The 144,179-nt window shown below is 38.3% G+C and overlaps 1 protein-coding gene across 1 annotated transcript; it reads right to left on the bottom strand.

The window, feature by feature from the left end:
* Positions 1–33,073: 33,073 nt before the first annotated feature.
* LOC128638993 (protein eva-1 homolog C-like) lies at positions 33,074–134,598 on the bottom strand. The gene is made up of 8 exons (XM_053691134.1): positions 134,470–134,598; positions 117,813–118,012; positions 105,060–105,183; positions 75,522–75,674; positions 72,606–72,749; positions 35,807–35,878; positions 35,217–35,306; positions 33,074–33,822 (listed from the first exon to the last, which is right to left on the bottom strand). The coding sequence occupies exons 1-8, from the start codon at positions 134,576–134,578 to the stop codon at positions 33,431–33,433; spliced, it is 1,284 nt and encodes a 427-aa protein (XP_053547109.1). The 5' UTR covers positions 134,579–134,598; the 3' UTR covers positions 33,074–33,430.
* Positions 134,599–144,179: the final 9,581 nt, after the last annotated feature.

Genomic DNA, 144,179 nt, shown 5'->3' with positions numbered 1-144,179 from the left:
TACACAATGCCGCAGTGCAGCCAGCAAGGCCAATCAAATGCTTGGTTGCATTGGAAGAGGTTTTAGTAGCAGAAATAGCAAGGTTCTTATGCCACTTTACAGATCATTAGTTAGACCAAACATGGAATACTGTGTACAGTTCTGGATACCATATCTTCAGAAAGATATAAATAAACTAGAAGCTGTCCAAAGGAGGGCTACTAAAATGGTACATGGTCTAAAATATAAAACGTACAAAGAAAGACTCTGTGATCTAAATATGTATAGTTTAGAGGATAGAAGGGAAAGAGGTGACATGATAGAAACCTTCAAATATATGAAGGGACTTAATAAAATAGAAGCTGAAAGCATTTTTCACAAAAAAATAAATGCCAAAACAAGGGGTCACAATCTAAAGTTAGAGGGTAGTAGATTCAGGAGAAATTTGAGGAAGCATTTTTTTACAGAAAGGGTGGTGGATTCATGGAATAAACTTCCATTTTAGGTGGTAAACACAAAGACTGTAAAGGAATTTAAAAATGCCTGGGACATGCATAAGACTATCCTAAGGAAAAAGTAACATGTAATATGGGTAGACTTGTTGAGCCTTTTTTGGTTCTTATCTACCGTCAAATTCTATCGGCTAGATTTAGGCCTAGATTTAGAGTTTGGCGGTAGCCGTCAAAACCAGCGTTAGAGGCTCCTAACGCTGGTTTTTACCGCCCGCTGGTATTTGGAGTCAGTCATTAAAGGGTCTAATGCTCACTTTGCAGCCGCGACTTTTCCATACCGCAGATCCCCCTACGCAATTTGAGTATCCTATCTTTTCAATGGAATCTTTCTAACGCCGATATTTAGGGTCGTGGCTGAAGTGAGCGTTAGAAATCTAACGACAAAACTCCAGCCGCAGAAAAAAACCCAGGAGTTAAGAGCTTTTTGGGCTAACGCCGGTTCATAAAGCTCTTAACTACTGTGCTCTAAAGTACACTAACACCCATAAACTACCTATGTACCCCTAAACCGAGGTCCCCCCACATCGCCGCCACTATAATACATTTTTTTAACCCCTAATCTGCCGACCACACACCGCCGCAACCTACGTTATACTTATGTACCCCTAATTTGCTGCCCCTAACACCGCCGACCCCTATATTATATTTATTAACCCCTAATCTGCTCCCCTCAACGTCGCCGACACCTAGCTACACTTATTAACCCCTAATCTGCCGACCGGACCACACCGCTACTCTAATAAATGTATTAACCCCTAAAGCTATGTCTAACCCTAACACTAACACCCCCCTAAATTAAATATAATTTAAATCTAACGAAATAAATTAACTCTTATTAAATAAATTATTCCTATTTAAAGCTAAATACTTACCTGTAAAATAAACCCTAATATATCTACAATATAAATTATAATTATATTGTAGCTATTTTAGGATTAATATTTATTTTACAGGAAACTTTGTATTTATTTTAACCAGGTACAATAGCTATTAAATAGTTAAGAACTATTTAATAGCTACCTAGTTAAAATAATTACAAAATTACCTGTAAAATAAATCCTAACCTAAGTTACAATTAAACCTAACACTACACTAGCAATAAATTAATTAAATAAAATACCTACAATTATCTACAATTAAACCTAACACTACACTATCAATAAATAAATTAAATAAAATACCTACAAATAAATAAATTAAATAAAATACCTACAAATAAATACAATTAAATAAACTAACTAAAGTACAAAAATAAAAAAGAACTAAGTTACAAAAAATAAAAAAATATTTACAAACATTAGAAAAATATTACAACAATTTTAAACTAATTACACCTACTCTAAGCCCCCTAATAAATAACAAAGCCCCCCAAAATAAAAAAATGCCCTACCCTATTCTAAAATTAAAATAGAAAAGCTCTTTTACCTTACCAGCCCTTAAAAGGGCCATTTGCGGGGCATGCCCCAAAGAATTCAGCTCTTTTGCCTGGAGAAAAAAAAACATACAATACCCCCCCCCCAACATTACAACCCACCACCCACATACCCCTAATCTAACCCAAACCCCCCTTAAATAAACCTAACACTAAGTCCCTGAAGATCTTCCTACCTTATCTTCACCACACCGGGTATCACACCGATCCGTCCTGGCTCCGATGTCTTGATCCAAGCCCATGCGGGGGGCTGAAGACATCCATCCTCCGGCTGAAGTCTTGATCCAAGCGGGCAGAAGAGGACATCCGGACCGGCAAACATCTTCATCCAAGCCGCATCTTCTATGTTCTTCCATCCGATGACGACTGGCTCCATCTTGAAGACCTCCAGCGCGGATCCATCCTTTTCTTCCGACGACTAGACAACGAATGAAGGTTCCTTTAAGGGACGTCATCCAAGATGGCATCCTTCGAATTCCGATTGGCTGATAGGATTCTAACAACCAATCGGAATTAAGGTAGGAAAATTGGCTGATCGGAACAGCCAATAGAATGCAAGCTCAATCTGATTGGCTGATCGGATCAGCCAATCGGATTGAACTTGATTCTGATTGGCTGATTCCATCAGCCAATCAGAATTTTCCTTCCTTAATTCCGATTGGCTGATAGAATCCTATCAGCCAATCGGAATTCGAGGAACGCCATCTTGGATGACGTCCTTTAAAGGAACCGTCATTCGTCGGGAAGTCGTCGGTGAAGATGGATGTTCCGCGTCGGCGGGATGAACTACATGGATCCGGAAGAAAGAAGATTGAAGATGCCGCTTGATAGAAGACTTCAGCCCGATCATGGACCTCTTCAGCTCCCGCTTGGATGAAGACTTCAGTCGGATCATGGACATCTTCAGCCCCCCGCTTGGGCTTGGATCAAGACATCCGAGGCTCTTCTGGATCGATCGGTGAGCCCGGCGTGGTGAAGACAAGGTAGGGAGATCTTCAGAGGCTTAGTGTTAGGTTTATTTAAGGGGGGTTTGGGTTAGATTAGGGGTATGTGGGTGGTGGGTTGTAATGTTGGGGGGGTATTATATGTTTTCTTTTTACAGGCAAAAGAGCTGAATTCTTTGGGGCATGCCCCGCAAAGGGCCCTTTTCAGGGCTGGTAAGGTAAAAGAGCTTTTCTATTTTAATTTTAGAATAGGGTAGGGCATTTTTTTATTTTGGGGGTTTTTGTTATTTTATTAGGGGGCTTATAGTAGGTGTAATTAGTTTAAAATTGTTGTAATATTTTTCTAATGTTTGTAAATATTTTTTTATTTTTTGTAACTTAGTTCTTTTTTATTTTTTGTACTTTAGTTAGTTTATTTCATTGTATTTAATTGTAGGTATTTTATTTAATTAATTTATTGATAGTGTAGTGTTAGGTTTAATTGTAACTTAGGTTAGGATTTATTTTACAGGTAATTTTGTAATTATTTTAACTAGGTAACTATTAAATAGTTATTAACTATTTAATAGCTATTGTACCTGGTTAAAATAAATACAAAGTTGCCTGTAAAATAAATATTAATCCTAAAATAGCTACAATATAATTATAATTTATATTGTAGCTATATTAGGGTTTATTTTACAGGTAAGTATTTAGCTTTAAATAGGAATAATTTATTTAATAAGAGTTAATTTATTTCGTTAGATTTAAATTATATTTAAGTTAGGGGGGTGTTAGTGTTAGGCTTAGACTTAGCTTTAGGGGTTAATACACTTATTATAGTAGCGGTGTGGTCCGGTCGGCAGATTAGAGGTTAATAATTGTAGGTAGGTGGAGGCGATGTTGTGGGGGGCAGATTAGGTGTTAAAAAATATAATATAGGGGTCGGCGGTGTTAGGGGCAGCAGATTAGGGGTACATAGGTATAATGTAGGTTGCGGCGGTGTATGGAGCGGCAGATTAGGGGTTAAAAAAAATATGCAGGTGTCAGCGATAGCGGGGGCGGCAGATTAGGAGTTAATAAGTGTAAGGTTAGGGGTGTTTAGACTCAGGGTTCATGTTAGAGTGTTAGGTGCAGACTTAGGAAGTGTTTCCCCATAGGAAACAATGGGGCTGCGTTAGGAGCTGAACGCTGCTTTTTTGCAGGTGTTAGGTTTTTTTCAGCTCAAACTGCGCCATTGTTTCCTATGGGGATATCATGCACGAGCACGTTTTTGAAGCTGGCCGTGCCCGGAAGCACCGCTGGTAGCGAGAGTTGCAGTGGCGGTAAATTATGCTCTACGCTCCCTTTTTGGAGCCTAACGCACTGAAAACCCAGCCATTCTGTGAACTCTAAATATAAGCGGTATTTAATAGGTGCGGCCAAAAAAAAGCCAGCGTTAGCTACGCGGGTTGTTACCGACAAAACTCTAAATCTAGCCGTATGTTTCTATGTTTCTATGTCAAAGTGGTCAGGTGGACTCTGAAATGTCATGGCTTAAATTTTAAAATTGGAACATTGAACGTTATGTGTTATTGAAACATCCTGAGACTGGGACATGAAACCCATTGTTTTTCTTTCATGAGTTATGTAGAGCTTACCATTTTAAATAACGTTCCAATTTACTTCTATTATATAATTTGTTTCATTCTCTTTGTTTCCTTCATTTAAAAGTATACCTAGGTACGCTCAGAAACTGTTGATTGGTGACTGCCTATATATGCCTTTTGCTCCCAGTAGTGCATTGCTGCTCTTTCAACAAAGGATAACAAGAGAATGAAGAAAATTATATAATAGAAGTAAAATGGAAAGCTGTTTAAAATTGCATTTTCTATCTGAATCATGAAAGAAAAATTTAGGGTTTCATGTCCTTTTAAAAAATGGAGTCCAGAGAGTGAATAGTACTGGGATATTAAACCCAAGAAAATATATCATGTACTGTATATGAAAAACACTATTCAAAGATGGTAAAAATATATTTCTCATATTTTAAACTATAATGGCTAGGGTGGCACATGCACTGTTTATTTGTAAAGCTTAATTTTAATTCCCATACTCTGGACACAAGCCTGGTAGACAGCACTTTACATTTACATTTCCTTTTTTTCATACAAATGTAAAATATCTTTATTCTACAAATGCTGGAAGGGAAGTGACTCAATAATGTTAATTCATCACTTCCACATCCGTTTAATGTCGTAAGGTTTTATTTTTAGAACAGTGACATATTCACACAGCTGATCAGACAGAGTAACTCGAATGTATCTAATGAGGTGTTCACACATTCATCACTGGATTGGTCAACTTTAAACTTCTTTCGATCATTTTTAAGGATCATGACGCTCCAAATTTATCTTCTTTTATGATGCAGACAGAGCATACAATTATACAAAAAAGTTTCAAATTTACTTCTATTTTCAAATCTGCTTTGTTCTTTTGGAATCCTCTGTTGAAAAGCATGCAGATAGGTTCAGGAGTGTGAAGTGTTTGTTGCCGTGCAGTGGTCCAGAAAAGTGCATGTTACATACCTAAATACCCTTTTCAACAAAGCATACCATGCAAACTAAGCACCTTTGATAACAAAACTAAAGCGGAAACATACACATGTGTATTCTCTGTCTGAACAACAGAAGAAACAAAATGGATTTCATGTACCTTCCAGTAGTAACTGCTTGTACATTTTGTATTGTCATCAAAAGTTTGAAATGGACTTTGCTATTCCACACCATTTCCAACAAAGTAACCAGTGTACAGATTGAGTAAATGTTCTCAGTAGGTTTTGTGTATTCCAAATAACTAGTCACACAAACAGAGAGCTAAAAATATTTACTTAACCCAAGTATACGTAATGAACAGTAGCTAACTCAGCTTTCTTATACCTAGATGACGTATACTGTATATAAGGTGTGTCAAACTACAGACTGACTCATAGAGTTGCTAATTCTTCATGTGGACAGTTTGTTTTACTAATTGTGACTCTTACTGATAGGAACATTTAAAAATAGCGCATTTATTATTCTTGTACAGTTTTCCATACGCCTCATTGTGGTTTTCCCATTAATTGAATCTATACTGGGGAAGTTGACTGTAGAAACACATTAGCCAAAGATAATGAGGAATAATAATAATAGTATATAGATAATAAATTACTTTTCAGTTAATAAAATAAAAAAAGTGACTGAAAAGGGCATGAAAGCTGTAATGGAAGAGTACAGTTGCACATTTACAATGCAGGAATCAATTCCAAGTTTTAATTGTGTAATAATCTGTTTTCAAATCTGAAGACCAATCCAATTCATCAGTTGTCTTTGGATTAAAACCCCTGTCTGACAGTGTTACAAAGTCTGACAAAACAATGTTTGCATCGGTTTTAGCACTGTTTGTCTTATGATGTTTTTTCAAGACCTTTAGCTGTATAATTGTCACAAAATATAATTTCCTAGTATCATAAAAACTTTAACATAGTGAATAAATCACACTTTTAAAATATGAAATATGTTCACAAGATGGTGAATGTATAATCCTGATACTCTACTATTTAATCCTGTATCTATGTTTGAAAGATGGATGATAACCATGTGATTTTCATCTAGGGGGCGACTTTCAGAACTAATAGTGACCTCCTGCACTTACCATTGTTTCCAGGTGGAAAAATTGCATGGTATTGACACTAAGTCCTAGAAATCCTGATATAGCTGGATGGTGATGGGGTAAATATTCAAACCCCTCAGTGTTAGCTACTTTAATCCCTAGAAAACCCCAACGGCCCACAGTTTAAAGGCAACTACCTGCTCTTTCAAACACTGTTTTTTGAGGGTATATGTGTTTGTTTTTTTTGTTTTTTTAAAAAAGAGTCTTGTAGTCACTTGTAACAGGCCTGCAAGACTCTTTGTTTTAAAGTCAAGAAGCCCCTGTTTAAAAGAAAGCCCCTATATAAGTGTTAATAGCCAGGTGATACTTGTGGTAATAGTGATCACCTGGGGTGAATAATTGTGCATTTATTTGAGTAGAGGCTCACTGGAGCTCCTATGTGCAGATCAAAGTTATATACATTTACCCAACGGATCCCCTTCTTCTTTTGACTAAGGAGTTTTAAAAAATACACATACACTATTGTTTACAACCTTGTTTATTAAACATTTAACCAAAATATATACTTTATATTGTCACACTTTCTGATGTAGATTTCTCACACCGCATGAAGTATACATATAATAATGTTATTGTTTGAAACTGCTGGGTTTGCTGGGGGAAACAACAATAAGTAAAAATGTGTAGGTTTCTTACTGAAAAATGACCACAGAAGGGCTTATAAATTAGCAGTTTATAAAACTCCAAACAGCTAAACACAGGGGTGGGAAATAGCTGAGAAGTTGAGGGATTAATATAATACATTCACTTGAATAGTGATCCTCACCTAATATGAGCACAGTGGGCGCTGTCTATTTAAACTTGCAGCAGACTGGAATGAGATACAGGATTAACTTGGTCTACTCTGTTGAGGCAACTAGAGGCCTGTATTCGGTTTTCATCTTGTAGGTGAGATCATTAGAGGAGGACATCCATTCCAGTTGCAAATACCCTCTGCCAGTTAAGACCCACTCCGTGTTGGAGAGGAGCAGCTGGGAGCCACTGAGGCCTCTTACCATCATCATCTAAAGTAGTGCATGATGTTACCCAAGTCACCAAGCCACGTGTTGTTCTCAGTGGCGGCTGGTGAATTATGAAGATGGGGGTGCACTTGGCCCCGCCTCTGACCACACCCCTTGAAAAGCCCCGCCCCTCAGATGGCTCTCTACACATACACACGGAGAGGGGGAGAGAGAGAGAGAGAAGGAGAGAGAGAAAGAGAAAAAGAGAGAGAAAGAGAGAAAGAGAGAAAGAGAGAAAGAGAGAAAGAGAGAGAGAGAAAGAGAGAAAGAGAGAAAGAGAGAAAGAGAGAAAGAGAGAAAGAGAGAAAGAGAGAAAGAGAGAAAGAGAGAGAGAGAGAGAGAGTATTTTATTATTCAGATAGATGATACAATTTTTAAACAACTTTTCAATTGACTTCTATAATTAAATTTGCTTCATTCTCTTGGTATCCTTTGCAGAAGGAGCAGCAAAGCACAACTAGCTGAACACTTCTAGTCAATCAATCAAAAAGATAAAGCTACAAAAGGTGTCTAGTCAGCAATTACCAGCCAGCTCCCAGTAGTGTAGGATATGTACATATTATTTTTGCAACAAAAGATACCAAGAGAACAAACTACATGTGAAAATAAAATAAATTTTAAAAGTGACTTAAATTTGCATGCTGTATCTGAATCACGCAAGTTTAATTTTTTTCCTATCCCTTTCAATGTCTTATCAAAGGGTATGTCATTGGAGTGTAAACCATATTTTACTAACAAAATGCAGTTTCAATGTTTTTTTAAACATTCAGTTTTCATGCAGATCTTTTGTAATGGAATACTGTATTTATAATATGCACATCTCTTACACTAATGGGGATAGCTGGTGATTGGTACCTACACACATTTTTCTTTTGTGATTTGCTAACTAGATTTGTTCAGCTGTCTGTAGTGCAATGCTGTTCTTTCAGCAAAGGATAAAAAGAGAATGAAGCAAGTTTGATAATATAAGTAAATTGGAAAGTTGTTTTTAACTATTCATGAACACAATAGTTTTAGGAGATTTAAAGGGACAGGAAACCTAAACATTTTCTTCCATGTTCTATCCAAATCATGGAAGAAAATGTTTGAGTTCCCTGTCCCTTTAAATCTCCTAAAACTATTGTGTTCATGAATAGTTAAACAATCCTGAGAAGGCAGTTAGTAAGGGCTCTAAAACAACCCCCCACCCCTTCCCCCTGTCTGTCCACAGCTACACAGCAAGCACACAGATAGTCTACAGAGATGGGCTGGGGGAGGAGGCAACTTACCTGCAGCTACATCTATGCTACAATGACATAGTATAAAGCTAAATCCTGTTAAGACAAATGGTAAGAAACCAATACAAGTGTAACCAGCATAAAATAAAGTACTATAAATGAATGGCCACAGTCCCCAATATATAAAGTTAATCTTTATTTATAATTATAAAACTGAAGAGCAGGTCACTACATTAGGGGAGAGATTTTTTAATAATAAAACCTTAACCCACAGGTTGATGCTCTCATGCAAACACACATGTAATTATCATGTCCTTAAGAGCTCACCGAAAGGGCTCTAACACAAGCAACCTCCTCCCCCTGGTATTTATTACTCTGAAGAGTCCGTCACTGAATAGTAAACACAGTTAGGAATCTTTATGCTGTGTGATTTAGCTTCTGTCTAAACGCTGCCTGACAAGATAAGCAGAGCTAACTCACACAGCATAAAGCTTAGATTCCTCTGTCTAACAGTGCGGCAGGCTACAGAAGGGTGACTGGGGGAGGAGGCCAGTTACCTGCAGCTACGTTGTATTGTTGTTACAGGGATCCCAGAAGCAGAACTTTTTTTAACTTTCTGCGATGATTTTTTTTTTGTCAAAAATTTTCTGCAGGTCATTTTGAAATAGAAATCTGTTTAATTTTGACTTTACTATCCCTTTAAGAAACTTAAATTTTTTATTATGAAATAAACTTTGTTCTTTTGACAACCTTTTTTAAAAATCGATTCATATGTACATATCGTCATGAAATGCGGTTGTATGAACTAGCAGTATCACCCTGGTCTCTTCATACATACCCCCCCTGCATATCAATATCACCATGGTCTCTTCATGCATACCCCCCCTGCAAATCAATATCACCATGGTCTACTCCATGCATAACCAACCCCCCCCCCCTGCATATCAATATTACCCTGATCTACTCTCTTCATGCATACCCCACTGCATATCAATATCACCCTGGTCTACTCTCTTTATGCATATCCCCCCCTGCATATCAATATCACAGTGGTCTACTCTCTTCATGCATACCCCCTGCAATATATTATATAAACATACTTTTACTTCACATATACCCCACCATACTGATTTTATTACGATTGCTGTGTGACAATATATATATATATTTATATATATATATATATATACATACACACACACACACACATGTATACATACACACACACATATACATATTAACACCCATTTATTAAAAAACTAAATCTGGCTACTAAGTATATTGGTTGGCTCCTAGAGTCCTAGAATAATTTTTTTAAAGGGCCAGTGTACTCTAAAATCATGGATAATATATAATACCAGTAATACATTCCCTAATTAACTAAATTAGATATGTATAGGAATTTTGAAAAGCAATGCATTTAGTACATTTTACTTTTTTATTTCCTGCTCCTGAAATATTCTGGATGGTGCTGGCACTCCCCAAAAAAAGGTCTGAGCTGTGCTTTTGGCATTGCACTCCAGCAACATATAGATAGGCATTAGAAAATACAGCAATGGGCATTGGGCAGAAAAATATAGGTCCAAACAGTGCAACAACCTTTATTAATTTAAACAGAATGTATACTTGAATCAGACCAAGTATTTTACTGCATATGTATGTAACCCCAGTCCATCCTCCATTCCATTTAAACAGATGTCTATCGGTGCCAGACAGAACACTGTGTGTGGAGCAGCTCCATATAAAGAAGACCGGCAATGCGTGTTCTACGCAGCAGCTGCCTATGTCATAAACTCAGATTAGATCATGAAGACTATATCATGGCCTCCTTGACACCCTACAGTGTAGCAGCGTTCAGTTGCGATGTGTTTCCTCAATTTGAATTATTTGCCTGCCCACACAAGTTTACTGTGGATCGCTAGCCGGACCTGAAGCAACTCTACTTGTTTCACTAGATGAAGACTATGCTTCACATTCCAGGGCTCCTTGCACAGACCTGCCCCTGCATCAGTGCACAGCAATGGGATACCAGTTCAGAGATTGTTATGCTGTGTCAGTACCTGATGTCCGGTATATAATATCTTGTGAGTCACCATGCTGTGTTCTGATGCAGGGGCAGGTCTGTGCAAGGAGCCCGGAATGTGAAGCATAGTCTTCATCTAGTGAAACAAGTAGAGTTGCATCAGGTCCAGCTAGTGATTGTGGCAGACAAATAATCTAAATTGAGGCATGAAGGTGCGCAGACAGAGAAGGGAGTGGGAAGTTAGGGTTGAGGATCGTTTCTAAGCAAGCAGCATGGGTTGGGAAAGCAATGTGAAAAAATATATACACACACTTCCAATAAGTTTACCAATTGACTTACATGTATAGCATGATAGATTAAAAACTTTAGCACACAGAAAACCTGGCTGTATATTATAATGTCTGTTTAAGCACTGACCTTTTCTGCAATCCCTCCACACTTGAGTTCAGGAAGAGAAAAGAAATTGAAAACAGAGGAACGTAGTAACTATTTACACCAAGATGGAACCGAACAGTGACACCTGCAGGTAAACATTAAAAGTGCAGGCATTTTTTTTTTAGTCACGTCTGGTCTTTCTGCAGACACACTACAGATTCTGCGATGAGATAGTGTTCTGCCTTGGGGACAGGGATCTAGGCTGTGTCTGCCGAGTGCTTGTTTTCCTGCTCCCTTTTATTGCTGGCTAACGTTACATCTTTACACAGGAACATTAACTAGTAACTAAACCACCATGCTGCACTTAGAAACTTCCTAAACACAGATATGCTTTCTATACCATGCTCAGAGTCAGCACGGTATGTAAAGCATATCTGTGTTTAGGAAGTTTCTGAGTGCAGCTGCAGCATGGTGGTTTAGTTACTAGTTAATTAAACTTGTTCCTGTGTAAAGATGTAACGTTAGCCAGCAATAAAGGGGAGCAGGAAAACAAGCACTCGGCAGACACAGCCTGGATCACTAATGAGAAGAAGCAGCTGCACGCAGTGGTTAGGACATTACAATACTAACAGTAATAAAACTTGGCCAAACATTTAAAAATTATTAAATGAACACTTCTTCCTACCTTGTCATGCTCTTCCTTCCCGCCGACCTAAAGAAAATCACTCACCGGCTTAACTCTGGCTGCAGCAGTCACCCCCAGGCCCCAGCCCAGATCAATCTGATGCTGCATTGCCGCATAAGTCACATTCACAGTTTACTGACTCAATCTGTCAACGACACCATCTTGGATCTCCACGCTGTGTTTCCCTGAGATGCTCCTCCTCCCACACACACAGGCACAGCTCTTAGGGTGCGAGTGTCACGTGACAGCTGGCTCTCGCACACTAAGAGCTGTGCTCCTTAAGAAGGCTATGGGCTGGCCTGTAGGTGGCACTGCACTCAATGCAGGCTGAAAGTGGAGAGAGCTTTTGCCTATAATTCTGTCTATCGCACTGCTCAGCATGTGCGATAGTCTAGATAGAAGTATACAGCCCTCTCCACTTTCAGCCTTATTAAGAATTAAAAAGTGCAATTTTAATGTTTTTTAGTAAAAACTGAAGTGGAGAATGGAAGATTTTTTTATTTTATCTGCAAAAAAAGGTTTAAAAATGTAAAAAAAAAAATATTTATTTTCTCATTCTTTTTTTTTTTTTTTTTTTTCATCAGGGGTCAGTTCAGGTCAGGGGGTTCAGGTCAGGGGGTTCACGTGCTCAAGTGCTCCTATAGAGGAGCCTCCACTGGTTGTTCTAGAAATTAAAACATATACCTTACAGCAGGTTTTAGCTTGAAATAAAGTTTTTTCTCTTTTTTACCTGATACGGTTTGGAGTGCAACTTTATATTTTTTCTATTTGCATATTGAGGTCAGGGAAGACCTGAAAGTTGGCACCCAAGTAAGTTTATTACCTATGTGGTATGGAGTGCAGGCCTAAATATTTTCTTATATACCCTACACCACTCACACTTTGACAAATGGCTAAAGTAGGGCGAGGAAAGTGCTCACAGCCTGACATAGCTAGCATGCATCTCAACATTTCTCAGTACTACCTGGGTATAGGAGGCTTAGGACTGTGACAGGGAGGCCCATGGGTATTCAATAGGTAAGGACAGGAAGAGTCGTGCATGTTGCATAAAAAAAATGGGTTTGCTGTGGTTGAATTTGGGTATCCACAGGAGTGACTAGGTGGTCCAAAGGTGTGACTAGTAGACAAGGGACAGTGGTAAGATGAGTTATTTTCATGATACTAGTACCTTTACAAATGCAGCAGGTCATACAGAAAATACAATAGAGTAGAGTGTCACTTTTAAACAGCTGCGCCCAGATATAAGCCTTCAGTTGCAAAGCTACAATGGTCTTTCAAATAGAATATTACACTTTAACTGTCGGCGCCTAAGAAATTAAAAAAAAATATCAAATCTCCCGTAAAAGTCTAACCCGCCTCCCAAAAATAAACCTGAGACTTAATAACCCCTATATCTGCAATCCCCCCACATCGCAACTAATAATAAATGTATTAACCCCTAAACCGACAACCCCCCCACAACGCAATATGCCTAATTAAACTATTAACTCCTAATTCGCCATTCACCCACATTGCGATCTACCTAGTAAAAGTATTAACCCTTAAATCCGCCAACCCCAACATCAAAAACTATCTAAGAAATGTATTAACCCCTAATCCGCCATTAACCCACATCGCAAAGTACCTATTAAAACTATTAACCCCTAATCCGCCATTAACCCACATTGCAACAAACCTTACAAATCTATTAACCCCTAATCCGCCAAACCCACACAACGCACTAACCCTAATAAAACTATTAACCCCTAATCCGCCAAACTCACACAATGCAAAAAAACTAATTAAATTACTAAGCCCCCTAACCTAATACCCCCTAAATAACCCCAAATACCGAAATTTTTAAAAAATACTTAGTTACACTTAAAGGGACAGTCAACACCAGAATTTTTGTTGTTTAAAAAGATAGATAATCCCTTTATTACCCATTCCCCAGTTTTTTGCACAACCAACACTGTTATATTAATACACTTTTCACTTCTGTGACTAACTTGTATCTAAGCATCTTCTGACCGCCCCTAATCACATGACTTTTAGTTATTTTGCATATAGTTGCATTTTAGCCAATTAGTGCAGTGTCTGCCACTAGCCACGGGCGTGATCACAATGCTATCTATATGGCCTACATGAGCTTGCTCTCCCCTGCTGTGAAAAGTAAATAAAATAGAGGCGGCCTTCAAGGGCTTAGAAATTATCATATGTGCCTCCCTAGGTTTGCTTTCAACTAGAATACCAAGAGAACAAAGCAAAATTGTTGATAAAAGTAAATTGGAAAGTTGTTTAAAATTACATGCCCTGAAAGTTTTTTTTGGACTTGACTGTCCCTTTAAAATAAAAAAACTAACATTATTTAAAAATAATAAAACCTATGATTAATCTAATATTACAAAAAATAAAAAAGTCTAACATTACATAAAATAATAAACCAAATTATCAAAAATATTTTTTTTTAAACCTAATCCCTATGAAAATTAAAAAGACCCCCCAAAATAAAAAAACCCCTAATCTAATACTCAACTACCATTAGCCCTTAAAAAGGCCTTTTGTAGGGCATTGTCCTAAGTTAAACAGCTCTTTTACCTTAAAAAATACTAAGGAGCATATTTATCAAGCTAAAGACCGCTGCTCCATAACTTGTCCGCCTGCTCCGAGGCGGCGGACAGAAATCAACCCGATCGAATACGATCGGATTGATTGACACCCCCTGCTAGCGGCCGGGAATCTGCAGGGGCGGCATTGCACCAGCAGTTCACAAGAACTACTGGTGCAATGATAAATGCCTACAGTGTATGCTGTCGGCATTTATCGATGTGCAGCAGACATGATACGCTACTTCGTATCATGTCCGCTCACACATTGATAAATATACCCTAAGTCCTCCCTCTAACAGTAAAACCCACCACCCAACAAACCCCCCCAAAAAAAACTAACACTTAAAAATCCTAAACTACTTATTGACCCTAAAGGGGCATTTGTATGGGCATTGCCCTTAAAAGGGGATTCTGCTCTTTTAAGAGTGCCCAATAAATCCCTAATCTAAAAAAAAAAAAAAAAAAAATCCTAACTCTAACCCCCAAATAGGTACTCACAGTTCATGAAGTCCAGCGGAGAAGGTCCTGTTCCAGGCGGTGAAGTCTTCTTCCAAGCGGCCGACATCTTCTTTCAAGCGAGGACCACTTCCTTCTTCATCCAGGATCAAGCCGGCGCGGAGCGAAGATGTGCACGGAGCAGGACCGGCGACTGCGGAGCCATGGAGCGTGGAGGATCCTCTTCGTATGATCGCCGCCGTACACTGAACAGTGAATTCAAGGTACGCGTTTAAATATGGCGTTCCTTGCATTCCTATTGGCTAATTGATTCTTCAAATTCAAATCAGCCAATAGGATGAGAGCTACAGAAATCCTATTGGCTGTTTAAATCAGGGGGGCTTTTTTATTTTCATAGGGATTAGGTTTAATTTTTTTATTTTTGATCATTTGGCTTATTATTTTATGTAATATTAGACTTTTTTATTTTTTGAAATCTTAGATTAATCTTAGTTTTTTTTATTTTTAAGTAATGTTAGCTTTTTTATTTTAAATGTAACTTAGTATTTTTTAATTTAGGTAATTGGGGTTAATTTAGGGGGTTTAGTAATTTAATTAGTTATTTGCGTTGTGGGCGTTTGGTGGATTAGGGGTTAATAGATTTATAAAGATTATTGCATTGTGTGGGTTTGGCGGATTAGGGGTTAATAGATTTATTAGGATTATTGTGTTGTGTGGGTTTGGCGGATTAGGGGTTAATAGATTTATAAGGTTTGTTGCGATGTGGGTTAATGGCGGATTAGGGGTTAATAGTTTTAATAGGTACTCTGCAATGTCTGTTAATGGCAAATTAGGGGTTAATAGATTTATAAGGTTTGTTACAATGTGGGTTAAAGGTGGATTAGGGGTTAATAGTTTTAATAGGTACTTTGCAATTTGGGTTAATGGCGGATTAGGGGTTAATACATTTATTATATTTTTTTAAATAGGGGTTAATATACTTTATTAGTTATTGCGGTGGGGAATTGCGGTTGACAGGTAGATAGATATTGCGCATGCATTAGGTGTTAGTTAATATTTTCAGGCAGTTAAGGGAGTTACGGTGCTCACATTTTCAGCGCAAGGCTTTCTGTGCCTGCCTATGTGTGACGAGGTGAAAATTGAGTAAAATGTCTCCATTTTCACCGCATAAGTCCTTGCGCTGAATATGTGATACCGATTTGCGACGTGGTTCTATGTTAGCTTATGGGAGTAAAAAGTGCGGGCAACGGGTGAAATATACGCGCCACATTTATATGCAGTGCCATATATGTGGTACCAAAACCGCTTAAAAACCGGCGTCACCGGCTTTTGCAGGTGACGCTGCATATATAACCTTGCCCACAGATCGTAATTTTATTCCAGGTTTGTAACATTCTGGAACAAATTATAGTGAACTCTTTTCCACCTTATGTTCTAACTTACTAGCTGCAGTGTAATGTGAAGGTTTAAAATAGCATTTGACTTTTTATTTTGCCTAAATGTTAGTGCTTAGTTGCAGTCATTAATTCATTGCAAAGTAAGATATAGATGTTCTAGATATAGGAAGTTAGCTTTCATGTATTGCTGCAGTCACTTGTAAATGAAAAATAGTTGTAGTATCTCAGAATATTCAGCTCAATGGAGACATCTTGTGGCTAAAATGTACAACAACAGAACCATTTGTCATTCTTAAATGGACAGTCTACCATAGAATTGTTACGCCTAGATTTAGAGTTTTGCGTTAGAAGGGGTGCGTTAGCTACGCGTGTTTTTTTCCCCCCGCACCTTTTAAACAACGCTGGTATTTAGAGTTCTCAGAAGGGCTGCGTTAGGCTCCAAAAAGGGAGCGTAGAGCATAATTTACAGCCACTGCAACTCTCAATACCAGCGGCCAGCTTCAAAAACGTGCTCGTGCACGATTCCCCCATAGGAAACAATGGGGCAGTTTGAGCTGGAAAAAAACCTAACACTTGCAAAAAAGCAGCGTTCAGCTCCTAACGCAGCCCCATTGTTTCCTATGGGGAAACAGTTTCTAAGTCTGCACCTAACACCCTAACATGTACCTGAGTCTAAACACCTCTAACCTTACACTTATTAACCCCTAATCTGCCGCCCCCGCTATCGCTGACCCCTGCATATTATTTTTAACCCCTAATCTGCCGCTTCGTACACCACCGCAACCTACGTTATCCTTATGTACCCCTAATCTGCTGCCCCTAACACCGCCAACCCCTATATTATATTTATTAACCCCTAATCTGCTGCCCCCAATGTCGCCGCCACCTACCTACAATTATTAACCCCTAATCTGCCGACCGGACCTCACCGCTACTATAATAAATGTATTAACCCCTAATCCGCCTCACTCCCGCCTCAAAAACCCTATAATAAATAGTATTAACCCCTAATCTGCCCTCCCTAACATGGCCGACACCTAACTTCAAGTATTAACCCCTAATCTGCCGACCGGACCTCACCGCTACTCTAATAAATGTATTAACCCCTAAAGCTAAGTCCAACCCTAACCCTAACACCCCCATAAGTTAAATATAATTTTATTCTAACGAAATAAAATAATTCTTATTAAATAAATTAATCCTATTTAAAGCTAAATACTTACCTGTAAAATAAACCCTAATATAGCTACAATATAAATAATAATTATATTGTAGCTATTTTAGGATTAATATTTATTTTACAGGCAACTTTGTATTTATTTTAACCAGGTACAATAGCTATTAAATAGTTAATAACTATTTAATAGTTACCTAGTTAAAATAATTACAAAATTACCTGTAAAATAAATCCTAACCTAAGTTACAATTAAACCTAACACTACACTATCATTAAATTAATTAAATAAACTATCTACAATTATCTATAATTAAATCAACTAAACTAAATTAGAAATAAAAACAAACACTAAATTACAAAAACAAACAAACACTAAATTACAAAAAATAAAAAAAGATTACAAGAATTTTAAACTAATTACACCTACTCTAAGCCCCCTTAAAATATAACAAAGCCCCCCAAAATAAAAAATGCCCTACCCTATTCTAAAATAAAAATTTTACAGCTCTTTTACCTTACCAGCCCTTAAAAGGGCCTTTTGCGGGGCATGCCCCAAAGAAAACTGCTCTTTTGCTTGTAAAAAAACATACAATACCCCCCCAACATTATAACCCACCACCCACATACCCCTAATCTAACCCAAACCCCCCTTAAAAAACCTAACACTAAGCCCCTGAAAATCTTCCTACCTTATCTTCACCACTCCGGGTGTCACCGATCCGTCCAGAAGAGGGTCCGAAGTCTTCATCCTATCCGGCAAGAAGAGGGCATCCGGACAGGTAGACATCTTCATCCAGGCGGCATCTTCTATCTTCTTCCATCCGGCGTGGAGCAGGACCATCTTGAAGCAGCCGACGCGGATCCATACTCTTCTAACGACGTCCTAAGTCCGAATGAAGGTTCCTTTAAATGACGTCATCCAAGATGGCATCCCTCGAATTCCGATTGGCTGATAGGATTCTATCAGCCAATCGGAATTAAGGTAGGAAAAATCTGATTGGCTGATTGAATCCGCCAATCAGATTCAAGTTCAATGCGATTGGCTGATCCAATCAGCCAATCAGATTGAGCTTGCATTCTATTGGCTGATCAGAACCCGGCGTGGTGAAGATAAGGTAGGAAGATCTTCAGGGGCTTAGTGTTAGGTTTTTTAAGGGGGGTTTGGGTTAGATTAGGGGTATGTGGGTGGTGGGTTGTAATGTTGGGGGGGTATTGTATGTTTTTATACAGGCAAAAAAGCTGTTTTCTTTGGGGCATGCCCCGCAAAAGGCCCATTTAAGGGCTGGTAAGGTAAAAGAGCTGTAAAATTTTTATTTTAGAATAGGGTAGGGCATTTTTTTATTTTGGGGGGCTTTGTTATTTTTTTAGGGGGCTTAGAGTAGGTGTAATTAGTTTAAAATTCTTGTAATCTTTTTTTATTTTTTGTAATTTAGTGTTTGTTTCTTTTTGTAATTTAGTTTAGTTGATTTAATTGTAGATAATTGTAGATAGTTTATTTAATTAATTTAATGATAGTGTAGTGTTAGGTTTAATTGTAACTTAGGTTAGGATTTATTTTACAGGTAATTTTGTAATTATTTTAACTAGGTAACTATTAAATAGTTATTAACTATTTAATAGCTATTGTACCTGGTTAAAATAAATACAAAGTTGCCTGTAAAATAAATATTAATCCTAAAATAGCTACAATATAATTATTATTTATATTGTAGCTATATTAGGGTTTATTTTACAGGTAAGTATTTAGCTTTAAATAGGATTAATTTATTTAATAAGAATTATTTTATTTCGTTAGAATAAAATTATATTTAACTTAGGGGGTTGTTAGGGGTTAATACATTTATTAGAGTAGCGGTGAGGTCCGGTCGGCAGATTAGGTGTTAATACTTGAAGTTAGGTGTCGGCGATGTTAGGGAGGGCAGATTAGGGGTTAATACTATTTATTATAGGGTTTTTGAGGCGGGAGTGAGGCGGATTAGGGGTTAATACATTTATTATAGTAGCGGTGAGGTCCGGTCGGCAGATTAGGGGTTAATAATTGTAGGTAGGTAGCAGCGACGTTGGGGGGGGCAGATTAGGGGGTAATAAATATTATATAGGGGCCGGCGATGTTAGGGGCAGCAGATTAGGGGTACATAGGGATAATGTAGGTTGCGGCGGTGTGCGGTCGGCAGATTAGGGGTTAAAAAAAATTAATAGAGTGGCGGCGATGTGGGGGGGCCTCGGTTTAGGGGTGCATAGGTAGTTTATGGGTGTTAGTGTACTTTAGAGCACAGTAGTTAAGAGCTTTATGAACCGGCGTTAGCCCAGAAAGCTCTTAACTCCTGGCTTTTTTCTGCAGCTGGAGTCTTGTCGTTAGAGTTCTAATGCTCACTTCAACCAAGACTCTAAATATCGGCGTTAGAAAGATCCCATTGAAAAGATAGGATACGCAATTGACGTAAGGGGATCTGCGGTATGGAAAAGTCGCGGCTGGAAAGTGAGCGTTAGACCCTTTCCTGACTGACTCTAAATACCAGCGGTAGGCCAAAACCAGCGTTAGGACCCCCTAACGCTAGTTTTGATGGCTAACGCAGAACTCTAAATCTATGCGTTATTGTTTTAAAAGATAGATAATCCCTTTATTACCCATTCCCAAGTTTTGCATAACCAACACAATTATATTAATATACTTTTTACCTCTGTGATTACCTTGTATCTAGGAACCTTCTTCCAGCCCCTGATCACATGACTGTGACTGTTTATTATCTATTGTCTTAAATGTAGCATTGTTTTGTGATAAATCTTAAATAACCCCCTGTGCCTTAACACAATGTTATCTATATGGACCACGTGATTGCATCAGCCAATAGGATTTTTTCTACCTTAATTCCGATTGGCTGATAGAATTCTATCAGCCAATCTGAATCTAAGGGACGCCATCTTGGATGGCGTCACTTAAAGGTAACTTCATTCTGCTTTAGTCGTCGCCAGAAGAGGATGCTCCGTGTCGGATGTCTTGAAGATGGACCCGCTCCGCGCCGGATGGATGAAGATAGAAGATGCCGTCTGGATGAAGACTTCAGCCCGTCTGGAGGACCACTTCTGCCCGGCTTGGATGAAGATTTCTGCCCGTGTGGAGGACCACTACGCCCGGCTTGGATGAAGACTTCTGCCCGACTGGAGGACCACTTCGCCCGGGTTGGATGAAGACGTCTCCCGGTAAGTCGATCTTCAGGGGGTTAGTGTTAGGGTTTTTTTAAGGGTGTATTGGGTGGGTTTTATTTTTTAGATTAGGGTTTGGGCTGCAAAACAGCTAACTGCCCTTTTAAGGGCAATGCCCATCCAAATGCCCTTTTCAGGGCAATGGGGAGCTTAGGTTTTTTAGATAGTATTTTATTTGGGGGGTTGGTTGTGTGGATGGTGGGTTTTACTGTTGGGGGGTTGTTTGTATTTTTTTTTTACAGGTAAAAGAGCTGATTACTTTGGGACAATGCCCCGCAAAGGCCCTTTTAAGGGCTATTGGTAGTTTAGTTTAGGCTAGGGTTTTTTATTTTATTTTGGGGGGGCTTTTTTATTTTAATAGGGCTATTAGATTAGGTGTAATTAGTTTAAATATCTGTAATTTGTTTATTATTTTCTGTAATTTAGTGGGGGGTTTTTTTGTACTTTAGCTAATTTAATTTAATTTAGGTAATTGTATTTAATTTAGTTAATTATTGTGTAGTGTTAGTGTAACTTAGGTTAGGTTTTATTTTACAGGTAAATTTGTATTTATTTTAGCTAGGTAGTTATTAAATAGTTACTAACTATTTAGTAACTATTCTACCTAGTTAAAATAAATACAAACTTGCCTGTAAAATAAAAATAAACCCTAAGCTAGCTACAATGTAACTATTAGTTATATTGTAGCTAGCTTAGGGTTTATTTTATAGGTAAGTATTTAGTTTTAAATAGGAATAATTTAGTTAATGATAGGAATATTTATTTAGATTTATTTAAATTATATTTAAGTTAGTGGTTGTTAGGTTTAGGGTTAGATTTAGGTCTAGGGGTTAATAACTTTAATATAGTGGCAACGACGTTGGGGGCGGCAGATTAGGGGTTAATAAGTGTAGGTAGGTGGGGGCGACATTGGGGGCGGCAGATAGGGGTTAATAAATATAATGTAGGTGGCGATGATGTTGGGGGCAGCAGATTAGGGGTTCATAAATATAATGTAGGTGGCGGCGATGTTGGGGACAGCAGATTAGGGGTTCATAAGTATAATGTAGGTGGAGGCGGTGTCTGGAGCGGCAGATTAGGGGTTAATAAGTATAATATAGGTGTCGGCGATGTCGATGGCGGCAGATTAGGGGTTAATAAGTGTTAGATTAGGGGTGTTTAGACTCGGGTTCATGTTAAGGTGTTAGGTGTAGACAAAATTTTTGTTTCCCAATAGGAATCAATGGGGCTGCGTTAAGGAGTTTTACGCTGCTTTTTGGCAGGTGTTAGACTTTTTTTCAGCCAGCTCTCCCCGTTGATTCCTATGGGGAAATCATGCACGAGCACATTACACCAGCTCACCGCTGACTTAAGCAGCGCTGGTATTGGAGTGCGGTAATGAGCAAAATTTTGCTCAACGCTCACTTCTTGTCTTTTAATGACGGGTTTCTGAAAACTTGTAATACCAGCGCTGCATGTAAGTGAGCGGTGAGAGAAAACTGCTTGTTAGCACCGCACAGCCTCTAACGCAAAACTCGTAATCTAGGTGAAGGTTTTTTTTTTGAGGTTTTATCATATTACAATAAACATCACATAAACTGTTGCAGTAGAAGCAGGCATATAATGTATAGTAGTGAGTATACATTTGTTATAATAAGTGAGTATTAACGTGCTGAAATAATATGCACATTATTATATGAGCATTGATAAGATATGACAAATATGGCAGGAACAAGATACATATATAATTTGAACCTCATTTGTTTCTAGCAAAAATACCTCTTTACACTAATGGTCACTCTTGGACCTGACTAAACTTAAAGGGACAGTCAAGTCCAAAAAATATTTCATGATTTAAAGGGACAGTCTAGTCAAAATTAAACTTTCATTATTCAGATAGGACTTGTAATTTTAATCAACTTTCTAATTTACTTTTATCATCAAATTTGCTTTTTTCTCTTGGTATTCTTAGTTGAAATCAAACCTAGACAGATTCATATACAAATTTGTAAGCCGTTGAGGGCTGCCTCTTATCACATGCTTTTTAAATTGCTTTTCAACACAAAGAGACTTAAAGTACATGTGGGCCATATAGATAACACTTTGTTCAGGCACAGGGGGTTATTTAAGATTTAGCACAACACAATGCTAAATGCAAGTTAATAGATAATAAACAGTCACAGTCATGTGATCAGGGGACTGGAAGAAGGTTCTTAGATACAAGGTAATCACAGAGGTAAAAAATATATTAATATAAGTGTGTTGGTTATGCAAAACTGGGGAATGCCCCTTTAAATAGGAAATGTAATTTTAAACAACTTTCCAATTTACTTTTATCACCAATTTTGCTTTGTTCTCTTGGTATTCTTAGTTGAAAGCTAATTTTAGGGGGTTCATATGCTAATTTCTTAGACCTTGAAGACTGCCTCTAATCTGAATGCATTTTGACCACTAGAGGGCATTAGTTCATGTGTTTCCGATAGATAACATTGAGCTCATGCACGTGAAGTTACCCTGGAGTGAGCACTGATTGGCTAAAAAAAAGTCTGTCAAAAGAACTGAAATAAGGGGGCAGTTTGCAAAGGCTTAGAAACAAGGTAATCACAGAGGTAAAAAACATAATTTATGTAAGAACTTACCTGATAAATTAATTTCTTTCATATTGGCAAGAGTCCATGAGCTAGTGACGTATGGGATATACAATCCTACCAGGAGGGGCAAAGTTTCCCAAACCTCAAAATGCCTATAAATACACCTCTCACCACACCCACAATTCAGTTTAACGAATAGTCAAGTAGTGGGGTGATTGAAAAAGGAATAAAAAAGCATACAAAAAAGAGGAACTGGAAATATAATTGTGCTTTTATATGAAAAATCATAACCACCAGAAAAAGGGTGGGTCTCATGGACTCTTGCTAATATGAAAGAAATTAATTTATCAGGTAAGTTCTTACATAATTTATGTTTTCTTTCATGTAATTGGCAAGAGTCCATGAGCTAGTGACGTATGGGATACAAATACCTAAGAAGTGGAAGTCCACAGAAGCGTCACTATAAAGGGAGGGATAAAATAAAAACAGCCATTTTCTGCTGAAAAAATTAAATCCACAAAAAATAAGTTTTTCTCATAAATTGAAAGAAAAAAACTTAAAACATTAGCAGAAGAATAAAACTGACACAGCTGCCTGAAGAACTTTTTTTTACCAAAACTGCTTCAAAAGAAGCAAATACATCAAAATGGTAAAATTTAGTAAATGTATGCAAAGAAGACCAAGTTGCTGCTTTGCAAATCTGATCAACTGAAGCTTCATTATTTAAAGCCTAAGAAGTGGAGACTGATCTAGTAGAATGAGCTGTGATCCTCTGAGGTGGGGACTGTCCCACCTCCAAATAAGCTTTATGAATCAAAAGCTTCAACCAAGATGCCAAAGAAATGGCAGAAGCTTTCTGACCTTTCCAAGAACCAGAGAAGACAACAAATAGACTAGAAGTCTTCCTGAAATCTTTAGTAGCTTCAACATAATATTTCAAAGCTCTTACAACATCCAAAGAATGCAAAGATCTTTCAAGAGCATTCTGGGGATTAGGATAATAAGAAGGAACAACAATTTCCCTACTAATGTTGTTAGAATTCACAACCTTAGTAAGAAAAAAAGGAGACTCACAAGAGAGAGAAGACAATTCGGAAACTCTTCTAGCTGAAGAGATAGCCAAAAGAAACAACACTTTCCAAGAAAGTAGTTTAATATCCAAAGAATGCATAGGCTCAAAAGGAGGAGCCTGCAAAGTCTTAAAAACCAAATTAAGACTCCAAGGAGGAGAGATTGGTTTGATAATAGGCTTGATACGAATCAAAGCCTGAACAAAACAGTGAATATCAGGAAGCTTAACAATCTTCCTATAAAATAGAACAGAAAGAGCAGAGATTTGTCCCTTCAAAGTACTTGCAGACAAACCTTTATCCAAACCATCCTGAAGAAACTGTAAAATTCTAGGAATTCTAAAAGAATGCCAGGAGATTTTATAAGAAGAACACCATGAAATATAGATCTTCCAAACTCAATAATAAATCTTCCTTGAAACAGACTTATGAGCCTGTAGCATGGTATTTATCACTGAGTCAGAGAAACCTCTATGACTGAGCACTAAGCGTTCAATTTCCATACCTTTAAATTTAACGATTTAAGATCCTGATGGAAAAAACGGCCCTTGAGACAGAAGGTCTGGTCTTAGAGGAAGTGGCCAAGGCTGGAAACAGGACATCCGAACAAGATCTGCATACCAAAACCTGTGAGGCCACGCTGGTACTATCAGAAACAAATACGATTGTTCCATAATGATCTTGGAGATCACTCTTGGAAGAAGAACTAGAGGTGGAAAGATATAAGCAGGTTGGTAAAACCAAGGAACTGCTAAAGCATCCACCATCTCTGCCTGAGGATCCCTGGACCTAGACAGGTACCTGGGAAGTTTCTTGTTTAGATGAGAAGCCAAAAGATCTATTTCTAGAAGACCCCACATCTGTACAATCTGAAAAAATACATCTGGATGGAGAGACCACTCCCCCGGATGTAAGGTCTGACGGCTGACATAATCCGTTTCCCAATTGTCTACACCTGGGATATGCACCGCAGAAATTAGACAAGAGCTGGATTCTTCCCAAGAAAGTATCCAAGATACTTCTTTCATAGCTAGGGGACTGTGAATCCCACCCTGATGATTGACATATGCCACAGTTGTGATATTGTCCATCTGAAAGCAAATGAATGGTTCTCTCTTTAACAGAGGCCAAACCGAAGAGCCCTGAAAATAGCACAGAGTTCTAAAATATTGATTGGTAAGCTCACCTCTTGAGGTTTCCAAACCCCTTGTGCTGTCAGAGATCCCCAGACAGCTCCCAAACCTAAAAGACATCTGTTGTGATCACAGTCCAGGTAGGACGAACAAAAGAGGCCCCCTGAATTAAACGATGATGGTCTAACCACCAAGTTGAATGTTGGGATTTAAGTATATCAATTGTGATATCCGAGTATAATCCCTGCACCATTGATTCAGCATACAAAGCTGTAGAGGTCTCATGTGAAAACAAGCAAAGGGAATCGTGTCCGATGCTGCAGTCATGAGACCTAAAACTTCCATGCACATAGTGACTGAATGGAATGATTGAGACTGAAGTTTTCGACAAGCTGAAACCAATTTCATTTGTCTCTTGTCTGTTAAGGACAGAGTCATGGACACTGAATCTATCTGAAAACCTAAAAAGGTGACCCTTGTCTGAGGAATCAGGAAACCCATGTCTTTGAAGAAACAACACTAGTTGATTTGAGTGAGATTCGGCTAAATGTAAAGACTGAGCTAGAACCAAAATGTCGTCCAAATAAGGAAACACTGCAATACCCTGTTCTCTGATTACAGATAAAAGGGCACCGAGAACTTTCAAAAAGATCCTTGGACCTGTTGCTAGTCCAAATGGAAGAGCGACAAATTGGTAATGCTTGTCTAGAAAAGAGAATCTAAGAAACCGATAGTGGTCTGGATGAATCGGAATGTGAAGATATGCATCCTGTAAGTCTATCGTGGACATATAATGACCTTGCTGAACAAAAGGCAAAATACTCCTTATAGTCACCATCTTGAAAGTTGGGACTCTTACAAAACAATTAAAAAACTTCAGATCCAGAACTGGTCTGAATGTATTATCTTTCTTCGGGACAATGAATAGATTTGAATAAAACCCCAGACCCTGTTCCTGAAATGGAAATGGTATTATTACCCCTGAAAGCTCTAGATCTGAAACACACTTCAGAAAAGACTGAGCCTTCACCGGATTTTCTGGAACATGAGAAAGAATCTTCTCACAGGAGGTCTTTCTCTGAATCCTGTTTGATACCCTTGAGAGACAATTCTCTGAATCCACTGATCTGCCCCCCACCAGCTGAACTGGATCGAGGGCCACACATTTATGCAGACTTGGGGGCTGGCTTTGGTTTCTTAAAAGGCTTTGGATTTATTCCAACTTGAAGAAGGTTTCCAATTGGAACCAGAGTCTTTAGGGAAAGGATTGGTTTTCTGTTCCTTATGCTGTCGAAAAGAACAAAAACGATTAGAAGCTTTAGATTTACCCTTAGATCTTTTATCCTGAGGATAAAACTCCTTTCCCCCCAGTGATAGTTGAAATAATTTTATCCAACTGAGAACCAAATAAATTGTTACCTTGTAAAGAAAGAGATAGTACTCTAGACTTAGATACCATGTCAGCATGCCAAGATTTGAGCCATAAAGCTCTTCTAGCTAAAATAGCTAAAGACATAGAGGCCCATTTATCAAGCTCTGTATGGAGCTTGTGTGCCATGTTTCTGGCGAGTCTGAAGACTTGCCAGAAACAACAGTTATGAAGCAGCAGTCACAAAGACCGCTGCTCCATAACCCTGTCCGCCTGCTCTGAGCAGGCGGACAGGAATCACCACAATGCAATCCGATCGAGTACGATCAGGTTGATTGACACCTCCCTGCTGGCGGCCCATTGGCCGTGAGTCTGCAGGGGGCGGTGTTGCACCAGCAGCTCTTGTGAGCTGCTGGTGCAATGCTGAATACGGAGAGCGTATTGCTCTCCGCATTTAGCGAGGTCTTGCGGACCTGATCCACACTGTCAGATCAGGTCCGCAAGACCTTTGATACATAGGCCCCATAGATTTAACATCAATTTTGATGATATCAAAAATAGCATCACAGATAAAATGATTAGCATTTTGAAGCAAACGAACAATGCTAGACAAATCTGGATCTGATTCCTGTTGCGCTAAGCTATACAACCAAAAGGTTGATGCAGCCGCAACATCAGCCATAGCAATGGCAGGCCTGAGAATTTAGCCAGAATATAAATAAGCTTTTCTTAGATAAGATTCAAGTTTCCTATCTAAAGGATCTTTAAAAGAAGTACTGTCTTCCATAGGAATAGTAGTACATTTGGCAAAAGTAGAAATATCCCCATCAACTTTGGGGATCTTATCCCAAAACTCTAATCTAGCCGCTGGCAAAGGGTACAACCTTTTAAACCTAGAAGAAGGAGTGAAAGAAGTACCAGGCTTAACCCATTCCTTAGCAATCATATCAGAAATAGCATCAGGAACTGGAAAAACCTCAGGAGTAACCACAGGAGGTTTATAAACAGAATTTAAACGTTTACTAGTTTTGATATCAAGAGGACTAGACTCCTCAATATCCAAAGTAACCAACACTTCTTTTAACAAGGAACTCAATCTTGAAAAGATAAGTAGATTTGTCAGTGTCAATGTCTACGGTAGAATCTTCTGAATCAGAGAGATCCTCATCAGAGAAGGATATTTCAGTATGTTGTCTGTCATTAGAAATTTCATCAATTTTATGAGAAGTTTTAAAAGACCTTTTACATTTATTACAAGGTGGAATAGCAGAGAAAGCCTTCTGTATTGCATCAGCAATATAATTTTTCATATCAACAGGGATATCATGTACATTAGATGTTGAAGGAACAACAGAAACTGTATTAATAGTACTGATGGAAATGTTTTCTGCGTGCAAAAGCTTATTATGACAACTGTTAAATACTACAGCTGGAGATATAATCTCAGCTAATTTACAACAGATACACTTAGCTTTGGTAGAACTGTGATTAGGCAGCAGGGTTCCAACAGTTGCTTCTGAGACAGGATCAGATTGAGACATCTTGCAAAATGAAAAAGAAAAAACAACATTAAAGCAAAATTGACAATTTCCTTATATGGCAGTTTCAGGAATGGGGAGAAATTGCAAAAAGCATAGCCCTCTGAATATATAGAAGGCAAGAGGCATATAGGAAGTGGGGTGAAAAAATCAACTAAATTTTTTGGCGCCAAGTATGACGCACAACGCAAAAGGAAGTTTATTTTTTTTTTGGCGCCAACAACATCCGGAAATGACGCAACTTGCGTCATCACAGAAGCAACCTCGTGCAAGGAACCCTGGCGTCAACTAAGATGCTGGAAATGACGGACTTGCATCATAAAAGACATACCTTGGCGCCAAAAAAATTATCGTGCCAAGAATGAAGCAATAAATAACAGCATTTTGCGCCCTTGCGAGCCTACTTTTGCCTGTGAAATTAAAAGAAAAAAGCAATCAATTTTAAAAAAGGACTATACCCCAGGTAAGACAAATAACTTCCTAAACATGCTTCCCAAATGGAAACTGACAGTCTGCAAAAGGAAATATACATAAAACTGACTCATTGCAAATATAAGTAAAATACATATATTTAAAACTTTATATTAATACATAAAGCGCCAAACCATAGCTGAGAGTGTCTTAAATAAGAAAATCATACTTACTGAAAGACACCCATCCACATATAGCAGATAGCCAAACCAGTACTGAAAAAGTATCAGCAGAGGTAATGGTATATAAGAGTATATCGTCGATCTGAAAAGGAAGGTAGGAGATGAATCCCTATGACCGATAACAGAGAACCTTTGAAAAGATTTCCTGTGAGGAAAACCATAAAATCAATAGGCGATACTCCCTTCACATCCCTCTGACAAACACTGACAAACACTGTACTCTGAGAGGAATTGGGCTTCAAAATGCTTAGAATCGCTTATCATAGATGAAATCATAGAAATCAAGCACAAACTTACTTCACCATCTCCATAGCAGGCAAAGTTTGTAAAACTGAATTGTGGGTGTGGTGAGGGGTGTATTTATAGGCATTTTGAGGTTTGGGAAACTTTGCCCCTCCTAGTAGGATTGTATATCCCATACGTCACTAGCTCATGGACTCTTGCCAATTACATGAAAAAAGTGTATTTCTATAACAGTGTTGGTTATGCAAAACTTGGGAATGGGTAATAAAGGTATTATTTTTCTTTTTAAACAACAACAATTCTGGTGTTGACTGTTCTTTTAATAGAAAAAGGGGAGGTAGATTATCAATTGTATTGGTCACTGTTGAAACTTAGTACAGATATTTTAAAAAACCTAGCAACTGATAAATAACAAGAATTAGAATTTCTAGATAACAAGGAGGTGTAATCTAACAAGATTAAAAGGTGATAAAGTAGTAAAACACCTCTGGATACTCATATAAGTTTTGAAGATCTACAGATATAGGGGCATATGTATCAAGCTCTGAATGGAGCTTGATGCCCCGTGTTCCTGGCGAGCCTGCAGGCTCGCCAGAAACAGCAATTATGAAGCAGTGGTCACTAAGACCGCTGCTCCATAACCTGTCCGCCTGCTCTGCAAACAGACATCGCCGGAAATCGAGTACGATCGGTTTTATTGTCACCCCCCCTGCTGGCAGCCTATTGGCCGCGAGTCTGCAGGGGGCAGCGCTCGCCGTATTCAGCGAGGTCTGTCGGACCTGATCCGCACTGTCGGATCAGGTCCGACAGACCTTGATAACTAGAGGCCATAGCATTAATGTAAATAAGCATAATATTATGGACTTATTGACGCCATTAAGGTTAAGATTATAAAGCTACTTATGGAGGAAGAAACTAGCTGGTTGTGGGACCTCAAAACTGAAAATATGTATAAATATATATGTTGTTAACTAACCATACTTAAAATGGGTAAGCTACGGCTTAGGAGCTTGTGCTTCTTTTGAAAAACTCAGATTAAATAGGTAGTAATAATTGCATAGTATACATGCATGTGAAGAACATCTCCAGTGTAGCTATTAGAGTGCTAAATTAGTTATAGAATGCATACTGAACTAATATATTTAACAGTACACAATTCTGGACCGTACATGAGATATCTTAGTGTAGTTACAAACATTATAGTCTTATTCTAAGTTATAAATTATAACCCCTTGCAAGTGCAAAAAATACAACTGTCAAATCTTGTGAGCAAGAACAGCTCCAGACCTTAATAAATAATACAGGATATTATAATGCATAGTATGAATCTCCCAAGACCGTGTATAAATTGTTGAGGGTATGGGGATTAAGATAAGTATGTCTAATATAGCAAATAACATTATGAGGTCAGCTAATGTATATTGTGTAAGAGACTTATTGGAATGGTACTACATGTTGTATCAGTTACACATGGAGTAACGTCATTCAATGTAGTACTAGCAGTAAATATGATTATGAGTCATGACGAGTAAACAACCAACATGTAGTTGGGGCAAGAGGAATATCAAATAATATCTAGTCCTGCAGGGTTAAGATGCATGAGAAGCGCCTTCACAATGTAGAGTAGATTCTTTAAGGGGCCATAAATCAGACTATTCAATGCCATTTCTATAGAATGTCTTAAATATAGTTCCTTCTGGTCAAAGTATGGCGAGATGAGTGTAGTACAGATCGACAACAGATGTAACCATAATAAAACCACCTGATACCTCAAGGAGAACATGAGCGTTAGTAGCTTCAATCTCTCACTGTGGAGGCCGGATGCTCCCCCTCAATGTGGTAGATAGTATTCGTTATGGCTCTCTCAGGATAAGGATCAGGGTCAAATAGTTGCTGAAGCACTAAATTCCGTGAAGTTTGAAGTGGCTCAGTGTTGAAGTTCATGTCCGAGCTCACGTGACAACCGATCCACATCTCGCCATGAACAGGGAGAAAGGCATCCGAATATTTCAGCATTATGCCAGTATAATATAGCCCACCATCCGATGTCATACTTGTAGGGGAAGTACCCGGACAATGTGCTGCCAATCACTGCAGCGATAAAGGCTCTGCTTCTGAGTTGGTAGATAACATGTCATCTTCCTCCCAATCCGAGTTTTTCACTGTAGCAATGAGGTCAGCGATACAACTGTCTAATTTGCGATCCAGCTCTTGTATAAGTGCTCGTAATAGCATATGAGATTCCTCCATGTTAAATGCTTAGTGAGATTAGTTGATGACAGTTTTCACAAAACTGTATTACCTGCAGCACGTGTGTGTGTAGGGGGGTTGAAGCCTTGTCTTTAGGCCGCAACTTAAGGTTTCAACGGTCCAGATCTGGTCCCATTGGTCATATACTCTGCCAAATTGGCATCTTTATATTCAGCACTGCTTGAGCTATGCAATGCTATTGTGTATTTCAGCTGATGTTGCAGATATAGCTCGGTAATCGGTGGATTAGGGAGATCACAATAGGAGCTCTAGATTTTACAACCCATCATGGCCGCCGCCCGGACACGCCCGCTTGAAACTGCACTTTTAAATATACTTTTGTCTCGAAAAAAAACATTTAGCCAGAGCTCTGAAGACGCTCTAACCCAACGAGAGTAAATCGTGATTGTGCTCCCGTGTTAGCATTTATTTTCAACTTGTAATACGCGTGCTCCTTCCGACCCCAGAGCCCTGGTTAACGGTTATGAGAGCACAAAAGTTTTACTTGCGACCTGTAATATGTGTGCAACTGGGCGCACCATGGTAAAAAAATTGTTGAGTGCAGGTAAAGCACTTTCAATCTAGCCCTATATATTGGTACCTCTCATTAATCAACAGTTAGATTAGAGTATTTATTAAGCAGCGGATGCTGCATCGATGCCCCATCATTTCTGGTCAGCCAGAAACAGAAGTTAAGAAGCATCGGTCGTAAGATTGGGATGATTGACGGCCCAGAGTGAGCAGGGGGCGGCATTGTGCAAGCATTTCACCAGAATGCTTGTGCAATGTTAAATGAGGACAATGTATGCTTTCGGCATTTAGTGAGGTCAAGCGGACATAATTCACTACAGCAAATCATGTCTGCTCGACCTTTGGTAAATCTACCCCATAGTATTGCCATATTAGGCAGCAGTGTGATTTTTTTATTCCCTAATTTTCTCTTATGAAAGATACAAGCTATCATCCTTAAGCAGGGCTGTACAAACAATGGCCTGAGTACCTATCTGGCAAGTCAGGGGATTTTGTGTGGTCCTCAGCACTAAAGAGCAGAAAACAAACATCAGAAATTTGTTATTGGAAATATATACCCATAAGGTATCAAATATATCATTATCATATCATATCAAAGCATGTATACCCATAAAGTATCAAACATAGTATTATCATATCAAAGCATATAAGCCAATATATGTATCTAGCTACCAATGTCATGAAAAATATGTCCACAAACCACCAGAGGGCAGTCTATACTAACAAGCCCTTTTATGGTTTTGAAGCTACTTTGACAATTGTAAAAGTGAACAGACATCATAGTTTGCTTCAGCTATAAGCTACTGACATTTATACATAGGTCTATTCTCAGTTGTAGCATTATGTGTACCTTGTATAGGAAATGGGTGTGCTAATAACTATCTTAAAGCTTAGTTTGTATTTATGGATTCAAATAATTATTACTTGTGAAACAATAAAGCCAATGATTCAGAAATGTTGGTAAAATGATTTATTAACATATTAAAAGTATTGTAAATATAATGTTGTATATAAATAGGAGCAAACATAGATGAGAAACTATGGGACAGAATAAAACATAAATGCCCCTAAATTCAGGATTTACAATTTAATATGAAGTAAAGTTTTGTGTAAAGTTGTGGAATTCACTACATAGAATATATTGGTAGATAAACATTTTTTTAATAGTATCAGTTTGTCAAAAATAATTAAATTTGGGGTTAATCTAGTTATAGGTGTAAAGTTTGGGTGAGTAATTAGATTCTGCAATTATTATCAATGTAAAAGTATTGAGACACAATCAATTTAGGAAAAGGAACACTAGTGGTATAAACCTGTAGATGTATAATTCTTTTTAACTATAACACTGAGCATATTTAAAACTTGTCTTGTTTGTTTCATGTGATCTAATACAGATTTATTTAGGTTAAAGGGACTACTCTGATGTCTCCTTGATTTTCTGGATGGCATAAGGACTCGCTTCTTTGGGCAACCAAATCTCATCAGTCCCCTGTCCTTTGTCCTCAGTAGTCCCCTCGAAGGCGGCTGTAACATCAGGACTGAATATATTGTTTGAAAAACGGTAAGAGTGACTTAGTCGGCGAAAGGACGATTCAGAAGAGCTGTCATCATGCTCTCTATTTTCATCAACTCTCCGAACAACCATCTTTATTCCTCCAAGTACTGGCTCATCATTGCTCTGTGGTTCCCAGAAAGCCTTCTTTATGTCTTGTAGGAATATTATTTTTGGAGTAAAGATGCAAAGGAGAAAAACTAAACCTGCAGAGACTCCACAAAGGAAATAGAGAGCCAGCTTCTCAGGGACATCTAGGAGAGATACAAAGTGAGCAAATAATATGTTTCACAGGTGAGTGGCTTAATGACTTTGACATTTTAAGGATAAAAAGTTCAGTCTCTACCAACAAAGTGACCTAATGACAATGGCATAAAGGTTTCAACAGTTACCCCTACGTAGTAATGGCACAACCTAAATTTATGAACTGTTTAATTTACTTAAGCTATACAGATGCACTTTATCCAACTAATACCTATTTAACTTTGTGAAATGTAAGTTACAAAAATTGTATTTTGTTTCTTATTATTGTAATTATTATTACTAAAAAAGAATAAACGTTATTAATATTTATGTATACCATTCTATAACATCGTATTATCTTTCCCTGTCTCTCGTTAGTTAAAGGGACAGTCTACACCAGTCTATATCAACATCAGCCCATAGGGGATATTTATTAAAGGTATGTCGGACCTGATCCGACATTGCGGATCAGGTCCGACATATCTTGCTGAATGCGGAGAGCAATACACTCTCCGTATTCAGTATTGCACCAGCAGCTCTTGTGAGCTGCTGGTGCAACGCCGCCCCCTGCAGACTTGCAGCCAATCGGCCGCCAGCAGGGGGGTGTCAATCAACCCGATCGTACTCGATCGGGTTGAATTCCGGCGATGTCTGTCCACCTGCTCAGAACAGGCAGACAGGGTTATGGATGCTTCATAAATGCTGTTTCTGGCGAGCCTGCAGGCTCGCCAGAAAAACGGTCCCTCAAGCTCTATTCAGAGCTTGATAGATAGGCCCCCATACCTTAGATTGTGTTCCGATTGTCCTAACTCACTCCCTCTACCCTAACAAGTCTGCTACACAAAACGTGTTATTAGCAATAAAAAGTTTGATTTTGATCGTTAGAAATGGCCGAAAAAACTCCGCCCAATCCCTTTTCCTCCTACCTTATAGTCCTGTTCTTTTTTTAGCTCATACTCGTGCATGTAGCACAAAGTGTCGTAATCAGCCTCCTAACACGTCTGCGAATCTTTAGTGAATTGTGGAACTGGAAGTCCGTCTGTGCATCTTGAACATAACGAGGAAGCCACAGTAAGGCATTCTAGTGCATACACAAATATTAATTTATTTATTTTTTGTTCCTATGCTGGTGCGCATGCGTGAAAATACGAAAGCGTGAGACAGATTTTTAACTGGTGATTCACTTTTGATTGGAGCATTGAAAATAAGAGAGTCTATGATGTTGTTTATAGGCGGAGCTGGGCGGCCATTTCTAACGATAAAAATCTAACTTTTGAATTTGAATAACTCAGTTTGTGTAGCGGACTCGTTATGGTAGAGGGGGTGAGTTAAGACAAAATGACTAAGAGACTCTGTACATTTTTTATTCTGTCCCCATTTGTCCCTGGTTTTTGTAGTCACCTACCCTGCACCATGGCAAAGACTTCTAGGGAGTCAGTCAGAATCATTGCATCCTCAGAGAGCATGGAGAGTCTAGGGCCTGTGTACCAGCCACCTGCAGGGACAAGGTGGATATAGGACAAATGAGGCCAAAGCTCAAATGCTCAGCTCTTTCTGTGACACAATGGATCACAATAACACAAAAACGATTTTTAACTGTAGTCTGAAATAGTCAGGCAGTCAATGGATGTCAGTAACAAAATTTATAAAGTAAGTGCATTGGATTACAGAATTTTACTTTAGTTAATTGCTGCCTATTCAATGGAGAACATAAAGGAAAGTCACTTGGAAGTAAGCTACACCAATTGTTTAAATTTGCTAATTGGAAGGTGACTGCACTTATTCTGGGTTGTGTCACAACTTGAAGTCAGTTTCATGAACTATTTTGTTAATTTAAATGTAAAATCATACTCGTATTTCCAGCTCTATAATCATTTTACCTCTCCACTCTTTGGTTTATTAGGCCTTATACAGCAATATGTGATCCTTCTGTCACTAGAGAGGGTCAATAGGAAAAATAAAGTGCACAAAAGTAACAATTCCACAAGTATTTACCATGTGTAGAGTCTGAAAGAGAAAATGGATCTGTAGATGAACTCCCAATCTCTTCAAGAAGACGCCTTGGAACTGCAAATGTAAAAAGAAAACACAAAGGTATGTTTGTGATCATCCCTTATACACAAGAGCCAGTGTCTATAACAAATATATACACAGATATCTCCAAAACACATAGAAAACAGATTTCACTCTCGACGATGGGGCACACATACATTCAAGCCAGGAAGCAGCACATGTATATGTTACACCATCATTCAGGATACAGTTCCCATAAACAGAAGCCACATATACATAGGCTACACCATGACCTTGGTCCAACACTGCATATATACCTATATTACACCATGAGAGTATACTGGAACAAACACAGGCAAGTAAGACCCTAAGCAGGGAGTGAGCACACAAAACCTATTTGTGAACTCACTCTATCAGACATAGATTTAATTAAACCAATTTGCAAAAACCATTTATTGCAGAATATTGCAAAATTGAAAGAGATTTTTATCTTCCCCTTGCCACATCTCTGTAAGTGACTCTCCATTATAATCAACATAACAACATCTATCTCATCTGTTCATCTCTTAGCATAAAGAACGTGCTCCACTGTGAAGGATACCGGTATCACAAAAATAACAGAACACATTTATTATAAAAGGGGAAAAACATTATTGATAAAGCAGTTCCACTCTTGCATATGTACAAGTTAAAGAGATACGTCGCTGGGGCAATAAAGTATGTATGAATTCTGCATGCTTGCCTTTAGTGTTGGATGAAAAATCCAGATCAAGCCCCTAAAATGCCTCACTTTTATCTCCAAGGCACATCTTATTCTATCCAGCAAGACTACTTTGTCATAACAAAACAAATGGGAATATTTATAAATGTTTACAGCTACATTTTTTCAAGTGTGGTTCTGAAGTTGTTAGCACTAGGATGTGGTTTCATGAGTAAGATTTAATGTCCTGGTCAATGCGATCACGTGATTTCAAGGCTTGGATCAGATCACGGGGGACTGACTACAATGCTAGGTATGCCCCTCAGTTTGAATTCCCATTAAACAAAAGGAGGAGGCACTTTTAGAAAGGCATGGAATGTCCTAAGGGCATGAAGGGGTTGAACAGCTTTCCAACTTCCATCATCATTCTGTTTTCAGTCTTCTTATATGTAAACTTGCTGAGGCACTAGCTCATAATGAGCATGTACAAGAGTTGCCTTTATATATCTATTTGAGTCTGTAATTGGTTGATGGCTGTCACATGATACAGTTGGCTGGAAAATTAAGCAATCTTTGAAATTTCTCAGAAAAAAATCTGCAGGTAATTTAAAATGTAAGTGCTATTGCATTGTCTTTTTATTGTGCATTATACAATTTGAGTGTATTTAACGGTCCTTTAACACCACTAGATGTTAAAAGCAGGATGGCCACTAACAAATCTGTAGAAAATATAGGTGAAGCAATGTTCTATAAACATTGAATACGATCTCACCAACACAACGAGGCTCCTTGGCCACCTCACAATCATCTATAAGTCTAACTAGCATGACTACTGAGAATTAGAAACCTGCTGTATATTTTTACTCTATCATTGCATTGCTTATCCTACAGTTGTAATCAAAATTATTCAACCCCTATTGCAAATCAGGTTTATTGTCAAAATTTACAGACTTATAGCTGCTTGCAATGAACAAATCAAACAAAAGCAATTGAAATAGCTCAACACAACGAATGCTTCAAGTGGTTTCCACAAATTGAACTGAAAATGCAACTTTAAAGGACCAGTAAACACAGCAGATTTGCATAATCAACAAATGCAAGATAACAAGACAATACAATAGCATTTACTTTGAATTTCAAATGAGTAGTAGATTCTTTTTTAACACATTTCAAAGTTATTTATATTTCCACTCCCCCTGTACCATGTGATAGCAATCAGCGAATCACAAATGCATATACGTATAGTCTGAGTTCTTGCACATGCTCAGTAGGAGCTGGTGACTCAAAAAAAGTTTAAATATAAAAGACTGTGCACATTTTTTTTAATAGAAGTAAATTGGAAAGTTGTTTAAAATTACATGCTGTATCTGAATCATGAAAATTTAATAAAACCTGAGGGTCCCTTTAAATGAATTCTGCAGTCTCAAAATTATTCAACCCCTTCGCGGCAAGCATCTTTAGTACTTAGTAGCAGGGGCGTAACTAACAGTGGTGCAGAGGTCGCACTTGCGACCGGGCCCAGCAGGTCCAACCTTAGCGGGGCCCAGCTGCAGCAGAACAACAAACTTTTTTATTTTTCCACAAGTGTTTTTTTTTCAATACTTTTTTTTTTAACAAACTTTTTTGTGACATAATTTTTTTCAGTGGCTGCGTTCCTGCACCCTAACAGTTTTAAATCAGAGAGTTGCCGTGGATTACCATGGCAACGCTCCGAAACATTTGCTGCTGAGTGCGGGAAAGGAGGCTGGAGCAGAGCGGTCTCTGCAGTGAATCAATGCAGCTAGCTACCAGCCGGTAACGCATTTGAAAGTCCCTGACTAGACTGCGAAGTGGAAGGAAGTAGGAAGAGCCAGAGGTAAGTCAGTGCATTGCTGGAACCGTTGCTATCTAATTATACTCTGTCATTGTGAGACCCACGCATACATTTTTTAAAGAGAGCACTGTCAGCTGCACAAGAACTGGATGGTGCGCTATATACAGTATATATAATTATTTTTTTGAGGGTCCAGCAAAAGAGTAGCACTTCCTAATGTGTGCTACTTACTTAGGGCGGGCTGTTTGAAAATCGCGGTCTGACTGGATGTAAGAGTGGCTCACCACCTGACAGGAGCCATTTATTGAGTGAGTGCTGGCTCTCATTGTAGAGCTTTTTTAATAACCTTTGAACCTCCCATATTTCATTTAAGTAGTTGTAGAAGACCAGGACCGGCATTTGTGCGCACCTCTCAATTTTTTCTGCAGATTAACTGCAACAAATCTCTCAATAGATCAAAATCAGAGCAGCCTGTCATTGTCAATGTTTGCCATGCTGCTGTCCAGCACTGCAAGAGACAGTCTAATGTATTTGCAGTTTCCTCCCACGGGTGAAAGGTATGTGCTGTGTTACTTATCTTCAATTATCACTTCTTCAAGTTTAGTTTTTACAACCTTTGTCCTGCTGCTGCTTATTTAGGAGCTTTGAGGTTATAATGCAGGGCAAAATTATCCCCCTCACCCTGCCGTTTTGACCAGCCTTTCTCTAAGCACTTTTTAACTATTTCACGGCTAAAAGGGAGCTCTCAGAAAAGTGAAAACAAATGTAAACAGTATTTAATCAACACAATGTGTATGTATGTGTTTTTTGTGTGGTTTCTGTGTGTTTGCACTAGTGTATGTATGTGAGTTGATGTGTTTCTGTATCTGTGTTAATGTATGTGTATTTTGTGTGTGTGTGTATTGTGTATATGTATATATGTATTTATGTGTATTTTGTGTGTGTGTGTGTGTATTGTGTATATGTATATATGTATGTATGTATGTGTATTTTGTGTGTGTGTGTATTGTGTATATGTATATATGTATGTATCTATGTGTATTTTGTGTGTGTGTATTGTGTATATGTATATATGTATGTATGTGTGTGTATTTTGTGTGTGTGTGTATTGTGTATATGTATATATGTATGTATGTATGTGTATTTTGTGTGTGTGTATTGTGTATATGTATATATGTATGTATGTATGTATGTATGTATGTGTATTTTGTGTGTGTGTATTGTGTATATGTATATATGTATGTATGTGTATTTTGTGTGTGTGTGTATTGTGTATATGTATATATGTATGTATGTGTATTTTGTGTGTGTGTGTATTGTGTATATGTATATATGTATGTATGTATGTGTATTTTGTGTGTGTGTGTATTGTGTATATGTATATATGTATGTATGTGTATTTTGTGTGTGTGTATATGTATATATGTATGTATGTATGTGTATTTTGTGTGTGTGTATTGTGTATATGTATATATGTATGTATGTGTATTTTGTGTGTGTGTGTATTGTGTATATGTATATATGTATGTATGTGTATTTTGTGTGTGTGTGTGTGTATTGTGTATATGTATATATGTATGTATGTATGTATGTGTATTGTGTGTGAGTGTGTATTGTGTGTTTGTGTATTTTGTGTGTGTGTATTGTGTATATGTATATATGTATGTATGTATGTGTATTTTGTGTGTGTGTGTGTATTGTGTATATGTATGTATGTATGTGTATTGTGTGTGTGTGTGTATATGTATATATGTATATATGTATGTTTGTATGTGTATTTTGTGTGTGTGTGTGTGTATATGTATATATGTATGTATGTATGTATGTATATGTATTTTGTGTGTGTGTATTGTGTATATGTATATATGTATGTGTATTTTGTGTGTGTGTGTATTGTGTATATGTATATATGTATGTATGTATGTATATGTGTGTATGTGTATATATATATATATATATATATATATATATATATATTGTGTTTGTATCTGTGTGAATGTATGTGTATTTTGTGCGTGCATATATATTTGTGTTGATCAGTGTCTGTATCTGAGATTGTGTGTGCATGCGATAATGTATATTTGTGTTAATGGGTGTCTGTATCTGCATGTATGGGTATTTTATTTGTGTTTGTGCATGAGTGGATGTATGTGTGTTTATGGCTGTCTGTATCTGCGTATATGTATGTGTATTTTGTGTGTATGTCCGAGTCTTATGTATATAGATGGATTGCTGCAGTTTGCACTGCATGTTTATATACCAAAGCATTTCCCCAAACCATGTCACCAAAGTTTAGATGCAACCTTCCCCAAAAAGCACATTTTGATCTCATCACATAATGCTCAGCAAATATATGGGGGGGGGGGGGCCTTCGTGGATTCTTGCATCGGGGCCCTGAGAGTTCTCGTTACGCCTCTGCTTAGTAGAGCACTGTTTTGCTGTTATGACCTACTGCAAATGAGATGTATAGCCAGACACCAACTTCTGGCAACATTCCTGAGGAATTTTAGCCCATTCCTCATGAGCAATGGCTTCCAGTTCAGTAATATTCTTGGGTTTGCATGCTGCAACCTCCTTCTTCAAATCCCACCAGAGATTTCCTAAGGGGTACAAGCCAGGTGACTGTGATAGCCACTGTAGAATCTTCCAGGACTTCTTCTGCAACCAAGTCTTGGTGGAATTTAAGGTATGCTTGGGATCATTGTCCTGTTGGAAGGTCCAATGACGCCCAAGCTTTAGCCTCCTCATAGACGGCATAACGTTTTCTCCTAGGATTTCCTGATACTTCAATGAATCCATCTTGCCTTCCACACGCTTTAGGTTTCCAGTGCAAGAGGATGCAAAGCAGTCCCAGGGCATCACCGAGCCACCACCATGCTTAACTGTAGGCAGAGTATGCTTCATTCTTCTTCCTCAAGATATACCACTGATCCATCGGGCCGAAAAGTACAAGTTTAATTTCATTGCTCCACAGAACAGAATCCCAAAACTTCTGTGGCTTATTTATATGTTTTTGCGTATATTGTGCTTTTGGGTCAGTAGTGGCGTAGGTCTTGGAGTTTTGGCATGGAAACCTTCTGCGTTTCATACGCACCTTACTATGCAAACTGAAACCTCAGTGCTTGTTGCCACCAAGTCTTGCTGGAGGTCTTTTGCAGTCACTTGATAGCTTCCTTTTCTGCCCTGTCCAGGTAGTGTAACCACTGTTCCTTTAAAGGGACACTGTACTGTAAAAGTTGTTTCCCCTTTATGTATTCCCAATTACTTGTTATACTGCAGGACATTGCACCTTAAAGGGACACTGAACCCAAATTTTTTCTTTCGTTATTCATATAGAGCATGCAATTTTAAGTAATTTTCTAATTTACTCCTATTATAAATTTTTATTCGTTTTCTTGCTATCTTTATTTGAAAAAGAAGGCATCTAAGCTAAGGAGCCAGCCATTTTTTGGTTCAGAATCATGGACAGCACTTGTTTATTGGTGCTGTCCAATGAGCAAGGACAACACAGGTTGTTCACCAAAAATGGGCCGGCATCTAAACTGACATTCTTGCTTTTCAAATAAAGATACCAAGAGAATGAAGAAAATTTGAAAATAGGAGTAAATTAGAAAGTTGCTTAAAATTGCATGCTCTATCTGAATCACGAAAGAAAAAATTTGGGTTCACTGTCCCTTTAACTTTGTTCCTTGTTTGTGAAGGGTGATGATCTCTCTCTTAACTTTTTGGACCATTCTTTTGACTTAGCCATATTTCTAACACGCAGTCAAACTTGACACTCGACAAACCCCTAGCCAGTTCAGGTATTTCATGTGTTCTAGCTCAACTACACCTGGTGTAACTAATGAAGCCCTTGATTAGTGCTTGAGACAACACCTGTTTCGCATATTTGTGCTGTTGTGAGGGATTCTATTCAGGGGTTGAATGATTGTGAGACTGCAGAATTCATTAAAAGTTGCACTTTCAGTCGAATTTGGGGAAACCACTTGAAGCATTCGTTGTGTTGAGCAATTTCAATTGCTTTTGTTTAATTTGTTCATTGCAAACAGCGGAAAGTCTGTACATTTTGACAATAAACTTGATTTGCAATGTGGGCTGAAAAATTTTGATTACAAAAGATGTGGTTATAGCAAACATTTAGGCCATCATATCACATTTAAAATATATAATACTAGTTGATAAGCCTGCCCAAAGGGCAGTCTATGTGTTAAATATGTAACCCCCCGAGCTACAAAAAATAAAAAGTAAAAATACAGAAAAAATAAACAAAGCTATGCAAAATAATACAATTAAACCTAAACTAATACCCCTATAAAAATAAAAAAATCCCCCCCAAAATAAAAACTTCCCCTAATCTAATACTAAACTACCAATAGCCCTTAAAATGGCTTTTTGTAGGGCATTGCCCTAAAAAAATAATCTCTTTTACATTAACAATAAACAAAGTCCCCCCCAACAGTAAAACCCCCCACCCACCAAACCCCCAAAATAAAAAAACCTAACACTAATAAACCTAAACTACCCATTGCCCCTAAAGGGGCATTTGTATGGGCATTGCCCTTAAAAGGACGGTCTATCATCTTCATCCACAGTGAAGGCGGCGCAGAGCAGAGGTCCAGAGCGGTCTTCCCAGATGTGGCGATCCTCGGCGGTTGTCATCTGTGGTGGCGGCGGCGTATCTCTGCGGCGGTGGTCCTTGCAGCGGCAGTGGTCCTCAGCTGGCATGGAGGCTCCTCTTCATCCAATGTCCATCGCATACTGAATATTGAATGCAAGGTACCGCAATTAATTTGGGGTACCTTGCATTCTTATTAGCTGAATTTTTCAAAACAGCCAATAGAATTAGAGCTACTGAAATCCTATTGGCTGTTTTAATCAGCCAATAAGATTTCAGTAGCTCTCATCCTATTGTCTAATTTTGAAAATTTCAGCCAATAGGAATGCAAAGTACCCCAATAAATACGGGGTACCTTGAATTCAATCTTCAGTGTGTGGCGGAAGATCGCATGAAGAAGAACCTCCACGCCTTCGCCGAGGACCCCCACCACCGATGACCGCCACCGAGGATCGCCACATCTGGGAAGACCGCTCCGGACCTCTGCTCCATGCCACCTTCACTCCGCGCACATCTGGGAAGACCGACACATCTGGGAAGACCTTCTCCGCCGGACTTCTGAAACCGTGAGTACCTATTTGGGGCTCTAGTGTTATGTTTTTTTTTTTTTAAGATTAGGGTTTATTGGGTAATTTGCAAAAGAGCTGAATGCCCTATTAAGGGCAGTGAAAAAGAGCTGAATGCCCCTTTAAGGGCAATGCCCATACAAATGCCCCTTTAGGGGCAATGGATAGTTTAGTTTTATTAGTGTTAGGTTTATTTTTTATTTTGGGGGGTTTGGTGGGTGGAGGGTTTTACTGTTAGGGGGGACTTTGTTTATTTTTATTGTAAAAGAGCTGATTTATTTAGGGCAATGCCCTACAAAAAGCCCTTTTAAGAGCTATTGGTAGTTTATTCTTAGATTAGGGGGTATTTTTATTTTAGGGGTCTTTTTATTTTCATAGGGATTAGGTTTAATTTTTTTATTTTGGATAGTGTTGTTTAATATTTTTTGTAATGTTAGACTTTTTTATTTTCTGTAATTTTAGACTAATGTAATGTCATTTTTTTATTTTTATTTTAATTGTTATGTATTTTTTTTATGTAATTAAGGGGTTAATTTAGGGTGTGTTAGGTTAGGGGGCTTAGTCATTAAATTAATTTTTGCATTGTGGGGGTTGGCGGTTTATGAGTTAATAGGTAAATTAGGTTTAATGCGTTGTGGGGGGTTGACGGATTAGGGGTTAATAGATGTATTAGGTAGTTTGCGATGTTGTGGTTGGCGGATTTAGGGGTTAATAATTTTATTGGGTATTTTTTTTTGTAATACTTATTGCGGACGGTTACGTTTTTTTCTTAATACTTATTGCAGGCGGTTATTTTTTTATTTATTTTTTTAATGCTCTGTTTGTCTTCGCTTCATCCCAGTGGATTCCAAAAATGGCAGGGTGGTGAAAGAATATCACAGTCAAAAGTTCTCTGCTTATATTTATTTGTGAGAAACTGTGCCAGACCATGCCGGTGTCATGTGACATGCCAAGCTAGTGCCATGTGCTTTTTTAGATGTGCACTGTGCAGCACTGAATGCTAAGCCCTAACTCGGCATCCAGCCAATCCCACTGTATCAGAAAAGGTCCTGCTGGGGTTACCACTGTTACCAGGTAACTGCTCTGGTGGTGGGGATTGTTTCTGGGTAGGGCTGACTGTAGGTGCATGCAGCAGAAAGCTGGAGCGGCAGGCACATGAGGATTTAGGCATCTGTGCAGCTGCACATACTGCTCTCTTCAGTCTTGAGGCTGTGTGACTCGTCTCACACTGTAGCCATGCAGCCTTGGGCAGACAGCATCCAGTATGCTGGTCTCCTTAACCCTGCTCTTTCTGCTGTGGCCCTAAGATTAACTAACTGAAGATTGTCAGGGGAACAGTGCTTTGTAGAAAGGTGTCAGTGGGAAGAATAAGTGAGTGCACACATGCCCCTCCCCCATGCAGCATTGTATAGTGCAAGGTGAGAGGGAACTTGTTATTAACAAAGAAGTGGCATGTGCTGCTGTGGCTGATGTATAGTGTCATGCTGATATTTCACACATTAAGTTAAGGTTTATTTTTATAGGGTTTTTTTTCCTCTCTGTCTCAGATTTTACAGGTTCCCATAGTAGTTCTGCTGTTCCAGTCAGTAAACTTATATTTGTCTGCACCTCCATGCTTCCTCCTCAGTCTTTACCTTGCTTTGCTCCTGTTGGCTGCCCTAAATCTCTTTAACCAGTTTACTTCACACCAGAATCACATTCAAAAGCATATTAAATTAATCCACAGTGGAGGAATTTATATATTTACTTATTAGTACTGCTTAGGTCTAGTTTTACATATTGCAATTTATTTATTTTTTTTTTAAAATGATTAGCCCATTAGCCAATTGATTTAGTTATTTTTTGGGATGTTGTGGTGGAGAGCGAAATTGCAGGGGGGGGGGCAAGAAAATGTTTGCACAGAGTCCAGTCAATATTAAATTCCTTTGAGTATGCATACGCAACTGGCAACACCGAAGGACGCGTTACAAACGCGACTATAGTATAGATAAGAGGTATAATTTATTCTTATCGCCTTACAGTATAGGTTACTGAAATTAACCCTTCCACTGATGCTCAAATGATTCTGTGGGATGAGAAGTGAATGGTTGCAGTAAAGAAGTGGCTGCATGCTAGTGCATAGCATTGTGCTTCTGGGTGGAAAACTGGGTGGAAAACTGTTTACACAGGCCATCCTAACCCCACTGGACACCAGGATGTTGTGCCAAATATGGTTTAATGTTAAATGACAAAAAAAACAGCTTTAAAGAATAAAAATGTTAATTTTTTTTTAAAAATAGAGGGTACAGAATTCTTGTCCCATACCTCCCCTACCACCCCAACTTAGCAGATGACCTTTGCAAAGGTTTGGTACACAATATTTTAATGTGTTAACATGCCTACGCCTGGTTAAAGCGCACTTCCAAGAAAATGATAAATAAATGTAACTGGCACTCTGAGGGTTAAGTATCCTTTACTTAGCTTATTATGGTCCAGATTATTAGAGGCGCACAAAATATTTTTTGCTTGAATGCTAGCACTGCTGAAAGTAAACTTTTAACGCTGACAGGTTAGCGTACATATTACAAGTTAAAAGTAAAAAGTTAACACGTGAGAAACCTGATGCACGCCAACTTCAGGATTTCGAATATTGCAACTGCGTTAACTTTTTCTCTCCATAGACTTCAATGGACAGTTCTTTCAAAAACCACATTCCAATGTTCTTCACATAGATTTTTTTTTTAAATTTTTTGTTAAAATGTTTTGTAAAATATATATCTATACCTATGTATCTATATGAATATATACAGGTATAGCTCTCTCTCTCTCTCTCTCTCTCTCTCTCTCTCTCTATATATATATATATATATATATATATACTGTGTATATATATATATATATATATATATATATATATATATATATATATATAAATACTAAGAACATATTCTTCTTTTTTTTTTTTTTTTTTTAAAAATCAGCTTTATTGGTAAAATAAGATGAAGCATTACAGAAAGTAATCAATTTTACAAAGAAAGAAAATAAATGCACAGGGGGAAACGCATATTCAAAATATACATAAAACATGGAACAAAGGGGTATAAATGAAACATACATACATAAAAGTATGAAAGTATTGCGGCGTACATCAAGTAATACTGAAAAAATGGCTAAAAGTGTATCACATCTCACTACACACTCTGTCTAGAAACCTAAGAATTTGTAGGTGTATATTGGAACTCTTCTTGTATGAAAGACTCCCAGAACGCTTTCAACTCCACATATAGGGAGTCCTACCTACGTAGCATATAAGCATATTCCTCCAGCTCTAGTATCTGACTGAATTTATTGTACCATAAAGATAGGTTTGGTACCTCTTTACTTTTCCATCTTTGAGCAATGAGGGATTTCATACTGTTGCTGGCTATGAAGATAATTTTTTTCTGCTGGGTGGGAAACTTATGCGGCAAGTTGTTAAGCAGCCATACCAAGGGGTCTGGTGTCAGATTTGTTTTTAGCATTCTAGATGTAACCTCTATAATAAATTCCCAGCATGCCTGAATGAGAGGGCAAGACCACCAAATGTGGCCCATAGAGCCTATTGAGTTTTCGCACCTCCAGCATTTATTGCTGGCAGAGGGAATAAGTTTATTTATTCTGCTAGGTGTTAGGTACCATCTCTGAATAATTTTGATGTTGGTCTCTATGAGTTTGCTTGATGAAGAAACTTTAGTGATGTTATTGAACATACGTAACATATCAAACTGGGACATTTCTACGTGGAATTCCTCTGCCCACCTATCAATGTAGTGGGGGACATAGCATAGTGGAGGAGCCTGTAAGAGGGAGTATCTTAAAGAAAGGGTGTGTTTCATTGGATTGGGGGACTTACATAAGGATTCGAAGGGGGTCAGTGGACGTATAATGTTGGTCCTGTCAGGGTGTTTGAAGATATAAGAGTGGCATTGGTGTAGGAAGAGCCAATTCAAATACATATGAAGGCTGTTATCAATTAATCTATCTAGAGGGAAAAAGGCTTGTTCATCTCCTAATTGGTAAGACATGACCACCCTGTGCTGTGCTCTGTGCTTTGATGCCCCCCAGTTTTGTCCAGGGGGGAAATCTACGTTGTCTGTGAGGGGCGTTAGGGGGGAAAATCTGGAGGAAAGAAGAGGATTTTCTGCTAGTGTTCTTTCCCAAATATTAAAGGTTTCCTGGACTATAAAATTATTATTATTTAATTGGAGTAGTCCTACTTTACTTTGCCAGCAGAGAGACCCTAGGTGTTGGAAGTGTGTGATGTCATGTTCCATTTTTACCCATTTTTTATGTTCATAATTCGTGAACCAGTCGATTATACGTTGGAGGAATGTAGCCTTCCTATAGTTTTGTAAATTTGAAACCCCTAACCCCCCATCCTTTATATGTTTGCTCATAAGATGTTTATTGCGTTTGTCCCATATGAAGTCTAATATCCTGTTCTGCAGATTTGGTAAGTATTTAGGGGGTAATGGGATTGGAAGGGTCTGGAACAGGTACAGAATTCTGGGGAGGACATTCATTTTAATTGAATTGATTCTGCCTAACCACAAAATATTTTTGGATCTCCATAATGACATATCTGCTATCAGTGAGTGTTGAAGGGGTAGATAGTTGACCTGGAACAGGTCTTGTGTATTTGGGGTGAGGTAAATCCCCAAATATTTCAGGGACACGGGTTGAATACTCAGGGGGCTTAAGTCGGTGATCTGGGAAGAGATAGACTTGCTACAGTGGACTAACAAGAGTTCAGACTTTGAGGTGTTTATTAGATAGTTAGAGACCTCTAAGAATGCCTCCAGTTCAGTTATTAAGGGGGGCATGGCATTTATTGGGTCAGTTAGGCAGAAAAGGATGTCATCCGCATATAATAGTATTTCGTGATTAGTGTCTTGTATTTGCAGTCCCTTTATGTTTGGGTTGGTGCGCACTGCTGTGGCAAGTGCCTCGACTACACATGCAAATAGGAGTGGTGACAGGGGGCACCCCTGTCTAGTGCCATTCGCTATTGGGAAAGAATTTGAGGATATCCCATTAACTCTTACTTTAGCAGATGGAGAGGTGTAAAGGGCCATTATTTTAGAAACAAAGGATTCACCCAAGTTGTATTTATATAAAATTTCACAGAGGAAGTGCCAACAGACGCGGTTGAAAGCTTTCTTCGCGTCTGCCGACACCACCGCGAGGGGGGTTTGTGTGGAATTGGCATAATTAATAATTTGTATTGCTCTGACCGTGTTATCCTTGGCCTCTCTAGACGGGATGAAACCCACCTGGTCATTATCAATGATATGTGGAAGGATCTTGTTAAGCCTATTGGCCAGTATTTTTGAGTATATTTTCAAGTCCACGTTGAGCAGGGATATAGGTCGAAAATTTGGGGCTGAGTCTGGGGGTTTGCCTGGTTTTGGGAGTAATACTATGCGAGCTTCTAGAGAGGATTTCGAAAACGGGTTGTCTTCATTTATCGAGTTGAACATGGTGAGCATGTGGGGAGTGAGTATATCCCTAAACGTTTTGTAATACTGGCTGGAAAAGCCATCTGGGCCCTGGGCTTTATTATTATTGGGGAGAGTTTTAATTACTTCTAACAGTTCCTCTTGTGAGATCGGGTTGTTAAGAGACTTTTGTTGGTCTGAGGAGATTTTCGGTAATGACATGTTTGAAAGGTACTTTTTTATCAAGGTGCTTTTGTTATCATGTATTATTTGTGCCTGGCTTTGAGGTGAACCAGAGAGGTTATATAACTGCGAGTAGTATGTTCTAAACTCCTCAGCTATTTTTTCTGATGTAGTTAATTCTTTACCCTGACTATTTTTTAATGTCATGATGTAGCCTTTATTTAGCCTTCTTTTTAGTTTTCTGGCAAGGAGAGGACCGCATCTGTCCCCACCTTCATAATATTTTTGTTTTAGTTTGAGGGCATTCTTTTTGCATTCTTTACCTAGTAACTGATTTATTTGTGACTTACAATCTGCGACTTGTTGTGCAAGTTTGGAGTTGTCTGGTTGGGTTTTAAGAAAGTCCTCCAGGTTGGGGAGATTCACTAATGCATCATTAAGAAGTCTGCTTGTCTGTCTATGTTGATGTGCTTTAATGCTAATTAGGTGTCCACGGATGACCGATTTATGGGCTTCCCATAGGGTTTTGGGATCAATAACTGATGGTACATTAATGAAAAATATTCCTCCAGAGCTTTTTCTAATCGCTGGAGGATTATGGGGTCTGCTAGTAAGGAATCGTCCAACCTCCAGGTGTAAGAAGATAGGGATCTATGCGGCCACTTAAAGGAGCATTGTAGTATAGAGTGGTCTGACCAAGAATTAGGCATAATATCTATGAGGTCTACCTTAGCCAGGCTGTTAACATCTGTCATGAGATAGTCTAAATGGGAAAATTTGCGGTGGGGATGGGAATAAAATGTGTAGTCCAGACAATCTGGGTTGCGTATCCTCCAGATATCGTGCACAGTTAGCTCTTTTAAACAATGTTTTACTATAGAAATGGTTCTATGTGGGATAGATGACAACTTGTTCGAATTATCTAAGAGAGGGTTGAGGGTGAGGTTGTAGTCTTCTCCCATTATCAGGGTGCCTTTAGTGATCTCTAAGAGTAAGTTAGTTAATGATTTAAAGAAGGAGCCTTGTTTGGAATTGGGGGCATACAAATTCACCAGGGTTACCATGGTGTTATACAATTTACCTATCAGTATTATATACCTCCCTTCTTTGTCTGAGAGCTTTTTAACCAATTGAAATGGTATACTGCTTTTCAGGAGTATCCCCACCCCGTTAGTTTTGTTTGAATTAGAGGCATATTAGGATTGACCAAATTTACAACCAAATGTTTTGGGTTCGCGCCCTTTTAGGAAATGGGTCTCCTGGATGAATATAATATCTGCTTTTTTTTTTTTTTAAAGTCTCGTAAAGCAATATTCCTCTTATAGGGACTGTTTAGGCCCTGGGAGTTAACTGTGAGAAGAGTTAGAAGTTCAGTATTTGAAGCAGTCATGTGCAAGATATGTTCTTAGAGGCAGCAGAGTGTCTGTGGGTGCATATGGAGATGAGTCTGGGGGTTGTGAAGAGTATTAGTTGAATATATAGTACTATTATGCAGTAGGGAGTGTGATTGAAGATGTCCGTGTAGAGTCTGAGAGTGTATATGCCTAGTACAATGCAAATCGATAGAGTACGCCATATGAATGCAACAATAAACATAAACATTTGCAAAATAACTGTGTCAGGGAAAGACACAAATATAAAGGAGATTGTGTATAGAACACTGACACCAATATTAAGTAAACAACATTTAGGAACTTATTGTCAACATTTTGAGATAAGTGTCAGAGTAAACCTGAATAACTTATTATAACATGACCAATGGTGAACAAATAATGAACAATTTAACTTAGGAGAGAAAAATCAACAAACATTACACAGACATACCGTCTCAGTACAAGGAACACCGAGGCCCAAAGGTACTATAGGCACTTATGAGGTAGATCGCTAAATAGTTCAGGTTTTATTTGTGATATCACTGTCATCTACCAATGCAGGTTGATTGCTCTTTTTCTTTTTTGAAGGCACTTTTATCCAGCCAGGGTGGCGACCTCTTTGTGGAAGACCAGAGGATGAAGGATGGTCACTGTCAAGAGGGACCTCAGCAGAATGTGGTAGTTTAAAAGGAACTTGCAGTGCCTCTGACAGTGGCTTAAGGTCCTGTTCTGATCTGTATGTATAGGTACGGCCTTCATGCATTACTTGTAGACAGAAAGGGAATCCCCATCTGTATCGTATGTTTTTTTCCTGGAGAGTCCTTGTGATAAATCTAATATCTTTTTGCTTCTGGATAGTTGTGGGGCTCAAATCAAGATATAATTGAATGTCATGGTCCAAAAAATGGATGGATTGTAATGACCTCGCTGCCTTCCATATAATTTCTTTGTCTGTAAATCTGAGGAATCTTAATATTATGTCCCTGGGGGGAGCATTTTGCGCAGGTGGAGGGCGAAGGGCCCTGTGGGCTCTTTCTAGCTCCATATCTTCAGCCTGCTGGTCTTTTTGGATGAATCTGAATAAATCTTGTATGTAACCATGAAGATCTGTTATAGACACTGTTTCTGGGATGCCTCTGATCCGCAAATTATTACGCTGGCCTCTGTGTTCTAGGTCTTCAATTTTATCTTGTAAGCTTTCTATTTGTGAGGCCTGAACATTAGTTTGGGTTGTTATGTTATCAAAGAGGGTATTTAAAGTTTCCTGACCCTCCTCTACGTATTCCAATCTGTTACCATTCTCGTTCATGTCTTTCTTCATGTTAGAAATTTCTGTGGTTATTATCGATTTTAGAGCTTCAAAATCTGCTTTCGTGGGCAGGTTGGCAATGTCTGCTTTTAATTGGCATGCATAGTCCGCAGTGATGGACACTGGGGCGTCGGAAGAATATTGGGTTAAATGATCAGGATTGTTATGTTCCTCATTCTCTTGAGAGTCATTACATGCTGCTTGAAAAAAACTACTAACAGTGGCTTGTTGGCTGGATTGGGATTTATTAATTTTGTCCAGTTTCTGATTCCTTTTGGAAGCAATGGTTTATTATGTACAGTTCTTATACTGATATTATCTAGTCCCAAAAGATTATATTGGTATGTGTGAGAGCAGGTATGGATCACTTTAAATGCAAACGTATGAGAGATCTCAGTGGTAATGTAAGGCCTCTGTGTTCCTCTTATTCCTTCATAATTAAATGCATTTGATACGCTGGTAGTGTTCACTGCTTAGTACAGCGTGCATGGTAATATAGGAAGAAAACTATACAGCATCATAACGTGAGCTTAAACATATGTGTATATCCATGGATAAGCTGTGGAAGCCATTTCAAAGAGTGTGCTCAATGTCTGATAGAAGGTTCACTGAAGGCATGAATGGCGTAACTGCGTATGTGCGAGTAAGGCCCAGGAGCTAATGGCATGTAGTTAATGTTACAGTCTCGAGTAAGATATAACTTGTTTACCTGCCTTTACTGCTAGTTGTGGTATCAGGCTTGATTATCCGGAATGGATGTGCAGGGGTCCCGTGTGAGGGTAATCCAGATGCGTAGTTACCGGCCGTTACTAGGCCGCACCTGTGAGTTGTAGGATCGCCCGTTTTAACTTTCTCTGGCGCTTGTTATAGCCCCTAACGGGGTTGCGGTTGCTTGTCGGGTGCTTTCGCACATGAAATTGAGTCCACTTGAGTTCCTTGGCAGCACATATAGAAAGGTGTCAGTGTCTCTACACCCGGAGCTTCTCCTACATGCGACCGACCGCCATCTTGGCCGAGCTCCGCCCCCCACTAAGAACATATTCTTCTAAGTGAAAAACATTGGAAAGTAAAATATTTACATTAAATACATAGTTAAATGCATTACAAAACATTAAAATGTATTTAAAATGTTTTTTCAAGTTTTGACCAAAAGAGGTTCCTGGTCTGCTTACTTTTCCCAGTGATAAATCAGAATTTTAGGTAAAACTTACAAAAATGTCAAAAGAACAAGACATTGGATAGTGTTTAGTATAATATGCAGAGAAAAGAATTAACTGATATTTTGAGTATAAGTATACTAGGCAAGAATGTCCCAAAACTTTAACATGTGCTGTTGCTTGTTGCGGAGCAAACTACAATCTTAAAGTAAAGTTCTGACCTGCTGTGAATCCATAGTATGTAGACGCCTTCGTCTGTGTATTGCACAGCTTTCTCCTGGACGTCCCAAGGAATTGAAAAAGCTTGTCAGCGGTAAAGTTTACCAGTCCCTGGAAACGTGTCCGTCCTCTGTACACAGAAACTTCGGCCTCCGTAGAACCAGTGCGTCTTGGATACTGCGTGAGAAGGTACGCTGCGTCAGGAACTCCCACTTGCTGACACCATATTGGTCATGGGTTGTTGCTCTGTTCAAAGACTTGCAAACTCTGGTGCTGTGCTGCGGAACCTCACCGCTGTAAAGTACAACAAAAACTAAGACAGCCAACCAGGTTTGAAGCAGTAGAAATGCAATTTAATGGTGCTAGATTGATATTAGGGTAGTACAAAACGTGAAATAACCCAAACATGTGCAACAAGTGTCCTCTTACGCGTTTCGTGTGTGCAAACACACGTCGTCAGAGAGGTATAGAGGTGTTAACAGGTGAACAATATATAGTGTTAACAATTAGTGAAATTAACCCTTTGTTGTGTGTTGAAAGTATCAATTATTCTACTAGTGTGTATCTAACAACCTCTATTCTTAAACAAATATTGGCTGAAAAACATTACTGCGCTAGTGAATTGATACATAGTGTCAAAAAAACTAAAAATAGTTCTAATTATAATTAATATAATTTACAGGCTAGGAAATTTGAAACCATGTTTGTTTTTTTATTATTATTCATTCATTTTTGTTTTTTTCAGATTCCTTAAGACTGTAACAAATATAGGCCCAGATTACGAGTTTTGCGTTAGAGGCTATGCGGTGCTAACGAGCAGTTTTCCCTCACTGCTCACTTACCTACAGCACTGCACTGGTATTACGAGTTTTAAGAAACCCGTCGTTAAAAGACAAGAAGTGAGCGTTGAGCAAAATTTTGCTCATTACCGCACTCCAATACCAGCGCTGCTTAAGTCAGCGGTGAGCTGGTCGTACGTGCTCGGGCACGATTTCCCCATAGGGTTCAACGGGGAGAGCCGGCTGAGAAAAAGTCTAACACCTGCAAAAAAGCAGCGTAAAACTCAGTAATGCAGCCCCATTGATTCCTATGGGGAAATAAAAGTTATGTCTACACCTAACACCCTAACATGAACCCCGAGTCTAAACACCCCTAATCTTACACTTATTAACCCTAATCTGCCACCCCTGACATCGCAGACACCTGCATTATATTTATTAACCCCTAATCTGCCGCTCCAGACACCGCCACCACCTACATTATAGTTATTAACCCGTAATCTGCTGCCCCCAACATCGCCAACACCTACATACTATTTATTAACCCCTAATCTGCCGCCCCAATGTCGCTGCAACCTACCTACATTTATTAACCCCTAATCTGCCGCCCCCAATGTCGCCGCCACTATATTAAATTTATTAACCCCTAAACCTAAGTCTAACCCTAACCCTAACACCCCCTAACTTAAATATAATTACAATAAATCTAAATAAATATTCCTATCATTAACTAAATTATTCCTATTTAAAACTAAATACTTACCTGTAAAATAAACCCTAAGATAGCTACAATATAACTAGGGCCCCATCCGATATGCAGCGTCGTCTGCAAAAGCCGGCAACGCCAGATTTTGCGCAATTTTGGTATCACATATACGGCGTAGCATACAAGTTACGCGTGTATATTTCACCCTTCGGCCGTATTTTTTTTACCCATAGACTAACATAGAACTACGCGCAATTTTCTTATCCAATATACAGCGTAAGGACTTACGCGCGCAGATTTCAGAAAATCTACTCCATTCTCATCTCGCCACAAATTGCAGGCGCAGGAACCCTTGCACTGACTAAAAAAGCAACGTAACTCCATGGAAACTCCAGATTTAATTAGAACACTTGCTTTGTTCTCTTGGTATTCTTAGTTGAAAGCAAAACCTAGGATGGCTCATATGATCATTTCTAACACCTTCTTGAAGGCTGCCTCTTTGCAATTGTGTCAAACCAATCACAGACACCACAACCTCTCACCTGCAGACTTAAAACACCTGATAATGCCCACCCTATCAGTAACATCACTACTATATATACCAATGTGTCAATTTATATTGGATGTGAGATACATTGATTTACATCTTAGAAGTGAATATTACTATATGTACCCTTCAGAAACAACTATTGTGGATGTGAGTTATAGTACAAGAATATGTCATAAACAGGATAATATTACCTTTTTTGGGCCATTTTCCACACAGGCCTTATTATATGTTTTAACAATATTAGTGTACTAAAACACACCTCACATGGATGTGGATGACAATTATATGGTAAATAACAGAGGACAAGATTTATGGTGAACTATAAGAATATTTATTTCTTTTTTGGCTTCTTGGATGAGGGAGCTGAGATGGCTGTAGTGGATTTCCTTGTTCTCCTGGTTTGAGAAGATTCTTCGGTTTCTGCTGGTGTGCTGGCCACAGATGATAGGCTGGAGGCAGTGTCCTGCTGGTGTGTAAAGTGCTCAACCAACACACCCAAGAGTTGATTTTGTTCCCGCCATCTATTGTTCATCTGCATCTGCATATCAGACAGAATTCTCATCATCTGCGACTGGTTTTGAACAATTCCATTTAATGATGCTGCCATGTCCCTCTGCAGCTTTATGCTACGCTTGAGTAACCTCTCTTGGCTCCTGTGAAACCTCTGTTAGCCTCTTTGTCTGCTCTCGCAGCTTGTTATGAGCCTCCTCTGGAGTGAAATGTATTCCTCAACCAGGGGAGAATACAGTGCATCCACAGGCTCTTGAGCAGCAGGGCTTCTAGGTGCTTGAGGTGCAGGTTCAGCTGCATCTGCTGGTGTTTGAGGGACATCTTCATCTGCATCTGCTGGTGCCTGTGGGACATCCTCAGCTGCATCTGCTGGTGCTGGTGGGACATCCTCAGCTGCATCTGCTGGTGCAGGTGGGACATCTTCAGCTGCTTGTGCTGGTGCTTGAGTAATTCCAGCTATATGCTCATCTGCAGATGGTGGAGCTCTCCCAAGGGAAGAGGATGGTGGAGCTCTCCCAAGGGAAGAGGATGGTGGAGCTCTCAGGGTGGATTGGTAGTCCCATTGATGACCACTCAGCCTGTCCAGTTTGCACTTCTTGTGACATACCCTGTGTGTAAAAGCCATGACTGCCCTTATATTGTGTTGGGGGGGGGGGTAAAAACATGGACCCTTTGTGGCTGACTTGGCTCCCCCTCAAAGAAAAAGAAGAATATTCCTCTGGCCAGGGGTCATATGTCAATGGTGATGGCATCACTTCCGGGTCCTCTACTGAAGCCATCCAACCCTGCTCATGCCTGGGACCATAATGTTCACGTGGTTGCCTGAAGACTGGTGGTGGTGGCTGCATGCCTGTGACTTTTGGTGGTGGTGGAGGTGGCTGCATGCCTGTGACTACTGGTGGTGGTGGAGGTGGCGGCATGCCTGTTTTCATCCTGGTGACAGGAGGTTCTGTGGAGGAGTCAAATGATGAGAGGGATTAGTACAGTCATATATATGTCCATGTGAGCATACAATGTACATTGATACATGCTAGGGCCTATACTCATTCTCATGTCAAACTCTATAACATGCATGTGCACAATGTGATTTGTGATATGAGGGATTTTAATCTGCACAGTATACAGGTATGTGTTTCATACAATAGTTATGTGTACATGTCAATGATGGAAAAAATGTGTTCTTTAAGTGACACTATGGTCACACAATTTAATTTAGCCTGATGTAGGCACAGAACCTGCTTTCTGAGCTAAAAGTATTGTAATGGCTATAGTGTCCATTTACTGAAAACTCTACATGTGGCCTGTGTTACTCTGAGTTAGTATTGCACTATTCCACCTCGTATCATGAATTGCATTGTGTTAAGTAGCATTAATGTCAAATATAATTGTAGATGTTTTTGTTAGTAGGCCAAATACCATGCTCCTCATTGTGTACATGAATGTGTGACATTAAAGGATGTTATATCTCAAATACATATCATACTGATGTCACCCTGAGTCACGAGCCCCTGGAAGTCCACAGACTGCTGTGATACTCAGGGACCTGCGTATCATCTCCTGCCAGGTGTTGTATTCTGTGTCCAGGGGTGGACCACCGCCTGTTCCCCTCTGGTGCATGGCTTCCTGCCCCATCTTCTCTTTCACCCGCCTCTTACAGTCATTCCACCTTTTTTTAAGGCCCTCAACAGTCCTCTTCTGCAGGGCCACACTGTTGGCGGCATCCTCTACCGCCAACCATGCCGTTTTACGTCTTCTGGCAATGCCTTTGCCCTTCTCCTGGCCAAAGAGGGCACTGTGGTTGTCCATGATGGCCTGGACTAGGGCAACATTTTCATCGAATGAGAAGTTTGGACATCTCATCCTCTCATCCTGTGTGGACACCTGGCTTGCTCCCTGCGATGTCCCTGGTGTGGGTTCCTCCCTATCCTCTCCCTCCTCCCCCCTTCTGTCCCCATGTGCACCCTCTGTTCCTCTCCTTGATGTTTTTAATATATTGGTATGGGAGACAGCACCTATATCTTTCTTTCCTGTGGCAAGGAGCAGGACTAGCCAAGTCCCAATATAAATTCAAATAAATGGATTTCCAGCCTCCAGGGAATAATTTAAAAGACCTTTATTTCTTTTTCACAGGGTCCATAAAGCAATACGACAATGTTTCAAACCACACACTGGTTCTTAGTCATCTATCCTTGATGTGCCTGGTCTCTGGGGCTCTCGGGCATCTCCCCTCCCATCATCCCTTCTAGCTCTCCCTCTCCCCACTCCACTTACTCCCTGACGGGGACCCCGCTGCTCCTCCTGTCCTCTACAATACTCCTCTCCCTGCCACTCCTCTCCTCTCCGCCCTACCTCTCCCTGCCATCCTCACACTACACACACTCACTCCCAGTTCAATAACACACAATCACAACCAAACACTCAGCCTATCACACTGTAAAATTGAAATAAAATGTGTGAGGTGTTAGAAAAAAAAAGTGTTGTGTATTTTGTATATGTATGTATGCAATATGTGTGCAATATGTAAAAATATGTGTAAGTGTACAAGCTTTACCAACCAACAATGCGACCTAACTAACTCCTCTGTTTGCGCCTCTCTCTCTACTCTGACTAATCCTCCACTCCACTGTAGTGTGCTGTAGCTCAACGAACCATCCAAACACACTAAAGAAAATGGCGGCTGTGCATGGGTTTATATATGACTTTTGAATAGCGTAATTACGTGGCGCATTTTTAGATGTAGTGGTGGGTGATTTTTACGAGTGTTAGCCTAATTTGCATAAAACTACTCTTTATTGAGACTTTACATTGACAAAATACAGGCGTAAGTTACTTGCGATGAGTAAAATGTGTATTTGCGCACTTTTCGGAAGAACGCCAGTTTGTCCTTCTTACGCCAGTTTAGCATCTAACGGTGCAGTATATGTAATACCCCGGTGTGCGAGGTGAAATTACGGGTGTTGCGGGTTCCCTCGCTTGCGCCGAAAACTACTCCGTATATCGGATCGCGCCCCTAATAGTTACATTGTAGATATCTTAGGGTTTATTTTTATTTTACAGGCAAGTTTGTATTTATTTTAACTAGGTAGAATAGTTATTTACTATTTAATAACTACCTAGCTAAAATAAATACAAAAGTACCTGTAAAATAAAACCTAACCTAAGTTACACTAACACCTAACACTACACTATAATTAAATAAATTAACTAAATTAAATACAATTACCTAAATAAATTTAAATTAGCTAAAGTACAAAAAAAAACCACACTAAATTACAGAAAATAATAAACAAATTACAGATATTTAAACTAATTACACCTAATCTAATAGCCCTATTAAAATAAAAAAAGCCCCCCCCAAAATAAAAAAAAACCCTATCCTAAACTAAACTACCAATAGCCCTTAAAATGGCCTTTTGCAGGGCATTGCGCCAAAGTAATCAGCTCTTTTACCTGAAAAAAAAAAACACAAACAACCCCCCCAACAGTAAAACCCACCACCCACACAACCAACCCCCCAAATAAAATACTATCTAAAAAAACCTAAGCTCCCCATTGCCCTGAAAAGGGCATTTGGATGGGCATTGCCCTTAAAATGGCAGTTAGCTCTTTTGCGGCCCAAAGCCCTAACCTAAAAATAAAACCCACCCAATACACCCTTAAAAAAACCTTACACTAACCCCCTGAAGATCGACTTACCGGGAAAAGTCTTCATCCAAGCCGGGCTGAAGTCTTCAACGAAGCCGGGAGAAGTCTTCATCCAAGCCATGCGAAGTGTTCCTCCTGACGGGCAGAAGTCTTCATCCAGACGGCATTTTCTATCTTCATCCATCTGGTGCGGAGTGGGTCCATCTTCAAGACATCCAACGCGGAGCATCCTCTTCATCCGACGACTAAAGCTGAATGAAGGTACCTTTCAGTGACGTCATCCAAGATGGCGTCCCTTAGATTCCGATTGGCTGATACAATTCTATCAGCCAATCGGAATTAAGGTAGAAAAAATCCTATTGGCTGATGCAATCAGCCAATAGGATTGAACTTCAATTCTATTGGCTGATACAATCAGCCAATAGGATTGAGTTTGCATTCTATTGGCTGTTCCAATCAGCCAATAGAATGGGAGCTCAATCCTATTGGCTGATTGGATCAGCCAATAGGATTGAACTTCAATCCTACTGGCTGATTGATAGGGACGCCATCTTGGATGATGTCACTTAAAGGTACCTTTATTTAATTATGGTGTAGTGTTAGGTGTTAGTGTAACTTAGGTTAGGCTTTATTTTACAGGTACTTTTGTATTTATTTTAGCTAGGTAGATATTAAATAGTTAATAACTATTTAATAACTATTCTACCTAGTTAAAATAAATACAAACTTGCCTGTAAAATAAAAATAAACCATAAGATATCTACAATGTAACTATTAGTTATATTGTAGCTATCTTAGGGTTTATTTTACAGGTAAGTATTTAGTTTTAAATAGGAATATTTTAGTTAAAGGGACAGTTAACACCAGAATTTTTGTTTAAAAATATAGATAATCCCTTTATTACCCATTCCCCAGTTTTTTGCAAAACCAAACACTGTTATATTAATACACTTTTTACTTCTGTGACTAACTTGTATCTAAGCATCTTCTGACCGCCCCTAATCACATGACTTTTAGTTATTTTGCATATAGTTGCATTTTAGCCAATTAGTGCAGTGTCTGCCACTAGCCACGGGCGTGATCACAATTCTATCTATATAGCCTACATGAGCTTGCTCTCCCCTGCTGTGAAAAGTAAATAAAATAGAGGCGGCCTTCAAGGGCTTAGAAATTATCATATGTGCCTCCCTAGGTTTGCTTTCAACTAGAATACCAAGAGAAGAAAATAAAATTGTTGATAAAAGTAAATTGGAAAGTTGTTTAAAATTACATGCCCTATTTGAAAAATGAAAGTTTTTTTTGGACTTGACTGTCCATTTAATGATAGGAATATTTATTTAGATTTATTGTAATTATTCAAGTTAGGGGGTGTTAGGGTTAGGGTTAGACTTAGGTTTAGGGGTTAATAACTTTAATATAGTGGTGGCGACGTTGGGGGTGGCAGATTAGGGGTTAATAAATAGTATGTAGGTGTTGGCGATGTTGGGGGCAGCAGATTAGGGGTTAATACATATAATGTGGGTGGTGGCGGTGTCCGGAGCGTCAGATTAGGGGTTAATAATTTTATTATAGTGTTTGCGATGCGGGAGGGCCTCGGTTTAGGGGTTAATAGGTAGTTTATGGGTGTTAGTGTACTTTTTAGCACTTTAGTTATGAGTTTTATGTTACTGCGTTGTACCATAAAACTCATAACTACTGACTTTTAAATGCGTTAGGACTCTTGACAGGGTAGGGTGTACCGCTCACTTTTTGGCCTCCAGGGCAGACTTGTAATATCAGCGCTATGGAAGTCCAATAGAAAAAAAGACTTTACAAAGTTTACGTAAGTCGTTTTGCGGTAAGGCCAAAGAAGTATGCGGTCACCCTAAACCTTCAAGACTCGCAATACCCGCAGACGTAAAAAACCAGCGTTCAGACCTCTTAACGCTGCTTTTTTACCCTAACGCACAACTCTAATCTAGCCGCAACTTATTAAGCACAATTGATCAGCTATTACATTTTAGAAAAATACTTTCCAAATATTATGTTTTGTTTTTTTATTTAGTTTAGCTCAACGCTATTTCACAAGCACATATTATTTCATAGGTAGAGTTACAAACAACCATTCACTTTCTACTTGAAATAAGGATTAATTATAATTATAACTATTTTAAGTTTTTTTGACACTATGTATCAATTCACTAACACAGTAATGTTTTTCAGCAAATATTTGTTTAAGAATAGAGGTTGTCAGATACACACTAGTAGCGTAATTGTTACTTTCAACACACAACAAAGGGTTAATTTCACTAATTGTTAACAATATGTATTGTTCACCTGTTGACACCTCTATACCTCTCTGATGAAGTGTGTTTGCTCACACCAAACGCGTAAGAGGACACTTGTTGCACATGTTTGTGTTAATTCACGTTTTGTACTACCCTAATATCAAACTAGCACCATTAAATTGCATTTCTACTGCCTCAAACCTGGTTGGCTGTCTTCGTTTTTGTTGTACTTTACAGCGGTGAGGATCCGCAGCACAGCACCAGAGTTTCCAAGTCTTTGACCGGAGCAACAACCCATGACCAACACTGTGTCAGCAAGTGGGATTTCCTGATGCAGCGTACCTTCTCACGCAGGATCCGAGGCACACTAGCTCTACAGAGGCTGAAGTTTCTGTGTACAGAGGACGGACACATTTCCAGGGACTGGTAAACTTTACCGCTGACAAGCTGTTTCAATTCCTTGGGACGTCCAGGAGAAAGCTGTGCAATACACAGATGAAGGCGTCTACATACTATGGATTTACAGCAGGTCAGAACTTTACTTTAAGATTGTAGTTTGCTCTGCAATAAGCAACAGCACATGTTAAAGTTTTGGGACATTCTTGCCCAGTATACTTATACTCAAAATATCAGTTAATTCTTTTCTCTGCATATTGAACAATTTCTCTATTAACTCATCATTATATAAATTGTGCATCTTGGCAGAAATAAGTACTGAAGAAATTGTACAAAAACATAAGCAACTTATGCAAAATCTCATATCTAATGAAACCCCACATGTGCAAACAGAAAATGAAATTGGCAATACATTTTCATGTATTGAACAACTTATGTCTAAAGAGATTCGCTTATGGTGAGACATTGAACATCTTGAACTCTATTTAACCGAAAACAATATACCAAGGGGTTTAAGGATTAAAAAATATTCTTCTTTTATTACAAATATGCCTGAATTTATGGTTGAATGGAATAAGACACTAACTAAGTGTTCCCTAACTTTAATGCAACAACTGGTTAAAGGTTTTGTATGCATTGCACTATTCATATTAAATATTATATTATTTATATGAAATTCCAGCTTCCTAGTACACTATTAGTTTAGCTTTAACTGATCTCATGTATAGCTGCTTCTTTTTAGCGTTCCCTTGAATCTTTTATTAACAACTGGTTAAGCACAAAAAACAAGAAAGGGATGAACTTTTAACCCATGTCAAAGAATTATTTCATTGTATTTTTAATTTTGAAACAAGTGAAACATATGTAACATTTAAGAAACAGCTAGATGATACTATTGAGAATGTAAGTGTAGAATTATCTATGCACAAGGTTACTAAATATGAGAGGGACACTAAAGACTATCAATTGGATATAGTATATTCGGGGAAGGGAAATAAATCCATACAGAAATTTCACAAAAAGACCAAACCAACTAATGATAGTCAAAAGAAAGTCACTTTTACAACGTCTAATACATCTGGATCAGATCCAGAAACCAATAGAACATCTACTATGCAGACACAATTAAACCCTGATACCAACATCACACAAATACAAGGCACCATTAAAGAATTGATACACAAGGGACCTAAAACTAGTATACCTAAATCTACTCATTACCCCAGCAGGTTGGCAAAAAGCAAAAAGAACTGACCAATGTTGTAAATTTGTCTAGCTATGCTATTACTTCCTATAAATCTAGTCTGTTAACAAAAGGTTTAACATTTGCACTAATTAGGCACTTTAATCTATTTAACACAGTGGTGGACATCAATAAATTAGTGAGAAAAATGACATTGCAGAAATTTTATTTTACTGATGAAAATAACAGTGGAGATCAGAGAGTTTCCACTTCAAACACAGAAATACAATTCAACACAAAATCAACACCAAGGTTCACATAATTTTCAGATCTTTGTACACAAAATGATTTAATTTTACTTAAAGATGAATCTTTTACCCGTACTAATAAACCTCCTCATTCACATTTAAGAAAGACATCAGATTTCTACCCCATTCAGAATAGGGGTGATTACTTAGAGATATTTCAAAGAAATGTAACATCTGATTTAATAGAATTTGCTAGACAAGTGGAAACTAAAGAAATTAAACATTACAAAAATAATCTTACAGCACAAGAGATTAAAGCTTTAAACAATCTTGAAACAAAAAATGACCTAGTCATCACTGAAGCAGATAAGGGAGGTAAAATTGTAATACTAGATAAATCCAAATATGTATTAGAAGTAATTAGACAGCTAGATGATACATCTCAGTATACAAAACTTAGCATTAACCCTACAAACAAATTTAAAACTGAATTAGACAACATTTTAAATGAAGCAGTATATGGGACTCATTGATCAAGCTATATTTGATTTTGTAAAAGTAGATCAACCCATTTTCATCTTTAATAAATTTGCCAAAATAACTTGCAAACTCCGACTAGCTCTACTGACTATCATGACAAACTCAGCAAAACGACTAATTCCCAAAAACTGGAAATGCAATACACTTCCATCTATCCATGTCTGGAGAGAAACAACCACTCAGTCTCTCCAACTAGAAAAATATTGCTTTACTCGCAACAAACAAATAGCCGACTATCACTCGATATACTTTCTGTGGGAGGAATATCTTAATCAGACACCCCCCACACTCAAGACCACCACCCGAACATCCACTTCTTAAACTCACATTCACTGACCGCCCTTAGCTGACATACTAGACGCCTTCTCTTATTACCTTAACTTGGACAGAAGGTCATTTCAAGAGCCCGATAATCAATGACACAACAGTTTAACGCCTCTGCAGGAGCCATGTACGTATGCATATATATTTATACATCCATTTGAATTGTTTATTGTATTTTCTCATTCACTTAATTGAATTAATTTCTCTCTTACCTAGCTTAAATAACTTACCTATGCAATCTAAATTTGTTCATTGAACGATAAATATACCCACAACTCATATATGTCGAAAAAATGTATCATGTATCATGTATATGGAATCATTGTTATCACACTGTTGCATATGTAACTGTTTTAATTCTGCGTTGTAGGCAGTGATTTTATGTTCAATAAAGCTTTTGGGAAAAAAAAAAAAAAAGTAGATCAACCCAAGATATCAGTTTTTAAGTTATTCTCAAAATCCACAAGGTTTTATCAAACCCGCCAGGTCGACCCATAGTGTCCACTATAGGGACTCTAGGTGAAAATTAGGATAATGGTTAGATTTTTATTTACAACCAATAGTGACCCAAAGCCCAGGCTATATTAGAGACTCATATGATTTTAAACAAAATATCATTAAAACTAAATGGAAATCTAATTATATGTGGGCAACCATTGATGTCTCTTCTTTATATTCCAGTATACCCCATAAAGATATACTGTTAAAGTATACTAATTATGATATAGATTTAATTAATTTTCTAATTAAGATTACAAAATATTTGTTGACCCATAACTTTTTTCTGTTTGAGGGTATTTATTATTTACAAAAAAGAGGTACGGCAATGAGGGCAACATTTGCCCCTCATATGCAAATATCTTTATAATATGGTTTTAATGTACAAAAATCTTTTGTGATGAAAACCCTTTCAAACAGGAAATTATACATTATGGGAGGTTTATTGATGATATTGTCATTATATGGCAAGGAAATGATAAACAATTAAACTCTTTTATTGAATATCTAAACAAGAATGAGGTAAATTTACACTTTACATTTGAACATTCTAAAAATAATATGCCATTCTTGGATTTAATGTTGAACAGCGATACAGAGACAGGTATCTTTACAACAGAACTATATCGAAAACCTACATCAGGTAACAATATTTTAAGAGCTGACTCTTATCATCCAAGTCACATCAAAAAAGCAATACTTAAAGGTCACTTTATAAGGACCAAAAGAAATTGCAGTAATCAAGAATCATACTATAAACATGCTAATGATTTAGAGAAAAGTCTAATAGACAGGGGATACAATAATAGCCACTTCAATAAGATAACAAATGAGGTTAATCAAGGTAAATTTTATTTGTAACAGATAGTGTCCAAAGAGAAGCAAAAATTGATAAAGTAGTATTTTCCACTGCCTATAGCAACGAATACAATAGTATCTGTAGAATTATAAAACAAAAATTAGGCATCCTATGGGGTGACTAGAAATTAAATAAGATGTTGAAGAATAAATTAAAATTTGTCCCCAAAAAGAGTACTACATTGCAAAATAGACTTACTAGAGATTTTTTCCAGATCAGATAAACAGACAACATATTGGTTAACCCCAAAAAATGGTAACTTTAGGTGTGGGAATAAACCATGTAAAACTTCTACTCATATTGAAGTTTCCAACACCTTTACTTCAACTGTCACTCAAAAAACTTTTAACATTAATCATTGTTTAAATTGTAATTCTACCTTGGTGGTATATCTTATAACATGCAAATTATGTTGGATGCAGTATGTAGGTAGATCTACACGTATGGCAAAGGATTGTATTAGAGAACATTTATTATCTATGGATCAAGATCCACCAAAAACTCCTGTCGCAAAACATTTTTTGACACATGATAATCCATTGACACATTTTTCAGTCATAATAATTGATGAAGTCCCCAACAATTTAAAGGGAGGAGATAGACTGAAGGGCCTAAACAGAAAGGAAGCGTTTTGGATATTCACACTAGACACACGCAAACCTAAAGGTTTAAACTCCCTATGGGATGTAGATTTATATACAGAATGAAATTAATACCTTTTATATAAATACAAATTGCCCTATATTGTTCTTCATTATGACTTATATCATAAATAGAAATTAAGAATTACAAATTAAAAGTAAAAAAATGAAAGATCAAAATGTTTAATAATCCTAATAAAACAAAAATTGGAGGTTAATAGTTGAAGTAGTTATACTATATTTTGATTGGAGATGTAGTGTAGAACAGAGCTTTTTTCTATATATTATAGCTAGTTATACATTAAATTAAAGCTCTTTTGTTAATTAACACGTTATCTCCAAACAAACTATTTAATAAAAGGACACATGTCTCAATTAAACCCCCATTGTAATAGAAATCTTTATTAAGGAAAAATACATATTTTTAAAAAATATATTTTTTTAAAAAATATAAAAATATGTAAATCATTTCAAATAAGATTTAATAGTCTAACTATAAAGGTTATTCAAATACGTGAATATAAGTAAGGATGTGAAAAGGTTATATTAGTATGTGGTGCAGCAGACCATTGTGAATGAGTTTTCAGTTGTAATAATGGGTTCACATTATATGATTTATTAAATCTAAATACTAGACTAAAATAATAAAATGAACAAAAAACAGCACAAAAAATAAACAACACTTCATCTCATTTTTAGAAATTTGTTCAATATGAGGTTATAACATATAGTACTGCTGCACACAACATTCTCTAACACAATTCAACAACTGCATGTGTTTTATTATTTATTATTATTATTCAAAACATTTTAGTTTTTATATTTGTTATTTTTATTTGTTAAGACCAGAAATAATCATATTTTTTTTTTCCATATATGTTATAAACAGATATATCTGTTATCCATTATGCAAAGTCATATTGAATTTACAGGCTAGGAAATTTGAAACCATATTTTTTTTTTTTTATTATTATTCATTCATTTTTGTTTTTTTTTCAGATTCCTTAAGACTGTAACAAATATACGCCTAGATTTAGAGTTCTGCGTTAGCAGCAAAAGCAGCGTTAAGGGGTCCTAACGCTGCTTTTGGCCGCCAGCTGGTATTTAGAGTCAGGCAGGAAAGGGTCTAACGCTCACTTTCAAGCCGCGACTTTTCCATACCGCAGATCCCCTTACGCCAATTGCGTATCCTATCTTTTCAATGGGATCTTCCTAACGCCGGTATTTATAGTCTTGGCTGAAGTGAGCGGTAGACCCTCTACCGACAAGACTCCTACCGCCAAAAAAAGTCAGTAGTTAAGAGCTTTATGGGCTAACGCCGGTTTATAAAGCTCTTAACTACAGTGCTCTAAAGTATACTAACACCCATAAACTACCTATGTACCCCTAAACCGAGGTCCCCCCACATCGCCGCCACTATAATAAATATTTTTAACCCCTAATCTGCCGACCGCACATCGCCGCCACCTACATTATCCCTATGAACCCCTAATCTGCTGCCCCTAACATCGCCGAGACCTACATAATATTTATTAACCCCTAATCTGCCCCCCCCCAATGTCGCCGCTACCTTACCTACACTTATTAACCCCTAATCTGCCGACCGGACCTCACCGCCACTATAATAAATGTATTAACCCCTAAACCGCCGCACTCCCGCCTCGCAAACCCTATAATAAATAGTATTAACCCCTAATCTGCCCCCCCAACGTCGCTGCCACCTAACTTCAAGTATTAACCCCTAATCTGCCAACCAGACCTCGCCGCTACTCTAATAAATGTATTAACCCCTAAAGCTAAATCTAACCCTAACCCTGACACCCCCCTAAATTAAATATAATTTTAATCTAATGAAATAAATTAAATCTTATTAACTAAAGTATTCCTATTTAAAACTAAATACTTACCTGTAAAATAAATCCTAATATAGCTACAATATAACGAATAATTATATTGTAGCTATTTTAGGATTTATATTTATTTTACAGGCAACTTTGTATTTATTTTAACTAGGTACAATAGCTATTAAACAGTTATTAACTATTTAATAGCTACCTAGTTAAAATAATTACAAAATTACCTGTAAAATAAATCCTAACCTAAGTTACAATTAAACCTAACACTACACTATCAATAAATTAATTAAATAAATTACCTACAATTACATACAATTAAATAAACTAAACTACAAAAACAAACAAACACTAAATTACAAAAAATAAAAAAAGATTACAAGAATATTAGGCTAATTACACCTACTCTAAGCCCCCTAATAAAATAAAAAAGCCCCCCAAAATAATAAAGGTCCCTACCCTATTCAAAATTAAAAAGTAACCAGCTCTTTTACCAGCCCTTAAAAGGGCTTTTTGCGGGGCCTGCCCCAAAGTAATCAGCTCTTTTGCCTGTAAAAAAAAATACAACCCCCCCAACATTAAAACCCCCCACCCACATACCCCTACCCTAACCCAAACCCCCCTTAAATAAACCTAACACTACCCCCTTGAAGATCTCCCTACCTTGAGTCGTCTTCACCCAGCCGGGCTGAAGTCTTCATCCGATGGGGCAGAAGAGGACATCCAGACTGGCAGAAGTCTTCATCCTATCTGGGCAGAAGAGGACATCCGGACTGGCAGACATCTTCATCCAAGTGGCATCTTCTATCTTCATCCATCCGGAGCGGAGCAGAGCCATCTTCTTCCAGCCGACGCGGATCCATCCTCTTCAATGAATGCAACCGAATGAAGGTTCCTTTAAATGACGTCATCCAAGATGGCGTCCCTCGAATTCCGATTGGCTGATAGGATTCTATCAGCCAATCGGAATTAAGGTAGGAAAAATCTGATTGGCTGATCCAATCAGATTGAGCTCGCATTCTATTGGCTGATCGGAACAGCCAATAGAATGCAAGCTCAATCTGATTTTTCCTACCTTAATTCCGATTGGCTGATAGAATCCTATCAGCCAATCGGAATCGAGGGATGCCATCTTGGATGACGTCATTTAAAGGAACCTTCATTCGGCGACTAGGTGTCGGTTGAAGAGGATGGATCCGCATCGGCTGGAAGAAGATGGCTCCGCTCCGCTCCGGATGGATGAAGATAGAAGATGCCGCTTGGATGAAGATGTCTGCCGGTCCGGATGTCCTCTTCTGCTCGGATAGGATGAAGACTTCTGCCGGTCTGGATGTCCTCGTCTGCCCCATTGGATGAAGACTTCGGCCCGGCTGGGTGAAGACGACTCAAGGTAGGGAGATCTTCAGGGGGTAGTGTTAGGCTTATTTAAGGGGGGTTTGGGTTAGAGTAGGGGTATGTGGGTGGTGGTTTTTTTTGGGGGGGTTGTATTTTTTTTTACAGGCAAAAGAGCTGATTACTTTGGGGCATGCCCCACAAAAAGCCCTTTTTTGTTTTTTTTGTAATTTAGTTTAGTTTATTTAATTGTATGTAATTGTAGGTAATTTATTTAATTAATTTATTGATAGTGTAGTGTTAGCTTTAATTGTAACTTAGGTTAGGATTTATTTTACAGGTAATTTTGTAATTATTTTAACTAGGTAGCTATTAAATAGTTAATAACTATTTAATAGCTATTGTACCTAGTTAAAATAAATACAAAATTGCCTGTAAAATAAATATAAATCCTAAAATAGCTACAATGTAATTATTCATTAGATTGTAACTATATTAGGGTTTATTTTACAGGTAAGTATTTAGTTTTAAATAGGAATACTTTAGTTAATAAGATTTAATTTATTTTGTTAGATTAAAATTATATTTAATTTAGGGGGCTGTTAGGGTTAGGGTTAGACTTAGCTTTAGGGGTTAATACATTTATTAGAGTAGCGGCGAGGTCCGGTCAGCAGATTAGGGGTTAATACTTGAAGTTAGGTGGCGGCGACGTTGGGGAGGGCAGATTAGGGGTTAATACTATTTATTATAGGGTTTGCGAGGCGGGAGTGCGGCGGTTTAGGGGTTAATAACTTTATTAGAGTAGCGGCGAGGTCTGGTCGGCAGATTAGGGGTTAATAAGTGTAGTTAGGTTGCGGCGATGTTGGGGGGGCAGATTAGGGGTTAATAAATATAATGTAGGTTGCGGCGATGTTAGGGGCAGCAGATTAGGGGTTAATAGTATAATGCAGGTGTCAGTGATAGCGGGGGCGGAAGATTAGAGGTTAATAAGTGTAAGGTTAGGGGTGTTTAGACTCGGGGTTCATGTTAGGGTGTTAGGTGCAGACTTAGAAACTGTTTCCCCATAGGAAACAATGGGGCTGCGTTGGGAGCTTAACGTTGCTTTTTTGCAGGTGTTAGGTTTTTCAAACTGCCCCATTGTTTCCTATGGGGGAATAGTGCACGAGCATGTTTTGCCAGTTTACCGCTACCGTAAGCAACGCTGGTATTGAGGGTTGAAGTGGCAGTAAATTCGGCTCAACGCTCCCTTTTTGGAGCCTAACGCAGCCCCTCAGACAGCTCTAAATACCAGCGTTGTCTTAAGGGTGCGTTGGGAAAAAAAGCTGCGTTAGCTACGCGGGTCTTTACCGACAAAACTCTAAATCTAGCCGATATTTATTAAGCACAATTGATCAGCAATTACATTTTAGAAAAATACTTTCCAAATATTATGTTTTTTGTTGTTTTTTTTTATTTAGATTAGCTCAACGCTATTTCACAAGCACATATTATTTCATATGTAGAATTACAAACAACCATTCACTTTCTATTTGAAATAAGGATTCATTATAATTATAACTATTTTTTTTTTTTTACACTGTGTATCAATTCACTAACACAATAATGTTTTTCAGCCAATATTTGTTTAAGAATAGAGGTTGTCAGATACACACTAGTAGCGTAATTGTTACTTTTAACACACAACAAAGGGTTAATTTCACTAATTGTTAACACTATAAATTGTTTACCTGTTAACACCTCTATACCTCTCTGTCGAAGTATGTTTGCACACATGAAACGCGTAAGAGGACACTTGTTGCACATGTTTGGGTTATTTCACATTTTGTACTACCCTAATATCAAACTAGCACCATTAAATTGCATTTCTACTGCCTAAAACCTGGTTGGCTGTCTTCGTTTTGTAGTGTGTAGTATAATCTTATGCTTATCCCATGTAATGCCGCTCCGGTTCCAGCCACCGCTCCACTCTGTTGTCATGGCCATTGCCATGAATGTGGCGGCCATTGCCTTGGATGAGGCGGTTGTTTCTGGTAAGTGGTGAGGACGCTATCACTGCACGTCAAATCTCTCTGATGCAGGTCTGATTGCAGCTAGGTGCCCTCCCTGGCGTGAGTCTGCCCCTATGTAAGTACCTCTGTTTCCCTCATTCATTGCCCAAGTATGGAACTTATTTTGTTTGCTCCTGGGTGTTACTTTTGCTGAATTGCTGGATTCCTATTGTTACTGAACTCTGCCTGTCTGACCACTCTGCTGTTTAACCCCTGAATTGCTGGATTGCCTTATTGTTGCTGAACTCTGCCTGTCTGACCATTCCACTGGTTAACCCTTGAACTGCTGGATTGCCTTATTGTTGCTGACCTCTGCCTGCCTCTGACCACTCTTCTCATTGACCCTGTTCTACTGATACCTGGATATCCTACTTGTTGCCAGACTCTGTTTGTTCCTGACCTTTCTCTGCTTTACACTTATTGCCGTGAAGATCTTCCCTGCCTACCATGAGTACTGCTTATCTCATTTCTTGAACTCTCTCTTGATCTGGGATATCTCCTTATCCTTCCACTTGACACTGGGATAAGAAGACTATTCGCCAAGTTTGGTCTGATAGGGAAATATCTCATGAGTATTACGACCCAGGCATTCCCAAAGTCACCCACAGTATTTGTTCTTACCACCTCTAATAGTAGTTTATTCCATGAATCAACCGCCTTTTCTATGAAGAAGTGCTTCCACAAATTACTCCTGAACCTACTACCCTTCAGCTTGACATTTTATGACCCTTTGTTCTGGTGTTGCTCTTTTTGTGAAAAATACTTACAGCTTTATTAACCCTATTTATATACTTAAATGTTTTAATCATATCACCTCTTTCCCTTCTCTCCTATAAGCTATACATAAGTCATTGAGCCCATGTACCATTTATCCAATATTGAATCTCTTTCACGGAAATCTGTAATATATACCACAGCACATTGATTTAGTTGCACTTTCTTTGAGATTTTATTTGCGACACTCTAGGAAAACGCAAAAAAACAAACGATTTTCTTACTAGACTCACTCACCACATGTATAGGATACTGTCAAATGCTTCATTGTGCCTGGAAAACAGGGATCTCCAAAAGTCCTGGTGTCAGCGATAATGGTACAGTTGTGTCTACGGTGGCACCTTCTGAACACTTTTCTTAAGGATGTCTGAGCATAACATTCTGAAGTGATAGATATAAAGAAATAATATAAACTATGATACGGACAGTGGTTATTTAAAAACATATATAGAATGCATTAGTCCCAAATTGTTTAGCCTTGTATAATTCTATCTTGTTATTTAAAAATCTGCACCTAAAATCAACATTGTGACCAGATATACAATATGGGAGGTGTTTAGGAGTCTGTGGTAGGTTTGGAATCACATCTATTTTATGGATCTACTTTAACAGTTAAACATTTAGGAGTTGATCACAATCTATCATTTTATAATTATCAACATGTTAAGATAAAAAGATCAGCCATTTTCATTGTTTATAATCATTTTTTTCATTATCAGTTTGGTAAAAAAAATAGTTGTTTTCTTAGCATATGCCAGTCCTGTTTGGCTGATCACAATCCAGAGTCTTAAGACTTATAGGGATATGAAATCCAAAACATTTACTTTTCTGATTCAGATAGAACATGTAATTTTAATAAAGTTTCCAGTTTATCAAATTTGCTTTTTTGCCATGATATTTTGTGTTGGAGAGATACCTAGGTAGGCATCCGGAGCACTAAATGGCAGGAAATAGTGCTGCCCTCTAGTGCTCTTGCATGTGAATAACATTCTTGCAAAACTGCTGCCATATAGAACTCCAGAAATAGGCTGGCTCCCAAGCATACGTCTCTGCTTTATAACACAAGATACCAACAGAACGAAGAAAAATTGATAATAGAAGTAAATTAGAAAGTTGTTTAAAATTCCATGCTCTATGATGAAAGAACATTTTTGGGTTTCATATCCCTTTAACAAAACATTTACAAGGTAATTTTTTACTTATTGAATTCCACAGCTAAAAGAACTTGATAAACCCAGGAAAACACTTTTCAAATTATTACGAAGTATCATAAAAAGTTTATCCATGTAACGCTGGTTTTGAACATAGGCAAAAACACATTTAAATTACCCACAGCCATATCGCCTTCGGAAGCTAAGTCACTAGACTGATGCAAACATTATCTGATGCAAAAAAAATAATAATAGAGACTCCTCTGCTCAAAAAGTTAAAGTTAAAAAAATTATAGAGACAATTTACGCAAAATCTTATATATACTGTATATAATTTATTTATTTTTAATGTAGTTGTCTCTTTTTCACCTACAGACCTAATCATAGAGAAATAAACAGCTATCATGCTAACATTTGCCTTTATGAAATGGTTTAGGGCACCTGATGAGACTTCTTAGATCATCTCACCAGAGCGGCGAGCTTTAGCTCATCAGGCCTTTAGAAAGACAGATGTGTCTATGATTTTGGAGCACAACAGTTACATTGCACACATGACACCTATTAGTATAACTACACACTATTAAAAGAGACCCTTCAGCCTGTAAAAAAATAAATAAAAAAATATAGCTATACCCAGGAAATCACCATTTTGTTTGTCCTTAATCCTTTGCATTTGTTTTTTTTTGTCACAAATTGGGAGATTAACAATGAAGATGACTATTTTGTGTTGTTTTCAGGAGGTAATATATGTACTGAGTATGGAAAAAGGTGATAAATATTTACAGCAAACAGTTGGGATTAGTTGTGTCAAAGAAAGCTGGAGAGTATTTGATTTGGAAGGACAGAAGATGTCAATGCCTGCAGAATCATTAAAAAAAAGGTTTGTGTGTCTTCTTAAGAGGCAGAACAAAATAAAAGTGTTTTAAGGAATGACTTGGAGAATATTTAGAAACAAAAGTTAGACATTATTTTAGATTATAATCTGAAAAATAAGGCATCAGAACTGAACAATGTTGCAGCAGATGAGGAGAGAATAACACAAATAAAGTTGGAAGCCAGGTTTCTTAATTAAGTGTAGAAAATCAGTTGGTGGTGAGGAGCAACAATGATAGAGCTAATATAGTGAAAGGTAGAAAATATAAGAAAATATCTCTTGTCTTGAATTATGTATAATGTTGTGAGTTCTGCAGTTAGAACCTAGGTGAACAGTGCAGGTCAAATTTAAAGACTGAACAAGCATTCAGTGTTCAGTGCAACAGATCAAAAATTTCTAATTGGAGTGAACATAAATTTGTCAACAGATTTAAAGAGTAGGGGGTTTTGTTAGATGATGGAGACGGCAGACGTTTTATGTAAGGGGAAAGAAAATAAGAATACATATCATATAAGCAGTTATAATGCTTAAAGGGACACTGTACCCAAAAATGTTCTTTTGTAATTCAGAAAGAGCATGCAATTTTAAGCAACTTTCTAATTTACTCCTATTATCAATTTTTCTTCATTCTCTTGCTATCATTATTTGAAAAAGAAGGCATCTAAGCTTTTTTTTTGGTTTCAGTACTCTGGACAGCAGTTTTTTATTGGTGGATGAATTTATCCACCAATCAGCAAGGACAACCCAGGTTGTTCACCAAAAATGGGCCGGCATCTAAACTTACATTCTTGCATTTCAAATAAAGATACCAAGAGAATGAAGAAAATTTGATAATAGGAGTAAATTAGAAAGTTGCTTAAAATTTCATGCTCTATCGGAATCACGAAAGAATTTTTTTGGATACAGTGTCCCTTTAAGGTAGGGATATTTTTGGTGTATATAGAAGGGGTTTTCATGATCACTGAAGTAGTTTATTATGATGTTGAAGGACGATATGTAGCAATAGGCATGGGTCTTATGGAAAACTAAAAAAAGTAAAAAGGTTGTGAAATGTATCCTTTATTAACACAACAATAAGCACTTTAAAGGAGCTATGCAGCCATGTCCCACAGTTATATTGACACTCACCATATTCTGGGCTGGTCTTGTTTTTGGAGGCACATTCGGGATTTCCATGTAAAGCTCTTCCATAAGTAGCAGAATATATGGATAAAAGAGAGTTATTCCTGCAAACCAGATTGAGCTGCTCATCCTCACATACTCTCCTCACCTTGTAATTATCTGGTAAATAAAGCAAATGTAGGAATTGCACAATATGATGTATCCAGATATACAACAGTCAATTATTTGTCACATAAGAAAATAGAAATAGGTTCTTTTTGAAATTTGAATTTCATAATAATTTAGATTGAATTTTCCAAAAATTGCATCCAATCAGTTTGAATTCACTGTACAGCCGCTAAGGTATATTTTTCTTAAAGCTTTCAGAGAATGTAGGTTGATATATGAGGGTACTTTGAATTCTGCATAAACCTTCTTTATATACTGTACATAGTATGATCACAAACCATGAGCACATTAGCTGTGTAAACATAGTTTTTTCTTTTTTTCTTTTTTTATTCAAGGTTCATTTAAGGCAGACAACATCGTAAAAGTAAATTCTTATGTCACATGAAGTAAGATATCAGTTTTACAAGCAATGTAAACAGTAAAACTAAAGGATAAGGAACACAAAGCTAATGATATGTGTACCATGTGAACATTATATACATAGGCCTAGATTTAGAGTTCGGCGGTAGCCGTCAAAACCAGCGTTAGAGGCTCCTAACGCTGGTTTTGGCCGCCCGCTGGTATTTGGAGTCAGTGATTAAAGGGTCTAACGCTCACTTTTCAGCCGCGACTTTTCCATACCGCAGATCCCCCTACGCCATTTGCGTAGCCTATCTTTTCAATGGGATCTTTCTAATGCTGGTATTTAGAGTCGTTTCTGCAGTGAGCGTTAGAGCTCTAACGACAAGATTCCAGCCGCCTGAAAATAGCAGGAGTTAAGAGCTTTCTGGCTAACGCCGGTTTATAAAGCTCTTAACTACTGTACCCTAAAGTACACTAACACCCATAAACTACCTATGTACCCCTAAACCGAGGTCCCCCCACATCGCCGCCACTCGATTAAAATTTTTAACCCCTAATCTGCCGACCGCCACCTACGTTATACTTATGTACCCCTAATCTGCTGCCCCTAACACCGCCGACCCCTGTATTATATCTATTAACCCCTAACTTGCCCCCCACAACGTCGCCGCAAGCTACTTAAAATAATTAACCCCTAATCTTCCGACCGCAAATCGCCGCCACCTACGTTATCCCTATGTACCCCTAATCTGCTACCCCTAACATCGCCGACCCCTATGTTATATTTATTAACCCCTAATCTGCCCCCCTCAACGTCGCCGACACCTACCTACACTTATTAACCCCTAATCTGCCGAGCGGACCTGAGCGCTACTATAATAAAGTTATTAACCCCTAATCCGCCTCACTAACCCTATCATAAATAGTATTAACCCCTAATCTGCCCTCCCTAACATCGCCGACACCTACCTTCAATTATTAACCCCTAATCTGCCGACCGGAGCTCACCGCTATTCTAATAAATGTATTAACCCCTAAAGCTAAGTCTAACCCTAACACTAACACCCCCCTAAGTTAAATATAATTTTTATCTAACGAAATAAATTAACTCTTATTAAATAAATAATTCCTATTTAAAGCTAAATACTTACCTGTAAAATACATCCTAATATAGCTACAATATAAATTATAATTATATTATAGCTATTTTAGGATTAATATTTATTTTACAGGCAACTTTGTAATTATTTTAACCAGGTACAATAGCTATTAAATAGTTAAGAACTATTTAATAGTTACCTAGTTAAAATAATAACAAATTTACCTGTAAAATAAATCCTAACCTAAGATATAATTAAACCTAACACTACCCTATCAATAAAATAATTAAATAAACTACCTACAATTACCTACAATTAACCTAACACTACACTATCAATAAATTAATTAAACACAATTGCTACAAATAAATACAATTAAATAAACTATCTAAAGTACAAAAAATAAAAAAGAACTAAGTTACAGAAAATAATAAAATATTTACAAACATAAGAAAAATATTACAATTTTAAACTAATTACACCTACTCTAAGCCCCCTAATAAAATAACAAAGCCCCCCAAAATAAAAAATTCCCTACCCTATTCTAAAATACAAATATTACAAGCTCTTTTACCTTACCAGCCCTGAACAGGGCCCTTTGCGGGGCATGCCCCAAGAATTTCAGCTCTTTTGCCTGTAAAAAAAAACATACAATACCCCCCCCCCAACATTACAACCCACCACCCACATACCCCTAATCTAACCCAAACCCCCCTTAAATAAACCTAACACTAATCCCCTGAAGATCTTCCTACCTTGTCTTCACCATACCAGGTTCACCGATCCGTCCTGGCTCCAAGATCTTCATCCAACCCAAGCGGGGGTTGGCGATCCATAATCCGGTGCTCCAAAGTCTTCCTCCTATCCGGCAAGAAGAGGACATCCGGACCGGCAAACATCTTCTCCAAGCGGCATCTTCTATCTTCTTCCATCCGATGACGACCGGCTCCATCTTGAAGACCTCCAGCGCGGATCCATCCTCTTCTTCCGACGACTAGACGACGAATGACGGTTCCTTTAAGGGACGTCATCCAAGATGGCGTCCCTCGAATTCCGATTGGCTGATAGGATTCTATCAGCCAATCGGAATTAAGGTAGGAATTTTCTGATTGGCTGATGGAATCAGCCAATCAGAATATAGTTCAATCCGATTGGCTGATCCAATCAGCCAATCAGATTGAGCTCGCATTCTATTGGCTGATCGGAACAGCCAATAGAATGCGAGCTCAATCTGATTGGCTGATTGGATCAGCCAATCGGATTGAACTATATTCTGATTGGCTGATTCCATCAGCCAATCAGAAAATTCCTACCTTAATTCCGATTGGCTGATAGAATCCTATCAGCCAATCGGAATTCGAGGGACGCCATCTTGGATGACGTCCCTTAAAGGAACCGTCATTCGTCGTCTAGTCGTCGGAAGAAGAGGATGGATCCGCGCTGGAGGTCTTCAAGATGGAGCCGGTCGTCATCGGATGGAAGAAGATAGAAGATGCCGCTTGGAGAAGATGTTTGCCGGTCCGGATGTCCTCTTCTTGCCGGATAGGAGGAAGACTTTGGAGCACCGGATTATGGATCGCCAACCCCCGCTTGGGTTGGATGAAGATCTTGGAGCCAGGACGGATCGGTGAACCTGGTATGGTGAAGACAAGGTAGGAAGATCTTCAGGGGATTAGTGTTAGGTTTATTTAAGGGGGGTTTGGGTTAGATTAGGGGTATGTGGGTGGTGGGTTGTAATGTTGGGGGGGGGGGTATTGTATGTTTTTTTTTACAGGCAAAAGAGCTGAAATTCTTGGGGCATGCCCCGCAAAGGGCCCTGTTCAGGGCTGGTAAGGTAAAAGAGCTTGTAATATTTGTATTTTAGAATAGGGTAGGGAATTTTTTATTTTGGGGGGCTTTGTTATTTTATTAGGGGGCTTAGAGTAGGTGTAATTAGTTTAAAATTGTTGTAATATTTTTCTTATGTTTGTAAATATTTTATTATTTTCTGTAACTTAGTTCTTTTTTATTTTTTGTACTTTAGATAGTTTATTTAATTGTATTTATTTGTAGCAATTGTGTTTAATTAATTTATTGATAGTGTAGTGTTAGGTTTTATTGTAGGTAATTGTAGGTAGTTTATTTAATTATTTTATTGATAGGGTAGTGTTAGGTTTAATTATATCTTAGGTTAGGATTTATTTTACAGGTAAATTTGTTATTATTTTAACTAGGTAACTATTAAATAGTTCTTAACTATTTAATAGCTATTGTACCTGGTTAAAATAATTACAAAGTTGCCTGTAAAATAAATATTAATCCTAAAATAGCTATAATATAATTATAATTTATATTGTAGCTATATTAGGATTTATTTTACAGGTAAGTATTTAGCTTTAAATAGGAATCATTTATTTAATAAGAGTTAATTTATTTCGTTAGATAAAAATTATATTTAACTTAGGGGGGTGTTAGTGTTAGGGTTAGACTTAGCTTTAGGGGTTAATACATTTATTAGAATAGCGGTGAGCTCCGGTCGGCAGATTAGGGGTTAATAATTGAAGGTAGGTGTCGGCGATGTTAGGGAGGGCAGATTAGGGGTTAATACTATTTATGATAGGGTTAGTGAGGCGGATTAGGGGTTAATAACTTTATTATAGTAGCGCTCAGGTCCGCTCGGCAGATTAGGGGTTAATAAGTGTAGGCAGGTGTCGGCGACGTTGTGGGGGGCAGATTAGGGGTTAATAAATATAACATAGGGGTCGGCGATGTTAGGGCAGCAGATTAGGGGTACATAGGGATAACGTAGGTGGCGGCGGTTTACGGAGCGGCAGATTAGGGGTTAAAAGTGTAATGCAGGGGTCAGCGATAGCGGGGGCGGCAGATTAGGGGTTAATAAGTGTAAGGTTAGGGGTGTTTAGACTCGGGGTACATGTTAGAGTGTTAGGTGCAGACGTAGGAAGTGTTTCCCCATAGGAAACAATGGGGCTGCGTTAAGAGCTGAACGCTGCTTTTTTGCAGGTGTTAGGTTTTTTTTCAGCTCAAACTGCCCCATTGTTTCCTATGGGAGAATCGTGCACGAGCACGTTTTTGATGCCGGCCGCGTCCGTAAGCAACTCTGGTATCGAGAGTTGCATTTGCGGTAAATATGCTCTACGCTCCTTTTTTGGAGCCTAACGCAGCATTTGTTTGAACTCTCGATACCAGAGTTAAATTTATGGTGCGGCCAGAAAAAAACCCGCGGAGCGTTAACAGCCCTTTTACCGCCGAACTCCAAATCTAGGCCATAGGATGCTAATTACCTAGAAACATTCTAAATGACACAATTGGCCACTCTTGGACCTCCAAAAGGTTAAAAAAAGGATTAAAGTAAAATAAGGTTATTTCAAACAAAGGAGAGCACTTGTGGATCTCAGATAATAAACCTCATTTTTATAATGTTTTACATCAGGCATAACAAACTCTTAGGGATTGTAACTGGAGAAAAACATGCAAACATGACCAGATTTAATCCCTTTTAACTGTTATAAAAACAATTTAGTACTAGCAATCTAATGGTTTAGCAAAGGAGCCTCTAGGTACTAATGCTAGTTTCTCCCTGGTCGCCAAAAGAGTAGCTAAGGGTCCAAACATCAATGACCAAACTGAGTTTACTTAAAGAGTAGCTTATAGCTTAACGGGAAGAAAAAACATAATTTATGTAAGAACTTACCTGATAAATTCATTTATTTCATATTGGCAAGAGTCCATGAGCTAGTGACGTATGGGATATACAATCCTACCTGGAGGGGCAAAGTTTCCCAAACCTCAGAATGCCTATAAATACACCCCTCACCACACCCACATTTCAGTTTAACAAATAGCCAAGTAGTGGGGTGATGAAATAAGGAGTAAAAAAGCATACAAAAAGAGGAACTGGAAATATAATTGTTCTTTTATACAAAACTCATAACCACCAAAAAAGGGTGGGCCTCATGGACTCTTACAAAACAAAGTGAGAGACAGGAACACCGGTAGATGTGTAAGTAGCGTTTATTCTCCAAAATAACGCTACATATAAGAAAGCAATACGTTCATTCTGAAAAAGTGTATCAATTGTCAGCAGCTGGTTTGTCAATGGTGAGAACGAAGAAGTGTTATTACACTTCTTCTCACCATTGACCAACCAGCTGCTGTCAATGTTTAAAAGCATTGTGAAATACGCTGACAATTGACACACTTTTTCAGCATTAATGTATTGCTTTCCTATATGTAGCATTATTTTGGAGAATAAACGCTACCTACACATCTACCGGTGCTCCTGTCTCTCACTTTGTTTTATATTAACCGAGGATTCCCCCACAGTGAGCACGGACGTAGGCACCTACAACGGTGGAGTGCCTCCTCCCCCCTCCAATCCGGATTGGATCAGAAGGCAAACCAGGGAGTGACATTTTGGCAACTACAGCCAATGGAGTGAGCTGCACGCGTCTGAGGAGGGCATGATCTATGCAGTGAAGTTTGCTGGCCGGTTCATGGAGAACTTGACACCACGGGTGACAAGATATTGTAGGATCATAAGGGTTCCTTTACAAGTATGGACTAGTAAGATCCTGTGTCCAAAGGCCGGATTTGCATCAGATCGCACCCCAGGACCGGACGCGGTAAGTCAGCCTCCATTTATCATTCTATTGATTGTACCTGGATATATCCTTGCCTTTGGGTTGCATGTAATTTACGGAGTATCAAGGGCACAAAGAACATACCTTATTACCATGCAACATACTTAGTTAGAAATTAATTTATCAGGTAAGTTCTTACATAAATTATTTTTTTTTTTTCATGTAATTGGCAAGAGTCCATGACCTAGTGACATATGGGATAGAAAAACCCAAGATGTGGAAGACCACAGAAGAGTCACTAGAAAGGGAGGGATAAAATAAAAACAGCTATTTCTTCTGAAAAAATTAAATCCACAAAAAAATAAGTCTCATAAATTTCACATAAATTTCAAGGAAAAAAACTTAATTCATAAGCAGAAGAATCAAACTGAGACAGCTGCCTGAAGACCTTTTCTACCAAAGACTGCTTCAGAAGAAACAAATACATCAAAATGGTAAAATTTAGTAAATGTATGCAAAGAAGACCAAGTTGCTGCTTTGCAAATCTGATCAACTGAAGCTTCATTCTTTAAAGCCCAATAAGTGGCGACTGATCTAGTAGAATGATCTGTAATTATCTGAGGAGGAAACTGTCCCATCTCCAAATAAGCCTTGTGAATCAAAAGTTTTAACCAAGATGCCAAAGAAATGGCAGAGGCTTTCTGACCTTTTCTAGGACCAGAAAAATCAATAAACAGGCTAGAAGTCTTCCTGAAATCTTTAGTAGCTTCGACATAATATTTCAAAGCTCTAACCACATCCAAAGAATGTAAAAATCTTTCAAGAGTATTCTTAGGATTAGGACACAAGAAAGGAACAACAATGTCCCTACTAATGTTGTTAGCATTCACAACCTTAGGAAGAAATTTAAATGAAGTCCGCAAAACAGCCTTATCCTGATGGAAAATCAGAAAAGGAGATTCACAAGAGAGAGCAGACTATTCAGAAACTCTTCTAGATGAAGAGATAGCCAAAAGAAACAACACTTTCCATGAAAGTAGTTTAATATTCAAAGAATGCATAGGCTCAAAAGGAGGAGCCTGCAAAGCCATCAAAACCAAATTAAGACTCCAAGGAGGAGAGATTGATTTAATAACAGGCTTGATATGAACCAAAGCCTGAATAAAACAGTGAATATCTAGAAGTTTAGCAATCTTTCTATGAAATAAAACAGAAAGAGCAGTGATCTGTCCCTTCAAAGTACTTGCAGACAAACCTTTATCCAAACCATCCTGAAGGAACTGTAAAAATCTAGGAATTCTAAAAGAATGCCAAGAAAACTTATGTGAAGCACACCATGAAATATAGGTTTTCCAAACCCGATAATAAATCTTTCTATAAACAGACTTACGAGCCTGTAGCATAGTATTAATCACTGAGTCAGAGAAACCTCTATGACTGAGCACTAATCGTTCAATTTCTATGCTTTCAAATTTAGTGATTTGAGATCCTGATGGAAAAAACAGCCCTTGAGACAGAAGGTCTGGTCTTAAAGGGAGTGACCAAGGTTGGCAACTGAACATCCAAACAAGATCCGCATACCAAAACCTGTGAGGCCATGTTGGTGCTATCAGAAACACATGCAATTGTACCATTATGATCTTGGAGATCACCCTTGGAAGAAGAACCAGAGGCGGAAAAATGTAAGCAGGTTGGTAAAACCAAGGAACTGCTAACGTATCCACCATCTCCAGCATTTGGATCCCTGGACCTGGAAAGGTACCTGGGAAGCTTCTTGTTTAGATGGGAAGCCATCAAATCTATTTTGGGAAGACCCCACGACTGTACAATCTGACAAAATACATCTGGATGGAGAGACCACGCCCCTGGATGTAAAGACTGACGACTGAGATAATCCGCTTCCCAATTGTCTACACCTGGGATATGTATTGCAGAAATTAGACAGGAGTCGGATTGCGCCCAAAAAAGTATCCAAAAAACTTCTTTCATCGCTAAAGGACTGTGAGTCCCACCCTGATGATTGACATATGCCACAGTTGTGATATTGTCTGTCTGAAAATGAATGAATGAGTCTCTCTTTAATAGAGGCCAAGCCTGAAGAGCCCTGAAAATAGCACGGAGTTCTAAAATATTGATTGGTAACCTCGCCTATTGAGGAATCAAAACTCCTTGTGCTGTCAGAGACCCCAAACAGCTCCCCAACCTGTGAGACTTGCATCTGCTGAAATCACAATCTAGGAAGGATGAACAAAAGAGGCCCCTTGAATAATCTAACAGTCTAACCACCAAGTCAGAGAGAGTTGAGTGTTGGGATCTAAGTATATCAATTGTGATATCCGAGAATAATCCCTGCACCATTGATTTAGCATGCAAAGCTGAAGAGGTCTCATATCGCGTCCGATGCTGCAGTCATGAGACCTAAAACTTCCATGCACATAGCCACTGAAAGGAATGATCAAGACTGAAGGTTTTGACATGCAGAAACCAATTTCAGTCATCTCATGTCTGTTAAAGACAGAGTCATGGACACTGAATCTATCTGGAAACCTAAAAAGGTGACCCTTGTCTGAGGAATCAAGAAACTCTTTGGTAAATTGATCCTCCAACCATGTCTTTAAATAAACAACACAAGTTGATTTGTGTGAAATTCTGCTAAATGAAAAGATTGAGCCAGTACCAAGATATCTTCCAAATAAGGAAATACTGCAATACCCTGCTCTCTGATTACAGATAGAAGGGCATCTAGAACCTTTGTAAAGATTCTTGGAGCTGTCGCTAGGCCAAATGGAAGAGCAGCAAATTGGTAATGCTTGTCTAGAAAAGAGAATCTCAGAAACCGATAGTGGTCGTGATGAATTGGAATGTGAAGATATGCATCCTGTAAGTCTATTGAGGACATGTAATGACCTTGCTGAACAAAAGGCAGAATAGTCCTTATAGTCATCATCTTGAAAGTTGGGACCCTTTCATTCAAAAACTTCAGATCCAGAACTGGTCTGAATGAATTTTCCTTCTTCGGGACAAAGAATAGATTTGAATAAAAACCCAGACCCTGTTCCAGAAGTGGAACTGGGACAATTACTCCTGAAAGCTCCAGATCTGAAACACACCTCAGAAAGGTCTGAGCTTTCACAGGATTTGATGGAACGTGAGTGAGAAAAAAATCTCCTCACAGTAGGTCCTATTCTGAAACCTATTTGATACCCCTGGTAACAATATTCTGAATACAAATGTTTTGAAATAATTTCAATCTGCCTCCCACCAGTAGAACTGGATTGAGGGCCACACCTTCATGCAGTCTTGGGGACTGGCTTTGGTTTCTTATAAGGCTTGGATTTATTTCAATTGAAGATGGCTTCCAATTGGAGCCAGAGTCCTTAGAGGAAGGAGTGTTTTTTTGTTCTCTATTCTGACGAAAGGAACAAAACCGGTTAGAAGCTTTAGATTTACCCTTAGACTTTTTATCTTGGGGCAAAAAAAATCCCTTCCCTCCAGTAATAGTGGAAATAATAGAATCCAATTGGGAACCAAATAAATTATTACTCTGGAGTGAAAGAGATAGCAACCTAGATTTAGATACCATGTCAGCATTCCATGATTTGAGCCATAAAGCTCTTCTAGCTAAAATAGCCAAAGACATAGATTTAACATCAATCTTGATGATATCAAAAATAGCATCACAGATAACATGATTAGCATGTTGAAGCAAACTAATAACACTATGCAAATCAGAATATTTTTCCCGTTGTGCTAAGCTATCCAACATCAGCCATAGAAATGGCAGGTCTGAGAATATAGCCAGAATGTAAATAAGCTTTCATTAGATAAGATTCAATTTTCCTATCTAAAGGATCCTTAAAAGAAGTACTATCTTCCATAGGAATAGTAGTACGTTTAGCAAGAGTAGAAATAGCCGCATTAACCTTAGGGACTTTTTCCCAAAACTCTAATTTAGCCACTGGCAAAGGACACACCTTTTTAAACCTTGAAGAAGGAACAAAAGAAGTACCAAAATTAGACCATTCCTAGCAATCACATAAATAGCATCAGGAACAGGAAAAACCTCAGGAGTAGTCACAGGAGGTTTATAGACAGAATTTAAAAATTTACTGGATTTATTATCAAGAGGACCAGACTCCTCAAAAATCCAAAGTTATCAACACTTCTTTTAACAAGGAACAAATATACTCAATCTTAAAAATATAAGATGATATATCAGTGTCAATGTCTGCTGAAGTAGGATCTACTGAATAAGAGAGATCCTCATCAGAGGTGGATATATCAGTATGTTGTCGGTCATTACAAATTTCATCAGTAGTATGAGAAGTTTTAAAAGACCTTTTACGTTTATTTGAAGGCGGAATAGCAGATATAGCCTTCTGTATCGCATCAGCAATAGCATTTTTCATATCAACAGGAATATCATGTACTTTAGACGTTGAAGAAACAACAGATACTGTACTAGCACTTATAGAAACCTTTTCTGCATGCAAAAGCTTATCATGACAACTGTTACATAGTACAGCTGGAGATATAATCTCCACTAGCTTACAACAGATACACTTAGCTTTGGTAGAACTGTGTTCATGCAGCATGGTTCCTACAGCAGCTTCTGAGACAGGATCAGATTGGCACATCTTGTAAAATGTAAAGAAACAATAACATTTAAACAAAAATATCTTATTTCCACATATAGCAGTTTCAGGAATGGGAAAAAATGCAAATGCTAAAATTGACAAAAAAGCAAAAAGCATAGCCCTCTGAGCATAAAGAAGGCAAGGAGCATATAGGAAGTGAGGTAAAATAAACTAATTTTTTTTTTGGCACCAAGTATGACGCACGATGCAAAAGGAAGTTAAAAAAAATCTTGGCGCCAAACAAACAACTCGCGTCATAACAAACACAATTTTGCGCCAAACAACCTGGCATCAATTAAGATGCAGAAAATGACAAACTTGCGTCATTATAGACACATATTCACACCAAAATAATTCTGCCTAATTGTCCGCAAGTTTTTCAAAAGAAAAAACAAGTCAAATTGAAAAAAAGATTATACCCCAGGTAAGACAAACTTCCTAAAACATGATTCCCATAATGAAACTGCCAGACTGCAAAGGGAAATACACATAGGCCTGACTCATGGCAAATATAAGTAAAATACATAAATTTAAAACTTTATATTAATATATAAAGTGCTAAACCATAGCTGAGAGTGTCTTAAATAATGATACATACTTACCGAAAGACACCCATCCACATATAGCAGATAGCCAAACCAGTATTGAAAACTAACAGCAGAGGTAATGGTATATAAGAGTATATCATCGATCTGAAAAGGGAGGTAGGAGATTAATCCCTACGAACGATAACAGAGAACCCTTGAAAAGATTTCCCATGAGGGAAACCATAAAAAAATCAGTAGGCAATATTCTCTTCACATCCCTCTGACAAACTCTGTACTCTGAGAGGAATTGGGCTTCAGAATGGTTAGAAGCGCTTATCATAGAAGAAATCATAAAACTCAAGCACTAACTTACTTCACCACCTCCATACGCCTAGATTTAGAGTTTTGCGGCCAAAGGGGTGCGTTAGCTACGCGTGCTTTTTTCTGGCCGCACCTTTTAAATACCGCTGGTATTTAGAGTTCACAGAATGGCTGCGTTAGGCTCCAAAAAAGGAGCGTATAGCATATTTACCGCAACTTCAACTCTCGATACCAGCAGTGCTTACGGACGCGGCCAGCTTCAAAAACGTGCTCGTGCGCGATTCCCCCATAGAAAACAATGGGGCTGTTTGAGCTGAAAAAAACCTAACACCTGCAAAAAAGCCGCGTTCAGCTCCTAACGCAGCCCCATTGTTTGCTATGGGGAAACACTTCCTACGTCTGCACCTAACACTCTAACATGTACTCCGAGTCTAAACACCCCTAACCTTACACTTATTAACCCCTATTCTGCCGCCCCCGCTATCGCTGACACCTGCATATTTTTTTTAACCCCTAATCTGCCGCTCCGTAAACCGCCGCTACTTACATTATCCCTATGTACCCCTAATATGCTGCCCCTAACACCGCCGACCCCTATATTATATTTATTAACCCCTAATCTGCCCCCCACAACGTCGCCTCCACCTGCCTACACCGCCTACACCGCACCGCTATTATAATAAAGTTATTAACCCCTAATCCGCCTCACTCCCGCCTCAATAACCCTACAATAAATAGTATTAACCCCTAATCTGCCCTCCCTAACATTGCCGACACCTAACTTCAAACATTAACCCCTAATCTGCCGACTGGAGCTCACTGCTATTCTAATAAATGTTTTAACCCCTAAAGCTAAGTCTAATCCTAACACTAACACCCCCCTAAGTTAAATATAATTTAAATCTAACTAAATAAATTAACTCTTATTAAATAAATTATTCCTATTTAAAGCTAAATACTTACCTGTAAAATAAATCCTAATATAGCTACAATATAAATTATAATTATATTATAGCTATTTTAGGATTTATATTTATTTTACAGGTAACTTTGTATTTATTTTAACCAGGTACAATAGCTATTAACTAGTTAAGAACTATTTAATAGCTAAAATAGTTAAAATAATTACAAAATTACCTGTAAAATAAATCCTAACCTAAGTTACAATTAAACCTAACACTACACTATCAATAAATGAATTAAATAAAATACCTACAATTATCTACAATTAAACCTAACACTACACTATCAATAAATTAATTAAATACAATACCTACAAATAAATACATTTAAATAAACTAACTAAAGCAAACAAAATAAAAAAGAACTAAGTTACAAAAAATAAAAAAATATTTACAAACATTAGAAAAATATTACAACAATTTTAAACTAATTACACCTACTCTAAGCCCCCTAATAAAATAACAAAGCCCCCCAAAATAAAAAAATGCCCAACCCTATTCTAAATTACAAAAGTTCAAAGCTCTTTTACCTTACCAGCCCTGAACAGGGCCCTTTGCGGGGCATGCCCCAAAGAATTCAGCTCTTTTGCCTGTAAAAAAACACATACAATACCCCCCCCAACATTACAACCCACCACCCACATACCCCTAATCTAACCCAAACCCCCCTTAAATAAACCTAACACTAAGCCCCTGAAGATCTTCCTACCTTATCTTCACCTCGCCCGGTATCACACCGATCCGTCCTGGCTCCAAAATCTTCATCCAACCCAAGCGGGGGCTGGCGATCCATAATCCTGCGGCTGAAGAGGTCCAGAAGAGGCTCCAAAGTCTTCATCCTTTCCGGGAAGAAGAGGCGATCCAGACCGGCAACCATCTTGATCCAAGCGGCATCTTCTATCTTCATCCGATGAGGAACGGCTCCATCGTGAAGACCTCCAGCGCGGACCAATCTTCTTCCTCCGACGTCCAACTGAAGAATGACGGTTCCTTTAAGGGACGTCATCCAAGATGGCGTCCCTCGAATTCCGATTGGCTGATAGGATTCTATCAGCCAATCAGAATTAAGGTAGGAAAATTCTGATTGGCTGATGGAATCAGCCAATCAGAATCTAGTTCAATCCGATTGGCTGATCCGATCAGCCAATCAGATTGAGCTCACATTCTATTGGCTGATCGGAACAGCCAATAGAATGTTTGTAAATATTTTTTTATTTTTTGTAACTTAGTTCTTTTTCATTTTTTGTACTTTAGTTAGTTTATTTAATTGTAGTTATTTGTAGGTATTGTATTTAATTCATTTATTGATAGTGTAGTGTTAGGTTTAATTGTAACTTAGATTAGGATTTATTTTACAGGTAAATTTGTAATTATTTTAACTAGGTAACTATTAAATAGTTATTAACTATTTAATAGCTATTGTACCTGGTTAAAATAAATACAAAGTTGCCTGTAAAATAAATATAAATCCTAAAATAGCTATAATATAATTATAATTTATATTGTAGCTATATTAGGGTTTATTTTACAGGTAAGTATTTAGCTTTAAATAGGAATAATTTATTTAATAAGAGTTAATTTATTTTGTTAGATTTAAATTATTATATTTAATTTAGGGGGGTGTTAGTGTTAGGGTTAGACTTAGCTTTAGGGGTTAATACATTTATTACAGTAGCGGCGAGATTAGGTCGGCAGATTAGGGGTTAATAATTGAAGTTAGGTGTCGGCGATGTTAGGGAGGGCAGATTAGGGGTTAATACTATTTATTAAAGGGTTATTGAGGCGGGGGTGAGGCGGATTAGGGGTTAATAACTTTATTATAGTAGCGGTGCGGTCTGCTCGGCAGATTAGGGGTTAATAAGTGTAGGCAGGTGGAGGCGACGTTGAGGGGGGCAGATTAGGGGTTAATAAATATAATATAGGGGTCGGCGGTGTTAGGGGCAGCAGATTAGGGGTACATAGCTATAATGTAGGTGGCGGTGGTGTACGGAGCGGCAGATTAGGGGTTAATAATAATATGCAGGGGTCAGCGATAGCGGGGGCGGCAGATTAGGGGTTAATAAATATAATATAGGGGTCGGCGGTGTTAGGGGCAGCAGATTAGGGGTACATAGGGATAACGTAGTTGGCGGCAGTGTACGGAGCGGAAGATTAGGGGTTAAAAAATTTAAATATAGTGGTGGCGATGTGGGGGGACCTCGGTTTAGGGGTACATAGGTAGTTTATGGGTGTTAGTGTACTTTAGAGCACAGTAGTTAAGAGCTTTATAAACCGGCGTTAGCCCAGAAAGCTCTTAACTACTGACTTTTTTCTGCAGCTGGAGTTTTGTCGTTAGATTTCTAACGCTCACTTCAGCCACGACTCTAAATACCGGCGTTAGGAAGATCCCATTGAAAAGATAGGATACGCAAATGACGTAAGGAGATCTGCGGTATGGAAAAGTCGTGGCTGGAAAGTGAGCGTTAGACCCTTTCCTGACTGACTCCAAATACCGGCGGTAGCCCAAAACCAGCGTTAGGAGCCTCTAACGCTGGTTTTCACGGCTACCGCCCAACTCTAAATCTAGGCCAAAGTTTGTAAATGTGAATTGTGGGTGTGATGAGGGGTGTATTTATAGGCATTTTGATGTTTGGGAAACTTTGCCCCTCCTGGTAGGATTGTATATCCAAACGTCACTAGCTCATGGACTCTTGCAAATTACATGAAAGATATAAAATATGACAGCTAGTTTTTATTGTTGGAGCGTTTTCAGAAAATTAGTTAGCTTTAGCAGCTATCATTACATAGGAAGTAATATATGTCTAGATATCTGTCTCCCAGTGTGGTTAGGGCAATGGAGCTTAGGGTAATGTATCAAAGGACATATGAATGAAGGTGGGTAGGAGTCTGGTACATATGTGAACCTGCTTATATTCAGGTTTGTAACTAGATTCCTACAGTTTGATGCAATTCCCCAGTGATATAGATCTAGGTCTAAAAGGTGATGCGTATATAATGTGACTAGAGAGAGTAGTTTCCAAACAATGTGTAGAACTACAGGTATTAGTTAAGATCTGGACTTGTTGTTCTGCCTCGGCTGCTGGTGGTCCAACTCTTATTACCAGAGCTGAACCAGAATATTTGATACAGTTTATGAAAAAAATGGGAAGAAATTTTCACAAAACTATTTCACATTATTACTATTTACTTAGTATATGATCACTATAGGTATAACAGACGGATCACATAGGGAGACCACGAATAAAATACATTATCGTTTATTGACCATTACCTAACTAGTGAAAGATATATCCTCTGTGCTATATGTACAGTGGGGCAAAAAAGTATTTAGTCAGCCACCAATTGTGCAAGTTCTCCCACTTAAGAAGATGATAGAGGCCTGTAAATTTCATCATAGGTATACCTCAACTATGAGAGACAAAATGTGGAAACAAATCCAGACAATCACATTGTCTGACTTGGAAATAATTTATTTCCAAATTATGGTGGAAAATAAGTATTTGGTCAATATCAAAAGTTCATCTCAATACTTTGTTATATATCCTTTGTTGGCAATGACAACGGTCAAACGTTTTCTGTAAGTCTTCACAAGGTTGTCACACACTGTTGCTGGTATTTTGGCCCATTCCTGCAGGCAGATCTCCTCTAGAGCAGTGATGTTTTGGGGCTGTCGCTGGGCAACACGGACTTTCAACTCCCTTCAAAGGTTTTCTATGGGGTTGAGATCTGGAGACTGGCTAGGCCACTCCAGGACCTTGAAATGCTTCTTACGAAGCCACTCCTTCGTTGCCCGGGCGGTGTATTTGTGATCATTGTCATTCTGAAAGACCCAGCCACGTTTCATCTTCAATGCCCTTGCTGATGGAAGGAGGTTTGCACTCAAAATCTCACGATACATGGCCCCATTCATTCTTTCATGTACATGGATCAGTTGTCCTGTTCCCTTTGCAGAGAAACAGCCCCAAAGCATGATGTTGCCGCCCCCATGCTTCACAGTATGTAGTGGTGTTCTTTGGTTGCAACTCAGAATTCTCTCTCCTCCAAACACGATGAGTTGTGTTTCTACCAAACTGTTCTACTTTGGTTTCATCTGACCATATAACATTCTCCCAATCCGCTTCCGGATCATCCAAATGCTCTCTAGCATACTTCAGACGGGCCCGGACATGTACTTGCTTAAGCAGGGGAACACGTCTGGCACTGCAGGATCTGAGTCCCTGGCGGCGTAGTGTGTTACTGATGGTAGCCTTTGTTACGTTGGTCCCAGCTCTCTGCAGGTCATTCACTAGGTCCCCCCATGTGGTTCTGGGATGTTTGCTCACCGGTCTTGTGAACATTTTGACCCCACGGGGTGAGATCTTGTGTGGAGCCCCAGATCGAGGGAGATTATCAGTGGTCTTGTATGTCTTCCATTCTCTAATTATTGCTCCCACAGTTGATTTCTTCACACCAAGCTGCTTGCCTATTGCAGATTCAGTCTTCCCAGCCTAGTGCAGGTCTACAATTTTGTTTCTGGTATCCTTTGACAGCTCTTTGGTCTTCACCATAGTGGAGTTTGGAGTGTGACTGTTTGAGGTTGTGGACAGATGTCTTTTATACTGATAACAAGTTCAAACAGGTGCCATTAATACAGGTAATGAGTGTAGGACAGAGGAGCCTCTTAAAGAAGAAGATACAGGTCTGTGAGAGCCAGAAATCTTGCTTGTTTGTAGGTGACCAAATACTTATTTTCCACCATAATATGCAAATAAATTATTTCCAAATCAGACAATGTGATTGTCTGGATTTGTTTCCACATTTTGTCTCTCATAGTTGAGGTATACATATGATGAAAATTACAGGGCTCTCTTATCTTCTTAAGCGGGAGAACTTGCACAGTTGGTGGCTGACTAAATACTTTTTTGCCCCACTGTATATCAGGAAGCATACATTTAGCTTGGAAAAACCCCACTACATGTAGGACTGCAGTGCAGTAATATAATGTATTTGGCGCAGATAATTGTTTTAAAGACCCATCAAGTACATAAATTGTCATAAAGTTGTGGTAGGGAACCTTTGTAGATGTTACTCGTATCTCACCTTACTATACACTCAGAGCCATATTGAATCGCAGGGGTTGATAGATAATGAAACGTATATTAAGAAAGGTAACTTAAGATTCTTAACATAACATTTTTGAGGGTTAGTTTCTTCAGTTCTATGTAATAAGGCTTCAACCCTACGATGACATTTGTATTAATCCTGATAGGGAATATGGGTAGCATGAAACTAAGCAAAGATATGATAATGGATAAGTGAACTTCACAAATGGGGACATATGTGGGAGACCAGCAAATAATCAGGACCTCTATAATTTGAACTTAACAACCTCATCTCGTAAAAAAAAAAAAAAGGCTACTGTGCAACACTATAATGGGTTGAGCAAGGATAGCTGCAATGAGGGTCTAACAGATATATTAGCTGTCGATATGCAGAGACAGTATAATAAATAAACAAAAAATAATTAATTGTGAATATTACTTATAGCCCCTAATACTATACGCCAAAACAATTCTGATCTTCAAATGCCAGATTGGATTATAAACAATAAAAAGAAAGTGCAATATATATTAAATGAGAAGGATTGAACTACAAAACATAATACTTTAGAAGTTAGGTGCTTCAAGTCTATGTGATTAGGCTGTCATATCACCTCTGTACTGAAGTTAGCATCAATCCTTCTGAGGGATATGTGTGGCATATACAGAGTTTAGAGGAATAAACAGAGTATATTTGGTTCATCCGACTCCAACCTTTCTGCTATGACACCAAGCTGCCATGCTGAGATGTGACAGTAGGGCCCCAAATTGTTCACGGGATTGAGCTGAGGGATCCAGCACAGATGGTATGGTTATCTGCAGTTTTCAGTCTGCATCAGTACTGTCTCTCATCTTGCCCTCTCTAGTATTCGCGGTGAAGGAATCCAGCAGTAGGCAAAGTTTGCATGGGTTTGGTGAGGATTTCATATCTTCTTGCTGATCTGTAGAAGTTAGAAAGGGGGGGGGGCATTTTAAGATACTATACTCTATAATTGTCTCTTGTAGCTAATCCCAAATGGTGAGCAGACCTCCTGACTACAGACCAATAAAATAGGAAAAGAAAAGATATGGGATAGCGCTAGAAAAGCAAAAGAGAACTACGAAAGAAATATATATATTTATCCACATGTCGTTTATACAAGACGATAAAATGATATGAGCACCATTAATAAATAAAATATAACGTAAATGAAAAGGAAGGTCCCAAATGTGCCAACAGTTATTATTCAATTGTAACGTGGAATAAAGGGATACGTTTTAACCTAGTGCTTCGTGTGTCACCAATAAAAAAATATATATATACAGTATATATATATATATATATATATATATATATATATATATATATATATATATAGCGCTGTGTATGATAAAAATGTTGTGTCAAAGATCAAATAAATGTAATTTATTATTAATATAAAAAGTTTATCATACAAGATGCCGGTTTCACAATAGCAATGTAAATCCAATTCGGAGTTTAAACCATAAGGGTGGAGCGTTTAAACTCTGAATTGGATCTAAATTCACTTATCTAGAATAGGGGTGGAGCGTTTAAACTCCGAATTGGATCTAAATTCACTTATCTAGAATAACAACTAGTAATAAGCTATCTTCAGTTGTTAACAAAACCCAGACTTTTTACATTACGTATTTCTGAACTAAAATAATATCCACAGTTTAAAATCATTACCGTTACCTAGATGTAAAATAAATATCTTCTAAAAAAAACATATTATCCTAAAAAAAACACATTATGGAATCTGGGATTTGAATATGTAAATACTCAATTATATACATTATATTATCTAAGATATTTTTTGTCTCTCTGAATATCCATTATTTTTCTCTATTCTAATTACATTAAACTACATTTTAAGTTAGTCTAGTATTAAACCGCCCTTCTTAACCCCTTACTACTATTTTTAATCCTAAAGTATTAAGTATATCTTTTTTTGACAATATCATATTATTATTAATTTTTTACTGCATGTTTATATAAACGATTTAAAACTCCATTATCTAAAGTGCACAATTATTTTTTATTTTTTATGTGCACATGTCATTTTCTCATATATTATTTTTTATATATATCTTTCACTATTCACAATTTATAAGGTTCTTAATCCATACTTACGCATACTATTCACCACTTTTTAATATTCTCAGTCACAATTATGCACATAACTCCTGATTACTATGTACTGGAGCTAACTATTCCACACATCATACACATGGTTTGAGAGTACTATAACTTACTCTTTTTCACTATTATTACATTAGTGTCATCCAATTTCCAATACCTACTCCTTTTAGGACCCGGTAGCTATGTAGCACACTTCATACATAGAAAATAAACTATTATTATAGTTTTATTTTTAACTCTTCTTTTAATTTTATTTATTAACCATTTTACTTCTTTAGATTCCTATTTCCATATATGCCGATATTGTATTACTTCTTTATGTTTTTAATCAGGTATTAATGATATTCTGTTTATGCTATCATATGCACCCAAAACAATGAGCATATGCCGCTATGTTACTATTGGCTGTTACAATTTAACCAATCAGGACAAAGCACATGCTATTTAAACTCAGCAATGCAACTAGTGAGCATCTTGATAAAGGCCCAAGAGGCTGAAACGCGTTGATTTGCTCACTCTGACTAAACATTGATTGCTGTAAGTATTGGTAGTAGGTCAGGTACATTGAGCCATTTTTCAATATACATGAATGGTCTCTATATGTGTAATTCCTGCCCCAGGATCCACCAGTCTACGGAGTCTTTTTCAATACAGGTCTCTGAATCATTGCTGTAAACACAGCTCCCACATCTGTGATCTGTTTATCCTGCCCCTAAACTGGAATCGGTAGTAGGACTGAGGCATCGCCATATACATTCCTTGGTTTGTAAACAAATACCTCGGTCCCAGCATCTACCTCAAACTGCCTATTACCTTTTGAAACATCAAGGGATTTTCATCACTTAATAACGCTCATCCGGAGCATTATTACCAGGGATTATCCATACTCCTAGTTTGTGAACTAATTCCAGCATAACCTTTACTTTGGATCCAATAAAAGAAAGGATATTATATCTGGACACATTGCTGGACTACGAGTCTCCTAAACAGACTTTATCCCATTGGGAGTTATTTTATATCAGGTATCTTTTGGTACTTAGTTACCTGTCTTGTATTGTGTGTCTGTATATTGTACTCAGCTTTATCATTTGACCATTTTTACAGCAATTTGTTCTTAATCAATATAACCATTTTATTTTATGCACATCATTGCTATTGCAAGTTTGTGTCAATTTAACATTTTTTTAGTAAGTACCTTTTTACATTGCTATTGTGATGCCGGCATCTTGTATGATATACTTTTATATTAATAATAAATTACATTTATTTGATCTTTGACACAACATTTTTATCATACACAGCGCTATATATATATATATTATTGGTGACACACTTTTTTCTCACACGAAGCACTAGGTTAAAGCGTATCCCTTTATTCCATCTTACAATTGATAAATAACTGTTGGCACATTCGGGACCTTCCTTTTCATTCACGTTATATTTTATTTATTAATGGTGCTCATATCATTTTATCGACTTGTATAAACGACATGTGGATAATTATATATATTTCTTTCGTAGTTCTCTTTTGCTTTTCTAGCGCTATCCCATATCTTTTCTTTTCCTGATCTGTAGAAGTTGTTGCGCCTTTATTGTCTTTAGGGATAGGAAGTGCTTGGTCCCCATGAATTTCGATTGATTGTTCGCTTTCTTTTACCTCACAGCTAGATCCCGACTTATACAAGGGTACTTCAGCTGCGTGCTGGAGGCCACTCATATGATCCTGTCTTGTTTCTAGGCAAACAGTTTGAGCGGCATCATTACAAAATGTTCTCCATTCTGATTCTAGCTGTATGCAGAATTGTGAGTAATGGAAACTCAGAAGGCGTTCTACCTCCTCTAAAACAGTCCGGATTGCGATTGCCATTGTATAGAGAGGGGACCGGTTTATAAAAGGCTCCGTTGCCAATTGTCAGCTTGTTGATTGTTGTAGGTGCACTCACGGTGCTAGCTAACGACAGGAGCCAGAGAGCATCCTGCCGGGGGGTATTCCACGTGGCTGATGTTGGAGGCCACAACTTCAAATGAAGCTCTGGGCTCTGAAGCCAGCAGCTATCTTAGTAAGATTGATCTCGTTAGGTAGATTTTCTTTAGTAGGCAGATATTATGTTAGTCTCTGTCTCAGATGTTTCATGTAAAGGGTGATTTCAAATAGATTACACTAGAAATCTGGAGCAGCTTGCAGAAGTGCGACCTATCAAGGCCGCTGCCCTGAAATTCCCCTTGTGTAAACATAGTTTGAAGTCACTATAAAGCACCTCATTCTCTTGGGGTGCCACATAAGGGTAGTCTATGGTTTCCAAGACATTATGTATTCCTCCCCTAGATAAACCTCTTTATACTGAGACTTTCCTCCTGAGTAGAGGGAAAATAATTAAACTTCTTGCAGTGTGCTCAAAGCCATCAGAAAAAGGCCCAGAAACCTAGAAAAAAAGTAGACTCTGACATTCTACTAACAAGCCTTTCAGACAACTGAACATTTATAGAGGCCAGAATATAAATACAGGTTTAGTCATTACCCTTAGGTCCTTAAGTAGGTCATACAAAGAGACTTGTATAAATAAACATCTATCTTTCATTATTTCCACATCCCTCAGACACAGAAACCAAATGCTTTAATGGAGTATTTGTGGGTCTCTGAGCCTTTACATGGCCCTCTGTCTCTTTAGCTTAGCAATTGTCAGCTAGCCCTGACCAACTCTTCTTCTCAATGGCAAAGCCTCAAAGTAAGGTTTCACCACTTTCACTCCTCTGATTCTCTGATACACATCCCATGCCAAAGACTGGGGCTCTCTTGTAGGCACTGACACTCTCATGGCTGTAGCACTCTTATATAGTGGTCACACATAGGCCCCGATGATAGAAAATGCTACGAAGTGGAATAATATTGCAAGGTATCTGCCACTATGTCAAGCGAGCCTTTCAAAATATTCCAAGCTCCCAACATAGCAACATCGCAGAGAGGCATTTACTATACAGTGGGGCAAAAAAGTATTTAGTCAGCCACCAATTGTGCAAGTTCTCCCACTTAAGAAGATGAGAGAGGCCTGCAAATTTCATCATAGGTATACCTCAACTATGAGAGACAAAATGTGGAAACAAATCCAGACAATCACATTGTCTGACTTGGAAATAATTTATTTGCAAATTATGGTGGAAAATAAGTATTTGGTCAATATCAAAAGTTCATCTCAATACTTTGTTATATATCCTTTGTTGGCAATGACAAAGGTCAAACGTTTTCTGTAAGTCTTCACAAGGTTGTCACACACTGTTGCTGGTATTTTGGCCCATTCCTGCATTCAGATCTCCTCTAGAGCAGTGATGTTTTGGGGCTGTCGTTGGGCAACACGGACTTTCAACTCCCTTCAAAGGTTTTCTATGGGGTTGAGATCTGGAGACTGGCTAGGCCACTCCAGGACCTTGAAATGCTTCTTACGAAGCCACTCCTTCGTTGCCCGGGTGGTGTGTTTGGGATCATTGTCATGCTGAAAGACCTAGCCACGTTTCATCTTCAATGCCCTTGCTGATGGAAGGAGGTTTGCACTCAAAATCTCACGATACATGGCCCCATTCATTCTTTCATGTACATGGATCAGTTGTCCTGTTCCCTTTGCAGAGAAACAGCCCCAAAGCATGATGTTGCCGCCCCCATGCTTCACAGTATATAGTGGTGTTCTTTGGTTGCAACTCAGAATTCTCTGTCCTCCAAACACGATGAGTTGTGTTTCTACCAAACAGTTCTACTTTGGTTTCATCTGACCATATTACATTCTCCCAATCCGCTTCCGGATCATCCAAATGCTCTCTAGCATACTTCAGACGGGCCCGGACATGTACTTGCTTAAGCAGGGGGACACGTCTGGCACTGCAGGATCTGAGTCCCTGGCGGCGTAGTGTGTTACTGATGGTAGCCTTTGTTACGTTGGTCCCAGCTCTCTGCAGGTCATTCACTAGGTGCCCCCGTGTGGTTCTGGGATGTTTGCTCACCAGTCTTGTGATCATTTTGACCCCACGGGGTGAGATCTTGTGTGGAGCCCCAGATCGAGGGATATTATCAGTGGTCTTGTATGTCTTCCATTCTCTAATTATTGCTCCCACAGTTGATTTCTTCACATCAAGCTGCTTGCCTATTGCAGATTCAGTCTTCCCAGCCTGGTGCAGGTCTACAATTTTGATTCTGGTATCCTTTGACAGCTCTTTGGTCTTCACCATAGTGGAGTTTGGAGTGTGACTGTTTGAGGTTGTGGACAGGTGTCTTTTATACTGATAACAAGTTCAAACAGGTGCCATTAATACAGGTAATGAGTGTAGGACAGAGGAGCCTCTTAAAGAAGAAGATACAGGTCTGTGAGAGCCAGAAATCTTGCTTGTTTGTAGGTGACCAAATACTTATTTTCCACCATAATATGCAAATAAATTCTTTCCAAATCAGACAATGTGATTGTCTGGATTTGTTTCCACATTTTGTCTCTCATAGTTGAGGTATACCTATGATGAAAATTACAGGACTCTCTTATCTTCTTAAGCGGGAGAACTTGCACAATTGGTGGCTGACTAAATACTTTTTTGCCCCACTGTACATGCCATTGGTCTGCAATATTGGCTATAGTATAGATAACACCCGGCATTGCCACCCATATTGGTGATGTACAGTAAAGGATCCTTTGAAATAGAACTGCTGCGCCTAACCCCTAATCCTAATACCCCTAAACAGAAGTACCCCACAATCAATAACTAACACTACACTAATAAATATCTAAACCGCCACATAACCACTCCAAGTACCTATCCTATTAACCTCTTAACTGCCACATACCCACTGCACGTACTATCCTATTAACCCCTATACCCACTGCAAGTACCTTTCACTATTAATCCTCTTTGTACGATCTTCGCCGCACACTGGATAGAGAATTCAAGGGACCTGATTAAAAATGTCATCCCTTGAATTCCTATTGGCTGATTTGATTTTTCAAATTCAAATCAGCCAATAGGTTGAAAGCTACTCAAATCCTATTGGCTGTTCAAATCAGCCAATAGGATGAGAGCTACTGAAATTCTATTGGCTGATTTGAATAGTTTGGAAATAGCAAAGTGCTACTTGAATTTATTGCTCTATAACTTGCAAAGAACATGTAAACATTGGGTATTTCTAATCTCAGGACAAAATTTAGAAACTATTTAGCATGGTTGTTTTTTGGTGGTTGTAGATGTGTAACAGATTTTGGGGGTCAAATTTAGAAAAAGTGTGTTTTTTTCCATTTTTTCATCATATTTTATATGATAGTAAATTATAAGATATGAGGAAAATAATGGTATCTTTAGAAATTCAATTTAATGGTGGGAAAAACGGTATATAATATGTGTGGGTACAGTAAATGAGTAAAAGAAAAATTACAGCTAAACACAAACACAGCAGAAATGTAAAAATAGCCTTGGTCCTTAAAGGGTAAGAAATTGAAAAATGGCCTTGTCCTTAAGGGGTTAAATATATATATATATATATATATATATATATATATATATATATATATATATATATATATATATATATATATATATATATATATATATACAGGTGGCCCGAGAAGCAGTGCATTTATTAAAATTGCCAGTAGGGGGAGCTGTCCGCTTGTGTTGCAGTGAAGCCAAGCAAGCTGAAATTAATCAGTTTAACCCGACCTGAGCTATCGAGCAGATTTCAAAGGAACAAGATCTTCCTGTCTATAAATCAGTCCAGATTGGAATGCATAGAAAGAACTGTTTGCAGAAAAATGCAAGTGAAGTCTGTGTTGTGTGATTATTTTATTAGGTTTATAATGCTGTTTAGCAAATGTTTTTGTTCATTTAACTTAGTTTAATAATATATTCTGTGTTGTGTGATTATTTTATTAGGTTTATAATGCTGTTTAACATTTAAAGTCTTCATTTCAAAGCTTTAAAAATAATGTATTAGGTGTTTTTTATGACAATTTTAAGAGGGTCCTGGAACCTATCTCCCTCACTTCCCATTGACTTACATTGTAAACTGGGTTTCAATTTACAACAGTTTCGATTTACAACCATTCCTTCTGGAACCTAACCCCGGCGTAAACTGAGGGCTACTTGTATATATATATATTTTTTTATATATATATATATATATATATAAATAATTTTGACTGGTAAATAAAAAAAACAAGGCTCTATTTCTGTTTTAATTGGACTGATAGCAAAAATGTTAGAAATTCTCAGTTTTTTTCTCTGAAAGTCCTGATAGTGAAGGGGTTACAATTTATATTTATGTTACAAATGTCATTAGAATTACAATTGTATTATTACATTACAGGCATGCAGTTAAGTAATACTATAAGTATAATGTAACTGTCTTTTATAACATAAATATATATTTTAAAACTATATTTATTTTTAAACTAATAAACACATCAAGCAAGAATATCTGCATTTTAATTTATATCCAATACTTAAACTAATATGCATTACACATGACCATGCATTTTATTTCAAACATTTTAAATATAATGTAGTCTGGCCTTGCATTGATATTCAATATTTAAAATGGTATGCATGTATATAGCATATATATAGCATGTATTTATGTTAGCTTGTTGTGTTTATTAGTGATATATACTGTATGTTAATATATATTTATGTTATAATAGTCAGTAGCGTTAAATTATATTTTTACATAACAGACAACAAATAATAAACACAACAAGCAACATTAACTACATTTTAATTTATGTGCAAATCCTATTATACAAAAGGCCAAGTGTGTTTTTCCGAAGCTGTCATGATCAGTAGAGACAGCAGGAGAACAAACACACCTGACCTTACCTGACATGCTGTTGCAGCGAAAGTGGGCGTGGCCAACAGGGACGTGGGTGTGGCCGGGCAGGAGCGTGGGTGTGACCAACAGGAATGTGGGCATCTTCGGGGTGTGCCGGGGGCGTGGCAGGGAGCAGTCAGCGCAAGAGAGAGGGGAGAGAAATAGAAAGAGAGGGGGAGAGACAAAAAGAGATAGGAAAGAGCTAAAGAGAGGGGGGAGAGCAGAAAAGAGGGGAAAGTGCAGAAGAGAGGGGGAGAGAGAGCAAAAGAGAGGGGAAAGAGCAAAAGAGAGGGAAGAGAGAGAAAAAGAGAGGGGGAGAGAGAGCCAAAGAGAGGGTATAGAGAGAGCAATAGAGAAGGGGAGGGGGAGAAAAAGAGAGGGGGAGAGAGAGAGCAATATAGAGGGGGAGAGAGCAAAAGAGAGGGATGGAGAGAGAGAGCAAAAGAGAGGGGGGAGAGAGGGGGGAGAGAGAGAGCAAAAGAGAAGGGGAGAGAGAGAGCAAAAGAGAGGGATGGAGAGAGAGAGCAAGCAAAAAGGAGAAAGAGACAGAGCAAAAGAGAGGCGGAGAGAGAGAGCACAAAAGAGAGGGGAGAGAGAGAGCACAAAAGAGAGGGGGGAGAGAGAGAGCACAAAAGAGAGGGGGAGAGAGAGCACAAAAGAGAGGGGGAGAGAGAGTGCAAAAGAGAGGGGGAGAGAGAGCACAAAAGAGAGGGGAGAGAGAGAGCACAAAAGAGAGGGGGAGAGAGGGAGCAAAAGAGAGGGGGAGAGAGAGAGCAAAAGAGAGGTGGAGCGAGAGAGAGAGAGAGCAAAAGAGAGGGGGAGAGAGAGAGCAAAAAGATAGCATGAGAGAGGGAGCAAAAAGAGAGGGGGAGAGAGAGCAAAAGAGAGGGGGGAGAGAGAGAGCAAAAGAGTGGTGGAGCGAGAGAGCGCAAAAGAGAGGGGGAGAGAGAGAGCAAGGGTTAGGACCGCTGTACTGCAAAATATGTGAATGGGCTTTAGGATTAGTATTTAAATAATAAGCATTCTACATAACAATGCATAATTTTAAAAATTGAATATTTACGTTTAGGGTCTTAAAAAAAGGTATTTAATGATGCTTTCTATTATTATAAACATAAACATATATTTTCAAATATATATTTATGTTTGAAATAATATCAAGCAACCATTAAATCAATTTTAAGATATCTACAATACTTTAAAGGGACAGTCTAGTCAAAATTAAACTTTCATTATTCAGATAATTTTAATCAACTTTTTTTTCTCTTGGTATTCTTAGTTGAAACTAAACCTAGGTAGGCTCATATGGGCTGCCTCTTATCACATGCTTTTTAAATTGCTTTTCACAACAAGAGACTTGATAGTTCATGTGGGCCATATAGATAACACTGTGTTCAGGCACAGAAAGTTATTTATAGGGACACTGAACCCAATTTTTTTCTTTCGTGATTCAGATAGAGCATGCAATTTTAAGCAACTTTCTAATTTACTCCTATTAAATTTTCTTCATTCTCTTGGTATGTTTATTTGAAAAGCAAGAATTTAAGTTTAGATGCCGGCCCATTTTTGGTGAACAACCTGGGTTGTCCTTGCTGATTGGACAGCACCAGTAAACAAGTGTTGTCCATAGTTCTGAGCCAAACATTTGCTTATATGACTTCTATTTCAAATAAAGATAGCAGGAGAACAAAGAAAAATTGATAATAGGAGTTAATTAAAACATTGCTTAAAATTGCATGTTCTATCTGAATCACGAAAGAAATTTTTTTGGGTTCAGTGTCCCTTTAAAATTTAGCACAACACAATGCTAAATGCAAGTCAATAGAGAATAAGGCTCAGGCTGTCAGAAGGTTCTTAGATACAAGGCAATCACAGAAGTAAAAAGTATATTAATATAACTGTGTTGATTATGCAAAACTGAGGAATGGGTAATAAAGGGATTATGTATCTTTTAAAACAATACAAATTATATTGTAGACTGTCCCTTTAAATAATCTACATTGTATATGACAATACATATTTTGTCAAGGAGATGTGGTAAATGCTGAAGGGGTGGCAAAACCTCGCCAGCCTAGCCGGGCTCCTGGAAATGAGTGCTGGACCAGAATTAAGCCCCGGTTCGGGACTTCTTAAAAGGGGTGCTGATCAAGTCAGCTTTTTAGTATGTTGTCAGCAGTTTGATTAGACACCTGGGAATACCACTTGTTTGGGGGTGTTACCTTTTGGAAGGAATGGGGGATACTTTAATTCCGGGGGATACTCTAAGGTAGTTAAAGTAGGTGTATCAAAGCTTATGTCCCACAGGCAATATTTGGAGTTTGCCTACACTGATATAAATTCTTCGTTTTTGTGAGCGCACTGTCTGCGCTTTGTATGCCCATTTCAAATAGGGATCACCCACCGGCCATAGCAAAATGCAGGTGGTGATGTCACGCTCCATTGACTTCTATGGGAGAGACTTCGCCACTCGCTGACACTGCTCAGTCACACCCCTTTTCTTTTAAAATCGCAAAGTTTCTTGACAGTCTTTCAATGTTTTGAATATTGGGCCATAGCACTATCCATCTTGGAATTGACTGATTTATTCTTTTTTTTTTATTTTATAGGACAGCAAAGGATTGGTGCCAGCTGTGTAAATAACCTATTTGTTAACTAAACAATAATTGATTTGATAAAAAAAAAAAAAATATTGTTTTAAGATACTTTTAATATTTATCAGCAGAATGTTGAATGCAGTTATCAGCTGTGAATGTTTCAAATTAGTAAATTGTGTTACAATCAATTTTAGTTTGCACAAAACATGTGTGAAAGTGTAAACGACCTCTTCCTAACCGTCTGAAAGATAATGAATTACCTGGCTTACACTTGTACGACACTAATAGATATTTGTTTGTGTCTGGACATGGATCTGATCCAAAAATTCGACTGTTCACCAATAACTGACAGGAACGATGGTCCTGACACTCATCATAAAGTTTCTAGAGAAAAAATATAATTATTCAGACATTAATAATATTATTTATAAAAGTACCAAAATATCATGCAGCACTGTACACAAAAACATACCATATCTATCATAATTCACCATACCTGTCATATTTCAGCATATACAGATGTATCTAAAATACAATTTTTCCACTAATATAAGGTATTCTGCAGTAAAGGGTATATATTGCTTCCAGACAGGGAGGTAAGGGGGACTTGTAGACTATAAGAGGGGACGGAGCCATATACTATAGATATAGATAGATAGATCGATAGATAATTGTTTAACAACTTTTAAAAACTGTTATTTTGTAAGCTATTTAGTTTGGATCTGATAGCGACCTTTGTTGGAGTTGCCCGGGAGGGCAGGAGGGATGAGAAGACTAATGCCACTGTTAGAGATCTGCAGGCTGGGCTATGCGTGAAGTTGCTCCTAGGTGTATTCCACTATCATTGACTCTGGACTGCTGTGGACTGAGGACTCAGTATGGAGATTTTGAATTGTGGCGGCGATACAGATGATGGATATCTCACACTGGAACAGGAGACAGCCCTGCTGTCAGTATTTGGTGGAAAGAGGTCCTCCTTGGGTACCTATCCGCCCCTGCTGATATGACTATCTCACTAGAAAGGAAGATCGGCATAGGCTGAGGACAAGGGCCTATTATTTGGATGCAGGCAACAGCATGGATGTCATTTAAAAAAATACTGCATTGTCTTTCTCTATGTATCATAACCCCTACAGAGGGTCTGACAAATTGGGGTATACTATGTATAGAGTATTTGTTTTACCTTATTATTGTAAACTTTGTATTTGCCTCTATTTTTTGTTGTTGCACATGTTTTAGGCTGAGACCAATCTGTATGATATAAATTACATCTGTGCTACAGGAGCTTACGTGTATGGGCACACTATTATTACTCTAATACTATTTTCCTCTTTATATAGTGTTTAAGATAGATTGGAGTTGGACCTCCATGACTGCATAAAGTGATGGTAAATTTAAGCAAACTCAAACACAACACTGAATCCTAAATAAATTGTGTATTAAAACCGTATCATTATTTTTTTTATTACTTATGGCTTTTTTTTATATATTTAATATTTTATTCCTACTACAGTATAGTATGTTTTATGACGCAGAAAGCGGTCCGGTCCCATATAGGGTTTAATGCGCTCTCCAGAGAGAGAAGATTTTGCACATGCGTATTTGGCAGTAACATACTCTGCCCTGTATCAGTATAATATGCATTTGAGATGAAAACCATTAACATATTTCATAGTGCTGCAGATATTTTCTTACTTGTTATACTTTGCATGACCGCTGCAGAGGATCGCTAATGTGCAAGATTCTGACGGAGTGTATCCTATGCTAACTATAACGTCTATAGGGAAATCCCTTCTCTCTACCTAACCAGCATGCCTAACGCATGGATGCGCACGGAGGATGGCAATCCTGGTAACATTTAGAGCATGCGCAACTTTATAAAATATATTTTTTTTTATATTAATGTTGATCAGCAAGTGCTCCTATTGGATGCTGCAAGAAACATATTTAACCCCTTAACGGCTGACGTACCCTGTACGTTGCTGGTCATTAAATAATTGTCTAGATCAAAACCATGCAGCTGGCGGCAAGACCGCACTGTTGAAAAAGACATAAGGGGTTAAAAAAAGGGTACTGCCGCTACTGGCTGCAGGAGCAAGGGTATGATTTGGATTTTAAAGATATAAAGGCTCTAAAGAATAATAATAGTTTTATCATTGAGTATTAGTTTAAAGAATTATACATTGTTTATGTACTAGACCTATTTCCTATTCCACATTGAGATGCATGCAGATTTGCCTATTGGCTCCACCTTATCACCTTGTGTGTTAATTTCAGAGTTAGAGACTGAGGGCCCGATCTGATATGCAGCGTCGCCCGCAAATGCCGGCAACGCTGAATTTTGCGCTGGTTTGGTATCCTATATACAGCGTAACCTAGAAGTTACACTCGTATATTTCTGCCGTCGCCCGTAGTTTTTTGGGCCATAGGCAGGTATACCAAACCAGCGCAGTTTGGTATCCAATATACAGCGTAAGGACTTACGTGGCGAAAATGGAGAAATCTTACTCCATTTTCACCTCGCCACAAAAAGCAGCCGTAGTAAGCCTTACGCTGTCTATTGGAGCCCCGTAACTCCCTAAACTAGCTACAAAATAAACCTAACGCATGCGCAATGTCTATCTACCTGTCAACCGCGATCCCCAGCCGCAATCCCTAATAAAATATTTAACCCCTAAACTGCCGCTCCCGGACCCCGCCGCCACCTACATTAACTACCCCCTAATGTGATCCCCCTACACCAGGGGTGTCCAAACTTTGCTCTCCAGAGGTTTTGGAGCTACATTTCCTATGATGCTCAGCCAGCATTTTATCTAGCTGAGCGTCATGGGAAATGTAGTTCCAAAACCTCTGGAGAGCAAAGTTTGGACACCCCTGCCCTACACTGTCGCCAACTATATTAAACTACCCCCTAAAGTGAGCCCCTTACACCGCCGCCATCTACCTTACCTACCCCCTAAAGTGAGCCCCTACCCCGCCGCCATCTACCTTTAATTAATTTAACCTTTAAATTAATTAACCCCTAATTTAATCCCCCTACCCCGCCGCCAGCTATATTAAATTAATTAACCCCTAATTTAATCCCCCTACCCCGCCGCCAGCTATATTAATTTAATTAATCCCCCTACCCCGCTGCCACCTATATTAAATTAATTAACCCCTAATTTAATCTCCCTACCCCGCCGCCACCTATATTAAATTAATTAACCCCTAATTTAATCCCCCTATCCCGCCGCCAGTTATATTAAATTATTTAACCCCTAAAATACTAAACTATCCCTACCACTAAACATAAGTCTAACCCTACAAATAGCCCTGAAAAGGGCTTTTTGCATGGCATTACCCCAAAGTAAACTGCTCTATTGCCAGCCCTTAAAAGGGCTTTTTGCGGGGCATGCCCCAAAGAAAACTGCTCTTTTACCAGTCCTTAAAAAGGCTTTTGGCGGGGCTTTGTCACAAAGTAAACTGCTCTTTTGCATCTAATCTAAATCCCCCTACACCGCCGCCACCTATAATAAATGTATTAACCCCTAATCTAATCCCCCTACACCACCGCCACCTATATTAAACACATTAACCCCTAATCTAATCCCCCTACACCGACGCCAGCTATATTAACTATATTAAATCTAATTATATTAGGGTTAATATAGTTAATATAGTTATTATATTATATATATTAACTATATTAACCCTAATTATATTAGGGTTAATATAGTTAATATCGTTATTATATTATATATATATATATTAAGTATAATAACCCTATCTAACTCTAACATCCCTAACTAAACTCTTATTAAAATAAATCTAATATTAATATTATTAATTAAAATATTCCTATTTAAATCTAAATACTTACCTATAAAATAAACTCTAAGATAGCTACAATGTAATTAATAATTACATTGTAGCTATTTTAGGGTTTATATTTATTTTACAGGTAACTTGGAATTTATTTTAACTAGGTACAATAGCTATTAAATAGTTAATAACTATTTAATAGCTACCTAGTTAAAATAATTACCAATTTACCTGTAAAATAAATCCTAACCTAAGTTACAAATACACCTACAATATCAATAAATTAAATAAACTACAAATATCTAACTAAAATACAATTAAATAAACTAAACTAAATTACAAAAAAAACCCCACTAAATTACAAAAAATAAAAAAAGATTACAAGATTTTTAAGCTAATTACACCTATTCTAAGCCCCCTAATAAAATAATAAAGCAACCAAAATAAAAAAAATCCCTACCCTATTCTAAATTAAAAAAGTTAGCTCTTTTACCTTACCAGCCCTTAAAAGGACCTTTTGCGGGGCATGCCCCAAAGAAAACTGCTCTTTTGCCTGAAAAAAAACACAATACCACCCCCCAACATTACAACCCACCACCCACATACCCCTAATCCAACCCAAACCCCCCTTAAATAAACCTAACACTACCCCCCTGAAGATCTCCCTACCTTGTATTCACCCAGCCGGGCAGAACTCTTCATCCGATCCGGGCGATGTCTTCAATCAAGCGGCAAAGAAGTCTTCTTCCATCCGGGCGATGTCTTCAAGCAAGCGGCAGAGAGTCTTCTTCCATCCGGCGATGTCTTCAAGCAAGCAGCAGAGAGTCTTCTTCCATCCGGTGATGTCTTCAAGCAAAGCGGCATCTTCAATCTTCTTTCTTCGCTCCTCCACCGCGGAGCATCCATCCAGCACAACAACTTCCCAACGAATGAGGTTCCTTTAAATGACGTCATCCAAGATGGCGTCCGTCGAATTCCGATTGGCTGATTTTTTATTGTTAGAATAGTGAGGGGGGATAGCGGATAGAGGGTTAGACATGTCGAGCTATATTTGGGAGGCGTGTTAGACAGTACGGGTGATTTCATACTTTAGTCAGGTTTTGTAGGCGCCGGCAGTTTCTAAAGTGCCGTAAGTCACTGGCGACTCCAGAAATTTGTACTTACGCAGATTTCTGGACATCGCTGGTTTATCAGACTTACGGCACTTTAGCATCTGACGGCGCCGTATATAGGATAGCTCAAGTTGCGAGCTGAAACTGCGGGCGGCGGGGGTTCCCTCGCTTGCGCCGCAAACTACGCTGCATATCGGATCGCGTCCTGAGTGCCTAAGCTCCTTCTAGCAATATACAGTTGCCATACATTACCCTGAGAATGTTTTCTTGATATCACTAGTGCTAGTTATGGTTGCTTGAACATTTTCTATTACATATAAAAAAATGCATTTAAACTTTTATTTACCCTAGTCAAAAAGGATGATCTTCCTGGAGTCATTTTTAGGTTGAAATAATTTTTATTAGTTTTCAAATAATTAACATCATAAAATGTACAACAACATTGATAAGTAAAATATAGCTTACAAAATATCTGGCTGAATTGGCTCCTATACACTCTTGTCCTGCCATATAACTGATGGAGCACTAGGACATGCTCGGTAATTAAGTCCAGCAATTCCTGGGGCTCTGGAAGCCCAATCTCAATAAGTTGTTGTCTTCTGTGGTCCAGTTACTCTTTGCTATCTAGTATATATGACCACCAAAGTAGATATTTAAACTTAAGAATCCAAAAATAAAAATCAACATAACAGAAACCTGTAACCAATGCATATGTCTTAGCCTATACATTTTGCCTATCTTTGACATAATACTTATAGCATGTGAACAAGAAGGAAAAAAGGTAAAGTCAGCAACAATATCTCAACATTATTAGAGTTCAGCAGAGCCGGGGAAGGCCAGATCCCTTCTCCCCGTCAGTCCCCTCCTCACCCCTCCTGTCTTAATTTCTAAGTAGGTTCAGTTTCCTCTATACCTCCTCTCACTCCTCTGTCTCCCATAATCCAATAAAACCAAATTTTCTGAAAACTCTCTGTCGAACCTTGAATCAAGGAAGCTTGCTCCGACATGGAGTATGTAACTTTAAACTTTTCCATTATCTCAGTCCAAGTTGGTACCCCCATCTTCCAATACTTTGCTACACATATCCTTGTGGCTGTGCATAGTGTTCTTATAAAAGTGTTTATGGCAGAGTTAAATCTTGGGATGTGTTCGTTCAGTAAGGCCTGCGCCATCGAGAGATTGATATTTTCTGATAGCAAAGTACTCAGTAGAGACGATAGCTCAGACCATATCAGCCGCACTTTAGGGCATTCCCACCACATATGAATGTATGTACCTACTTCTCGACACCCTCTATAACAATGGTTGGTGGAACCACGCGAATAGTGAGATGTTTTAGTCGGGGTCAAGTACCACCTGAAAGTGGTTTTAATACAGTTCTCTTTGAAGTCAGCACTAATCATACCTCTACCAACGTCACGTGTGATGGCTATCCAGTCCTCTATTTTTAGATCTGTACCTATATCTTTTATCCATCTATCAACTATTGGAGTGTTTGAGGTGTATCTTGCCTTTTGTATAGCTATGTATAGATAGGAAATCATCTTTTTATCCCTTTTCTTGTTAATAATAAATTGTTCCAATGTTGTTAATTTTCTTGTATGAGGAAAATGTAGGTATTTGTGTATCGCAGATGAGATCTGCAGGTATAGAAACCAGTGGAGTTTGTAGGGAGCTAATTTATCTTGGGTTTGTGCGAATGTAATGAATTTACCATCTACTAGAAAGTCGGCCACTCTGTAAAGTCCCTTATTCTCCCATTTTTCCAGTTGTAAATGTAGATCATTCGGGAGCAGAGTTTTAATCGGTCTGGCTATTGAGTCTGTTGGTAATAGGTGAAGAGCACTGGTCAACGCTGTCCAGGTCTTTACCGAGTCTCCAGAGGCTGATAAGGTGGTGTTGGTATTTGTGTATCCCTTAGTAGGTCTCCATAGTATATCAGAAGACTTATCAGTTTTTTCTACTTCAGCCTCCAGTGTAGTCCATATAATGTCGTTTGTGTTTTTGTTCAGTAGTAGATCTTGAGCTAATCTAGCTGCTTGATAGTACTCCATCAAGTTCGGCATACCCACCCCCCCCCCCCACCTGTCTGTGAAGTTGTAAAGTTCTGGAAGCAATTCTGGCTAACTTACTGCCTCTTAGAAATCCCGTTAGGTCTTGTTGTAATTTGATTATATCTGGGGTTGGGACTTTGATAGGTAAAGCCCTAAAGAGGTATAATATGCGTGGAAGAATAGTCATTTTAATTGCCGAAAGGCGACCAAACCATGAGAATTGTTTACTCTTCCATCTGTGTAGGTCCGACCTAATTTTTTTAAAAAGAGGGATATAGTTAATCTTATACAAATCTTTATAGTCTTTAGGTATTTTGACTCCTAAATATTGTATCGCTTTTCTAGCCCAGGTAAATGTGAAATTCGTTTCTATTAGTTTAGAAGTATGGGTCGGGAGAGCTATGGGCAGTCCTTCGCACTTATCTAAATTGACTTTATATCCCGACACATCTGAGAAGTCTTGCAGAATTTTATACAAATTTGGTAGTGAAATCAGGGGTTTCGTTAGTGTCAAAAGAATATCATCCGCAAAAAGCGAGAGTTTGTAATCATTTTGGTTTATCTTAACTCCATGTATATCTGGGGAAAGTCTGATTGTTGCCGCTAGGGGCTCTATGCATAGTGCAAAAATCAGCGGAGAAAGGGGGCAACCTTGCCTAGTACCTCCACGAATATCAATAGGGTTCGATTGATACCCCGCCGCTCTAATCACAGCTGTAGGGGAGGAGTAGATATTTTTGATGGCTTTCACGAAGGGGCCCCTGAGTCCAAAACCAGCTAATACCTCAAACATGTATTCCCAGTCCACTCTGTCAAACGCCTTCTCTGCATCCAGTGAAAGGAGCAGAGAAGGCGTTTTGGTCTTATCTAGGTGATCAACTAGGTCCACTGTCCTTCTAATGTTATCAGGTGCTTCTCTGTCTATAATAAATCCCACCTGGTCTGGATGTACCAGAGAGGGGAGATGTATTTTCAGTCTGTTGGCCAGTATTTTGGTAAAGATCTTTATGTCCTGATTTATTAATGAAATAGGGCGGTAGCTATTACATAAATTCGGGTTCTTACCAGGTTTGGGGATAACTATTATCTTAGCACGCAATATATCCATAGGGATGTTTTTACCTAACATAATATCATTACAAAATTTGTGGAGGTGTGGGACCAATGCCATCTTAAATAATCTATAATATTCCCCTGGAAACCCGTCCGGGCCTGCTGCTTTTCCTGGCTTTAGACTTTTAATTGCCTCTAAGATCTCTTTTGTCGTTATATTTGCATTTAATTCCTTTAAGGCCTCCTTATCGATTACTGGGAGGTGGGCTGCTGCTAAGAATTGTTCTCTAAGTATTTTAGTATGTGCCGATGGATTAGTTTTTTTACCATCATATAGTGATTGGTAGTACTTTGCAAAAGTATCTGTAATTTCCTGTGGATTTGATGTGTATGAACCAATGTGGGTCTGGATAGAGGGGATCGAGAAAGATCTAATTTTTTCCTGTAGTTTATGTGCTAGGTATCTGTCTGGTTTGTTTGAGTAAATATAGTAATGTGCCTTTAGTCTCTGTGCAGCTCTAAGAGAGGCGGCCGACATGATCCCAGACAGTTCCCTTCTCTTCTCCTGGAGGAGTTTGAATGTTTTTGTAGAAGAAGTACGTTGATGTTGTGTAGTCAGTTCGTTTATCTCTGTTTGTAGTTTATCTGTTTTTGATCTCGTCATTTTATTATAAGTGGCTTTTGCTTGTATGAGCAAACCCCTAATAAATGGTTTATGTGCTGCCCAAGTATAAAGTGGATTATTAGTTGTGTCTGTGTTTATAGACCAATACTCAGTTAGGGCTTTTAATATTGCGTCCTGTGTAGTCTGGTTTCTAAGTATATTTGGGTCAAATGTCCATGAACGATTACTGCAATGTCTAAGAATTCCTGTCAATTTAATACTAACAATAGAATGGTCAGACCATGCGCATGCATGTATGGAGGAGGATTGTAAGTTAGGTATAAGTATTTGGCTAAGGTATACATAATCTAGCTTGGAGTATGTTTTGTGAGCAAAGGAGTAGAATGTATAGTCATTAGTCTTGCCATATAATGACTCCCAAGAGTCAATAACATTTTGGGCCGACAAGGCTCTTTTAATTGATCTAACCATAGCATTGTGATGTCTTTGTTTGTGTGTTAGTACTGACGACCCCTCTGTCTCAATAATTTGAATAGGCAAGTTAAAGTCCCCCCCCAATATAATTCTTGATTGGGACCATTGTGTGAGTAGGTGTGCTATGTGAGTCAGGAAGATGTCCTGCTTTTCGTTTGGGGCGTAAATGTTACAAAGCGTTATCTCTGTCCCTTGAATTGATCCCCTGACTATTAAGTATCTACCTTCCGCGTCTTTCAGTACCTCTTCCGTGTTGAAGTTTAGTGAGTGCTGTATTAATATGGAGACCCCTCTTTTCTTGCTATCCGTTACTGAGTGAAAGTGTTGGGGGAACTGTCTAGACCAGTATTTAGGAATAATGGAGCTGGTGAAGTGTGTTTCCTGGAGGAAAATCAGATTTGCTTTTAGTCTATCATATTGGGTCATGGCTGATCTGCGTTTAACATCTGTGTTGAGACCCCTTACATTATGTGATATTAGGTGTATATGATTAGTCATTGTTATCTTACCCTGGTGTCGTCGCTATACATGCTCCTTCCTCCAAGAGTCTCCTGAGATCTTAGACATAGTTCTGTACCACCCCCCGGCTCCGCTGACCCCGACCCTCCTTCTGGATAATAAGGCAATTGCAAACATAATTAGATATGGCGACATAATAACAAAAAAACAAAATTTAACTAGTGAAAAATTTGTAACTTTTAACCGGTAAATGCTATTCTCCATTTATCCGATTCTGAAACAAAACTTTGGTAATAAGAAAAAAAAAACAAAGAACAATTATCAATAAGCAATGCGAGACATCGCCTCATATCAACTGTATTATAGTATACTGTATGATGAGTTTCTATAACTGTAAAGAAAAGCAGGTTAAAGCATTATTTTGACTTGAACATATCATCAATAATGAACCTCAAAGCTTTGTGGAGACTTTAACTTATGTCTTACATGTTTAAGTAACCAACCTATGTGAGTCACTGTGACCCTTACTCCAAGGTTTGCACAATGTATTTGAAAGAAATATTGTGTCCAACAGTTCTTGGAGAAAAGGGAGTAATATCTAAGACCAGCTACCCTTTGTTGAAAGTTCCCTCATTGATGATGTAAGAGATGGGAGCTCGATATGGTTGTAACCATCTAATTTCCCCTTTGATATAAACAAAACTGAGCTTTGACATTCTTCTAAATTAGGGAAGAATTTTCCTTGTGTCAGCACCTCCTAGAGTGCTGTGAAAGCAGAGAGATGTATGATGAAATTCGGTATTTCTCAGGTCTTGGTACCCCTCTTTGATACTCTGGACCATTTCTGGTTCTGAATATGAGGAGTTTTGTGGTTCTTTTGTAGATCCTCTTCGGGGAATGTATTGGAAGGCATGTCAGGTACCTCCAGTCTGAGCCTCTTGCAGACATCTGGTATTTCTGATGGGTCTTTGAGAGTGATATACCTGCCTTCAAACTGGATATGCAGGCCAAATGGGAAAGTCCACCTATAAATTATCTGATGTTTTCTCAGTAAAGAAGTCAGTGGTCTCAGTGTACCTCTCCTCTGTAGTGTGCGCAGGCACAAATCTTGGTAAAATTGAATAACATATCCCTGGAATTTGAAGGTTGGGTGCTTCCTTGCTGCAGATAATATTGCCTCTTTCTCAGGGAATCGAAACATCTTGATTATCACGTCCCTTGGTGGGGCGTCCTCTTTAGGTTTTGCTCTAAGTGATCTGTGGGCTCTCTCCATTTGGTGCTTCTCATCACCCGTTTCTCCCGTGATAGCTTGGAATAGTTGATGTAAATAGTTCTGTAATTCTGAAGAAGATACTGATTCTGGGATCCCTTTGATCCTCAAGTTGTTCCTCCGATTCCTGTTTTCAATATCTTCCAATTTATCTTCTATTTCAGTTATTACTTGTTGTTGGGAGTTAATTTGTTGATTCAATGCAGATATTTCTTCTGTGGTAGTATCTTCATGTTCCTCTAGCGAGGCTACTCTGTTACCTAGATCTAGCATGTCAGATTTAATTTCGGCAAGATTATTGGTGATAGTAGTTTGGAAGCTGTCAAATTTGTCCCATAATTTTTCGAAATTTAAGTTGATGTCCTGTTTTGAGACAAGTAATTTGAGATCTGCCTTAGTCACCGGCGTGGCATCCCCCTCTGCTGATCTAGAGTCTGAGTCTGATCCTGCATCTTCCTCTATAATGGATTGCTGTTGCCCTGCTACTTTATCTCCTTTAGACTTGAAAAAGAGGCTTGAGACCTGAGATTTGCTTGTTGCAGGTGGTTTATTCTGTTTCCTGGCAGACATTTTACTGTAGGTGAGGGTATATGCCTTTAATGGCGTAGATCTCTTGTGAATACGGTAGTGTGGGACAAGGCTAGTGTCAAGTTGAGAAGGAATTATATTGCAGAGGCCTTATATATGCTTGACCCTTACTTGGATCTTAAGTATCAGCTTGTAGTAGTAGTGACTCTGTACTTATACGTTATATTAGTAATGCTAATGTTCCCTCAGAACCGGGTCTTTATATCATGCAGCATCATTGTGTATCGTATGTTGCTTTTCACTGCAGCATGGCGTTATGCTAATATATTATATATCTGAAGTCCCAAAATAAGAGAATAAAGTTTTCCCCTCTGTTCATCTTATATATGCAGGAGTTGCTACTTGCGTGAATAGTAATGCTGTGTTTGTTTGATATTCTGTGCGGCCCTTCAGCTCACTGAGCTGCTCCTTTAGCATGATACATCTTTGTGTACATTTTGAAAAATGTCCGCCAACTTTCGTAAAAGTTTATAACCACAGTGCACAGTACCTGAAGCCTGTCACTCTCCGATTCTCTCCACTTCTCCCATTTCGGTTCCACATATCACAATGGGCACTCAGGATGTATTCCGGTCTCTGGTAGCCGTGTGGAGTAGTGCCGCGTGGTTAATATGGCGGCCGTTACATATTAGTGCCGCACCTGTTTGAAAGTTTCTCCTTTTACACCGCCGTTTAAACTTTTGTGCCGGGCCGTCCTGTGCCTCTTCTATAGCCAAGGGTTCATGTGGCTAAGTCTGCAGTGTACTATTGACAGTTTAATTAGCTTTTTGTGGCGACGTCTCACAGAGCTAAAGGATCAGACCTCCATCTCTGCTCGGCTCCAGGCTCCGCCTGCTGGAGTCATTTTTAAAGGGACATTAAACCCAATATTTTCTTTCATGATTCAGATAGAGCATACATATGTAAACAACTTTCCTATTTACTTCTATTATCAGTTTTGCTTCATTCTCTTGGAATCCTTTTTTGAAGAAGCAGCAATTCACTACTGGGAACTAGCTGAACACATCGGTAAGCCAATCACAAGAGGCATATCTGTGCAGCCACCAATCAGTAGCTAGCTCCCAGCTCCTGAATCTATTTAGATATGCTTTTTAACAAAGGATACCAAGAGAACAAAGAAAATTAGATTAAAGATGTACACTGAAAAGTTGTTTACATTTGTGTACTTTGTCTGAATCATGAAAGAAAAATTGTGGGTTTCATGTCCCTTTAAGTAATCGATAACTCCAGTCCAGTCATCATGAATCACTGTGCTCCATACAGATTTTATATTCCATTTCTTAGTTAAATATCTACTATCAAATCATATTACAACAGCAAAGTCCTTAGAATATTAATATGTCAAGATGTTATATCAACGTCAAAGTACATCAGAGATGTTGTAAAGCATGAAAAGGAAAACAAATTAACTGAGTGTAAATGTCTCAGTGAAGGATAATTCAATTTTAAAATAATGCCAAGAGATGTGTTAATATAATGACTTCTGTCTGATACAATTTGCAAAACACATGACCTCAATATATCACAAATTGTACATCCTTAAAAAATCAACAGTAGCTCTAATTTGTTTGCACCTGTAGGGCAGTTGGAGAGCTGCAGAACATGTTCTCTTCTGACTTTTCTAGCACAGAAGGGCATAAATTCTGACTGGAGATCCGACGTCCATAGAAAGCAGAGAGAATACTGATAGATGTCTTGTGTGGGCAGGTCACAGTAATAAGATCTCCATCACAGGCGTGAGATGTGTGGCTCTTTAACACCTTGTGCAGATACCCTGAGGGAGCGACAGAAGACAGGTGATGGGTTAGTGTTAAACAGAAGTAGCCTGAATAAGACTATTTTATACAAATCAAAAATAGACATTTGACCCCTTTATGGTAACAGCAATTATCAATGACTTGGAAAACCCCTTTTCAAACAAGGGGTCACTAGCCCAAACAAATGATGCCTTCTCCTGTTTCCCCTTGCACACGTTCTTTACTACATTACTATTGGTTACAAGGCAAATCATGTCTTTTGTGGTTACACAATAAGCATATGGGCAAAGGTGAAATATCAGGAACAGATTCTGTAATTAGAACCTTATCTTCCTCTGAGACATCAGTCATCCTTCTTCAGGACTCAACTGATTATTTTTACATTGATTCTTATGTATAACCAGGAGGTGCACTCTTCTCAGAAGGGTTGTCAGCTCATTGTGTGAAACTTGATTTATCCTATAAAAGATGGCATGGTCTGTTAAATGCATTGAGCGTACATTATTGGAGCTGTATTTATTTGTTTAATAAATGTCTTTATTATACTGCTGCATTTTCCTTTTTAGTGTGTCTATACCTCTATTGGTTCACACAATGTTAGTTATCTATTTTTTTTAGGTGAGCTGGATTTTGGGTCATTCCAGGAATTAATACCAGGACACTAGAAAAAGCTGACAAACCTGAGAAAAGTGCTTCTTATGTTTACACATAAGAAATTCTGCACAGGGCTGGAGATTCTTTCTGACAGTGGATGCAACACAAATAGGGCACATTAGAAAATATCAATAATGGCAAATTGGCAATATTTTTAAAAAATAATAATGAATCATGGGATAATGCTGGACACAACTTCAGGCTATCGCAACATGTATCATTGTTACCCAGTTAGCTTAAAATGAGCTCTATTACCTGTTTTTTATATTATTTTACCGTTTTCTTTATATACAAACATCCTTCTCTCCCCCTAAAAATGTTTAGTCGGATTCTCAGTTTGTCATATGAATGTGTGATGCACTGATGTGCCCCATGCAGCTGCCAGTGTTATTGATGAGGGCTGAATTTAGTACTGAACAGCGCTCCAGGATCACAGTACGACACACATTACTGTACAGCTAGAGGAGAAAACAATGCAAACTAAAGACCTTCACTCCAAAGCAAAGTGTTACAGCTTGTTCCAACTTCTTTTAAGGTTTTTATTTTTGAGGAAGATTATATTTTCACATTATAAACCAACAACACTGTTTTTGTGAAAAACAAAATCTAATAAACAAATGGCAGCCTACATGAATTAAAGAATAATATATTTGCTATTTTATAATGCAACCCCCCAAAACACTACAAAAGCAGGCACAATGCTAATTGTTAATTCCTGAACTGCCACAACCCCTATCGCAAAATATAAACCCCCAAGACTATTAACCCCTAAACTGCCACAATAAGCCCCTTACACTTTTAACCGCCTAACTGCTAATCCCCCAAGACTCCTAACCTAAAACACCCTAAGTTAAAAAGAACAGTATATTTTAAAATAAGATTTTTGGAAGACAAAACACAAGCACAACCCAGATTCAAAGATTTATTCATATAACTTCCCTGCGCATATATATGCACTTACAAGAAAGTGAAATAAAATCAGCGTATCATCCAGTTTTACAGCACTCGATCCCTCTGCTCACTGGTGCGATCCGTTAAAATGGCAAAAACAAAGTTAATAATGAATTATCCAAATCACCTCTGACAACGCGTTTCCTCTGCCGCCATAGAGTATAATAGGTGATGCAAATAGGAAAACATTTCAAAACACCGCTCTTCAACACACCCACTCTATGATTGGGTAAAGCATGAGCCCTATTAACAAATCTGAAAAGTCCACTTGTGAACATACCCACTGCCCTGATTGGGTGGAGCTGATATCGTCATGGCCAATCTGAAAAGAGCTTTTCCGATGGAATGCTGTGCATGACTACATAGCTTAAAGGGAAATAATACTCATATGCTAAATCACTTGAAACTGATACAGTATAACTGTAAAAAGCTGACAGGAAAATATCACCTAAGCATCTCTATGTAAAAAAAGGAAGATATTTTACCTCACAATCTCCTCAGCTCAGCATAGTAAGTTCTGTGTAAAAAGTTATACTCAGCTGCTCCCAGCTGCAGGTAAAAAAAAAAAATAATAATGAAGAAATAAACAGCAGCCAATCAGCATCAGCAGTGCAGAGGTCATGAACTTTTACTGTGATCTAATGAGATTTGACTTAACTCTCATGAGATTTGACTTAACTCTCATGAGATTTCATTGTAAACTTCCCTAAACTGAATAGGGAAATAACATGAGAGTGCACGAGGCTCATCCCTTACAATGGGATGTGGCTACTGAGGAACTTTTGAGGTCAAATATCTTTCTTTTTTACATAGAGATGTTCATGTGATTTTTTTCTAGTCAGCTTTTTACAGCTATGCTGCATCACTTTCAAGTGTTTAAACATTTGGGTATTATGGCCCTTTAACTAAAGCAAGGACCCAGCTCGAATAATACAGTAGTCATCAATTAATCCTATGTAATATCTACCAATAATACCAAAGTTAAAACCGCCATATATGTTATTCTTAGAACTAGGCTGTATATCATGAGATGTATAAGGCATTATAAGGGGTGGTCACAAGAGCATTGTTATACTCATTAGGGAATTAGATTTATACGAGTAGGATAGGATAACTGAATTTAAAAATGACAATCCTACTTGAACACCAACCGTGTGAGACAGGTTGGAGTCTCAGAATTGTGATGTCATCACTTATTATTTAAAGGGCCTCTATTCAGTATGCTTTGCCCTTGCGTTGTCTCAGACCTTTTTGTGAGTTCCTGTGTTCCAGTTTCTGTGTATTACCTTGCTGTCTGACGTCCCCTCTGGTTCCTGATCCCTGGCTTGTTCCTGACTCTGCTGTTCTCCTTGTCCCTGATTCCAGCTCGTCTGACTACTCGCTTTGGCTCCTGACTCAGCTCGTCTAACTACCAAATCTGGCTTTGACTCCTGGCTTGTTATTTAAGTTTTGGACTTTTTATTATTTTTGTTATTAATAAAGGTGTGATTATTTTTGCACTTCTCGTCTCAGTCTGAATCCTGGCACCCTGACACTAATCCATAAAGTCTTGGAGATCAAGGTCCACATTTAGCCCATGGTGAGAATGGCTCCCTAATTTATTAATCCATTTAGTCTCCCATTCAAGTTTAACAGCCTCTGTACATTATTCTTCATAAAGGGTATGGTTTCAATAACCATTACTCTCAACGAATCAGGCCTCCTATCATGAAACCTACGAAAGTGCTGGTGAGGTAGCTCAGTTGGTAAATCCCCTGACTACAAAAAAGCCTGTTTAAAAGATCCAAGGTCACATGTTCAAATCCCGGCAGGGCTGACTCAGCCCTTCATCCTTCCGAAGTCGATAAAATGAGTACCAATAAATTGGGTAATAATAACAACTATTACTATTCAGCTGCCGATTTGGTTAATTCCGAGAGCGAGCTCTGAAAAAGCGCTTTGAGTCCCACTGGGAGAAAGGCGCTATATAAATACTAGTTATTATTATAAAGTGTTCCGACACGTTGTGTTGTTTAAACACTTTTTCAATATTCACAATGTGCTCATAGATACACTTTTTTATTTTTATTTTGGTCCTGTCAATATAGATTAAATTGCACTGCAACTAATCATATACTGTATACTGCACATGTAGTATTACAAGTTGAACATGTTTTTATCTGAAAACTTTGGGACCCATCCCAGTTATTAAATTTATCATCTGATTTTATTAAGGGGAACAAGCAGCAGTTTAGTCTCCTACATTTATATAAGCCATTATTCAGGCATAACCATCCAGACAGAGTGCCATCCTGTTTGAACCCTGGTTTTAATTGCGGTTCAACAACACTTTAGTTCAACATCCCAGTGCTTGCTTATTGCTGATTTCATTTTTTGTGCTTCTACACTATAGGTTGTAATAAATTTAGTTGTATCATGTTTTTTGGTTTTGTTGTGAGTTTGTAAAAGAACTTCTCTGGAAATACCCTCAGTTCTTTTTCTAGCAGTCTCAATTAGATCTTGATCAAAACCCTTTTGTAGGAACTTTTTCTCAAGGATATCTGTCTCTTTATTAAAGTCTCTATCTATGGTGCAGTTCCTTCTAATCCGCTGGAACTGCCCATATGGTATATTGGCCTTCCAATTATGTAAATGGCTACTCTTTGCATTAAGAAAGCCATTGCTTTTGGTGGGTTTCCTATAGTTTTTTTACTGCCACTGTGTTAGTGTCTGGATTGCAGAATAGAGTGAGGTCCAAAAAGTATATTTGCTCTTTCTCTATCCTGTGAGTAAATGAGAAATGATACGTAATCTCATTGATATATTTAAAAAACTGTTCTGCTATAGAGCTCTCCCCTCTCCATGCTAGAATGACATCATCGATATACCATTGATAAACCACAATATTCTCTTTAAAAGGGTTGTTATCCCATATGTATCTATCCTCAAAGGATGCCATACAGATGTTAGCAAAGGATGGGCCCATAGTGGTCCCCATCGCCTTGCCCTGTATTTGTTTGTAAAAAAAAAAAAACATAATTGAAATAGTTATGGTCTAGGATGAAGAAGATGCTATCAGCTATACATTATATTTGTGATAGGAGAATATCACTTTCGGACCAAAATTCCTGGATTGCTTTAATACCAGCTCCATGTGGGATGCTGGTGTATAATGCCACCACATCATAAGTTATCCAATTAAATTCCTTATCCCATTCCATCCCCTCAAATAATTTAATAACTTCCCTTGTATCCTTCAGATATGATTTAATGTTTTTTTACAATTGGTTGTAAAAACCAATCAATATATGTGGACAAATTGCTGGTGATGGAGTTATTGCCGAGACGATGGGTCTACCTGGTGGGTTAATGTTATTTTTATGTAATTTGGGGAGGTGGTAAAATATAGGAATCTTGGGACAAGGGGAGTATATATAATTAAACTTATCACAAGTCAGAATTCCCTCCTCCTTTGCTAAACTGATCAGTTCAAATAGATTCTGATTAAATGTATTAGTCGGATCCTCTTTCAATTTAATATAAGTATTCACATCATTCAGTAACCTATTGCCTTCCTGAACATAATCTACTGTATCCTGAATGACAACCCAGCTCCCTTGTCCGCCTGTCTTATCACAATGTTAGGGCTCCTTTGCAGGTCCCTCAGTGCGGTTCGTTCTTGGGTTGTGAGGTTGTCGTTATATTTATTAATGGTAAATTTGTCCATTTTATCAAAGTATTTATTAAGTTCTTCTGTAACCAATTTATTAAAAACAGGGAGATATTCCCCTTGTGCATATGTAGGATAAAAAGAAGATGGTCTCTTTAGATTACTATGTGTAAACTTTGTGCCATCCTCATGTATACTGAGGTCAATAAGTTCCTCTCCATAGATAGTTGTTGGTTAATCTACTATAGTATCTGATTCATTTGTCAATTCTCTTAATTGTCTTAGAGTGTTAAAGTCACTGGGCTCTAAGCAAGTGTTACTCTTGATCTTCAATGACCTACTAACACTATCTTTGAGAAAATATCGCTTGAGGGTTAACTTTCGAATATATTTCTGGAGCTCAATGAAGGTTTCAAATTTATTGGGTAATTTCTTAGGGGCAAATTTCAGCCCTTTAATGAGAAGATAATATTTGTTGTCATTAAGTGTTTTACTCTCCTCTAATAACCCCATCTTGGCCTGTCTGATCCTTCTACCTCCTCGCTTTGTTCCCACTGTCTATTTTTGTTTCTTTGATGTTGATTACCCCATGGGCTTTGTACCAGCGAATCCTACCTTTGCTGTTCCTGTTCCCACTGTAACCTCCCCTGGGGGGGCCCTTGCTGGGGCTTAAAAATGTTGTTGCTGTTGGTCTCTGTACCCTCTATTAGACTTTCTCCAATTGGTCTGTACATACTAAAGGTGAAAATCTATTGGAGGTTGTGGTGGTATTTAATACTATGTTGGAATTTATATTTCCATCCTGCTTCTGTCTCTCCCTCCAAGATGGTAAATGTTTATTCTCATCTGGCACCATATTGGTTCCCTTAGGTTTAATAGTAGATGCAGACTCACTCTCTATAGCCAAATCAACATCATTGGCTTTTTTGTTATGATGATTTGTTTTATTTTTGTTTTTATTGGGTCCTCGCTTTAGTTAAGCTATCTAGCCATGCAGGGCATTCAATCGGAAGGTCTCTTTTGAGATTGGCCATGATGATATCAGCTCCACCCAATCAGGGTGGTGGATGTGTTCATGAGAGGACTTTTCAGATTTGTTAATAGGGCTTATGCTTTACCCAATCAGAGAGTGGGTGTGTTGAAGAGTGGTGTTTTTAAATGTTTTCTGATTCGGATCTCCTATTGATTGATAGTGTAAATCTCTTGAAAAGGTTATTTTAACGGATCGCACCGGTGAGCAGAGGGATCGATTGTATCTCTGGAGATTATGCTGTAAAACTGGATGGTACTCTGATACTTTGATATGCTGATTTTATTTCACTTTCTTGTAAGTGCATATATATACGCAGGGAAGGTATATGAAAAAATCATTAAGCTACTTTGAATCTGGGTTACGCTTGTGTTTTGTCTTCCAGATATGTACTTTTAAGCAGAAATGCCAACAGCAATTTTTTAATTCAAGCAGCATGACTTGATTTTACGTTTCCCATTATTATCAAGAAGAGACTGTGTGGGATTTATTGCTTGGAACTTACCCCATTTATATACATTCAGGAATCCACAGTTGGTGACTATGGGGGATATGTATCAAGCCGTCACCTGCAAATATGCCGGAATTCTGCAGCGTAATTTTTGCTAGATTGATCCGACCTAGTTATCAAAGCCTACAGACCGGCAAATGTTGAAATTTGTAACGTAACATATGATCCGCCAATCTCAATCCGACACAGATTGATGTTTACGTCATTACAGATGTTCCGAATACACATTCAGCTCTATCTGACACTTTTTCCCAGTTCTCAATTTTCTAACAGGTACGCTCGCGGCTATTGATTTATATGGTTGAAATCAAGTTACATTTACACCTAACACCCTAAAATTAAAACCCTAAGTCTAAACACCCCTAATCTGCCGCCCCTGACATCGCCGCCACCTAAATAAAATGTATTAACCCCTATTCTGCCACTCCCGACACCGCTGCCACTAAATAAACTTATTAACCCCTAAACCCCTGGGCTCCCACATCACTACCACTAACTAAACCTATTAACCCCTAAACCTAACAACCCGCTAACTTTAAATTAAAATTGCAACATCCCTATCTTAATATAAATTTAAACTTACCTGTAGAATTAAAATAAACTAATTTTAAATTATTAACCTACCCTAACTATTATACTACAATTAAATTAGACTAGCAATTAAATAAACTAAATTAGATATTAAAAAAACCTAACCCTACTAAAAATGATTTAAAAATACTATTAAACCTTATTACAACTTACGCTAAGTTACAAAAAATAAAAAACACTAAATTACAAAAAAAAACAACATATTATCAAAAATAAAAAAGAATTACACCTAATTTATTAGCCCTATCAAAATAAAAAAGACCCCCCAAAATAAAAAAAAACCCCGGCCTACAATAAACTACCAATGGCCCTTAAAATGGCCTTTTGTGGGGCATTGCTTTTAAGGGCCATTGGTAGTTTATTGTAGGCTAGGGTTTTTTTTTTTATTTTGGGGGGCTTTTTTATTTTGATAGGGCTATTAGTTTAGGTGTAATTCGTTTTTATTTTTGATAATGTGGTTTGTTTTCGCAATTTAGTGTTTTTTATTTTTTGTAACAGCGTTTATTTTTTGTAATTTAGTAATTTTTAATAATGTTTAATAGTAGATTTAAATAATTTGAGTAGGGTTAGGGTTTTTTAGTATATAATTTAGTTAATTGAATTGCTAGTTAAATTTAAGTGTAGTATAATAGTTAGGGTAGGTTAATTAATAGTTTCAAAATAGTTTCTTTTAATTCTACAGGTAAATTTACATTTATTTTAAGATAGGGATTTTGTAATTTTAATTTCAAGTTAGCGGCTTGTTAGGTTTAGGGGTTAATAGCTTAATTTATTTTATGGCGATGTGGGGGGCTGGCAGTTTAGGGGTTAATAGGTTTAGTTAGTGGTAGTGATGTGCGAGGCCAGAGGTTTAGCGGTTAATACATTTATTTAGGTGGCGGCAGGTTCCGGGAGCGGCGGGATAGGGGTTAATAACTTTATTTAGGTGGAGGCGGAGTCGGGGAGCGGCGGGATAGGGATAATAACATTATGTAGGTGGTGGCGATGTCGGGGGCGGCAGATTAGGGGTTTTAAGACTTGGGGATTATGTTAGGGTGTTAGGTGTAAACGTTACTTGTTTTCAACCATAGAAATCAATGGGATATCTTGCAGCATCGAACATAAGCTTTCGGTGCTTTCAGACTCCCATTGATTCCTATGGCATCCGCGGCCTCCAGGTTGGCAGATTGAAAACCAGGCACTCTGGGCCGGAATAGCCACGAGAGTACCTGTTAGAAATTTGATAAATGGGAAAAGGTGTCAAATAGGGCCGAATGTGTATTTGGAACATCTGTAATGACGTAAGCATCGATCTGTGTCAGATTGAGACCGGTGGATCGTATGTTATGTGACAAATTTCAACTTTTGCCAGTCTGTAGGCTTTGATAACTAGGTCAGATCAAGCGCGCAACAATTATTTTGGCATATTTGCGGTTGACGGCTTGATAAATATAGGGGATCACAACGATATTCGACTTATCCCAAAAATCCTCTTGAGAAAGCCAGACCGTTGTTCTGGGGAAACGCGTTGAGGTTGAGGGGCTATGTGCCTGACGTCATTCGAACGTGCGTAACACAAACAGACTCTTACTGCTTCAGGCAGGGTTTTTCCCCTTTCTCCAGACTAGCCGGACATTGCTTCTGTCTGTGGCACCCTTGGTGTGGACGGAGGAGGACGGTATCACACTAAAGACTATCCCTAAAGGCTGATTTTAAACGTTCTTCTAGTAAGGGCAATCAGTTGTTCTATGTATGCACTCACTGTGTAATAAATTACCTTGAATCCGAGCTGCGCTGTGTCTGTTTTTTTCACAGTCAAGTCCACTTTCAAACCAGAGAGGGAGATTCAAGCCCTATAAGCTAACCCTATATTGGCCATAATACAGAGTGCCCAAGTCTGAATTTGCTTATTCTATCTTGCATCAGCTAGTAACCGTATAAAGGACTCTACCTATGCTGTGCTTATGATCTAACTGTTGTTTTGTATTCATGCTGCTATACTTTGAGTCTATAGTTATGCTAATCTGTTAGTTTCGTCTGAACATACAATTACTCACACACACACATTTAGGCTGTGTTTGATGATATACTATACACTTAATATTTATATATATTAACAGTTTCATGCCAGCACTGAACACCACCCATTTTATGCTCTGTGGGTGATAAGAATAGTACTCTATAGTAAAAGAAATTATAAGAAGAGGATCTTACAATATAATTATTTTTTGAGAGAGTTGGGTAGGGTGATGCTAGATCAGTATATTACCAAATATATTTGTTATTAACTTTTTTTAACAAAATATGGTTTAAATATTTTTTTTAAAACATTTAAAAAAAAAACCCAGAAATTAATTTGGGAAAAAATGTTAATGCCTAGAGTTTATGTTGTTAATCAAACATTAAAAATCAAGGAAATTCCCAACTTAAACTGCCCCCACCCTGGGTGCTTTGCATGACATCATCGATGATATCACTTATTACATCACACAATACAATGTTAATGATATCATCAACGACATCAGTAGTGACATAACCCATGACATCATTCTACAGATCAGAGAAATTATATATTTTTTTAAATCATCAATGGCATATCTAGTGACATCATCAATGGCATCAGTAATGACATAAATCATGACAACTTTCTACACGTCAGAGAAATGTGGAAAAATGTATTGCAATGTATCTCAGATTACATTGTGAAATAGGGTTTGGTTAATGGTACCACCATATACAGAAATGTGTAGTGAGATATTTAATATGTTGTTAATATGTTGTTTGTATTTACTTAATTGATTGTATGAAATGTAAGTGTGACCTAAGAGGGTAAGGATGGATTATGTATGATAGGTGTAAGAGGGTTAGGAAGATGTTCTGTGTTAGGGAAAAGGAGAAAAATGCTGTAGAAGTTAAGGTGAGCCTTAGAAAATGAACCAGAGGATATTATACAAGGATAATCAAGAGGATAGCAGAGGCTGCGTGTGATGAGAAATTAGGACAATAAAAGGTAAAGGATGTGTATCTCAGAGCGGTTTGAGGATGAGAAGACTGATGTGCATAAGAGAGAAAGATGATGATGAGAAAGAGATTATGATTAATGAAAAAGGATGAGGAGCTCTTTGTATGAGAAAAATGATGCGGTGTTAAAAATAGACTAGTGTGCGGAGGCTAAGGCAACAAATTACAGGCAAATACTAAGGTAATTGAGAGTTATAAAGTGTTGATGTGATGTAGACATGGTTGATAGACATGTGTGTTGAGGAGGCTGTTAGTGTGTTAAATTTTAAGAAAATATAATTTTTTCATTTGAAGAATGATGTGATGGGTTATGTCATTACTGGTGTCATTGAGGCCTATTTATCAAGCCGTCAACCGCAAATACGCTGGAATTCCGCAGCGTAATTGTGGCGAGCCTGATTCGACCAATCTATCAAACCCTACAGACCAACAAAAGTTGAAATTTGTGACGTTACATACGCCGGTCTCAGTCCGACACAGATCGATGCTTACGTCATTACAGATGTTCTGAATACAAATCCGGCACTATCTGACAACTTTTGCAAGTTATCAAACTTCTGACAGGTACGCTCGCCACTATTCTGGCCTAGCGTACCTGGTTTTCAACCCTGGAGGCCGCGGATGCCATAGGAATCAATGGGAATGTGAAAGCAGCGAAAGCTTCTGTTTGATGCTGCCCGATATCCCATTGATTTCTATGGTAGAATAAAAGTTAAGTTTACACCTAACACCCTAACATAAACCCCGAGTCTAAACACCCCTAATCTGCCGCCCCAACATTGCCGCAATATACATAATGTTATTAACCCTTATCCCGCCGCTCCCCAACACCGCTGCAACCTAAATAAAGTTATTAACCCCTATCCCGTCCCTCCTGGACCCAACCGCAACTAAATAAATATATTAACCCCTATCCCGCCACTCCCAGACACCGCCGCAACCTAAATAAAGTTATTAACCCCTATCCCGCCGCTCCTGGACCCCACTGTAACTAAATAAATATATTAACCCTTATCCCGTCGCTCCCGGAGCCCACCGCAGCTAACTAAATGTATTAACCCCTAAACCCCTGGCCTCCCACATAAAGTTATTACTTACTAAACCTATATCTGGCTAATAGGGCAATGGGGAGCTTAGGTTTTTTAGATAGGTTTTTATTTGGCGGTTTTGGTTGTGTGGGTGGTGGGTTTTACTGTTTGGGGGGTGTTTGTATTTTATTTTACACTACAGGTAAAAGAGCTGATTTATTTGGGGCAATGCCCCACAAAAGGCCCTTTTAAGGGCTATTGGTAGTTTATTGTAGGCTTTAAGGTTTTTTTTTTTATTTTGATAGGGCTATTAGATTAGGTGTAATTATTTAAATAATTGATCATTTATTTTTTATTTTGTGTAACTTAGTTGTTATTGTTTTGAGTAGGGTTAGGTTTTTAAATATATAATATAGTTAATTTAATTTGTAGTTTAATGTAATTTTAGGATAATAGTTAGGGTAGGTTAATTAATAGTTTAATATAGTTTAATGTAATTTTAGTATAACAGGGTAGGATAATTATTAGTTTAATATAGTTTAATGTACTTGTAGTATAATAGTTAGTGTAGGTTAATTAATAGTTTAATATAGTTTATTTCAATTCTAAAGGTAAGTTTAAATGTATTATAAGATAGGGATGAGTTAATATTTAATGTAAAGTTAGCGGGTTGTTAGGTTTAGGGGTTAATAGGTTTAGTAAGTGGTAGTGATGTGGGAGGCCAGGGGTTTAGTGGTTAATACATTTATTTAGTTGCGGAAGGGTCCGGGAGCGACGGGATAGGGGTTAATAACTTTATTAGAATTGTGGTGGGCTCCAGGAGCAGAGGGATAGGGTTAAGTTGCGGTGGGCTCCAGGAGCGGCGGGATAGGGGTTAATAAATTTATTAGAGTTGCAGTGGGCTCCGGGAGCAGAGGGATAGGATTAATAACTTTATTAGAGTTGTGGCGGGGTCCAGGAGCGGCGGGATAGGGGTTAAACATTTTAGTATAGTGGCAGTGTTTAGTGACAGGGTATAAATAAAGTTGGGGAAAAGCCGAATAGCAGCGAGATCGATGACTGTTAGTTAACAGTCCGCTGCTCATCACCCCGTACTTGGTGCGCAGCTTTTTGACAGCTTTTTTTATAAATTATAATTAAGGAGAGTGTATTCAGGTCCGCGGCCACGATGTTAGGCAATGTTAGGTGAGCATATTGGTGCCGTCGAATGCAGCATAGTTGACGGCTTGATAAATATGCCTCATTGATGTAACTAGTTATGTCATTGATGATTTCGATATAGTTTCTTTGCATAGGATGATTTTAAAGATTGTCACTACTGGTGCAATTGATGATGTCGTAGGTGATGCCACTAGTGATGTTATTGATAATGTCATTAACAATGTCATGTGCAATGCAATCAGTGCTGTCCCTGATGATGTCATGCAAAACAGCCAGTGGGGACAGTTTATGTTGGGAATGTTTAAGGAAATAAACCTCCATATTTACCAGCTGCACTTTCTGTGTGGAGTCCAGTGATCTTTCTCTGTATGCCTATCAGGACATCAGGTAATCACCGGTGTCACAGCAGTGATTTTATGATTTTTTTTTCAATATTTGAAACAGTTTTTTGGGAGTAATTATTATAAAATAGAGAAATGTGGAACCAGCAACGTAGTTGCGCCACTTTTTTGTGATATTAAGTTGGGAATTTCCTTGCTTTTTAACATTTGATTAATAACCTAAACTCTAGGCATTAAAGATTTTTGCCAATTAACAATATCCTTGCTGCACGGTATTCTGGAACTTGTAGTTGCAGCCATGCACCTTAGAGAGGGCCGAGCCTCACGAGACTACATTTTTGGTGCGGCTGGCAGCAGCAGTAATAGGGGGCCCTGTGATAGCCCCAATCCATGATGCCAGCATCCCATTAGTGCCCATGCCTCTCTGGCCCACCAGGCCCCTGACTGGAGTTCCCCCTTTCAGCCCTTGATGGCAGCCCTGCTGTGTACAGAATACTGGGGGTGTAATTTAATTCTTGGACTGCAGCAGCATATTGTCTTAAAGGGATATGGAACAAAAAAAATATTTTGTGACTCACACAGAGCACACAATTTAAAAAAAAAAAAAAGTTTTCAATGTAAATCAAATTTGCATTGTTACCATGGTATTCTTTGTTGAAGAGATATCTAGGTATCTCTGGAGCACTACATGGCAGTGCTACCATCTAGCATTCTTGCAAGTGGAAAAAATTGCAAAACTGCTAATACCACATAGTGCTCTAGACACATGCCCACTTCTGAACTTACAGCCCTGTTTTTTAACAAAGGATACAAAAAGAGCTAAGAACATTTGATAATAGATGCAAATACGAGAGTTGTTTAAAACTGCATGCTCTATCTGAATTATGAAAGAAATAATTTGGGTTTCATGTCCCTTTAAGCTGGCCCTGACTACAACCCATCTTCCTATACTGACAAAGGTAAAAAATATATAGATTGAATATTGAATGAAATAGTGCCACATCATGTTTTAATGTAAAGAGACCATACCAGTGACATGTTTATTGCACATTCAATTTCTTGGCAGGCTAGCTGCAACACTGCAGTAACATAAATGATAGACGTACTTTCATTAATGTCTAACAACAGGAAACAATAAGCCCTTTAACAAAACATTAACAAATGAATGCAAGAGAAAAATGTAGTTGAATTTTCTTTTTATTTAACAATATCACTGTCAGCCAATACAAAAACAAGCTTTTTGTACTGCTGCTTTAAGTAATGTATACTGAGATCTCACTGGCCAGGATATTGCACTACAACAAATTGAAAGTGAGTTGTAGCATTGCAGTACAGTCCTGGCCAAAAGTTTTGAAAATTGCACAAATATTAATTTTCACAAAGTTTGCTGCTTCAGTGTTTTTAGTTGCTTTTTTTTGTCAGATGTTACTATGGTATACTGAAGTATAATTACAAGCATTTCATAAGTTTCAAAGGCTTTTATTGACAATTACATACATTTTATGCAAAGAGTCAATATGTACACTGTTGATCCTTCTTTTTCAAGACCTCTGTAATTCGCCCTGGCATGCTGTCAATCAACTTCTGGGACACATCCTGACTGATGGCAGCCTATTCTTGCACAATCAATGCTTGGAGCTTGTCAGAATATGTGTGTGTGTGTGTGTGTGTGTGTGTGGGGGGGGGGGTTGTTCACCCGTCTCTTGAGGATTGACCACAAGTTCTCAATGGGATTAAGGTCTGGAGGAGTGTCCTGGCCATGGACCCAAAATTTCAATATTTTGTTCCCCAAGCCACTTAGTTATCATTTTTGCCTTATGGCAAGGTGGTCCATTATACTGGCAAAGGCATTGTTCGTCACCAAACTGTTCTTGGATGTTTAGGAGAAGTTGCTCTTGGAGGATGTTTTTGTACCATTTATTCAACTGTGTTCTTAGGCAAATTTGTGAGTGAACCCACTCCTTTGGCTGAGAAGCAACCCCACACATAAATGATCTCAGGATGCTATACTGTTGGCATGACACAGGACTGATGGTAGTGCCCCCCCATTTATTCTCCGGACAAGGTTTTTTCCGGATGACCCAAACAATCGGAATAGGGATTCATCAGAGAAAATTACTTTAACCCAGTCCTCAGCAGTCCAATCCCTGTACCTTTTGCAGAATATCAGTCTGTCCCTGATGTTTTTCCTGGAGAGAAGTGGTTTCTTTGCTGCCCCTCTTGACACCAGGACATCCTCCAAAAGTATTTGTCTCACTGTGCGTGCAGATGCACTCACACCTGCCTGTTGCCATTCCTGAGCTAGTTCTGCACTGGTGGTGCCCCAATCTCACAGCTGAATCAACTTTAGGAAATGGTCCTGGTGCTTGCTGGACTTTTGTGGGCACCCTGAAACCTTCTTCACAAGAATTAAACCTCTGTTTTGGGGGATTAAGTTAAAGGGACATGACAAAGAGGGAATTTGCAATTAATTGCAATTGATCTGATCACTCTTCATAACATTCTGGCGTATATGCAAATTGCCATCATAAAAACTGAGGCAGCAGAGTTTGTGAAAATTAATATTTGTGTCATCTCAAAACTTTTGGCCAGGACTGTACTTAGGGTTAGGGCTATGGCTAAGGTTTACTTTTTGTACCCAAGCTCATCTAACCTACTGGAATAGTTCCCATTTAAGGGACATGAAACCTAAACATTTTCTTTCATGATTCTTAATGAGCATGCAATTCTTAACAGCTTTCCAATTTATTTCTATTCTAATTTGTTTAGTTCTCTTGATATACTTTGTTGAAAAGCATACCTAGGTAGGCCCAGGAGCTGGGAGCTAGCTGCTGATTGGTGGCTGTACATATATGCCACTTTTTATAGGCTTACTGATTAATTCAGCTAGCATTGCTACTACTTCAATTAAAAATGCAAAGAGAATGAAGCAAAATTGATTATAAAGGTAAATTGGAAAGTAGTTTAAAAATGTATGCTCTGGCTCACTGGTTTTCAAACCTGTCCTCAGGCCTCCCTACCAGGCCAGGTTTTCTGGATTACCTTGGATGAGAGCAAGTGTATAACCATGGTTACTAATCAGCCGATTATTTCACCTGTGCTCCAGTTCAGATATCCAGAAAACCTGGCCTGTTATGGAGGCCTGAGGGTAGGTTTGAAGTGCTCTATCTGAATCTTAAAAGAAAAATATTGGGTAACATGTCCCTTTAAGGTACAGAATGGGTTGAGAACCTGGTAGAATGTTTTAAAACTATTTAAAACACTTAAAGGAAATATTATTTGTGTGCAATGCTTGAGAACTATGAAGCCCAAGTCTTATAGAAGAGTAATGCAATCAAGTATGCAATCAAATTAATTGTAACTCATTTAAAAGCAATTTCAAAGTAGACTGTAAAACCAAGAATTGTTTTCCATTTAAATCAATGTAAATCATGTACTTGCAGTTTTTTTCCAGCACAGAAGATTAAAATAATAGAAAAAAGTGATAAGTTAATGGATAATTGCTAAATACTTCTAAAATTCAACCTCTGTGAATACAAGAATAGTAATAAATCTTACCTGAAAATTCAGGTGCAGTTGCAGTGGATGTTGGTAGGAAAGACAGAATAAGAGTAATCCAAAAGCTATAGGGGAATTTAAAAGTAGCCACCTGTAAAGGCAGCATCATGCCGTTCTGTGTGATACACAGCTAAGGGACCCAGGACAGTGCCAGGCATCCGTAAGTCTCTGACTTCATTTGTAAAGGAACAATAAACTCTTTTGTGGTACAATCTGCAATCTCTTCCCTGCCAGAATAAACAATCTGCGTGCACATCAAGCTGTTTTAGTCAGTGCTAGTTTTCTATTCTATTTGGGTGGTCTATAGTATATTTTCCACCTCTAATTCCACATTATAAGGACATACTATTATAGATTATAACAAATTCACTGAGACTGTTGTTGGAATATAATGTAAAGCTTTATAAAAAAACATATTTAAATGTTGTAAGTACATAAAATCCTATAGATTTTAATGCTGAATTTTGTATAAAACATAAGTCTAGATAACATTTCTACAGCATTACAATATGCCATTAATATCCTGACTGCATATCATATATTATACAAATAATAATAATTATATTAATAATAATATATTTTCAGGATAGCTTTATGTAGTATCTAGAGTAGGTTTACCATCAAAACTAATATTATTAGGACAGGTTAAGAAAGTAGTGGGATTCTGTAAAAACTAGGGTAATCTCCATTTTGAAAATTATCAGGACAGACTTATAGAACACCACATCTCTTATTAATATTTCATAAAAGTTTGAAAACTCACTTAAAATACATAGAAAAATCTAAACATTTGTTTAACTTGGTTTAATTTGTTTAAACTTCTACATATTCATTTCCTTAAATGGTATAACAAATGTCATGGGGAACTTTATTTCTACTGATGAATTGTAAATAAGCAGATCTTCATCATTACGTGTAAGCATTGCTTTTTTTCTGCCTGTACGCAACAATACATTGTAAGGGCATCTCTGCCATTTAAATCCCAATTGTCTTAAAGGGACATAATACTCATATGCTAAATCACTTGAAACTGATGCAGTATAACTGTAAAAAGCTGACAGGAAAATATCACATGAGCATCTCTATGTAAAAAAGGATATTTTACCTCACAATCTCCTCAGCTCAGCAGAGTAAGTTCTGTGTATAAAGTTATACTCAGCTGCAGCCCAGCTGCAGGTTAAAAAAAACAAATGAAGAAATGAACAGCAGCCAATCAGCATCAGCAGTGCTGATGTCATGAACTCTTTTACTGTGATCTCATGAGATTTCATAGCAAACTTCCTGTAAACTGAATAGGGAAATAAGATGAGTGCACGTAAGCTCACCCCTTCCGCTGTCCCGGGACAGACATACTAATATGCTGCTTAGAAATCCTTTACAATGGGTTGTGGCTACTGAGGAACTTTTGAGGTAAAATATCTTTCTTTTTTACATAGAGATGCTCAGGTTATATTTTCTAGTCAGCTTTTTACAGCTATGCTGCATCACTTTCAAGTGTTTAAACATTTGGGTATTATGGCCCTTTAATTATGCACAGATCTTTTTTGAGGCTGGTTGATTATATCCAGATCAGCAGGGATTTTTTATTGGAGTCAGTGTTTTAATCAGTGCCATTCCAATTTGATAAGATAATGGGTTGTGATTGAGCCCTCATGTGCTTTATTGATGGCATTGTTTTCCAACACACATCCTATAAATAGGGTTGCCTTAAAATATAGAACACTTATAAGTTACACATGCTGCAGGGTGTGCAGGGAGGAATATGAATAGTGCTGTCCAGAAACACAATAGATGTTCCTCTCTGCACACCCTGCAGCATGTGTAACTCATAAGTGTCCAGGAAAACATGGCTGAGGGGGCAACCCTACCTATAAACGACATTCCACTATGAGAAATTAATAATTCCCATGTGATGGGATACCAAGGATACACTTGCCACCAAAGTTCAAGTACATTTTTAAGTTCAAATCTGTATTTGTGACTCAAAATTAAATGTAACTACTTAGCTGAGTTGGTTGTCAAGAACAAAAATATGTATTATTATCTCTGTGTAACACTGTGTTTCAATATTTTTGGCATCTGTACTAATTTGGAGGCACTATTAAAATGAGCAATAATAATATAATAATAATAATAATAATATTATGACTCAAAAAGACGTATATAGATGTCATGCGTTACTTTGATCATCGTACCGCATAACGTATATATACACATCATAGCTTCAGAAAGCTACTGTTCCTGATCTGCAGGCATCTGTCAGCATATGGAAATGGAACACAATCGGTGCTCTGGTTTCATATGAAGGCAGATGCCTGATCTTAACAGACAGTGACATGGTCTGTGTCACTGTCTGTAACGAACATCCTTTTGTGCCGGTGGGAGGTTTGGGAGGGATGGAAGGAGGTGGGTGGGCAGCACAGCAGTGGAAGGGGAGTAAATGGGTGGGAGGGGCAGCACCCTACCTACAGAAAAAAGTTTGGAAAGGAGAGGGAGGGAAGGGCTGCTTACCTACAGAACAAAATTGAATTAGGATGAGGAGGGCCTACATAATAATCTGGGGGAAGGGGAGACCCCTACACTACAGAAAAACAGCCAAAAGAATCCACCTGGATGAAGTGAAGCTGAATCCCGGTGGATTCCAAAAATGGCAGGGTGGTGAAAGAATCCACCGCATTATTTAACCACCCTTCAATTTTCGGAATCCACCTGCATGCAGCGTAGGCAAACCTGAAGCCTTTAAAAAAAAAAAAAAACATGCAACCGCCCGCATGAAATAAAAAAAATCACGTAACTAACTGCCTGCAAGAAATAAGTAAAAAAAACACCTAACCGCCTGCACAAAGTATTAACAAACCCCGAAGCTGCCAACCCCCAGATCGCAAAATAATAAAGTAATTAACCCCTAATCCACAAATAAAATAATTAAAATATTAATAGTGAACAAGGGTATGAGTGAACGAGGCGCTAGGTTTAAAACTATACAATGGCGTCTAAAGAGACTGAATTTATAGTTATAGGCTGACAAATGACCAAATGTTGTTCAATGCAAATATTGGCTAAAAGGAGGCTAAAAGGGCAGTATCAGATAAATAAAAAGCTTTATTGGTTACATACAATATGCACAGCAAATTTATAAAAAATCCACATTTAATCTCATAAAATAAAAAAATATAAACGGTACAAAAACTCTTATATAATTGGTATCATGTTTAAATGTTTTATGAACTGTTTGTTACATTGTGATCACCAATGAATCATATAAGAGTTTTTGTATTGTTTATATGTTTTTATTTTTCATTTAATGAGATTTAATGTGGATTTTTTTTTATAAATTTGCTGTGCATATTATATGTAACCACTCTATTTGGTCTTCCTGGGTGCATTTTATGTACTTAAAGTTAGACATTTTAAATATAGTTAAAATATTAACCCTTTAACTGCCAACTCCCCACATAACAATAAACCTAATTAACCTATTAACCCCTAAACCGACAAGCCCCCACATCACAATAAACCTAATTAACCTATTAACCCCTAAACCAACAAACCCCCACGTCGCAATAAACCTAATTAACCTATGAACCCCTAAACCGCCAAACCCCCACCCAAATAACTAATTTAACCTAACCTAACACCCCCTAAATTAACCCCAATACTAAATTACACTTAAAGGGACATGAAACCCCAAAATGTTCTTTCATGATTTAGGTAGAACATAGAATTTTCAACAACTTTCATATTTACTTCTATTTAATTTTCTTCCTTCTCTTTTTATCATTTGCTGAAAGGTTGATCCAGGAAAGCTCAGGAGCAGCAAATACCCTAGGGTTTAGCTGCTGATTGGTGGATGCATAAAATACTGATTGTCATTGGCTCACCCATGAGTTCAGCTAGAAACCAGTAGTGCATTGCTGCTCCTTCAACAAAGCATACCAAGAGAATGAAACAAATTTGATAATAGAAGTAAACTGGAAAGTTGCTTAAAATTGTATGTCCTACTTAAATCATGAAAAATAAATTTGGGGTTTTATGTCCTTTTAAATAAAACCTAACATTACAAAAAAAAAAAATCTAAAATGACAAAAAATAAAAGTCTAACATTACAGAAAAAAAATTTTTTTTTATCAAAAATAAAAAAATAAACCTAGGCCTTTTGTAGGGCATTGCCCTAAGTTAAACAGCTCTTTTACAAATGGCTCCATCATCTTCTATCTTCATCCGTAGTGAAGGCTGCACGGAGCAGAGGTGCGGAGCTGACTTTCCCACTGAGTGGATCCTCAGCGGCGGTCCTCAGCGGCGTGGAGGCTCCTCTTCATGAGATCGTCTGTCTCACACTGAAGATTGAATGCAAGGTACCCTATATTTATTGGGGTACCTTGCATTCCTATTGGCTAAAATTTTGAAATCAGCCAATAGGATGAGAGCTGCTGAAATCTTATTGGCTGATTTGAACAGCCAATAAGATTTCAGTAGCTCTAATCCTATTGGCTGATTTCAAAATTTCAGCCAATAGGAATGCAAGGTGCCCCAAATTGATTGCAGTACCTTGCATTCAATCTTCAGTGTACGGCGGACATCGGATGAAAAGGAGCCTCCATGCCACCGAAGAACGCTGCAGCTGCTGAGGACAGGCTCCGTTGAGGACCGCCGCTGAGTATCCACACATTGGGGAAGACAGTTATACACCTCCACTCCGTACCGCCTTCGCTCCGGATGAAGATAGAAGATGATGGAGCCACATGGAAGAAGACCTTCTTCGCCGGACTTCAGGAACGGTGAGTACCTATTTGGGTCTTAGTCTTAGGCTTTTTTTCTATTTTTTGGGGTGGCTTTTTTTTTAGAATAGGATTTTTTGGGCTGAAAAAGAGCTGATTGCCCTTTTAAGGGCAGTAAAAGAGATGAATGCCCTTTTAAGGGCAATGTCCATACAAATGCCCCTTTAGGGGTAATGAGTAGTTTAGTTTTTTTTAGTGTTATGTTTTTTTATTTTGGGGGGTTTGGTGGGGGGGGGGTTTCCTGTTAGGGGGAAATTTGTCATTTTTGTAAGTAAAAGAACTGTTTAACAAAAGACCCTTTTAAAGGCTATTGGTAGTTTAGTATTAGATCAGGGGGTGTTTTTATTTTGGGGGGTATTTTTTATTTTTATAGGGGTATTAGTTTAGGTTTAAATGTAACTTTAGCTTAGGGTTTGTATTTTTTAAACATAGACTGCCCTCTGGGCAGGCTTATCGCCTAGTATATATATATATATATGTATATATATATATATATATATATATATATATATATATATATATATATATATATATATATATATATATATATATATATATATAAAAGGCTACTGGCAGACAGCTGTCTACCTAAGATGGTGGACACTATTAGTAGGAGGGGGAGGGTTAGAGAGCTGTTTGGAAGGGATCAGTAAGGTAGGACGGTAAGGTTGCATCCTATACTGCAGAAAAATAAATAAATACATTTAAGTTATTTAAAAACAAAACAAAAAAAAAATTCATACTGGCAGACTGTCTGCCAGTACTTAAAGGACCAGTCAACACAGTAGATTTGCATAATCAACAAATGCAAGATAACAAGACAATGCAATAGCACTTAATCTGAACTTTAAATGAGTAGTAGATTTTTTTCTGACAATTTTAAAAGTTATGCCTTTTTCCACTCGCCCTGTACCATGTGACAGCCATCAGCCAATCACAAATGCATACACGTACCATGTGACAGCCATCAGCCATTCACAAATGCATACACACTTATTCTTGCACATGCTCAGTAGGAGCTGGTGACTCAAAAAGTTTAAATATAAAAAGACTGTGCACATTTTGTTAATGGAAGAAAATTTGAAAGTTGTTTAAAATGGCATGCTCTATCTGAATAATGAAAGTTTAATTTTAATTGAGTGTCCCTTTAAGATGGTGGTTAGGAGTGTGGGAAGAGAGAGAGGTTTGGGAGGGATCAGGGAGGTGGAAATGTAATGTGGGGGTGTAATTCCTGTATTAAAATGTGTTTACCCTTACCAGTTTACTAATTAACCCCTTCACTGCTGGGCATTTCAGAAGTGGGGTGCACAGCTGCAATTAGATACCTTCTAATTGCTAAAAACTAATTGCAAAGCCATGTATATGTCTGCTATTTCTGAACAAACGGGACCCCAGGTAAACCCTTTACAACCATTTGTCTTATAACTGCAGTAGTTGTGTTTAAATAATTTCAATGAAAAACCCAAAGTTTGAGAAAAAGTTAATGATATTTTTTTTATATTATCACATTTGATAGGGAAACAGCGGCATGAAATATATGAAAGTGGTCCTAGGTCAATACCTTAGGTTGTCTACAAAAAAAAATATAAAGCTTTGATATGTAAATTAAAAAAAACACAGCTGGGCGGAACCTAGCCGTTCAGGAGAATGATCGTGTCTTGCTAGAGCTCCCGAGCTGAAAGTTGGCCCAAAACCTTATATGCTATAATCTAGGCTGCAGATAACCTTGCAACCTATCCCATGAACCGGGACGGTCATATCACTCAGCATACGCAACTTGCATACAGAAACTGAAGCATTTAACAGCAATACAGCAGCGACATGAATGACTAGGCTGCAGGCCTTACTGAAGTTTGGATCGAAGTGCGCCACCGGATTAGTATATCCCCATCCGGACATAAAAAGAAGGTTAGTGCTCTAATCGGACAGTGGAGAATATAACAGGGGACACCCAGTACAGAACCAGACCGATAGTGAAACTGACCAAGATCCAATGTTAAAGAGAGACACGAAAACAGGCCTGATACCCACATCCACTCATGGTAGCTCATGGCAGTTGCAAAATAACTGAGGGACACCTATAACTACCCAGTGGACCTTGAGCTAGCTGAAACTAGCACCATATATACTACGGGCCTAAACCATACAGTGTGGTTCGCACAATAGCTGGATTTGGTGAGGTAACGCTTGAAACGGTACAGCCTTTTACTGGGCACTTCAAATCCTGAGACGACAACTTCTTAAATCTGTGCTGGCGAGAATACCTTATATGTACATGGGACATTTGCTTACTAAAGATACTTAGGAGAGGCTTTTCAATGTGGATATCCCCCTAGGGTTTATTCAATATCCTGCAGCGTGCATAGTAAACAGATCAGATCACTGTCTAAGATTGCACCTATGGCACAGACAAATCTGGCATTAGTGACAAAGGAACCAAAACAAGAAATATGGTTCATGATCTTAAAAGTGCAGATACATTCACAGCAGAAGACAGCACTATGGCAATCAAACCCAGAACTGATGATCCTGGACATGTTTCCACGCTGAATCAGACGCCACCTTGTTATGTAACCAAAGAAGACCTGAAGAGCCTTTCTTCTAAAGAGGACATTAAGGGCATTGTGACCGAAATTAAGAGCCTGTTTGGAGAACTACGTAAAGATGTCACGGACTTATCTCAGAGAGTTATTACTATGGAACACTCACAGGGCACTTTACAGGAAAAGGTCAGAGGTCTCATCGCAGACCCAACATAATACAAACATAGTGCAGAGTTTGATGGAACGCATAGAAGAAGATTTAGATAACCGCAGCCGGCGGAATAACCTCCGTATTCGAGGAATCCCCAAATGCATTAACCCTTCTGCACTTCTGGGATATCTCCAGGATCTTTTTCACGTGATCAAAGGGAACCCTATGACACCTGAAATTGCAGTGGAGAGAGCACATAAAGCGTTGCGCCCCAAGCCATCCCCTAAAGCACCGCCAACGGATGTTATCCTCCAGATACTAAATTATAAAGATGAAGAGGAGATACTGCGACATAGCAGGAACAATCACCCTCTTACGCATGCTGGTGTCAGCCTTCAGGTGTTCTCTGACATAAATCCTGCCACTCTCCAGAAAAGACGAGAACTAAAATTTCTTACCACAGTATTGCAAGACAACAAAATCCCTTATCGTTGCGGGTTCCCAACATGTCTCATAGCAACCGCTGGACACAAAACGACTTTATACCGATCATTGGAAGACCTGGCCACATTCTGCACTACACTCGGTATAGAACCCCCCAGCCCAGATACACATCAACCTTCAGCATCTAATCCAGGAGATACTGATAGCCAAGCCTGACCCCCTTCACTGAGAACTGTTGCTGACTTGTGTATGGAAAAGATCTTGAGATGTGGACTTGCATCTGCAAATCTATAATAAGAAGCACTTTGACTCTTGTTAACACTCAGGTCTGTGAACTAAGCTGATGTTTGAAATGTTGGATGTTACTAATATCTTTTGTTATATTGAATGTGCTAAGTTGCACATTGTACTAGCTTCCTGCCTTTACCAGAAACCCCTTCCCTCTCCCCTCCTCTCTTCCCTTCCCCCCTCCCCCCCTTTTTTTCCTCCCCTCCCTCTCCTCCCCTCCCCTCGCCCCCTCAACTCTCCTCCCCCTCCTTCCTTCCTTCCTCCCCTCCCTCTTCCCTCCGTTCTCCTCTTCCCCTCTCCCCCTCTAAAATCTCCCTCCTCTCTCCTTTCCCTCCTCCTCCCTCACCCCTCTCCCTTTCTCTCCCCCTTTTTCCTATCCCCTCCCTCCCCCTCCTCCTCTCTTCCCCTCTTCCTCCTCCTTCTCCCTCCTCCCTTTCTTCCCTCTCCCCATTACCACTGCCCCTCACAACAGGGGGACACCTGGAAGCAAAACGGGATCTTTGAACAAAAATTGATTAATTTCTCATGATGTGAATAGCACCTTTAGATACCTGTTGAGAATAATCTAGACTCACACTATCACTCAGGTCTGTGATTCAAGTTAATGATGAAAAATGTTGTTTGTTACTAATACCTGTTGATATACTGTTTATGTTGGGTTACTCCCTAGTTTTCCTAATCTCTCCACCTCCCACAATAACCTCATCTCCTCCATCTCCCCCTCCTTCCCTCCTCCCCTCCCACACCCCTCCGCCTTCCCTCCTCCTCCCCTCCCCCTTCACCTCTCCTCTTCCTTCCCCTTCCCTCCCCCCTCACCTCTTCCTTCCCCTTCCCTCCCTCCCCCTCTCACCCTCCCTCCTTTTTCCTCCCCTTCCCTTACTCTCCCCTCATCTCTCTCTCTCTCCCCCCTTCCCCCCCTCTTTTTCCCCTCCTTCCCCCCCTCTTTTTCCCCTCCTTCCCTTTCTCTCTTCCTCTCCTCCTTCCCCTCCTCCCCCTTCCCTCTCCACTTTCCATTTTTCCCTCTTCCCCCTCACCCTTTTCCCCACTTATTTGTCCCTTCTCTCCTCTCTCTCACTCCTCTCCCCAATCTTTCTTCTTCCTCCTCTCCCCTCCCCGCATCTCCCTCTCTTGCCCCCTCTCCCGGTTCATCCAATATCACTTATTTATATTGTAATATATTTACAAAGATTGACAATCTTGTACTTATGGTAATAATGCAAATTATTATTTTGCTAAGCGTTTATCTTGCTTTTTCAAAAGGGCCAACTACAGGCATATACCCTCTAGAGTAACTTACTAGATTTGATATACGGGTACGGTAGAATTGAACCTGTAAATTAGATTATTTATTGCCTTGCAGACGGCAGCTCTGCTAATTGAGTACACTCGTACGAAACATAGTTTTTTGTTATTTAATATGTCTTTAATGCTTGCGTGGTCAATATATGCATAGTACGGGGCACCAGTCAATGAGATTATTCTGCTCTCTCTTCTTACTTTTCTCCC

The sequence above is a fragment of the Bombina bombina genome, chromosome 1 (assembly GCF_027579735.1).
Source record: "Bombina bombina isolate aBomBom1 chromosome 1, aBomBom1.pri, whole genome shotgun sequence".
Lineage (NCBI taxonomy): Eukaryota > Metazoa > Chordata > Amphibia > Anura > Bombinatoridae > Bombina > Bombina bombina.
Note: the sequence above shows the minus strand (reverse complement) of the source record. Positions and strands in the feature narration are given on the sequence as shown.

Coding starts and splice junctions, on each gene's coding strand:
- LOC128638993 (XM_053691134.1), bottom strand. CDS start 134,578: ATGATGCTGCCTTTACAGGTGGCTACTTTTAAATTCCCCTATAGCTTT. Junction 118,013..134,469: donor AACTGCACCTGAATTTTCAG/GTAAGATTTATT, acceptor TCGCTCCCTCAG/GGTATCTGCACAAGGTGTTA. Junction 33,823..35,216: donor AGTCTTTGCCATGGTGCAGG/GTAGGTGACTAC, acceptor TATCTCTCCTAG/ATGTCCCTGAGAAGCTGGCT.